Consider the following 101,456-nt stretch of genomic DNA (forward strand, 5'->3'; position numbering starts at 1 on the left):
GTATGCAGTGTAAATCAGTTAAATCTGCTCATTTAAAATGACCACAAACTTTTGCAGTCATTCTTTTTTTTTTTTTTCACAAGATGTCTATTATCTATTGTTTACATCTACCAGCTCGTCCACCATTTCAAAGAAGCAATTACTGTATGGCAAGTCAACAGCTTTGATTACAGGCATTCATTATCATATCTGACAATTGTGGCAATTATGCTTGTTACAACAGTTGGAACTTACCATTACTGCATGTTTGACTGTAAAATGGATTTGGAGATCCGAGTGCCAGCATCACTGACCGTAGACAGAAAAATCTGTCTGTCCGGAAGAGTCTTTTATCATATTTTGACTTTTATGGCTCTCCTCCATATGGGAGGTGAAGCCAGACGCAGTCTCCGCGGAACATATCCCCAGCGACAAGATACAGACCGATCTTTCAGTCATCACTGACCAGTAATATCCCTGCAAACCAGAGAGGCACGTCATCATTTTTGGTTTCATTTGATTGTTCCATTTTTGTTTTGCTCATGTCTTTTTTTTTATTGTTTATTGTTTTGGGTTTTTTTTTTGGGGGGGGGGGGAGGGAGGGGGGCACTGACCTCTACGTAAGTTTCCCTCACATAAAGATCAGTGGGAGGGAGTTGGAGGTCTGCATATCCCCCTTGACGTAGTTATGATTTGATATGGTTCCCCTATTGATGAATGTATGTCTGAGATTTCGTAGGTACATGTATTTTTTTTTTTTTTTTTTTTGGCCATTTTGCATGGAATGGCTGTAGTGGATGTACTTTTGTACTGCATTTCATCTTCTAGACTATTCTGAATAAAGTCTATTGGTCTTTTTTTGATCAGTTCATCTGTGAACCTTGTTTCAAGGAAATATCTTGTAAGGTACCGTAAGCAATTTTGTAATACAGTACGATATATGTACAGTGGACTCCCATTATAACAAAGTCCTCGGGACTGGCAGTTTTCTTTCATTATAATCTCTTATCAACATTTCGTTATAACCAAACAAATGAACAATAAAATACAAAGAAAGGATAATGTTCGGGCCTGAATTTTTACTTGCTATAACCGGAATTTCATTATAACCGTGTTTGTTATAATGGGAGTGCACTGTAGTATGGTATTGATTTTGCCATTCAGTAAGTATGTACAATGTACATGTACTAGAATTAGGAATATGTATGGCACCTTGTTGTGGCTCTAACATGACATGCACTCAGTGTATGAGTAGACGTAGGATGTGTTTATACATGTAAGAGAGAAAGGAAGGAAGGAGGACTAGGTGTGTGTGAGTGTGTGCGTATTTTTTTAATGCCTCCAATCTGGAAGCTTGATTCTTATCATTACCATGACAATTGCCATTCCAGCAAAAGTTGCTTTGATAGTTAGCAACTGTTAGGAAATGGGGGTGTTGGTCCATACTCAATACCGTACAAATTTTGGCTTATTCTGATTTAAAAAAAAAAAAAAAAAAAAAAAAATTATATATACGTGAAGCGGGCTTGGCCTTGTACGTGGTGGATGCTGCATTATCTTTGGATAGTGATGTTCACTATGGCCTTGGTGACCATAGTGAACATCAATGCAATGTCTGCAAGTCATTCTTCCCTCACACACACACACACACACATATATATATATATATATATATCAGGGCTCCACACTAACTTTTTTGGTGGCCCGATCAGGCCACCAAATTCTTCATTTCTGAAATTTTGGTGGCCCGACGTGCGTTTTTGGTGGCCCCGGACCACCGGGCCACCGTTAGTGTCGAGCCCTGTATATATATACATGTAGTCTCAACAAGTGACCTTTTTGGTGGTTGAAAATCAATGTTGTGTATGTGTGTGTGTGTGTGTTGGTTTGTTTTGTTTTTCTGTGAGGTGTGAGGACTAGGTAGTGTGGGTGATGGCATCATTACAAAATCCATTAATGACACTTTATCTTTCAGTTTGTTTGAATTTACCTGTTTAAGTCAAGTCGTGTCTACCATTGCATTGGTTTGCAATGTTACTATACTTTGCAATGTGAAGTAAAAAAAAAAAAAAAAAAAAAAAAAATCAACAAAAAACACAAACAAACAAAGCCAAAGCAAAATCTTGGACTGCTTGCAAGTATAGATACACAAAATGAACAAAATCTATGTGCACATCCCTTGTTTATTTACAGTGAATGAAATGTACATGTAATATTTCTTGTGCAACTTTGGTTAGCTTGTCAGTTTGCTCTTGAATATAACTGATTAAAGCAGCGTGGCATGCAAGGGTACTGTATTAAAAACATACAAAGATGGGGTGTTAATTTTGCTTCCTTGCTTATAAAAGGTCCTTAAATCCCGCCTGGGGAAAAAAAAAAAATCAGTTGTACATTCAATCTCAATCCAGTTTCATTATGTTTTAGCAGAAAAAGATTGATACACTGTTCTGAAATAAATATAAATGTATTCAAACATGAAGATTTCTTCCACATAAATCAGCAGCTAACTATACCCAACTCCCTTTAAAAATGGGAAAAGGAATGATTGTAATCATGAATATATAAACTTATGAATGAAGTTATTTATTTCCTGACTCCAAATCATATACTTAGTAAAATGCATTGATTAGACAACTCTAAAACCTTTCTGTCTTACGTGTCAGCACTAGCTTAAGTGTGTAAGTTAAGTAATACATGTATATCAAAATTAATGCCAATTATATAGTTACATCACTTTGCTATTTACATCACCTGTCATAAATATGAACATGTCAAAAAAAAAAATTCCAACTTGTCACTGCAACATCCCAGACCCCTTCACAATCATTTACTGTGTACAAGCAAATTAAAAATACATTGTACACTCAAATTCCTGTGGATTTTATGATAAAGCTGATTATTTAACAACCAATATCCCACCAAATCTCAATGGCAAAGCAATGACAATGCAACTTTTCTTCTCCAAACTACCCACGTTTCCTTTGTATATAAATACAAAATGTTATGTCCCTCAACTGGCCAAATATTCTACAAAGTTTTCAAGAGAAAAATAAAGGTTATGCTCAGAATTAAACAGTTCCAGAAATGATGGAAGACAGATATTGGAAACTTCACAACAGCACTTCTCACAGCTACTGGCAGACAAAGCTAGCTCATTGGATTAGACATACATTTGAAAATATCAAACTTCCTTTACCTTTCTTCAATATATAAATGGACCTAAATACATGTGACTTTACACACTGAGAACAAATTTAAGGTTCCAGTAGATGAACCTCTGATGTGTTGCCTTAATACTGGTGCTGATTCATATACACGAGTGTATTAGGATAGGAACAGGTGAACTGTGATGGATGTAAATTGAAAAGATGAGGCAAGGCATACCCCTTACATGTAACAGTATTGGTAAAAACGCATCTTACATGCCTCATGTCATCAATCATACATGGGTTGGACACTTTTACAATTAAACATTGTTGTGTTGAATGATGAGTTTCATAAGCATCCTGACCAGTATCAAACACGAGGAAATTTACCAATATACAACTGTACACATTTGTACATACATCCATTGTATTTGCAAAGAAACACTTGCACAAAAGTATTTAAATAAGTTAGAACCCCTGGACTCTGAAGAAAAACAAAACAAAAATGACATGCACACAAACGTATTGCATCCTGCATCACAAAAAACAAAAACTAACACAAAATCAAACCATCACTACTAAACCTCCATTTGTTGTGCAAGGACTCGATGCTCCCTGCATTGTTACCTAAATTGGCTTAAGATTTATCAGCTGACTCCAGCAAATCTTTACCTTTGTCGTTGTCTTTTTCAGATGTCAAGTGAGGTCACTACCCTCCACTAAAATTAGGCCATTAAAGGTCTGCATCATCCCTGTCCACAGCAACTTAAACAAGCAAATATGTAATTGTCCTAGTACCCATACACTGTACCTCTGTGTGTGTATGTATGTGTGTGTGGATGTATATGTATAATAATTATATACAAACATATATATGTACACAATATGTTTCGTGTGCAGATATGAAAGCGTCATGATCTGGTTACAGAGATTTAGTCCCCCGTGCTAAATGATGTAAAAAATTAAATCTGCTAAAATGGAGTTTCAAGCTCATTCAGTGCGACAAATGTCTAACTACAGGTACCTTTACGTGAACCAGCAAATACCATCGGTGATGGATACACAAATCCTTCCGAAAAGACTATCGATGCATCTGCATACACTATATCTTCGTGATGTCTCATATGTACACATATCTCATTATAAATACAGTATATACGAGGTTACAGTATTTACAGTTTCAAACATTCTTCGTCAAACATATTCAAAATTAATTCTGAATCACCCATTAACAACAGTATTGTAATAATATCTTGATTAATAAACTTGTGATGGTGTCAAACTTTTGATTACAGACAAGCTTTTAGTCTTGTGGCTTTATGCAGCAAAAAGAGAAAAAAAATATAAAGGAATGGTGGATTGCAATAATATCTTGAGAAATGGATATGATGTAGTGTCAAACCTACTCTGAGAGGAAAGTTTTTGGTCTCCTGGCATTGGAGTTTAAAAAGAAAATGGAGGTGTGGAAAACAAAGAAATTGCAAACATCCTCTACATATTATATACATTTTCTCATCGCTTCATGCTGCGAGTCTTCCTCCCGGACGTCGAGCCAAACTTGATGCCGCACTTCGTCCGCCTCAACTCGTCCTCTGAGGATGAGGAAGCTGAGGGGAGGCGAGCGGATGCTCTTGCCGAGGTGCGGCTGAACTTGCCCCTCGGGGTGTTGTCGTAGGACTCCTGCAGAGGGCGCTTCATCGAACTGAGGAAGAAGAGATCGAAGGGGGTGGATTATCAAACACCTATCATCAAGGAGTCACATTTTTTTCCAAACAGGGATTGACTTGACAGCGAGATATTGGTTTAGGTAAACGTATTATACCGTGCTAATGACATCTATGTGTCTATTTACATTTCTTCCCCATGCAATTAGTGCTGACACAAGCGACAAATCAACAAGTTTCCTATTAAAGCGGAGGATAGAATGGTGCGGTAAATGGAAATATCATAGAACCGCAATTCTCAATCTTGTTCAAATCTATAAAAGGAAAAATGTACACATCTCTATGTGTATCTAAATCTCTTTATTTATCTATATACATAGAATTATATATCACTAATTGACATTAAACTGTTATGTGATTGTAAACTTTGACAGCAGTAAGGAAGGAATCCTCAGACAGACATCCCGTTTCTCACCTCCTTGTTGCCCTGCGTGGGGTCACGTTGGGAGTCCTGCACTCCTGGCTGGGGGTCCTCTTCACCATGGTGACGGGAGGCGGTGGAGGACCCATGTCTCTCTGGTTCCGGGCCACCGCGTCCACCCCCGTGCAGCTCACGCTGTCCCCTACAGTACTGCTGCTGGTGTCCAGGGCGGAGGTGTTCTCCCGCGGGCCAGAGGCGCAGTTGCCCTGGAGACACATCAGCTCCACGTTACGGTCTCCAAGGGACGCGATGTACACCGCTCCAGGTGTGATCGCCGGGCCAACAAAGCGTGGATTGGCCATGTCCATGAAGGTGCGGTTTGCAGGACTGGCAAAAAAAGAAAAAAAACAAATCAACATAGTGAATTCCCGTACACACAGTCATTGGATGAGATATTTCCCAGCCTTACAGAATATCCTGAATGCATTCTATATTTTTTTGATAGCATTCATGGACACATCATGTTTGATAGATGTGAACACATTAGTAATACACTTTATACAGTACAAATTTCTTTCATTAAAGCTTTGGCCACTGCTGACATGTAGCCTAGTTTGGTTGGAGATGTAACATGTGCTTCAAGTAAAAATGTGTCTCCCATTATTTTGTATACATTTTACATGGGCGTGGTGGGCATGAAATAGGCATCGGGGGGGGGGGGGGGGGGGGGGGACCAAAACTGTTGGTTCCTGCTTACCCGTTTCTGAAATTACAAAGTGAAAATGTACATTTTCTGAAATATGTCTGGACAGCATACATACCTCTCAGTGTCCCCATTCTGCTTGATCTCACAGACCTCCACAGAGTTGAAGTGGGCCATATAGAGGTATGGCTGGCGGTAGGTGAAAGCTAGAGGGAGCCTCGACCACTTCATGTCATCCGGCCGAGATCGTCTGCCCTTGGAGTCCACAAAAATACCAAATTCTGAAAAACAAAAACAAAAAAAAAAAATCAACAAATCAACAAACAGAATCACAGTCATGGTTACAGCAAGTGATAACAGACAGAACAGGAATTCCAGTGTATTCACACAGCTTGATATAAAAAGAGATTAGAAAACAATTCACTTGACTACAACTGACTATTTCAAGGCACGTTGTCAAGGGTATTGTCACTTCTGCTAATGCACTTAAATCTGTGTATTACAAAACCTCCAAGAGCATTAACCTTCTCATGACCACCAGGCTAAAATCCTGTCACCACTGTACATAGGCATGTTGCCCCTGAGACTCAAAGAGTTAAATGAATGTGTAGGCTACATTTTCAGACTCTCACATGATTCTTCCACAAAAGATCAGTCTGGCCAACAATATATTTAATACAGAGGGTACTAAGTGCATCATTCCGAATCAAATTCACTGAGTTGTGCATTATGGTAGATGAGCTACAAGGTAGGTCAGGCATTTGAACATGATAGATGGATGCTATTACCATGGAAACAGAGGAGGAACTCTTCAGGTTCGCCGTCAGGAGCAACTTGTATGGCCGAGATGGGGAAGCTGTCCAGCTGACTGGCTCCGTATACAGCAAAGGCCAAAGAGGTGTCCGTTGACTCCAGGAACTCTGTAAAACAGAACACCAAATCCACTTATCAGTATCATCAGTTACAATCAGAGACAGAAGGTATATCTGACACAAACTAAATTCCACGACAATGCACTGAAATAAACAAAAGTGTCACTAAAACTTTCATCTGCACTCAAAATCAGGCATGAGCCCAATTTGCCACAGTTGTAGTGGGCTGGCAGTAAAGGTATACACAAATATGCTGATTTAATTTGAAAGATGACTTGAACGAGTCACAGATCCTGAGTTATAGCAGAATCAACGTCTGAACAGCGAGATAATATCATGTTCTTACCGTCGATCTTGAAGTCGTTCAGTTCGATCTCGTAGAACCTGTCCGTCCCTGCCAGAATGCTCCTCTCTGTAAAGAGCAGACAGCTACAGGGTTCAGCCGTCTGGATTTCCTGGATGTTGAGAGGTATCAAAGAGATTTGGTATCCAGAGCAACAGGATACTACGCAAAGAGTTATTTCCCATAGGAAAATGTGTGACATTTGACCTGAGCTACATGGTATTACAAAATACATTTCTTCCACTTACCCAAATAGGAATTTGGGGCACTGGGCCCCATACTGTTAGCAGGTAAGTGGCCATTTATTGTATCTGCCCAACATGGCCCTGGGGCAGGCAGACAGTTGGGTTGGTATAGTTTTGTGTATGAGTTGTTTTAACTAATGTATAACCCTCTCTTCAGTCTAGAATTCGGTGGATTTGACACATATAAACAGGTCTGCCAAATCCAGCTGAAGATTATTTACTCCAGCTGAGAGTTTATGACATGGATTTAAATGAGTGAGGCAAACAATCAGTCCATACATGACTATGTTTGTAAGAATGTGTATGTGTATGTGGCCCGCCTAACATGTTCCATCTATCACACCTTGTTGCCATACCCCCATACATCCTACATCAAACCCCAGCCTCTTTCCTATCTCACCCTTCACAGAGAGAGAGAGAAAGGAAAACAAAGGAACAAGTTTTCACTTCAACAGATCTTTGTAGCGCAAATTCTAAGTGTGCAAATTGCTGTAGCACTCACTTTCCTGACACAGAACTTTGAGAGTCCCTCGCTGTACTTGAGGATGCTGATTTTGGTCGGCATGGCAGCACACAGGTAAAAAGAGCCATCAACCTTGCCAGCAGCAAACAGATGACACGACTGGAAAGAGAACGGATAGAAAAATTATCTCTTCATAATCCTGAACTTCATATTCCTCCCTTTTTGTTTTCTGGCATATTCACATTTTGTTCTAATGAAGAAGGGGCAATATTTATCAAACATATATGACATGAAATGCATATGGGTATTTTCACAGTAAGAGGGTACACTTCAGGGATGTTGCTTTATTTTTAGTTTCCAATGAGCAATACCCCCCCCCCCCAAAAAAAAAAAAAAAACAACAACAACAACAACAAAACAATAAGATCTTTTAAAACAATTTAATATGAGATAACTTTGCCCAAAAATAGCTTCAAAGAAGCAATATGTTTTCAGAAAATTAGAAATTTGGGGGTAATGTATGTAACGCTAGACAGACATTCATGTACTGACAAAAAAAAAAGGCCTCATGGTGAATGCTCATACCATATCTAGACTTAGTGAGTGATGTATGCAACATGGGCAGACAAAAATGCAACAGTTTTGTCCGTTGATTCAACCCCCCTCCCCCTTTTCCCCCACCCTGGACACAGAACAGGCAAAAGAAAAAAGGGTTAACATTTTGATGGCTCAATCTCAGAATTGCAGAGCTATGTGGTGATGTTCTGATACTCTAGTCTTGAGAAGGTATGGATCAGTCTGGATAGATACTGGTGGTACCCAGAGTGGGATGCCTTACCTCAATACCCTGGATGTCAGTACAGTCGATGTCCACCTCTGAGACAGTGGCCTGGCTGCTCATCGTTCTCAGGTGCCGCAGGTCCACGATGCTCAACTTACGCTCCGGACCTACGGGGTGTCAGTGAAGACAGAGATATTGAAACGTTAGTCCTAGCTGAAACCTTCTCCAGGACAATTTCTTTCCATGGACTCACAGATTGATAAGCCCTCTGAGGCCTGGGGCCATTGATATTTTATGCAAACAGGTTACTGATGGCAACAAAAATGTAAATTCCATTATCAGTCTGTGTGCTTTTTAATCCACTGAGGATGGGCTGATGTTGCTTCAACACGCATTTCCCATAGACACTTTTTTGAGTATACTCGGGACTCATCCTCAATGGGTGTAACAAGCTAAACAGATCCACTACCCCAACCCCTCTTCCCAAGAAATAAAAAATAGGTAAACAAACAGAACAAAATAAAAAAGTCGCTCACTTTAAGAAGGAAAAAAAAAAGTGCTATATGATAAGTAAAATGTCAATTTCCAGTAAAACAACATTGAAACGTAATAGAATATCGGTATTGCAGCAAATTTGTTTCCTTGTAAAGATCACCTGTGATCATAACAGTGAGACTGAGCTGGGTGATGGTCTGCATCTGGAAGACGCTGCTCACCCCTCCCAGCTGGGAGAGTGGTTTCTGCCGGTCCATCAGCAGCATGGTGTACAGGCCCTCCTCGGCTCCAATCAGCAGAATCTATTTCAGAAAAAGGGGTGACTGGAGTCAGTACTAAGCAATGAATAAAGTTTGATGCTAATTATTAGCAAAAAAGTGTGTAATTGATTTCAATGCAAGGTCAAGTTTTGAAATGATTAACTGAATATATTCTATCATTGTGCATTATGTTATTGGAGATAAATGTAATACATACTCTCTGTCACAGGAAAAAGCATTTTAGTTCACATTAGGCAGACACAGTAAACCCTAGATAATACCATACCGATACTGTCTTACACTTGCCTTTTTATCCTTTATTTCATCCCAAGCCAGAAGCAGACAGGCAAGCAGGCGTGCAGACAGTGAGATGAGCAATCAAACAAACAAACAAACAACAGACAAACAAATATGCAGGCAAACTTATTAGTAGTTGTGAGGGTGAGCTGTCAAAATCATATAAAATATCACAAGCTCTTTAATCAAGACATCAGTTTTGTCAAAGTTGGGAACATTTACTGTATACGCCATATATTTCGCGAGTCTAAATTTTCGTGAATCGGGAATTCGTGATGATTTCGCGAGTGGTTAAATTCGCGATCGTGGAATCATGTACTGAACGAAGAAAAGTACACGCGTACGTCACATCCACATCGGGATCAGAGTCAATATTTTCGCGTGTCTTTAATTTCGCAAAATGACACCTGACTCGCGAAACTCGCGAAAATAAAAACCTCACGAAACGTTCGGCATATACAGTATTTGCTTCCAATCATTTGGCATCTGTACCATACTTTATAAACTTCTGTCTGACACTGAATGTAACACTTGGCCATTCTTGCAAATATGGTGTAAAGCCATGCAAGGATGAGTTAGTACTACACTTGTAAAATCATTATATGAGCACACTCTAACATAAATTAGAAAATGTAATGACACAGCAATTAACCACTGCACAGTCAACCGGTGAAATTCAAATAAACAGAAGAACATTTCTCATTTAGATTTTGATGTATATGTATTGAAAGGGAAAAAGCATACACTGTGCATTATTCTGTTTTTATTTCAATTGTGTTACACAAAGCCTAACTCAAACAAAGTTTAAAGATAATTCAGTGCAACATAAAGTGCATGCAGTGAAAGAAAATAAGCCTGGAAGCAAACATAATTACAACAGACTGGTTTGATGTTGTACCCTGTGATTCATTTTGAAAATTAATGGTGTTATTAGTTCTAATAGATAATCTACTGCAGTGTGCAGTTTTCCTCAATTGTGTGGAAAAGCACTGTGTTAGGGAATTCTACCACTCTCGAACATTTCACAGTACATGAATGACAGAATCACATGTTGGATAAACATAACAAGATTCAAAGAATCAAATAAAGCAGTGATGAAATCAACAGCAAAGCACCTACCATAGAGCTTAAATGCAAACTATTTCAAGTAAAGAGAGAAAATCAATATTTCAAACAAACAAAAGTGCAAGTAATATCACACGAATATATGCATGTGTTTGAAATAATAACTGTTGTATCAAAACAAGAGTGCTGAGACTAGAATACTAAGTGATCACTAATAAATGGGTCAATATGGCTGACAAAAGTGCATAATGGAACGGAGCTATATAACACTTAGTGGTTATGTTAATAGTGCTGTTTTGCTTTTGTTTTTTAATGTTTTTTACTCACTCCATCATTAATGAGGAGGGTACAGTTGATGTCCAGTCGGTCGGTCTGGTTAAGCTTCAGCAGGGTGTTGCCGATCAGCCGCGCTCGGTCCCGCATGGAGCCGTCGGGCCCGGCATTGCGCCCTCTGATGGTGGCGACTTCCACCCCAACCTGTCCAATCAGGGCAAGAGTGTGGTGAAACCTCAATCATTAGTCCCACACACTGCTATGACTACAGGTCATACAGTTACAACACAGCACACTTCCAACCCTCTTTATTGCTGGAGATCACATAGCTATATTCAAGATCTATTTATTACAGTTTTTCTTCACAATTCTTCATTTCTTTTCTCTCAATGTTGCTGCAAAAGGAAACATCACAAAAACAGCTTGCAAGATTTTAGCTGAAGTCAATCAAATTCATCCTGGGATATATCACAGAATACCTCATCATGAAAAGAGTGCACGGAAATCAATCACACACGCCTATTTTTTTCTCTAGAAAAGCTAAAATATTTTCTTGCATAGCAAACAAACAAATAAATTTTAATAAAGGGAGGTTGGAAGCACAAAAGGAGAAACAAAAACTTTGTTGTTTGTGGGGTAGGTCAGTCTCAACTATGTAGAACCTTGAATGTGACTATTGTGTTGTGTAACTTTGAGGTTTGCTGTTGAATGTGAAAAATTTCATGAGTATAATTATAGGGGCAGCTCTATCATTATGACAGCTATAGCTGGATTTACACCCACCATCCACTGCTGTTTGTCCTGGAAGCTGGGGGCCATGAGGTACAGGGTCTTGGTGTCTGGCCAGCAGGTGGTGATTGGCCTGGACTCCACTCTGAAAACGAAGGGCAGATCGCTGGACGCCGTGCGGGGCAGCTCAGCCGACGACACACCGGCATGGACGGTCACCACACCATCAGTAGGACAGAGGTCGTACTCTAAGATGGGTGCACCGGAACCTAGCGGTCGACATGGACAACGGCAAATCAAACATGACGATCAGTCTTGCCAAAGCACCTTTAAAACTAGTACAAGTGTACAATGCCGAATGAGAAACTCGGATTACACATGTATCTATAAAGGGTCATCCTTTATCCTCACTGAGAATTACACAGAATATTGAGAATTTAAGCACTATCTGTGATCTTTGCTACAGCTGCACATATATGAGAAATTCTAAATTAATCCTATCCAGATGCTTCCGAGCTGAAATTTGCACAACTGTTGCGAGAGACAAAACATCAAGTGAGGAAACTAGTAGAAAACATTGGTGGCAAGAAATTAGAGACGAAAAACATGCATACGTACAGACAGACAAGGTCCTAGAGTCACTAAGTGCTAGAGGAACAAGCAATAAAATAGAGACTAACCTGAAGAATTCTCTTTGTCATACAGACAAAGCTTTGTTCCCTCCAGACACACCCATTTCTTCTCCCATCCCTGCTTGTTGCTCCTGGAGAGAAAGTGGAAAGAATTTAACCCCCATGACAGTCATATGACACGTCGTTTGTGTCAGTTGATCACATGAGTTATTTTCCTGTACCAATAGGAAAGACTGGGAAACTGTTTATGACATTAAAACAAGATGCAACGCAACAACTTGGGAATGCTTGATTGATGCAATAAAAGGCAGATGACATATGAGATAATTATAATGGTCTGTTGTAAAAAGGCATACATGCATAACATATGGCATGTACTGAGCATATCGGCCAGTGACTATCAAACAGAATGTGCAACTACAGCTGGCAATCCTCACAGCAATGTGTATAGTGTACTCTATGCACCCCACCATAAGGCGCCATGACTGGTCTTTAAAAAAATAATCCAAAGCCTCTGCTCTCTGCTATTTGCACTCAGCAGTAGTGGCATACACAGTCTATGCATGAGCAGGACTACAATTGGAATAATTAATACCTCCAGCACCTTCTGAGGTGGGGGCAATGTGAACACACAAGGCAGTCAATTTACAGTATGATACACTATTTCTTGATATTAAATGGGTTAGTCAAATACCGATTAGTGATTGGCTAAACACAGTCATGTGATGGAGGCACATTGGTTATGTTCGCCCATGGGCAGAACATTTTTGTAATGTTCTCCCATGGGAAAACATTTTCACGTAACAAATGACAAATGATACCAAACGATTGAATGATCATATTTTTCACGCAATCAATAGGATGAATTTATAACCTCCCTCAATAGCATTTCAAACCCTTCGGATGGAACATTCGGTATGTTCCCTCCCTCGCCAGTCATCATCTTTATAATGTTATGTTGAATTGACCTACAGTACACTCTTTCGTCACAGAACTGTGTCAAACATTGTCTTGAACCAGAAAATGTCTTAATATCACATAGTGATATGTGATATCTGCATAATACCGCAGGCAGTCGAAAGTTTCACTGTAATATCAACACGACAATAATGTCACCATGTAGCCCCAGCATTTGAAAATGTTGCTCCCCAGGCTAAAAGGGGATGAGATTGCAGAGCTCTGAATCCTCCTTTGCGAGACAATGAGTTTTCAGAAAATTCAACCACAAGAAAAAAATCTCTCTTACCTTGGCGTCTTCATCCAGCCCTGAATCTGGCAGCAGCTGAGATTGGTGTTCCCTGACACGACAGATCCCTGGCTGAACGATGAGGAGGAGGATGAGACCGTCGACGAGGCAGTCGATGAGGCAGAGGACACGGACCTGGGCGTGGTGGCGGGCGAACCATCCATGACCTGCTTGAAGTGGCGCATGAACTGGAAGGGCAGGCCACAGGTGTGGGGCAGGCAGTGGGCACACTTCGGGTGGCAGATGAGGTGGCACTCTGTTGGAGGTGAAAAACAAATTAAGATGGAAAGAAATTTAAATGAGTAGTCTGCTCTCAAACTCTCATTCATTACCTGTACACAAAAATCAATGATATTAATGACATCACATCCTTTTAACTATAGCAGCACAAGTTTGTAAAAGAATAATCTTAGAAAAGTGTGTGGCAAGTTAATCAAAATGTGACTACAATTTTCATTTGTATGAGCTTTTGTGATTATTTAATGCACACAACATGCTGGCAGTTATGCTAACAATGCAGGGTGTGTCTTTCTAGATGCAACAGGGATATTTCATGGGATATGCCATGATTATTTAGTTGCAATATGACAACTCCACAATTGTGCTGATGAGGACAAATCTGAAGAATCTTCCTGGTTATGGTAAGAGCTTTGAGCAAGTCAACCTTATGGTCAAGCTAAAGCTCCTCTGTTGCTTCTGCTCTAAAACCTATATTACCAGCTGAGTGCAGACCAAGATGATTTTGTCAGTAAAACTGTAAAATAAACTGTAGAAATGTATTTTATTCTGGTGGAAAGAGGTACCCATAAGAAAACCGGTATTGGGATGTGATCTACAAGGTGAGGAAGGGAATGCATATTTGGGTCACTGTGCTGTGCACTGTATGGTTTGTATTACCCTGACATTTGGCCACCTGCCGGCCAAAGTGGATGTTGTCCGCGCAGGCCGCGCACTTGGTGCCCCTCATGCTCAGGCCGACGGTGAAGCGGTGCGGGATGTTGTGCTTCATGCGCTCCTTCAGCCTCTTCATCGTGCCCTTGCCCGTGTTGGTCAGCGCCTTGGTCCGCTTGTCGCCGGGCGTCGGCAGGATGAGGCTGGACGGGCTGGCCCCCCGGTTGCCGGGTGACTGGACGATGGCCGAGATGAGGTTGGCGGCCTGGGTGAAGCCCGGGGTGGAGGGCAGGTCAGGGAGGGAGAGCTCGGAGCCAAAATCTGAACTGGTGGTGGTAGCTGCAGCAATAATCATAACAAAGGCAGTTTTGATAGTGTGACTTAGCCAACAGTGATGACTGCACACTGCATTAATTGATTTTTAAGAAGCCCAATTTATAAAGACTAATGCCTGACTGACTTAATATCAAGTCACAATTAAGGTACTTAACATTCAGTGTTGCTATCAGCCAACCTCTGTGTAGAATAGGATCTTGCTGAAGTTCAAATAGTACCCTACAAATCAGCATGATTACAAGTGTATATCTACAGCGCTCGTGTGTTTGGAGTGAATATTCAGATTTTACAGCAATTGCAAACTACGAAGAATTATATCACATCAAACAGTGAATAAGAAATACGACTTCATGAATTTGGCTTAAGCTTCTGGTTGATTTTATGAAGACACTAAGTGAGTCACCATGGGATCTACGGTTTTACTGCCCTCTCAAGAGCAATGAGGAATCAGTGCCTTGTCTAGGGGAAAGCTTTTGCGGCCATAAGACTAGAACCAGGGGTCTTAAAACTGAATGAAGCTTGTGGTCTTATCCAGGATTCCTCCTCAAACTGTTTGAATTCAAACAGTTGGCATATATTTGCCTGCAGGGGATTTGATCTGTAAAGGGACCAATGAATTGAATGGAGTTTGTGGTCTATTCCACTGAGACATAATGCTTTATCACACCGTTTGAGATCAAACAGAAATATCAGAAAATCTCACTGTATGTACCTTTCAGCTTCGCTGCCTGCAGGTCCGACCTGGCCCTGTCCAGAGCCTTCTGCAGCTCCCAGGCACGGCTCCTTTCAGCATCAAGCTTCTGCTGCAGCTCCTTGATCTGACAAGTGAACAGGAAGTCAGAGGGACAAGACATATAAAGTCAGACAGACAGACAGACATACAAACATACATAGAAAACAGAGGAGGGTTAATAAAGACCAAAGAAATACAAATCAATGAGTCTGTCATTGACATACAGAGATCATACACAGATTGTAGATATATACAGATCAATGACATTCTAGTAGTATGTTTGTGGCAATGTAACAGGTATGATACATACAAGAAAGAAAGGTACATGGGTATATTCATGTCTGTGCAATCAAATTGTGTCATGGTCTACAAAGATGGGCAATGATGATAGAATGGCAAAAATTGGGAGAGAAAAAAAAAATCAGATGGGCAGGAATAGATCAAGACAAATGGTGCTAGGAGTAGAAAGACTGAGAAATTCATATATGGCAAAAGTCTGATATATGAAAGGAGATACAATGTTTCAATAGGATGTGACAACAGAAGAGACGACACTCGCAAAAGTGGCAAGAGGTCAGTCAGATAAAGACAAGAATGGCAAAGAGGGATATATGAGAGAGAGGAACTCAAGTAAGAGGTTATGAGAGAAGTATGTAAATAAGAATGTGTGAGTAGTGGAAAGGCAGTGAGGGAGTGGGAAAGGATAGAACAGAAGAAAGAATGTGAGATGAATAAAACACTCCCCTAAATGTATGTATTTTCCTGATCAGGATATAATCAGCTTATCTTTACCTGCATGGGGTAAGTGATGCCAGTAATGCCTGTACTCGCCACGCCGTATGCAGACTGCTGAGTCCGGCCGAAGAGACGACCCTTCTTCTTTTTGGGTGGGGCATCCACCTTGGCTTGGAGGAAGTCAATGAGTTTGGTCTGCTGGGCCACGGTACCTTCAAACTTCACCTTCTCATGATGATGTTGGATCTGTGAGGTGAGAACAGGAAAAATCCTGAATTCAATGTGACTTGAGGGACACTTTTTTTCTTCTTTTTCATTGAAAATTGTGTTGCATTTTCTTTAATTGTTGTAAATATTGAAGCAACAATGCACTTCATGACCGAGACCAACAGGAAATGGATCAAATTTTGTAGTCAAAGAAAGCTAAGATCAGGATTTAGAATTGGCATCAAAGTATGCATGCATGAAGGGATATTAGAACATTGAGAACATGATATAAATGGAAGACCTCCAATAATGTGCATGTGGTATCATTGTAAATGGAAGCATTGAACGCTCTGGATTTTCACTTCAACATATGGATATTCCCTGTAAAACTCTGCATACAACAAATGTTTGCGTTCCATCTGATATGACTACATTCAACTCGATGATACCAGCACCCACAACGTGCATCAAAAGCATAAAATTACCCAAACTTATCATACAGTCCCACCTCTTCATCGACCTGAACTGACTCTAAACTTGATAATCCATCCTGCTCACTTGGCACTCACGGAATATATCAAAGAGAGTAAAACTATTGCACAGTCCCACCTCTTGATTCTCAAGTTGGTTCTCCACCTCCTCCTTCTCCTCCTTGATTCTCTCCCCCTTGGAGACTGCCTCCTCCAGGCACTGGGTCAGCTGGAAGTTGATGCCCTTGCTCTCCTTCAGCTTCTCGTCCATCTCCTCCATCTGGGGGTAAGGATTGGATATAAGTATCGTATTACATAGCTGTTATCAGAAGACTGCCTTTCCATTGCAATGCCCAATCGCTGTTTCCTCTTGATTAATATTCAACTTTAATGGCAACACTGGGATGCATTTTCTTTTCTTTTCTTTTTCTTTTTGCAACAGGCAGAAAGAATCTTGCAAATACCAGGACCCTAATGACAACAAGGATCTTTGTGAAACTTAACCCTAAAGGGGCCGGGCTTTTTTGGCTATGCTCAGACCGGGGGGGGGGGGGGGGGGGGGGGCGGATTCCGCCCCCTCCTGAGATCTCGGCCATCGGTGGTGCGATCGCGATGAAATTTTGCATGCGTGAGACCCGCGTCATAATCTACAAGATTGTGTTATAAGATTTTTTGAAACAATCAATTTCTAATTTTAATTAATTAATTATGCAAATTAAGCTCAAGGTGATATTTTAGCTTAATTAAAAGCATTGAGAGTCTAATTTTTGATCTGTAAATCTGTTTTAGCATATTCAACAATTGTACATCACAAAAACTTCCAAAACTCATTTCAATTCTTATGTATTTTATTGTTTTCAGAATTTCTTATGTATTTCTTTGTTTTTCAACTTTTGTTTTTTCTTTGTTTTTTCATTGGAAATTGTCACTGACCACTTTTCTACCATAATTAGCACAAAATTAATCAATGAAAGTGATTAATTGTAAAAATAATCAGGTTTTTATGCCTTTCATGACAGAGCACTGTTTTCCATAGGAAATGTACACAAAATCACAAAATTTTGCCCGTTTTGGAGCGACATTCCGTTACAAAAATGGGCGTGGCTTCGCAAAAGTATGCGCGGACGTTGCAAATTTGGTCTCAAAAGTTGCGCGAGACTTGAACGAAGAAAGTCAAGAAGCCTCGCGATGAGGCCTTCTCGCGTTACAGAATTATAGCGCGAAATGTCGAGGGGGGGGCGGATTCCTTCCCCCCCCCCCCCCCCGGCCCTTTTAGGGTTAATGTTGGCTGGCTTTGGGACAGATTACAGGACGCACTGTTTGAGCAGATCAAATGAACACATTTGCTGTTAGTTCAAAGAGATGGTACAACAAAAACTCACACACATATAGATTAACCCTAAAAAGACTGGGCTATTTTGGTAGCTCGAAAGACTGGGGGGGGGCCTAAAGGGCCCCCCCCTTAAGATCTCGGCCGTGGATCGCGCGATCGCCGCGGAAATTTGCACAATGGTAGTGTGCGATGTAATCTACAAGATCGTATATTTAAATTTTCCAAAATAGTCTTCTTTTATTTTATTTTGATTAATTATGCTAATTTATGCGAGAAATCAGACCTTTTTTATCTAAATCAGTAAATAAAGCTCCAAAAGTGCTCATTTTTGGTCTAGATATTCTTTGTAGCATTCTTAGCAAATGTACTTGAAAAAAAAATTTGGTATCAAAATTAATTTCTTATTTATTTTATTGTTTTTGAATTTCTTATGTATTTCCTTGTTTTTTCGACCTTTTGTTTTTGTTGTTTTTTTCAGCAAAATTTGTGGCAGACCCTTTTTGAAGCATAATACTACTGAAACAAATTGATTTTAGCCATTGAGAGTAAAAATAAGCATATTTATATGAACCATGTGATAAAACTCAATTTGTATTGACTTTGTACACAAAATTGCATTTTTGAGCCATTTTCGGTCTCACGTGCATGTACAAAAAGTTATGTAACTTCAGAACCGTACCCCCGGGCGTCACAAATTTGGTGTCAAAATGTGCGGGAAACTCGAAAGAAAAAAGTCACAGAGCATCGCGGCGAGAGCATTGCGTGTTGCTGAGTAATCGCGCGAAATGTCGAGGGGGGGGGCCTTTTAGGCCCCCCCCCAGTCTTATTAGGGTTAAACACACAAATACACAGGTATGTACTGCATATTTGTTTAATGGTTTTGTACACAGAATTTTTGTAATGCTGGCATGTATAGTTGTAATTTCTCAAAGAAATACTCTGCACCTTTGAAATTTCTATATCTATGCACTAAGGTACTGATGTATGCACCATTTTGCTACAAAGGTCACACATACTTTCCAAACAGCTGAACAAAGTGATATTCTAATGGGGTCAAATCTTCTCCTATGTGCAGAATGCTTCTCTTCATCAACTATCTAATAGACAACATTTTGCTCCATAACAATAGGGACTCCTCTTTTTCGTTGCTATTTTTTTTTCTTTGAGTACAATGCAGTGCAATAGGAGGTGTATCGATACAGCCCAACAATGTCAGACAGTTGCACATCAATTCCTTTTCCCCATGATGCAAACACTCTTCATGATCATTGCACTTAGTTTACCTCTTTCTCAAGTTTGATGTTATCCTCCTGCTCATCAGAATATTTCTGCTTGAGTTCCTTGACGGCTACATCAAGCAGAGCCCGCTGCTTCTCAACATCACTCAGCTACCACGGCGAAGGACAAAGCAGAAGGTGTGGAAGATGGAAAAATGTAATTACAAAAGTTGCAACTACACTACAGCTCGACTGTGTTCACACTGTCACTGGGTATTGCTGTTTTTCAAGGCCCCCAAGAAGTAAGCAAATAATAAACCATATTTCAATTAGTATAGACATTCGGCAACTCAAACATGATAGAGGGGTAATGAAGGGCTCAAAACTCAGTCAAATATTTGTTAAAAGGTTAGACCAAGCCACTTGACATAAGTCCTTTTGGTGACAATATACGTAATGCAAGTGGCACAAATTTCTATGATGGCAAAACCACTATACCAAATCAACACAGCAAACCACTGTTCTAGAAAAAAAAATTGTAACAGACTCAGTCTGTTCCATGACTTGAAAATAAATGGACAGATGAATAGGTAAATGGTAGATAGACAGAAAAATAGGACAATAAAGATGAATAGATAAGTAGATAGAGAGTTAAATACAATGAGAGAGATAGGTGATCAGATATAAAGAAAGATAGATAGATAGATAGAATGAGAGATAGATAGATGAATGGGAAGACAGATAGATAGGTAGATAAAGACAGAAAGACAGACACATACAAAGATACTGATTGCTATTAAAGGAAAAGACAGATATCCTACATTCTCTTCCAGCTGGTTGATGCGTTCCCTCTGCTCATTGAACTGTTTATGCCAGGAATCCAGTTCATCACTGTGAGTCTTTTCCTTCTCATCCAGTGTCTCAGTCAACTCCCTCAACTTCTCCTCAGTCCTAGCCCTGTGCAGACAGGAAAATCAATATCTGCATCTCTGTGCTTTCATTGGGTTATTGTTGGGCGTTAATAGAAACCCCACACATAGAGTTTTCATAACTGCTCATCCTGGGCTCACACACAAGCTGCATCTTTATGCTTTTAATCTTGAGCAGGCTTTCACAGACGGTACTATGTAGACAGAGAGCCAAACACTTTGATTGGACTTTGCAATCCCTCAGCTGATGAGGAGCTGGAATACTGTATCTTGTGCAGATTCAGCAATTTTATCAAAACTGCAAAGACAGTGTCATTTCCTGCCCAGTTCTAACCTTGGTCCTTCTCTTACTATTCAAAGTACCCAAGGCAATTCAAAATAGAAATGTGTACTTTGGCACTTTGACAGTAAGCATCTTGATGGTATTAAGAAAGCATGTACACTAATTTAGACATAGAATTCTCAAGAATTCTGTGCACTCTTGCTGATATCAAGTATCAATGTGCCACAATATACAATACAATTTATTGCATTAATTTATATTTGGCAGAATAAACTGGTATAGTTTGGCAAAACATTCACTATACACTAGCAGCAATTCTTGGGGAAGAACCAGAAAGGTTATAAGAGACTAAGGAAGTATACAGCTACCATCTGCTTCTCAACAGACATGATATGAAATGATGGTCCTAAAATCACCCTAACACACCCTAAGGAGGAGGTAGGTCTACCATGCTAAAATCAAGGCCCCATCCCTCTCTGAATCCCCCCCCCCCCCCACTCCGCAAATAAAGGAGTGTTCACATACACGGCTTGCTGTGCCTCTTCCAGGGACTTGGTGACCCCCTGGAGAGCAACGTCCTTCTGTTGCAGCTCCTCTCGGGCGGAGTCCCTTGCCTGGCGACACTCCTCCAGCCTGGCCTCCAGCCGGTCAGTGATGGTATCCAGGTCCTCTACTTGCTGCTCCAGCATTGTGCAGGTGGTCTTCAGCATGTTGATGTTCTGTGTGTGATGGGGGATCAGAGCCATGTAGCGGGTCAAGATGATGAGCTTGTTTCAATAACATTGTAAAGCAAGAAATGTTCGCAGAATGAAATTTTTGCGAATTTTTTGCAAATTGCCACAGGCATCAAATGCATTACAGTGGAGGCAAAAACTTTTGTTTACATTTTAATTTCCCGAATCTTGGCTCGTGCGAAATGTGCGAAAATAGAATGTATGCATTTTTTTTTTTTTTTTTTTACAGTATATGACTCTAACACATTGTTCTTAGTGGAGAAGCAGGAATATTGGAAGACATGGGGTAAGGGAGAAAATCATGCCTCTCTACTCAGTGGCTTTACTTGGAGTATATAAGACTGTTTGGATGGCTCTGATCAATGCTCTCAAGGTGCTTGATGCCAAAAGAAGATCAAATGTTTAAAAACCTGTCTGAAATTCACTTTCACTGCAGATACTTAGCAGATTTTATATCAACTTTTCAAAATATATTTTGCTAATAAATTCTAATCCACAGTCACCCGACTACAGCATTACCTCAGAATGCTGCCACAGACCAAACACTGGAAGTCAGTGTCTATCAATGCAAATGTGACATTGTTTAGTGATGTTTAACTCTGCAAATGATACAAAACAACTAAAAATAGATGCTGGTATTCCAGAAATTTGGCTACAATCCTTCTCTCTCTTCAGAGACTACTAACTATCACAGTTCTATGGCAAGGACATTGACATTTGACTGTATAACATACACAGACACTCAAACAAGAACACCGAAACAACACTACTAGTCAACTCAGACTCACCAAAGGGGAACACATAAGAGTGATGCCCCAAACCCTTACATCAACACTCATCACATGATTTTATAAGTTTGACACCTGTTGATAACATTACACTGCCACTAAAACATATTCCCTCACCAGTTCGTTCTGACCAAGCTTGTTCTGGCTGTCGGACAGGGTGGCCTCCATCTGCTGGCTCTGACTGACCAGCTTGCCCTTCTCCATGGCGAACGCCTCACACCGTCCCACCAGCTCCTGTTTCTCCTGCAGCAGGCCGGAGCACTGGTCCGCCTTCTCTCTCAGCTGGGTCTCCAGGGTGGTGACGGTGGCCGACCGCTCCCGCAGGACCCTCAGCTCCTGGTCCAGCAGCTTCTTCTCGCCCTTTATAGAGTGGGGATGGATGGATGCAGGAGAGGTTCATGTATTTCTCAGATTGGAAGAAATTTGATGGAATGGGACAAGACTAGACAGATATCAATATTCTTCCTTTTTTACCCATATCTTCTCATCTATTTCTTTCTTTGTTTTGAAGCATAAGAAGGGTGGAAATGCAAGATACAAGTATGATATACTAGAGAAAGTACATAGCTGTTTCTGTATCAACATACAAGTAGAGACTTATCATTTTCATCACTTTCTTTTGCAAGCTGTCATATAATTGTAGGGAGTTGCTGAACAATACATTGATATATTTGGGGTGTATGGACAGTTAGACATCTCCAACAGAGCTGTCCCATAAGAGTCATTCCAGCCTTTTGGGTTACCTTTGCAGCCTTTTGATATGACCTTTGATGAGAAATTGCCGAGTCTAAACAAAATATATTTTAAATTCGTGAGCCTTTGATATCAAACGTGGTTTGCAAAGAGAATACCACAAACATTCACATTAAACAAGGTTTTGCCACTTTCCTGTTTTAGTAGAGTGCAAATGAATGCTCTGAATTCCAAACGAGGTTTGAAAAAAAAATAAAACCAGGAAAGAAAAATTAACTTACTTCCAAATTGTCTATCTTCGTTGCAGCGCTCTCAACTTCATCTTGGAGTTTAGTCTGTAGCGTCCTCACTTGTTGCTTCAGTTCACTCTCACTGGCCTCCACCTGCTGTCGGCTGACCTCTAACCTTTCACTCTTGACCTGAGCTTGTCTCAGCTTGTCCCTCAGCACATAGATCTCCTCTTCATACTTGTCTGCTGCCTGGACATTGTTTGAGCGGAGACCAATCAGGAAGATAAGTTGCAATTGGTACCCATGATGTGTATTGTGTGTGTACTGATATGGTGATATATCTGTGACGTGAAAGCTATGACTTGTTGTGTCGCTGACAAAATGGCGGCGATTCATTTCTAAGTAGGCATTTCATGGCATGACATTCGGAGCAAATCTTTCAATGTGTCCCTTCTTTTGCGGCATGCCTTTATTGCATTCTTGTGATCAACATTTGATACATTACTGTTAGGCTTAGATCATTTTCTGACCTATGTGTCAACGTGTTGATAAGCCAATGAACATCTAAATTGTTGACTGAAGGTGTGTAACATCAGAATCTGGGTCAAACATCAAATCAACCACCAAAGATGAAAACAGCTACACTGAATGACAGTGCACTGTGTATGACATTCCTAAAACTCATGGATGTAATGATTGGATGAGGATGTCAGGGAAAGGACGTGGAAATGAGGAGGGGAGGAGGACTACAATAATGACAAAATAAAGATGGAGATGATAGAGTTTATTATCACACAATAATGACAGCTAGCAGGTAAGTTACTGTGAAAAAAAAATGAATAAATTTTAGATCTGTATAAGACTCATGACAGCAATAAGACAATCACAGGGTGGAATAATAACAGTGATAGCAGCAGAATAGAGAGCATTACCTTGTCCAATTTCTGCTGCAGGTCTTTGGACTGGTCAGTTAGACTAGTCTTGGCTCGCTGGGTCTGCTTTAATTCAAACTCAAGTCTGCCAACCTGGGTTTGGAGGTAGAGCCTATCCTGGTTCAGGTCAGAGAACTTTTCATTCTCAACTCTCCTGGGGTTGGAGGAGCCGAAAGAAAATTCAAAATAAACAGTTAAGAGGTATTCAAGTTGGAATAAATTTAAGAAAATACATGAAGTGAAGGTTTCAACAGTTTACTGCTTTACTTTTACATGTGCTTTTGTTTTTAAAAACGGTGAAAAAAAAAAGAAGTGTAGTGGCACTAAATAAAGGACAGCATAGCAATTCTTTTTTTTAATCTTAGTTGCCCATATGGGCCATTAAACGATATGCTCTATGAAAGTTTGGTGGCCCAATATCAACTTTTAGTGGCCGCAGTGGCCACCAGCCTACTGCTAATGTAAAGCCCTGTATACAGGCAACCAGCCACTGAATCTGTTGAGGAACATCGCGAGCTGGCCTATGTGTCCTTACTTGAGTTCCTTCTGTTCCTGTTGCAAGACGTGGTGTCTGTTGGCCACCATCTTGTCAATCTGGGCCTGAAGGACTTTTACTTGGTTGTCCAGGACAGCGATAGACTGAAGGAAAGAGGAAAAGATACATTTTATTGGATGGCAATGAATGGGATACTAATGAACATTGACTCTTCAATAACGAGTGCAATGTTCCCTGGTAGTCCATGAAATAAAGTCATCCAATATAATCATTATTATCTATAGCCATTATCAAAAGAAGGCATTTAAACTGTTCAAGGTAGTGTACTTCTGCTAGACTTTGAAGTTGACCCTGCACTGAGAAAGGAGAGAATTGCTTGCACTTCTTTTTCATTCAATCAGTGCATGGCTCTGGAGCACAAATTTAAATACTCGCCTGACGAGTCCCAATTCACGAAACATCATGCCTGCAAAATATATGCCATATGGAGTATGTAAAACTATGTTCCAATACCTGATAGCCAAGCTCCTTTTAAAAAGATACTGGTATCAGGGTAAAACAAAAGATCTAGTATACATGGATGAAACTACAATGCAAGAAAACAGAATGTCTCAAACACTATTACATACAGAGTAGGCTTTAGAAAGAGCATGATTTTTGGCATACCTCTGCTTGCTCTGCTATCTTTTTGAGGTGGCTGCCCTCACAGTCAGCCTGGAGAGAGGAGACCTTGTTCATCGTCCTGGTGGCTTCAGCCCGCTGCTGCTTCAGCTCCTGCAGGTAAAGTATATTACACAGTGAGGTTGGAAAAGAAAGCACCACTTGACAAAATTTGGATGTTACATCTGAAGGGGCCCGATTCAGAATCCATGAATACATCACTGACTCCCTAAGTTGCTAAATGAATGCACCTGGGTACAGAACTAGCTGTAGGCATTATACAGAGGTGATTGTGATACATTTTCACAGCATGTACTATCTCCAAAAAATATCATAGGCAGTGGCGATCACAAAGGTTATCATAAAATACACTGGCTTCACTGAAGCTCATAATAAATTCAATAAAGTATGCTTACGCATTGGCATGTCACATTGTATATCTAAATCTTAATTGCTTCAGACTTACACTTGTGCCACAAATGATTATCTCTTCTCTTGCTTAATTGTGAATATCCAGTAACAGAACAGGCCTGTGTCTGTTGGATAATTCATTTACTTTCCTAGCCTTTGATTAATGAAGCTCTTGCTAGTATCGACAGTAATGAACAAATTTTTAAAACAGTATTCCTGAGCAATAACAGTGTACAGCCTCCAGAGCATAACTCACCCGCTCTCGACCACTGATCTCACGTTCCTTCACAGCCAGGTCATGCTCAAGCTGCTTACACATCCTCTGGGTAGCAGTCAAGTTCTCCTCCATATCCTGATAAAAAGACATTCCCATTATATAAAACCAAATCATAGTCTTTACAAGATGATACTGCACCAGGTCGTGTTGAGTTGCTGTTACTGACATGTGAGACATTGTCATATGTTAAAAACAAAGGAATCAATTATCACCTCACAATCGCTTCTTCTACCTTCCCGACTTTGCCACTGTCTCCATCAGTGTCATTGTCACTGCCATCACTCAATTCACTCTCGATATCAAACTCAAAGTCTTATCGTACAACATAAGGAAAAAAATGGATGTTTTAATGGCTCAGCCAAGAAAGCCGATGCGAAGAAAGACAGGCCAGATATTACATCTGCTCGGATGGGAATATGTGCTTTATGAATGACGGCCTCGATGTACAGCTGCACCCGTAAAGGGTTTTGAGCCTTTCGTGATGTCATAATTAGGGCTCAAAAAAGATCGGTGAAGTGAATCGATCAATTTTAACTTGCTATTTCTCAGTTTTAGGAGACATTTCTCTCTGCTTTGCACCTTTTTATATGTACGATTTTTTAAATTTAAATCTTGCATTCTTTGTCCCTTAATTGTGGGCTAATGGACCCCAGACGTACCACAATCTTGCTGGCCAGGTCCTGGGTCAGGGTGTGCTTGGACTCCACTTGTTCCTTGAGCCGTGCCTCCCTCTCATGGACCATCTTCAGACGGTTCTCTAGGCTCCGCTGGTCATCCTGTCATAAGATCACAAACACAAAATGAGACACCAGTGGAGCATAAACTTTCTACTATGATACACAGTGTTCTGAGTGTGCACAACCCCAGATTTCAGGCGAGGGAGGTAGCCCTCACTATTTTTTTAGAGGTTGCTTCCACTGGGTTGTGTCTGCATGTGCATAAAGCAAGCCTTTCTTGGAAAGAGCCTGCCAAAGCTGGATTTCATTACAGTGTCCATATCCCTAAGTTTATCATCTGTATTGTGCTGCAGAAAGTGAGGCTACGACATTGCTAGCACACATCTTAATCTCCATATTGCAAAATCTTATGTGGCCTACAGACAATTTTGACTTCATAAATTGAATCCTACAATGGTAACGCAACATCATTCTTCTTGAAGTCAAGACACTGTACAACTCAAAACGAAGCCAGTTCCATTAAAAGACTACTTCAAAATGCAGCCTATGACTCCATCACAGAGTATTGTTCGATCCACATCATCAGCTTCAAAAGATGATGTGGTGGCTGGAAACAAGACTAGACAAACCTGGCTCTCCTGCAGCTGTTGCTGGAGGTCCATCACCGTTGCCCTCAGCTCCTGGACCGACCCCCTGCACTGTTCCTGGACTGCCTCCCGCAGCTCTGCTTTCTCCTTCCGCAGCCGCTCGGCGGTGCGGGTGGCGCGGCTTTCAGCTTCGGCGGCCTCCTGCAGCTTGTGGCGGAGTTCGTCCAGCTGGGACTGGCTGCTGTGGCTAAGCTGTTGAAAACATCAGACAGAACCAGTTGATTAATCATGTTACCGATGTGCCATCGGAAGCGAGAAAACTGTCCAAACTGACGAAGAAGTGCTGTGGGATGAAGAGCTTATGACTTCACAATGATGGTGCTCTGTCTCACTGGAAACATCACCAGTCACAGATCTTGATGAAATTTTCATAAATCATGATTTGAACTGATAAATCATGGACTTGCCATATCAATGTTATCTCTGGCAATCAAAGGTGTCTGTCAGACAGACTTGGGAATACTTGGGAGAAAACAAGATGGGAATAATGTTATTTCTCTGACATGCATCAGTCATTACTCTGAGCTAAAGGTTATCATACATCATCTTTACTAGTGTCAACTTGCAAAACAACAATGCCATCCTCAATGATGTCCCACAAACATTTCAGAGAAGGAAATGAGGCAGAAATTCGCAACATCGCCTTGTATCAACTTCATCAATACTTGTCTAGCCTTTACTGTCAAAGCTGAATTGGCAAAATATGCCCCCCTTTATGACACAGCTTTTGACTGCGATCAACGATACCAATCGACAGTTCAGAGGTACTGGACTTACCTTCTGCAGCTGTGCTTGTAGTTCCACTACCTCACTCCGCGAACCTTCAGTGGTCTGTAGCATAAAGTGAGTGAAATGTACAAGATGCATATGGAATATCTGCTCAACCTATCAGTACACTTAATGCACACAAGGGATTTGGAATCATAAAATTGACATGAGCGCCAGTGTTGTTAATGATTATCAATGTTACAAGTCAAGCTTGTTATATAGCGCCACCTCTCGGTGACTGTAGCGTTACTGTCTGCTACACACTGCTGGGTATCTGGTCTGAAGCTGGGTTCCATTAAATGCCTTCAAGGTGACTGTTTACTCGGAAACTCGATTTGTGTCTGCTTCTCATTTACGTGGTGGCAGCTCTGGAAACGTTACCTACTCCTGAGGATTTGTTTTCACCTGCACAAGCAGACGTTAAGCTTGCTGAGCTCCAAATCGGCCAACGATCCAGAGTTGGTGTAAGTTCCTTGTTTTTCTCTTATATTACGGTCCCACCTATAGGCTTTAGTGATGGCCTCAGCTCCAAGAGCACCCAAGCAATGGTGTCTCACCAAACGTGAAACAGTCAATTCATTCGAAAATTGGCGACAAAACTTAGTGTACACTCTCACCCTAGACTCAAATTTTGCGCCGTTCCTAGATGATGATTGCTCATGGGCTCAAAAATCTAAATCTTGCCCACTCCGTGGCTTTGTTGATGACCCAGAAAGCGTCCCGACTGGGTCTCGAAAATCAGCACACCAGAAAGCCAGTATGCTTGAGCTTATGCTCGGACAGATTGCTAATTATTGTCCCATTATCTCACGCAATTCCATAGTCAAGACTTCCACCTCCCTCAACGATATTTGGGGGAAGATCAGGCTTCATTATGGGTTTCAAAGTACCGGCGCTCACTTTCTTGATTTCAGTGACATCAAACTAGAGCCGGATGAGCGTCCTGAGGACCTCTACCAAAGGGTGGTGGCCTTTATCGAAGACAACCTGCTCACATCCGCAGGTGGCATAACTCACCATGGTAAGCGTGTTAGCGAAGATGAGGAGCTTACTCCCACGTTGGAAAACCTTATCGTCCTCACTTGGCTCCAACTCATTCATTCAGATCTTCCTCGCCTGGTCAAGCAGCGCTACGGGACAGAATTGCGCTCTCGTACCCTAGCTTCACTGAAACCCGAAATCTCTCAGGCATTAGATAGTCTTTTGGATGAAATCCACACCACAGAGAGTTCTCGTGCTATGCGCACCCTGACCTCCCCTTCCCCGCGCCCTGTAGGCCTACGCCCCCAGCGTGCTCCAATGCCCCGCAGTCGCCGCAATCTGCAGACTCGCACCCCCCAGCGCAACAGTAAATACTGTCCTCTCTGTCGTGAAGCGCGCCGGCCAGACACTCATTATTTAAGTGAGTGTACGTACTTACCCGAAGCAGACAGGCGATTCATTGCTAAGGCCCGCCAGGTTGCACATATTTTAGAGTCTGATGATGAGATTGATGATTTGTGCCAAGTTGAACAGGTCCACCTGTCTGAGCCTGTCCCTCTGAAGGATGATACGGCTACCAGCGACTCTTCATCGGCCCTCAGAGTCCAGGTCCGTCAGTCTCCATATTTTGATGCGTTTTGCGGGCACCAGGTCGTTCGCATCACTGTCGACAGTGGTGCTACTGGTAACATGATCAGAGCTTCTACTGTCCAGTCCCTCCAGGGTGTCATAAAACCCAGCTCGCAGTCTGCTCATCAAGCCGATGGGTCTTCCCCCCTTGATGTTGTTGGGGAGACCACTCTGTCCTTCACTCGTGACGGCAAGTCATTCGTGTTTGAGGGTTTGGTCATTGATAATCTTGATGTAGAAGTACTCGCAGGTACCCCATTCATGGAGCACAATGATGTGTCGGTTCGTCCTGCTAAACGCCAGGTGTGTGTGGGTGATGACATGATCATTTCATATGGTTCTCGCAGGCCTTCGGACAATGCGACACATGCAGTTCGCCGTGCTCATGTCCTTCGTGCCCCATCTCAGTCTACTGTGCTTTTGCCTGGTGAATTCGTCGAGCTGTCAGTTCCTGATGAGCTACTGTCTCATGACACACTTGCCCTTGAGCCCAGGATTGTCCCTCAGAAAGGTGTTCCCCCAACTGATCCATCTTGGCCTGAACCGTGCATGGTCTCCAGTGTAGCAGGCAAAGTGCGTATCCCTAATCTTACGCCTCAACCCCGCCTGATCCGTAAACATGAACATTTCTGCCAGGTCCGTCCGGTCTACGTTCCTTCAGAGCCTCAGTCTGATGACCTCCCCCGTGTACCCGATAGGCCCGTGCCCAGTGGTGTCTCACGTGATACTGAGCATCGTTTTTCTGACCCAATATTGCTCAATCCTGATTGCATTATCCCCATTGGTACGAAACATGACTTTCAGTCTCTCCATGCGGAGTTCGATGATGTTTTTGACCCTGCCTTCACTGGGTATAATGGTGCTGTTGGCCCGTTTGAGGCCGTTGTCAACATGGGCCCGGTTCAGCCTCCCCAACGCAAGGGTCGCCTGCCACTTTACTCCCGTAACTCTTTGGTTGATCTCCAAGAGAAATTCGATGAACTAGAACAACAGGGTGTCTTTGCTCGCCCAGAAGATGTGGGCATCTCTGTTGAGTACCTGAATCCATCCTTCCTTGTGAAGAAGGCCAACGGCGGCTTCCGCCTTGTTACAGCTTTTGCCGATGTAGGCCGTTATGCCAAGCCTCAGCCCTCCCTTATGCCTGATGTGGATTCCACCCTCAGAAAAATTGGTCAATGGAAACATCTCATTGCCACAGATCTCACCAATGCTTTTTATCAAATTCCCCTGTCCAAGGCCTCGATGAAGTATTGTGGTGTTGCAACCCCCTATCGTGGAGTCCGTGTGTATACACGCTGTGCCATGGGCATGCCAGGCTCAGAAACTGCTCTTGAAGAGCTGATGTGTCGCGTGCTTGGGGATCTACTTGTGGAAGGTATTGTTGTGAAACTTGCAGACGACTTGTTCATTGGTGGTGATACCCCCGAGGAGCTCCTCCAGAATTGGTCACGTGTCCTGCACGCCCTCCGAAAGTCAGGCCTTCATCTTTCAGCCCGTAAGACTGTGATTTGCCCAAAGTCTACCACGGTCCTGGGCTGGATCTGGTCCCAAGGGACCCTACAAGCGAGCCCTCATCGCATTGCGGCGCTTGCCTCATGCCCCCCTCCTACTACTGTGAAAGGAATGCGTTCCTTCATTGGGGCATATAAGATGCTCGCCCGTGTTCTCCCACATTGCGCTATCTTCCTCACACCACTGGACGCCGCAATTGCTGGTGGTCAGTCGAGTGATCGCATTGATTGGTCCGATGACCTGCGTTCATTTTTCAAGACCGCTCAGGAAGCCTTAGCCTCCCCCCGTGCCATTACCCTTCCCCGACCATCCGACCAGCTTTGGATTGTTACTGATGGTGCTGTCAAAGATCATGGTATTGGTGCCACATTGTACATAACACGACAAGGAAAGCCACAGGTAGCTGGTTTCTTTAGCTCCAAACTTCGTGATCGGCAGGTTACTTGGCTCCCATGTGAGATAGAGGCCCTTTCTATTGCAGCATCCTGCAAGTATTTCAGCCCGTACATTGTGCAGTCCAAGCACCGGCCATGCATTCTCACAGATAGCAAGCCCTGTGTACAGGCTTTTGAAAAACTCTGTCGTGGTGAGTTCTCTGCCAGCCCACGTGTGTCAACCTTCCTGTCCACAGTTAGCCGGTTCCAATGTGCCGTGCTCCATCTGGCTGGATCCACCAATGTTCCGTCAGATTTTGCTAGCAGGAATGCCCCAGAGTGCACTGATTCCTCTTGTCAGGTATGCCTCTTCATTCGTCAGACAGAGGATTCTGTTGTTCACAGAGTGTCCCCTACGGACGTGCTCACAGGGAAGCAGAAGTTACCCTTCACTTCCCGTCCAGCGTGGGTCAGCATACAATCTGAGTGCCCAGACTTGCGACGCACTCATACTCACCTTCTCCAGGGCACCCGACCTTCTAAGAAACTGACCAATATCAAAGACGTCAAACGCTATCTCCGTGTTGCTACCATAGCTAGAGATGGGCTGTTGGTTGTCCGCCGTGAACAGGCTCTCCTGTCACCTCGCGAGTGCATCATCATCCCCCGTAGCGTTCTTGATGGCCTGCTTACTTCACTCCATCTCCAACTTGATCATCCCACCCACCACCAACTCAAGACCGTTGTCAACCGGCATTTTTTTGCCTTGGACATGGACTCTGCCATCACACGTGTCACCGACACTTGCCATCAGTGTGCATCCCTGCGGAATGCTCCACACACGGTTGTCCCTCAGACCACTGGCGATCCCCCCGCAGCCGTGGGTACATCGTTCGCCGCTGATGTCATCAAGCGCTCGAAACAACTGATTTTACTTCTCCGCGAATGTGTCACTTCCTACACCGCCACTTGTTTCCTTCCAGATGAGCGCAGAGATACTCTTCGCGATACCTTGATCCGTCTCTGTGTGGAACTTCGCCCGCTCGATGGGCCCCCTGCTGTCATCCGCACCGACCCCGCCCCTGGTTTCGCCTCCTTACAAGATGATGCCCTGCTCGCCCAGTTTCACCTTTCCATTGAAGTAGGTCATGCCAAAAATCCCAATAAGAACCCGGTTGCTGAGAAGGCCATTCGTGAACTCGAAGATGAAATCCTGCGGCATGAGCCCTCCGGAGGACCACTGACATCCTTGTCCCTGTCCCTCGCCACTGCCCGACTCAATAGCCGTCTTCGCTCGCGTGGCCTTTCTGCACGTGAAATGTGGACTCAGCGCGACCAATTCACGCACAGCCAAATTCCACTGTCGGATGCAGACCTCATCTCTTCACAACATGAACAGCGCCTTTCGAACCATCCCCACAGCGAGCGTTCCAAGGCTCCCTCCCGCATCCTCCCCAATGATGACCCTCTCGCAGTTGGGGACCTTGTTTATCTCCGGTCAGATCGCAGCAAGTCCTCCGCACGCCCTCGATACCTTGTAACATCAATAGATGGCAAGTGGTGTAACATTCGCAAATTCATTGGCTCTCAGCTCAGAAAATCGTCATATCGTGTAAAGACATCGCAATGCATGAGGGTCCCTGTTCCCCTTGTGGCTCCTCCCCAGCACCAGATGTCCGACGAAGATGAGACAGACTTGCTTTCCCCAGATGACGAGCGAGATTTGCTCCCCCCGGACACCTGCAGAGACATTCCACAGGAACTCTCATTGCCTCCTGGGCCAGATGTCCCGTGTGTCCCCCTGCAGGAGCCCCCTCCTGAAGCCCCCCTTCCCCCTCTGCCCCAGGAACCTGCCCCCACTGTTCCGACTATTAACGGTCCAGGTTGTCCCCCCACCCATGTGACCCCCACTGGGCGCCCTCAGCGCTCCCGACGCCTCCCACCTAGGTTTGATGATTATTTGATGTATTAATCAATGATATACAATGTACATGTATTTTGTTTTCTGTGCGAACTGTTGGCTACCTCAGATTAATGCCCCCCCCCCCCCTCACTCACTGTGTATCCTTACAATGTACCTCTCTTATAGCCATGTTATCCTGGTGCCACATATGTTATTTCATTTCCCCCATCTGGTTTATTACATTATGTCCCTTAACATAACCTTTTTTCTGAGGTGCCCCAAACGGGCGTTTTTTGTTTTTCTTTTAAGCTGTACTTGTATCATGTTTATTCTTCATTTCTACCAATCCGTCTTTGTATGACATCCTTGTTTATCTTTATTGTCTCTCACCTAGCTGTCTTGGTATGTTCTGCGTATAATTTAGTTGTGGATATGTTCTATAGGTGTATTTTTTTTTCAGTCACCCCGCTTATGTCTCAGTGATTTGCCCCTTTGTGCTGTGTATAACATATGATGCTTATATCCTTAGTGGGTGCATACGCCTTCTTGTTTCTGAGTGTATGTAATACCAGGTTTATTATCACATACCCTTATCTTCTTAATATTTCCCAGTTACCTTTATATATTTACTTCTCTGGTGTCTGTTTGGTGCCTGTCCCTAATTGCACCTTTACTCGTACATATCAATGTTTTCTGCTACGTGCATATGTAATTCTATTTTCATATAGATATGTGTATTTCCTGTGTCCCCACATGAACATTTTGTACATCATTTCATATTTTTGTTTATACTGTGTAAGTCTATGCCTTTATAGGAGCTACTTATTTCATGCCATCCTAGCTTGCCCCATCAGGTCGTACATGATTGTCAAATTTGTTGTTTTTGCTGAACGGTATGTTTCATGTCAATCAGGACTGTATGACTCAGTGTCAGCACGTCTGAGAGAGGTATTGGTATGATGTGATGGTTATATACTTGTAACAATTCATGATTGTTTTTGTTTTCTTTAACGTTGACGAGAAGAATTGATGGTAGAATGCGTATCTGGTGTTATTGTTAAACGTACGGTACCCAATAAGTTTTTATGATTACACTCTTGGTGTCTAAGTCAGGTGTTAGTGTAATTGTTATTTTCAGGTGTTAGCTTAGTGTTTTTATAAGCCAGCTAGCCTATTATAGTTCATGGCAGTTTACTCTTGAAGGTATCATAGGTCATGAACAGTGCAACTACTTGTATGTTATAATAGTTTACACCCTTATTCATTTTAAAGGTAATGGTTTGTTAAGCTCAAGTAGAGCTTTTACATTTTCTTTATCATTCAGGTGAAAAATGAAAGAGTAAAAAAGAAAGGCAATCACGCCAGTGTTGTTAATGATTATCAATGTTACAAGTCAAGCTTGTTATATAGCGCCACCTCTCGGTGACTGTAGCGTTACTGTCTGCTACACACTGCTGGGTATCTGGTCTGAAGCTGGGTTCCATTAAATGCCTTCAAGGTGACTGTTTACTCGGAAACTCGATTTGTGTCTGCTTCTCATTTACGGAGAAGACTTATCACAATTAACTTTACGCCACTTGAACACAATTGGAGGTGCAGGCCTCGAAATAGGATTTTGGAGGGGCAAGGCCATTTAGAAAAGGGCACTTTTTCCAAGAGGCCAGGGCACTTAGGTCAGTCAGAGGGGCACTAAGGCCACATTGGAAAGGGCATGTTGGATGTTTATACGTGATGTGAATGCCCCATAGAGCTGTATGCTATCGACCGTGCTGCTACACTCCCGCAGCGCACGCACGCATAAGATCTCTCCGCAGCAGACGATGTTAGGCAGTAGGCCATACGCAATACGATGTAGGTTCTGTAATACAGTACGTTTTCAACGTGTACGCCGCGCTCGCTTTGGAGCACTTCCGGCGACATTTTGCTTTGAGCATGCGGGCATGAATGCAAAGCGAGAGAGATGGCAATGCTCGCAGCCGTCCGACAGGCCTAGCATTTTTTAGCATGGCTTGCGACCACTTGCTCTGGCCCGCCGCTGCCTAGCTAGTAACTCTATGGCCGCTGCGCTGCGGAGGCAGTCGGGACGGTAAAAGCCGGTCGGGCGTACATGTACGTAGACTTCTACACATCGTCTCGTATCTCGGAAAGATACTTTGAGTTTGAATCAGATATATTGGGACGCGAGTGAACTGAAGGTATGATATTTGAGATCAGGAAAGTTGTTCAAGCTTATTAAAGTGTAGACTTTGAGAAAGGGCATATTATACGTCATAAATAATAACTTTCATTCTAAAAGGGCACCACAGCCACAAGAAAAAGGGCACATTTTTTTTGGCCGTAACTTTGATCAAGGAAAAAAAGGCATTGCGGCCAACGAGAGTGGCACCGACGGCCATGGCCGTTGGTGGCCGTCGGTTAATTCAAGGCCTGTAGCTGACTTTGTTTTCACATTAATTTTCAGGATAGTTGCTTGAACAAAGCATTATAATTTTGGCCATATTTAGGTGTGTGGTCAAGTTATGACATTTTACAACTTTAAAAATTGTTTGTAATTGTCTATTGCCAGTTGGAGAAGTAAACAGAGTGATATCTGTACAGACCCTGCAGAAGTTTGACATCTTTAATCTTTTTTTTTTTCTGATTTGCTGAACTTTGAGTATCCAGAATGAATAAACAGAATCATTGGAATTTGTTTACTACCTCTCCCTATCAATGTTGCACCCTAACCTTTTCATAACCTGAAATAATGAACTCTTTACATTGCCTTTATCACATTTAAAATGGTTCAGACAATTAGTACAAGAATGCTGATCATCTATGAGAAGAAGCATCAGAATAATGATGAGAGAATAGTCGCAAGTGATTTTTTTTTTCTTGCTTCTTTGTCAAAATGGCATGGATAAAATTCTGTTTGTCATGGTGATGCTCATACCTTGTTGAGCTTGGATTTGACGGAGGAGATCTGAGTCTGAAAGTCTGCACAATCCTCAGTCTTCTGCCTCAGCTCGGCCTCCAGCTTCTCTGCTCTCTTCACTGCCACATGGCGGTCGATCTCCATCTGGGAAAACGCCTGCTTGTATTCCTCCAGTTCAGACCTTCATTCACATGAATAGAAGTGGAAATTGTGGTGAGAATTGAATAAATTTATCTTTCTACAGTCTAACTGGAGCATAACACAGTGTAAGCCATCTCGGACAGAAGCAGCTATTGGTCAAAATTGAAAGGGGGACCAATTTAAAAAACCCACAGAATTTCACAAATGCATGGTTCTGATTGGCTTGTAGTCTAGTTTTGTGTTATTTTCATTGTTATGTTTTCTCATTTTTCACTCAGTATGTTACTGTCTCTGCATGAAGACGATTTCTAGTTGATCCATCATACATCTGGGTGAAGCTAGATAACTCAGCTATTCAAAGATGCCTGCTTCAGTGGAAACCTTATAGCAATTTCACATTTTATGAGATGCATGTAGCTAATTCTCACACACAGGCATCCACAACACACTTCACTAATGTTCTGGCTACACTCATTATTTGGCAAAAACTGTGAATGCATGTTTGTTTGTTTGTTGTCGTTTTTATCTCAGCACAGGCTTTAAAAAAAATTAGTTCAATTTTCAATCATATCTGTTGTCATATCGCTTAGGAAGGGTATTATTTTTGCCATTAATTTGGAAGTATGCACTAAGGAAGTTACTCTGTGCCTAGTAACTACAAAAATTTGAATTCGCATGAACGCTATACTGAACACAAAATATACAAAAATAAATAGATGTCATGCCAGCAAAAAATTGTGGGACACGCCTAACCACCTCAATACCAAGACACACCCCTCCCCTCCTCACCTCCACTCCTCCTCCCGAAGCTCCTGCTCTTTCTTGCTGGTGTGTCTGATCTCCTCCAGCATCCTCACTGCCTGGGAGTCCACGTCTTTCTGGCCGCTGCGCTCCTTCTCCAAGACCCGCTTCAGTTTCTGTTGGAAAACAGCAAAGTTCCATAATGGAAAGGCTGCAAAGGTTTATGTCCCACGTCAACATGCCGAGAGTTACAAAACCCCAAAATCTTGATTTATTTTGATTTCAGCCCTGATTTGGGATTTCAAGCGTAACTTGTAAAGGTAATGAAAATCTTCAAAAGGGATGAATACACACTTTGCAGAGGAAGCAGTTTTGCATAGCACTTCTGCAAAACACACAATCCAATAGCTCTTCATTTTTTAGTAAGGTTTGTTTTGGTCGGGGGGAGGGGGTGGGAAATGATGGGTAAAAAGAGAGATTTAAAGTGAAGATTCTGTTTAACCCATCTAATCTTACCGTTAATTCAGACACGGCTTCAGTCAGGTCCCTCTCCAGCACGGTTTTCTCGGCCTGTACCTGCTTCAAGGCTTCAGCCTTCTCCTTCAGAGTCTTACTGATGCCATTGTTCTGCCTCGTGAGGGCGCTATGCTGGCTCTCCAGCCGACGGCAGCGGTCCTGCAGCCTCTGGTCAGGCATGGTGCTGGTGTCCAGCGGTGAGGAGAGCGTGGTGTTCAAGAGAGACCTGTGTGCATAAAAATGGTCGCCACACCTGTTAATAAGCATCACCATGAGTCTTAATATTTGTAACCCTACCACTGCCACATCAAGGCTATCGAGCAAGGCTATCACCATTCAGTGGCAATGACATTTCTTTATCCTAAAAGTGGTCTTCAAGTGGTCACTCAAGAACATACAAATGCATTTAAGCTTAAAATAAATGAGTCACACTGAAACTGTCTACACAATGAAACATATCAAGAAAGATGTTTTAACTGCTCACTGCCAAACATGAAGTGAAATCAGGGAAGGGAGGTCTTATATTCCTACATGCCTATCCCCATCTATGAATCAACTGATGGCAAATATGGGGGGGGGGGGCTTTAAGAGGATGGCTTGTATTTCTAGAAGAAAACCACTTTCGCTTTGTAACACACTCCATCACATCAGATCTGGTATTATTAACAAGAAAGCATCAAACACAAATAACCAGGAAAAAATAAAATAACGCTCACTTGTTTGTTTTCTTTATATTCTAAATAAATATGTATTAGCATAATAAAAAAAAATTAAGAAACTTGAAATTGATCGAGTTTCATTTTGCATGAGGTAAAATGATGTTTTAAGTTACAGAGTTAAGAAAAAAAAATATAGGGAACTTGAAGCATTTAACAATGTCAACAAACTATTTCTTTTCTGTGACCTGGAAGTGAAAGACTCACATTTCTGATGAACTTGACCCTGTGGCTGTCTTGGTGTAGGTGAAACCCACAAAGGGGAGGTCATGGCCTGAAAAGCCACCTCTGTTCCTCATCAGGACACTGGCATTGTGGCTCCGGGGTTCAACGGGATCAAACTCGTCAAAGTTGGAGACGTCGTCCACACTGCTGACAGTTGGCACAAACGGAGGCACTCCTGCAAGTCACATGATAAGAAACAAAACAGAAATATGAATTTAGTAGATAAATTTGACTCTGGTATTGCAAAACAACAAATTTTCGCATGCATAAAACTTTCGCATATTTCAAAAGGTGCCAAGATTTGAAAAAGTAAATTGCATGCAAAAGTTTTTCTCTACCCAATGCACTGAATGCCAGTCCCCGATTCGCCAAAGTTTCCTATGCTGTGAATGTTCCTGAAGAAATGACTTAAGTTTTTCAGGCTTTTACATTCTTTTCACATTATAATACGGGTTCTGAAAACAAACAAACAAACAAATCTAACCAAGCAAAGTGACAACTAAGACTAGGCAGAAGACAAACTGATTTTGACCACTTCTGCTCTGGCAATGATTGCCATGACATAAAGTTTCAAAAAGGAGGGATGCTGAGGTATGAACATACAGTATAAAAGTTCATGAAATGAAGCCTCCCCAGGCAATAAACTTTTGCAGCACCTAAAGGGTGCTAACACATATGCAAACAGAAAAATGAAACCAAATAATGAGTTGCACTATCAAGCTTGTCCTTAGCGAGTTCTCATTTGACAAAATATAGAGCATGATGAAGATATGATTGCAAAATAGAATGTACATACACAAAGAAAGTCTTGTCAGCAATACATCAGGTGTAAAAAGTTTAGACAAGTCAAGAGGTACTTCACCATGAAATGTAGACCACATTTAATTTACTGGGATTTAATTAGTTGTTAAATGAAAATTTTAGATTGAAAAGGAAATGTCATTTGCTATTGAATAAAGCATACACATGCTGCTGTGACTGAGAATTCATCAGGGATTCAATACACCAACATAGACAAGCTGTTGGGTTAGGAGGTATTATGCTTATAGGAACAAACCATCTCTGAGGGTTGCCCATTCGATGCCGCTGAAGAAGGCGTGGCATCCAAGCCCCTCGTAGCCAATTCTCTCTGCCCTGTCACAGAGCAGCTGCTTAATCAGACTGGCGGCCCTGGGACTGATGGCTGGATTGGATGGGAAGGAGAGCTTCCTCTAGAGATGACAAAACAATGAAAAGAGAAAAAGGAAGATATGAAAACATTCTGGCAATCTGAATGGATTACCATTTCTTTCTTTCTTTCTTTTTGTCTCATGATTTGTTTCAAATTTATGCATACAGAAGATGTGCCCTGAATAACTGAAGAAAGAAGCAACAACAGAATACAGCTAATTGTAGGTACACAATTACATTTTGTAGCCGTTGCAGTTCATGAAGTGGTATAATTTAGGAATCGCAAACTTGCGAGCTCTCAAAACAGATGATCAGAGCCATGGTCAGAGTATAATATGGTACATTTGGCATGATTTGAAGAAAATAATCTGTGTACAAGATACTCCTAGGAATCACAGACATTGAAGTAGAATGAACTTCATAATCAAGACGGTTATAGTAACAATATTACAATGGAAATGTCCTAAATGTACTTTCATATCTCTGTTCAATCATGGTGTGTTTTCAATATGGTACACATAATTTTACAGTGCTTCTCATTGCCGTCTCTTTTAAGAAAAAGAAAAAAATAATATTCCAAAGAAAACGCATTACATATTTTCAAAGATTCTAATATTCTTTTTTCAAGTGTGATATCATGAGTGTAGATAATATAAATAATAAAAAAATGAAAAATAAATAATAATAATAATGCTAATAGAGTTATCTATAATGCCCTTTACCAATCGGTCTGAGTGACTATGCACACGACATCCCTCACCTTGTAGTCCATGATGTTGCTGTAGGTGACCACCATGGAGTCGCTGCTGAATGGAGTCTTCCCAGCCATCATCTCGTAGGCCACGATACCCAGCGACCACCAGTCGCACTCCGTCCCGTACTGGCTGTCGAGGGAGCCGTTCAGGCTCATCAGCACCTCGGGCGCCACGTAGTCTGGAGTCCCCACTGGCATCTTGGACAGGACCTGATGATAGGAGACAACAACACACCATAGATAGGCATGACGACATATCTTGGTTTTTTTTTTTTCTTTTACATAGACATGACCAACATGCTGATGATCACCAACAGGAACAAGGATGATGGTTGTACCAATACACGAAACACCCACATTTATTCAAATGCATTCTGAAGCAGTATCACAGCAAGATGTAAGCTATTTGCTTCTGTTTTCAAGCATTTTGCTGCAGCATGACATGATCCATATTTGAAGCAGAGTGGGGTAAAGTGGCAAACAAGGGAATTGTCCGTAATCATTTGACAATTTGAACAGTATCTAGTTTAATATTCACTGTAGATGACATACTTTCTTGCCTGCCTGTACTTCAACAGCTGAACTCAAATATAAATATAACAGCAAGATGTAGTTGACGAGTATTGTTAATGACACTTGAAATTTTTGTTGCATTAATAATGGTGATGTTTTACATAAACAACAAGTGTTATCAATCATGAGATGGCTTGATAGGATAGAGTGTCTAATGCATTGGAACAAGACAATTGTTCAAAGAAGACTCCAAACAAAAGATGGGAGCCAGACCACATGACTACTCACCGTACCATCTTTACCCAGCTTGGCTGACGAGCCAAAGTCAGCCAGCTTGATGTGACCGGTTCGATCCAGGAGGATGTTGTCTGGTTTAATATCTCTGTGAGAACCATGCGAGAAATGAACAAAAACAAATGCCCCCTTGGAATGATGCAGTACATTCTTAATGAGAGATCATCACACAACAATACATGCCATTGCTCGCAGAAGTATGAGTATTTTGTAGTAACTTGATGTTCATCTGTTACACTGTTTGTAACGAGAATTCTAATGTCATTGTAAACATGTCAGTTCTGTCTTCTTTAATAATCTCGTTTCTGGAGTAACAAATACACTACTCGTCTACCTTAGTTCTTGCCAGAAGACAAAAAAGGGTCAAATACAATACTGTATAATCTGCTTTCCAAACCTGATGCTTTAACTATCTCCTCGCTGATCCACCCCCCCTCCGAAAAAAAAAATACCCCACACCCCCCAAAAAAAGAACAATATATAGATAGATAGATAGATAGATAGATAGATAGATAGATAGATAGATAGACAGATAGACAATCACATACACACCTGTGTATTCATAAGTATAAAAATATGAGGGTCTCAAAGGTTTTAACATAGAACCCACACCTCCTTAATCATAATCCCAAGGCACCCAAAGGTCCCAAAGGTTGCCTCACCTGTGCACATAGCCCATGGTGTGGAGGCTATGAATGGCCGCCACCAGCTCTGCCAGGTAGAATCGGGCCATGGGCTCCTCGAAGACGTCGTCGAACCTTGCCAGGAGGGAGAGCAGGTCGCCGCCGGGGTGGAACTCCATGATGAGGTAGAGGTTGTCGTCGTCCTGGAAGGCGTACTGGAGACGGGTCAGCCAGTGGCTTGAGGCCCTGGCCATGATGTCACGCTCCTCCTCATAGAAAGCCACCTTCAGTGAATGAGAGAAATGATATGATGTTCATTCATGACGATGGAAATTTGTTTTTCACTGGTAGACAACAAAAACAAAAAGAATAAAAAAACAATTAGGGAAAACATCTCCTTCCAATACCTCTCAAGTCAATCAAGGAAAATTCATGTACATCTCACCAACACAGTCACAGGTCTTCTCTTATGTCTCCAGGGTGCTAAAAAACCTATTTTGCTACCTGCATCCTGCATTATGTACAAAAACAAAGGCACTTAGGTTATTTGTAAATTGCACTATTCCACAAGTATCACCTGGCACACCTGACATTAGATTACATCACCCAAAGGAATGAACAAGGATAAACAAACAGCATTTTCATCTTTGCTAATGATTGCTTTGAGCTTTTTTACCAGGATATAGGTACAGGTGACCAATTAACCCAATATCTCATCAAGAGAAGCAAACATATGCACAAATAGTATCCTCCTAGCTAATCAAACAAATAGTCAAAATGCTGAGATAGCCAAAAATGCTGATGGATTAGTGAAATGAAATAGGCGCTGTGCTGTCTTGCCATTTCTGAAAAATGTTGTGCATGGCCACTGAAAAGCATGTATGGCTTCATTTTTTATGTACTTGACAAACTGTCTAAATCAGACTCACATTTTCCTTGGAGAGAGTGTCTGCCTTGTGCAGTACTTTCATGGCATAGACGTCTCCAGTGACTTTCTCTCTGACCACCTGGACCTGGCCAAAGTGACCACGGCCAATCACGTCCTTCACTTCAAAGTCATTGATACTAATCTGGAGCTTCTTCACTTCAGAAACTGTGTCCTTGACTGTTGAAAGAGTAGGTGGATGAAGTGACAGCACAATGTACAAACATTGTTGGTCAATTACCGACTGACAACACTAAAGTGTTACCAAGAAAGAATGCATATGTATTTCCTTTTTTTTTAATGTTTCATAATTCCCAACTTGAATCATATAGCAATACTTCATATAAGGGATTTTTGCTGTTTCCAGGCAATATATGTAAAATTTTCTTTCAAGCAGTTTTGATTCAAAAGAAATAAGTAGTCAGACCTATCAGCATATTTGATTTACTCCAAAACATAAAAACCTGAGTTATATTGTAAATTTAAAATACTTTGTAGCAGAAGCATAAAAAAAAAGAAAAAAAAATCTATCACAACTCAAAGAAGCACATTAAAAAAGTTCAATATTACTACAACAGGTGTAACAACACATTCCGACTCCGAGCAGTATAAACAGCAGAAGTGACTTGGTATGTCAGTGGTGAACACCAAAAGAAATACATTCTTCCTATTTTCATTCTAGCCATTTCTATCCCTCACGCTTCGCGCTTATCTGATTGGAATGGTAAACACGCAGTAGGTTTTCTATGTGATTTTTTCCCCCTTACACTTGGTAACAAAGGTAGCAGCATGCTTGTTTCTCATCAGCTGCTCTTGACTGCATTCTCCATAGAGGGCCAGGAGAGCATCTACAAGGCCATCCCTGCTGAGGTGGGTGCGCAAGGCTGTGGTCAGGACGCCTCTGCTTTTGCTGAGGAAAAGCTGGTTGAGTTTGTTGGTGCGCTGACCGAGGGGTTCCATCTTCTCAGCCACAATCTTTCAACTGCTTTTCTTTTCTGTGAGGTAAAAGTTTAATAAATGCATATGACATATAAGAACTGCTACGCATAACAATGAAGGCGGGGACCTTGTGCTCCATGAAAAAAAAAGACAAGCAGATTCATGCTGTAAGTATGGAATCGATGGAGTTGGTTGGTTGGCATCGCATCGGCATCATCGACATCGATTCACGTAATGGCTCAATCATAAATTTCTACACCAATTCAGTTCGGGAAACCCACTCACAAGGGGGGCCCCTCCTTATAAGTAACCCGTCCCCCTTATAAGTAACCCCGTCCCCCTTATAAGTAACCCCCGGGGCACCCCTTATAAGGAGTCTCCGCGCTTTTTTGCAATGCAACGCGAAAATGAAAGGACTGCGGCAATTCGCTTGATTATGTCCATAAAGCTTCACAAGTTTCCTAGTTACTCACGAAATTTGAGCAAAATCGGTTTGAGGCATCATATCTAAAATCATGGATTTAAATGCGATGTCAAACGACCCATGCGAATGCTGAAATGCGAGCGATTACTGGCGTGAGTGTCGCCAGGCGCGGCGGCGCGGCAATGCTTGAGTGCAGACGTGGCGACTGAGTAGGCCTACGGAGAATCAGTCGCCACGTCTGCACTGGCGACACTCACGCCAGTAATCGCTCGCATTTCAGCATTCGCATGGGTCGTTTGACATCGCATTTAAATCCACGATTTTAGATATGATGCCTCAAACCGATTTTGCTCAAATTTCGTGAGTAACTAGGAAACTTGTGAAGCTTTATGGACATAATCAAGCGAATTGCCGCAGTCCTTTCATTTTCGCGTTACATTGCAAAAAAGCGTGGAGACTCCTTATAAGGGGTGCCCCGGGGGTTACTTATAAGGGGGACGGGGTTACTTATAAGGGGGACGGGTTACTTATAAGGAGGGGCCCCCCTTGTGAGTGGGTTTCCCGAACTGAATTAGATCTACAGCCACCGTCCGTACAGGCAATGGGCAATTGCAAAGTCTTATCAATACTAGACATATATTACTGAGTTTCATATCATGATCATGTGCAGATGTGGGATGCAGAAACTTCACGCTGCTTGCTTCTCAGCTCAACTTACTTAAAATTTTACTGTATTTAATGGACACTGACACAACAGACACAAAGTTACATGCATGGGACTTATTGCCCACACGCACTGCATAGTGCACTGTGAATTCATGTTTTGTGCGAATAATCCGTTGCAGCATGCATTGATAAACCTTGTACCAATACATGTAACTATACGCATCGCTAAATAACAGTTCATTAAAATGTATATTTTCATATGCAATATGCTTACGGTTATGGAGATCCTCTATTTTAAATACATTTCTTTCCCGTTAGCGCAGCTGTTTGTCGTTCTCAAATAATCCGCCTACAGTAGAAGCTCGTTGCTGAAATGAAAGCAAGGCCGTCATTTGCTGCTGCATAGACCCTGCTTATGAAGCGGACTGCGTGATTGGTTGATTGGTCGGTTGCTACAGCACGCATGCGCATTAGACTTTTTGCGCTTTGCTCCAGTAAGCCTAATCCAAAGAGCTTATAAATAATGAGTGAAGTGGGGAGAAAAATCTCTTTAGCCCAATCCTAATCTCATAAACACAGGACTGGTATAAAAGATTATAATTATGAAAGAAAAAAAAATCATTTACTGTATAACTTGATCAAAAAAAAGTGGAAGAATCTTCGTAATCTACTGGTATCAATGTTTTAGTAGCCGCTTCATGGCCATTCTGAGGGTGGAAATCTCTCTGCAACCATGGACCTACATGCTGCAACTAAAGTTTTTTAGTCGGATACTGATTTTTAACCTCCACCGAGTGCATATGAACGTTCCTAATATTTTTTCGTATTGTTGGTTTGCTTGTCAGTTAATTAGTTTTACAGATTGGGATGAAATTTTCAGGACAAGTTGATAATGACCAAAGGACATAACAGATAATTAAACCTTACCGGTAGTCACCCGCAGCTTGGTTCTTGTTGTTTTTGCCGTTTGTTGTTTGGGGTTTTTTTCTGTTGTTGTTGTTGTTTGTTTGTTTGTTTTTTGTCGTTGTTTTTTATTTACATTATCATTTTTTAACATTTGGGAAATAGGATCATTTTCAGCATGTGTATATAAACACCATGATAAGTAGCCAGATTACACAAACAGTGATATCAATGTGATCCCGAATGCTACACTTACGGGTATAAACAGGCTGCTTGAGGGTCAAGGAATTTGTGCAGATGATATAAATGTATGACTATGATATGCGATGGATATCACTTTGTTGGTGGACATGAGCTGCTCGACGGAGAATTGCCTCTCAGAGAGTGCTTTTCTAGTTTCAATCCTAATAACTTGATATAGAAAGGGTATATAGCCTACATTCTTTGTAAAACCAAATCAGTCCAGTTACTTTAAAAATGTCTTTTAATTCATACAGATAATGTAAAATCTTGTCAAATATCTCAAAACTTGTGAAAATCATCTTGAGAAACTAAGTTTCTATCATTTAGTGCAGATATATCTGTAACCATTGATGTAGGAGCTTTGGTACTTATGTTTATTTACAAAACACTTCAAGCTTTCCCACGACTAATGAAATGGTGCAATGGTCATTCAATATTTCACAAAATGTGAAGTAAATATCTTTGTCTTTGGATTCTGGACTGAAAAATGAAATAAAGGGATGGTTCAGTTTCGGTGGAGATGAGAATTGGGCTTTCCACTTTTTGCGAGATGCACGTACCAAGAAAACACTTATGAAATAGCACAGAGCATACCATTCTAAGAGGAATTCAAAGTTTATTTGATGAAAATCAGTTTTGTAATGGCTGAAACATCCAAAAACAAAGGAAAACAAAGCGATTGTAAGAGAGATGGGTCCCGCTTTTGACTAAAATCGTTCTATCGGGAAATCTCAGCCATTTCAAAACCAATTTTTTTCAAATAATTGTTAAATTCTTTGTGGAATTACATGCCCTTTCACATTTCAGCAGAGGTTTCTCGTTATCTCAGCAAAAATGTTAGAAACCTGAAGTTAGGTCTCAACTAAAACTATACAATCCCTTTAATGACAGGATTATGTTATCGTAAATCATGCGTGAATGGTTTGATAAATACATATTATGACATTGAGTTTTCAGTGTACTCTGCTTTAATGTCTTGACATTTTTTTTTTCACTATCCTAAGATTAATGATTTCCTGTACTCCAAAAAGAATGAAAATAATTCATTTAGATGAAAGTTAAAAAGTTCAAAGTTCAAGATATTTGAACATCTATTCTATAAATCCACTTGATGACCCAGACCGGTAAAAAGTCTATCACTCATATTAATATACATGTATAGCATTCTTTAGGCTATACGGGGTAGTATAGCATGTAAGGTACTAACAGTCATGTTGTTGTTGTTGTTGTTGTTGTTGCTGTTGTCGTTGTTGTGAGCTGTTGTTTCCTTCTGTTGATAAATCCCTGCACTATATTTTGATTAATGATACTTTCCAATAATATTGTTTCAGTAGATTCTGACTGTTATCACATAAAAATTCAATATAAAGATATAAGCATGACACAAAAGTGATTCTAAATAGGGTATATACGACATAATCATGACATTTTCTCAGCAAGTTTTAGCTCTGATGTTTAGATGTGCTAACCAATCCAGGATAGTTTGTTGTTGTTTTTCAATCCAAAATCCCGGAAATCTTTCTCTGTAGGTAGCAGTAGATACGCCTATTTCCCTGTTGTTTTGACAATTACCTTGTAACTTTTTATTCATTCTGTGTAGCAATGTAGTTCAATGTGAAATTCATAATAAACTCAAATGTAACTAATAATGAATTATTAAACACGAGATAATCTGTCAATAAGTGATATTGAATCTAATACTGTGCTACTTTTTGAATGCTGCAGCACTGTTTTTGTTGTTTGTTTTAGTTATGAAATCAAAATCACACGGTTTTATATGACAAGGACATAATTTTTCTTCAATTTAGAGCATTATTCTTGGGATGAAAACGCACAAACACAACACACAACGCACAATACGCACAAACGCTAAAAAGCATATTGTGTTCCAACAACTTGAACACAAGATCTTATTTTGTTTCTTTTTTAGTTACGCTTCTAATCACGCAAGTTCACACCGTCTGTCTGAAGTCCTAACAGAACAGAATAGTCTAAATCAAATCTGATACAGGGACAATTACAGTTGAGTGAAAATATGCATAGTGTGAATGGCAGATCTCAAAAATGTTACTAATAAAAATCATCTATAACTTCTTAATTAGGATGCTCCAAAGTGCACGTATAAATAATAAATTATTGTACAAATTACTGTTCATGATTATTGCGTCTATTCATAATTGACTAATATTGTTCTGACATAATTGGGATATGTATATAGCTTTATATATGGTATATAAAATATACGATTGAATACCAGACGTCACGAATGCATAAAAGTGTACGGGAATGCATTATTTACACTGATGTTACTGTTTTCTTGTCGATAGCAATTGTACATCGACCCTTAAGAGGGATTCTAGTCCAGTTATAAGTTAGTCTAATAAGAAAGAGTATATCTTACAAGTATAACGGTGAAAATTCGATCTCAACATTGGATGAAAATAAGGGAAGCAAAATGAATTTGTGAAGTTTCGCTTATTTCTGCAGAACAGCTCTCGTACAGTTGATATGGATATGGAAATGGATGAGCTGATTATGTCATCACCCTACAACTTTCCATTGATCGTGTACAAAAAATGACCAAAATTAAATGTTTGACGAAAATTCAATGTTTCTGTTATCAAAATGTAAACATGTTATTATTAATGATCAGTTGTATACCAGTATTTGAGACTGGTGCGTAAAGGCGTTTGAATGGAAACATGAAAAATAAGCATTTTATGCCCAATCTATACATATGGCAAGTTGTGAGGGGATTTCATCATCACTTTATTATTTGCATATTCATATTGACCGTTCAAGATCTGTCTTCCTTTAAAAAAAAAAAAATCATAGCTTCCTAAATTTTTATCCGACTTTGATCAAATTTTCATTATTATGCTCAGACAATCTTAATCCTTCCTTTCAGACAACTTTCAACTGCACGGGTATTCCCATTTAAGTGATAAATTCCTACAGACGTCTATCGACAGTAACTTTTAATTAGAGGGGCATTGTGACAACACAGTGCTTAAGGCTGATTTCTTCTCTATAATGGTTTTAAATGGTGACAACAATTATCATAATTATACCCAATGTGTCTGACTGACGAATATTGAAAACATTCATTCATACAATTATTTTTAATTTCATACTGTTATTGTTCCTTAATGTGCCCGTTGCTGGATCACGTAACTCGTGGCAAAGATATCTGTCTCATCTTTATGACTTGAAAAATAAATAAACAAACGAATTGTTGGTGTTTACAATCGCACTTCACGTCAGGGAGTATACATTTCTTATTTTCATTTCCCCTTTTTGAGTCAAATAAAGTCAATCCTATTCGAAGATTCCTTTATTGTTGTTGCTGTTGTCAACAAAACCACGTTTTCGCGTGACTGCAAAACAGCATGCGGTAGATAAAATCATAAGAAATGTTGTTTTTGGTTTAGGCCTAAGTTTGAGAGTGTGTTCCGTACACCTGTGAACGATATGTGGATAGGCCAAAACGGAAACGTGGTTCTCCACTTTTGTTGTAGACACACTGGAATCGAACTCACTTTCAAATCGTAAAGTGAAGAAAATGGTATCACGATATCATCATCATCTGTCCAGTCTCCCCACCTTGAAAATAGATACAGATGTATAAAGGAAATGTAACATCGGAAACAAACAAACAAACAAACAAAAAAATCTGATTGCACCCTATGCATCTCTCTACTTCCTTATTTTATGAGTGAGTGCGCATGACCTATTTGTTTGCCCCCCCCCCCCCCTCAAAAAGAGAGAGAGAGAAAAAAAAGTAGCAGCTCTTGGCTTTCTGTAGTTAGTTACTCCGAATGAGTAGTTAAGAAGAAAAACAGAACATCAGTTTTTCCTCCGATTTCGCAGTAAGAGGCGCGACGGTCAATCCGCCCCGCCCCCTTTTACGTAACATTTCTGCGTGCACCACTACCCTCCACACTGTGTGTCCATTGTTAATAGCTGGCGCTAGCACTCTTTCCATCGAATTCAATACACGATGAACGTAGTCGTCGCAAAAGTGACAGCTTAGATGTTCCGGGATCGTCTTCAATTTTTGCCGGTTTACATGCCCTTGATAATGATTTGATGCAGCACTATGCCTCTGTTTAAGAGGAAATCAGGTAAGTATGATATGAATTCGCGTGATGGTGGTCATACCTGTAACATTTCACCAAAATACACAATTTCGTTCGCTGTGTGATTGTGTGGCGGTACACCGCGGCCAGTGAAGTGTAGTGCGCTAATAGCTTGCATGCTCATCTTGGGATCTGTGGGAAGTTCATACATTGTTTACAGTAATACAGATGATGCATGGTGGTGGATAGCCGCCGGTGTTTAGCTTAGGTTAGTCGTGGGTTGAGATGAGCTAGCTGTGAATTTCGATTGTGTTTGATTCTGTCAGGGCTGAGTGCTACTGAATACACGATGAAACATTTTGTAGCGAACTTTAATAACTGGGAGTAGATTTTAGATTTTGCTCATCATGTGGACACAATTTGTACTGCAGCGAATCGTAGGATTGGAATTATCAATCGTACATTTTCTACTTTCAATGAGAAAGGATTTATTCAAGTGTACAAGTCTATTGTTAGACCGACATTAGAATATTGTTCGTCAGTGTGGCATCCTCATTGGAAGAAGAATGTTGTAAAAGTAGAGAATGTACAGCGTCGAGCTACCAGAATGATTCGTCCACTCAGACCTTTGAGTTATACTTATGAAGCAAGACTTAAACACTTGAAATTGCCTTCATTGGCAAATAGACGGCATAGAGCCGATATGACAGATCTTTACGATTGTGAATGAGATTGATGATATGAAGTCCTCAGATTTTTTTGAGTTCTCAGTTGGAGGAAGGACGCGTGGTCATAAATTTAAGATACTGAAGAAACATACAAAGTCCAAAGTGAGACAGTGCTCTTTCTCTCAAAGAGTTATTAGTGAGTGGAATAAGTTGCCATCATGTGTAGTTGACAGCCCATCCGTGAATAGTTTCAAGTCTAACCTAGAGAGGTTCTGGAGTCAAGACAAGAACAAATACAAATGTACAACCCCGACGGGATATTTCTTTGTCCATGTTATACTGCACAGCGCCTAATAAAAAGTTATTAATGTCATGTAATGACGACACCGAGGGGCAAATAAGTTAAGTCTAACTTTACGCCCACATCCAAGGTATGTTATCCAAGGTATGTTAACAGGGAGTAATTGGATCTACATGTATTTTATATTGACCAGTGCAGTGGCAGTGCAGTTTGCTTGCAGTTATTTGTTGTACAGTAGACTAGATTCTAGATATTCTAGATTGATAAACAGTTGACGAGTTTAGGTATTATTCTTTGAAAGTTTGACCCCTTCGATGCTGAATTGTCTACTTTTTTTAAAGGCCAACAAAGGCAAAAGCTAACTGATTTTACACTTGCCACTTAAAGCTCCAATAACCATACGATGAATACGATATGTCGATAGAGTCTAACAATCAGGCAAGTTCCACCTCAAAGCTAAACTGCTTAAAGCTCATACTTGCACAACAATCAATATCTGCAGGCTGCCACAAATTGTAGTGGTTTAAAGCAAGCTGCTCTGAATTTGAATAACGTTAGATAGTTAGGCCTATCTATAGCGCAGTCCAAGATTCGACCGCCGGTTGTATGTAGAAACCTATGCTTTTGGCATTTTGCGCGCTGGTAAATTTAGGCATGGGTGCTGGTTTTTTCTTACAATAATTGTTATTACAATTTCTGTAGTTTGTTAGCATGACAATAAAAAGTCTTATCTTTGTAGTAAAACATATAACATAACTCATGTTTTTTCCCCCAATAATGCAATCACTTGACCAAAATTAATCACTTACATCACAATTGTAAGATCTATACGTGTATATTCTATGTGAAGCACAATACATCTTTTGTTATTGTCTCAATTATATTGGAGGTTACCAAATGAATACTAGCTATTCATTGGGACTAACTGTTCCCACAAGGATAATGTAAAATATGTAGATTGTTGCAGCCATCTGGTGTGATGTGTTTTTGACAGAAAAGCAGCCCCAGCAGCGTGTGGTGCGACAGAGCTCCAAGCCGGAGAACCCAGCTGTCAAAGGCCTGCAACAGAAAGGGGGCAAACCGACTCATCAACAGGCCCCGCAAAGCGGCCGCCCGAATGCTCAGTCCCAACATGGCAACTTCCACCATGCAGGGGCTGCAGCGACGACAGCAATAACTACGACCGGCCACGGTCAACATGGTAGTATACCAGGGGGAGGGGCTCCAGGCATTCTGGGCCAAGGACCGCCCCAATCCCCTCCAGACCCATCGAAGGCGGATATCATCGATGACGGGACGGCAGCTTTGGCCGCCAGCAAGAGAGGAAGCGGTATGGAGGTGAAGCGGATGATCAGTGACGAGGACGATGCTATGGGGGATTTGGGTAAAGGTGAGTTGGGCAGCAGGAAAAAAAAAAATCAGATTGTGCACAGATTTATCACATAGGCTATTTACCTCATTCTCAAAATCTTCCTTCTGGGATTTTTCTTTTTTGTGTGTGTTTTTGTTGAATCAGGCATTTATATCTGCCATAGCTGTTATAGTATACTGTTTGTTTTGCATTTACAAGGTATAAAGAATGTGAAACAAAACAAGGTTCAAGAAGTTCAGGAAGGAATAAGCATGAACTTAAAATTCGCGGTTTCATGAACATTTAAAAGCATTATTTTAAAAAAAGACAACAGTAACAACAACAAAACTACTGCAACAATGATGGGAACAGCAACAGATGAATTCCTTTTCTCTAATGTCACTTCAGGCATTGGAAAGATAGAGCAGACGGACCAGCCCATCAATCGGTCGAGACTGTGCAAGAGCCTCAATGAAGTCCTACACGACAATGGCGCACTCCCCTACTTCATCCAGTACATGGCGTCGTGCGACAGAAAGCAGCTTGTGCAATTCTGGCTCGCCGCTGAGAGCTTCAGCAATGCTTCGTGGTCGAAAATGAGAACGGACTCGATGAGTGCCGGCACCGGCACGATGGGAAGCCATCTGACAACGACAATCCCCGAAGATCGATCAGAAAGTGATGATCAAAACTGCAACACAAACTCGTCCACTTCCAGTCGGAATGGAGCGAGTGTGCCTAGTTCAAAAATGGATGCCACAGAGCGAATCATTGGAGAGTCTAGGAATAATAATGAAATTAGCTTGCCAAGTGAAGGGATGAAGGAGGACAGTGCACTGAGTCGGATGAACAGTGACGGTAAGGTGGTGGAGCCGACGATATCCCCAGTGAAGGAAGTGACTCAAAATGCTTCTCCTTCCGGCTCCCCAACCAAGTCAAAGACTCACACGAGAGCCATGTCAGACTCGGCCGTCGGAGTCGGGAAGATGTTCGGTGGAAAAACAGAGGGAGGGTTCGAGCCTGGCCACCGGCGGAATAACTCCTGGAAGGAAGTGGATCCAAGGACCGGTAAATTCTAAACCTCTTCATATTTATCTTTATAACACGTAATTTGCCATTATCATACATGAATAATTATGTCTTGTAACATACTGTCCATATAGCATCCAGCACCAGGGTATGTTATTGAAATTTCATGTTTCATGTTTCATGTTTTAACTTATAATACCCAATATTCGTGCTTCTCTAGATACATGCTTTAGGTACACAAGGGAGTTAGCACAACAATGATTTTATTGGCAAGAGATTCAGTAATATTGCCTGTAGGTCAGCCAGCCTGTTGCACTTTTTTCTACTCCAGATTAACAGAGAGAAATTGTTGTTTGGTGTGCTGATGTACTTTATACATCTAGCAGTAGAATGAGAAGGAAAATCTGTGTGCAAAAATTGGTATCTGTGTATTGTGCTAGAACAAGTTACATGAATGGAAGTAAAAAGAACAGAGAATTCATGTTCACAGAACCTTGATTTCTCCTTCGATTTTGTAAAAGCAAGAGGGATTTGAATAAAAATTTTACTGCCAATTCCTCTAATGTCAACGTGATCTTGGTTCATTTCATTTGACATGTCAAGTCCAAGAAACCCTGTATATATGTAGTTTCATGCTGAATCTTGTTTTACTTCTTGATATTCATTGTTAGTGTCTCATATGGTAGAATAAAATATTTTGTTCAAATTGAAGTATATTTGGGTCATATATACCATTCTTTAATCAGTTGCACAATTTTTAGAAGCCTCTGTTAATATCTTCATTTATTATCGGTCCTTAAATTGGCACACTTGTTTGATGATTAATGTACCACATTAGATTTCTTTCTCAGTTTGGATGAGTTTGGTATTCCAGATTTGATAAAGTCAACCAACTCAGTCTAGTCTTTTGCTGTTAAAAGATACTGCACGCAGTAACCTCAGAGTTGCCAATTTGATGAGGACAAAAATAATGATTATGTCTGGACCAAAGTCACCCCTTGACTTGATTGGTGTGGTTAACACAGTAAGCTTGCAGCATCCACTACCAAGCACTACACCCATGTCCCAAGCCCCTAATCATATTTCTATTTCAATGTCTTGAACACAATTCTAGAGTTACTCATGGTCCTCTATGCTGTGCTTTTAGTGTCCCTCACTGTAGAACAAATGGGAATAGACAAAAGTAGTGATTTATTCAACTGCAGTAAGACAGTGTATATCTATCTTGCAAAATCCTTAAAGGTGTTTCAAGAAAGATATGTATGAATGCAGGAAGTATGAGACTAAAATCTCTTAGGGAAATATTTTGCAAGGTTCCTGGTTTCAGTAGGATGTTGTTTGTGCCCACTTTGTGGCATTCTCCATTTCCATGTAGACATGCCAATTAAATGCAGATTCCTGTCAAAGCCATAATATTTGCATGTTTAGTTTTTGATTCCCAAAATAATGAGAATTTTAACTTTAATATCTGCCATGCATCTGCTGAATGCCATTTTCATTGATGATGTTTCCTGTCTCTGATTTTTGTTTTCTTTGCCTGCATGATGCACAGCTGTAGAAAGAGATGCCATCAATATCTTCACGAGATACATCTGCAAGGATGCCGTAGCTCCCGTGGGAGTCCCGGAACAGATCCGATTAGATATCATAGGTGAGTAGCTAGCTGGGCCAGCAGTACAGAGCCCTCTGGTGAGACTGTTTGAGATTCCCAATTCTGCTGGTTTCTGTAGATTTCAAGTGAATTCAAGACAATTCTGAATACATCTCCTCACTGCTGAACCAATTTAGATTTTGTTCCCCTTAGACACTTGAATCCGTGAATTTCAGATGGAATTACAGAAGAATTGTAGTAAGCAAGGGAGGGTGAAGCATTCAAAAGGGGACCTCTCCCTTTAACTGTCTGTATCCAAAGTGTTTGTTTTGTATTGTTTTGTTTTGTTTTACTATGAAGGCGAGGAGTATTTCACCTGTGTGTCAATCTGACTGAACAACAAATAGATGCATGTAGTGTGTAGTGCCTTGTAAGATTTTGGGGTTTGAATTATAGATATATATTGCTTGTATTTTGAGACCTTCACATATTTTACTAATTGTGATACTGATTCCATTACAAAAGAGTAGAACTACATATTATGTAAGTGCTTTAATCATCCGTGGAATTAAATTTGGAATAATAGATTTTCATCGTGGCACTGATTTATAAGTTGGCCATATAACTAAAAATGTCTGTGATATTTCATTCTTTACGGAATCTGCACACATATAATTTCAATCATGACAAGAATTATCTATGGACTGGTCTTTTAGGGAATTATTCAATAGGTTATATTTTGACATTGTGATTGATTGACTTCCTTGGTTTGCTTTTGTGTACCTAATCAGGCAAAATTTGTCCCAAAGATGGACAATTCGATCCTGACAGCTTCAAAGATGCACAGAAGTATGCATTCATGCTGATGGACAAGCAGTAAGTTTGGCTTGGAATTTCTTTGTCAAACATTGGAGCGTGCAAATATTTCATAGTCTTACTCTTTATGGTTCCAGGAAGTGCCTTATTGGGCCCTTGTATGTGATATCATAAGAGTAAAATACAGTCAGTCGTTCCTGCATTGAATACCTTTTACTTATTATGTGCAGTGAGGAAGGCCCAAGTGTACATTTGGTCATTATTACTAACAAAGTAAAATGTGGTTATACAGTTCACTAACAGTTACAAGGAGATAATTAAAGCAAGTTATTACTGATTAGAATTTTATTTGATAAAAGTGTTTCTCAAGTTTATGTGGCAACATCTTCTCTTTTCTTGTAGTGGATGTAATTCTTACAGAATGAAATCTTTCAATGTAATATGTCGATCAAATCCTTTTAAAAGGAGAATTAGATTCTCAAAATTCAAAACTTTGATTAGAATAGATATTATATGGGTGCTGATCAGTGGAGAGATGTGTTTCATTGTCCATCACATTTGTTTTCTTTGACAGATATTTCCAGTCATTCCTGAGGAGTGAATTTCATTGTAAATACCAGATTGATGTACTGACCAGTGGGAGAGTCTATCTAGCAGACATCCTCTACAATGACTCGGCCACATTCTACTTCATGGAGGTAATAAAATAGTAAATTCATTATTGAATCATTATCATTTCGTGTCCTTCTAATTTAAACTTATCAACAGGTTCAAATCAAAATTTGAAAAAAAAAAATGTAAGAAGCAGGCAAACGTAATTTCAGGGCTAAAATTTTTTGGAGGGGCATCACATTTGCTTTTATTCAAGTTAGCTTTATTATTGTATGATGATGATTATTATTATTATCAGGGTTATTATCATTACTTTCTTCATCATTATATTGTTTTCATTCATTATCATCCATTATCATAATCATTATAATCATTGCCAGCATTATCATTGTCATCATTGTCATCACCATCATTATCATTGCTTGTTTTGCATTCATCAAGGAGTTAATGTTTTTGATGGCGTTGGTTTGTTTGTTTGTAAAATGACTCAAAAAGTTATGAAAAAATTTTGATGAAATTCTCAGGTCATGTTGATATTATATGGCACAAGGAACCGATAATCAAATTTTAGCAGTGATCCACATCACTGTCTGGATCCTATGAGTGGAAATGTACTACTTTGTAGAGGTCGCTGTGCTTTGTCAAGTTGATGTTGTTATCATGAAGCATTGTTGCCATGGTGATTATTTACCATTTCCAGTACCTAGAGCAAGAGAATGCCGTCCACCTCCTCCAGTTCTGGCTGGCGGGAGAAAACTTCCAGCAGCACCTCCTGTCTCAGCAGGGACAGTACGACCCGGTGGAGGCTCAGAGCGATGCCATGGTGCTCTACGACAAGTAAGGCCACTCTGTCACCATTGTGGGGACCTTTGCAGCACACACACACACACACACACACACACACACAGAAATAGACAGTTGCGTCATTTGATCGTAGGACTGATAAGATGTCGATACCGACGTTTGTTTTTCATATGACACTGTTGATATTTTGTCATGTATCTTCCAAGAGAAGATATATCCTGCAGAATGTTCTTGGATGTATTGATATTTGATCTTCTCAAATAATTACAGGAAATAATTACAGGGCACTTACTCCTGAAAAAAAAAAAAAATTGTATTTTCTTTTCTTTTCTGAAAATGGTTCATAAATTGTGTTCAGGACATTTAGCATGCCATGAAATGGAACTTGTCCTGCTCTTAAATTTGAATTGATTAGCTGGAATTTTTTTATGCTATTGAATTCAAATTGATTAGATAGAACTTTGTCATGCTATTTAATGGAATGTGTTTAAAATTAACTGTACTAGTTAATGATAAGTTTTATCTCAATAGGACTGTAGTTTATAATATGATTTGTCATCAAAGTAGTGTACTTTCAGCATAGTTGCAGTGAATGTGGAGCTGTCCATTACAAAATCAGTACATGTCAGTGTTCTTATTAAATTGACCATGGGTAATTATATTCACTTGAGAAGACCTTACGCCTCGTGTGTGGAAATTTCAAACATGATCGTTTTTCTGCTCACTCTGTTAAACCAGGTACTTCTCCCTCCAAGCCACCAACCCCATCGGCTTCGATGACAACATCAGGTTTGAGGTTGAGAGCAATATATGCAGAGAAGGGGGTCCCCTTCCCACATGCTTCGCTGCTCCCATGAGGCAGGCGTATACCACACTAGAAACTGTGAGTACAGAGATAACCACTTTGGAGCTGCAAAAAATGGAATGGTTTGGGGAATGAGGAAATGACAAACCATAGAAAATTACACTGTGACTTTAGCTATTACAATTTTGCTTAACAGTAAAGGTTGGTCACTATTGATTAGGAATGCATATCCAAGATTCTTTCAAAGCTATCTTTTGACAAATTTCATATTTCTTATTGCAAAGACATATTTTAGACATACTGTAAAAGTGGAAATATTTGGTGTGAGTAATATCTTGCATGACTAATTTTTTTGCACTTGGCCTGGTGAATTAATTTTGTGTGTTTTTAATTCTGTGGAATAAAAGATGTAAAATATTTTCACACATTAAAAGCAAATATATTTGCACACTTATATTTTCATGCTAATTTTGTACAGTGGACTCCCGTTATAACGAAGTCCTCGGGACCGGCAGTTTTCTTTCGTTATAACGAAATTTCGTTATAACCGAATGAATAAACAATAAAAATACATAAGAGTTGATAATGTTGCGGCCCTAAATTTTATTTCGTTGTAACCGGAATTTCGTTATAACCGTGTTTGTTATAACGGGAGTGCACTGTATAACACAAAATGCATGAAAATTTCCGCACCCCTTTTTCACTAGAAGAAAGGTTTGTTTGTTATGCCTCCGCCACGAAGTGGTGCCGGAGGCATTATGTTTTCGGGTTGTCCGTCCGTCCGTCCGTCCTTCCGTCCGTCCGTAATGAATTTTGTGGACAAGGTAACTATCAAAACTCGTTGAGGTATCCTAATGAAACTTGGCATGTATGTGTATTAGGGGGTGAAGTTGTGCCCATCAACTTTTAGGTGCACATGCTCAAGGTCAAAGGTCACAAGGTCAAGGTCAAATACATAAAATTTCACTATTTCCACCATATCTATTGAATGCCTGAAGATATATTCTTGAAACTTAGTGTATACATGTATTACGCAATTAAGATTCTCTGGTGAAAGTTTGGGTCATGAGGTCAAAGGTCAAAGGTCAAAAGGTCAGGGTCAAATACATAAAATTTCACTATTTCCACCATATCTATTGAATGCCTGAAGATATTTTCTTGAAACTTAGTGTATACATGTATTACCCAATTAAGATTCTCTGGTGAAAGTTTGGGTCATGAGGTCAAAGGTCAAAGGTCAAAAGGTCAAGTAAAAATATTAAAACTTTTTTTTTTCTCCATACCTTGGAAAATTGTTCAAGGTATCTTCATGGAACATAGTATATACATATACTGACTGGAAGTGATTATCTAGAGAATATAGGGTTCATGGGGTCAAAGGTCAGGGGTCAAAGGTCAAGTGCAACACTTCAAAATTTTACTATTTCCCTCCTATCATGCAATGCCAGCAGGGTTATTTTTTTTACACTTGGTGTATGCATACATATGTAACCTAATAGAAATTCTCTGCAAATTTTTTTTTCTTCTTGTTTTGCCTCAAAGGTCAAAAGGTCAAAGATCAAGTGAAAGTGCTGAACTAACTCTTTCCTCCATATCTCGGAAGTGGCTCAAGTTATCTTGAAACTTAGTACATATTATGCATGTTCTACCTGACAGTGATTATCTTATGAATTTTAGGGTCAAGGGCCAGATGATGGTAACAATTTACTATTCAATTCAGAAATTGCACTTTTTCTCCACACCTGTACCTTGAAAATTACTCGATGCCTAAATGTATGAATGGGTCAAAGTCGAATTAAAGTCCTTAAATCCCTAGATACATGCTCTCCTATTCATCCAATTAAACCTAGGTCAAGGAAGGTGAACATTCAACACATTTGTGACAAACTTGTCATTTCAATATTTTGCCAATTTTGTGAAAATGTAATCACACATTGCCCACATGTACTATCTAGACCCATTGGGAAAATCATGCATTATGGCGGAGGCATACCAGTCGCCAAAGCGACATTTCTAGTTTGGTATGAAATCTTAATGCATTCTAACACCTTATACCATGCTTAGTATACGGGACTGTGGTGTGCATAGGGAAGAAATTTGTGAAGTTGAAACCATGCCTGGAATGACTTCACACAAGATTGATAAATGGGAAGGAGAGCAAATTGAATGGGGAGTTAAGTAGGAGAAAAGATGATCTGTCACATTTGTGCTTTTGGTCCTTAAATGAAGAGAAATCAAGTTTGACACATGGAACAGTAATACCTGCTGATAAAGGGAAAGCTGTTGTTTAAAATGTGCAGGATATTTGCATGATGTTCTTGCCTCAAATTTGAAGATTGACAGCAATAAGCTGCCTCAAACAAATTCATATTTTGTCCCAACTCAACTGTAAAGTAAGCTAGTATTTTGTAAATCAGTAAGTGCCATAGAAAATAATATGAAAGAAATTTGAAGTAATCCCCATCATGTTTTGTTTTTGTTTGTTTGATCCTTGTGCAGATGTATTTCCAAGGATTTCTTCAAAGCGACCTCTATTACAAGTTCCTGTCTGAGCTCATCAATACTATAAAGAGTGAACAGGCACAGGCAGCTGGAGGAACCGGTTCCATTGCCACAGCAATTGATGACGACCAGTCGTCCACCTCTTCAGATCCGGCAACGAGAACGGCACCACGCAACACACTGCTTGCAGAGGGCAACGTTGTCAAACTGTTTGAAGGTGACATGAACATTGATCCTGTCAAGTTTGATCCTGACTCCCTGTGGCAAAGGAGTAAACCGCAGTAAGTGATTGGTTCATCTCGTGTGTTGTACAGTGGGTTTTCAATTCAAAAAACAAAAACAAAAAACAAAAAACCAGACTCACTTAGCAATGTCTTTTTGTTAAAAATGTCAGCACCATTGCCAAAATGATAGATGTCATGTTTATCTCATGTGCGTAGCTAATTCTTTTGTTTTGATGTGAATTTTTTTCCTCTTTGGTGTAAATTAATTTCATGTGATGACTTGTAGCACTAAAAGCAAGGGGGAATGGTGTAGTTTAAACCCTCATCACTCATTTCTCTAGCATTTGTAGCCTATGTGAACATGTTTATCTTAAAATGATGTAATTATATTAAATATACAAGTAAGTAGCTTATTACCAAGTATTCCATGGCAATGAAAAGGTTCTTTTGGTTTGTTTTATACTAATAGAGTATCATCTGTAGGGATCAGGTGTAATGTTTGTACTTCTTTATTTAAGTTTTTTTTTTTTTCGTTTTTCCCCATGTGTGTATTGTAAATGTAATATGAGATCGCCAAATCAAGAAATTTTACAGAGTATTTGTTTTATATGGAAGAGAGGTATTGTAATCATAAGGTTTTGCGAACATTTGTCCTTACACAAATCTGATTGTGCTCCTCCCCCACCCCTTACCCTCTTGGAACTCACAATCTCATTCAAACAGGAATATGATGTTTGGAAAGGTCAACCACTTGGGTCAGTTTGTGCCAGAGTACGAGCCCGACCCGGAGTCCCTGCAGAAGAGGAACTCATCCACAAAGTTTTCTCTCAAGAAGCTGGTTACCAAAGACGAAGACAAGGTGTGTAACCATAATGGTATTATTAGTGGTGCATTACAATTTAAAAAGATAAAGAGCCCTCCTTAATATCTTACTCTCTCTATTCCTCTCTTATATGTGTATGATATCTGTGTACCAAGTTGTCTATCTGTCAACTACCTTTCTATCTATCAGTCTATTCATATAATTATGTATTTGCCAATCTATCAGACAGTCTTTCTATCATTCTTTCTCTTACCATATTTCTATCTTTCTATCATTTTTTCTCTCTCCATATATCTATTCATCTCTGTCTCTCGTAAATACTCTTCTGTGTAGCTTTGTTGTAGCTATGAATGATTTCTTTTTATCAGAAGAAATGCAGCATCCAAGTACATCATGCACCAATTTATTTGTTCAGCAGTTGTAGTATACACTGTGAATAATTAAACATCATTATGGGGTCCCACATACAGACCAGGTGGTATGGCTGTATGCTTCTCTCTCCAGAAGAGCTGTACTGGATATGCTATATGTATGTGATCTCACAACTTTTCTCAAACGATCCATGGGACATTGCTGTCCCACTGAAGTGTACCGTCTCTTTGCACACTCCTATTAAGCATGTACGTAAATGGATCTCCTTGTCTTTGAAAAATATTTTCTCAAGGCAGTGGTGCTGATTAATGTCACAGTGTGATACACCAAATTTTGAAATTCAAGTATGTAACAAAAAAACTGTATCGTATGAAATCATTATATCAAAATTATGTCTTCATCTTGCATTGCACAATTCTTTTGCACACTCTTAATATGTTTGTAGATGATGTGCTCTAGAAGAATAATTGCTTATGGCAGCGATATTGATTATCATGTCATAGAGTGATATGCACAATGTTAAACTCTATCATAAATGATTACATCTCTGATGGACGAACATTTTCATCTCGCACCAATTTCTTGACAGAGCAAGGAGGAGATGGCCCTGAAGATAGCTCAGATGATCATCAATGATGTCAACATGCAGACCCAGGGTCTGGCCGGAAGCGACATCCCGTCCCCAACCACGGCCCGGCCAGGGAAGCTCACGGGATCGTAGCACAGGTGGGGACTCCAGTGGCCGAGTGTAGCCCCATGCAGGTACCTGCCAGTCCTGATGCTAGACTCAAAACAAGCCCGCCTCTCGCATCTCAGGTTGCGGAGCAGTCACTATTAATTACCTGAATGAAGGCGGGCAAACCTGCAGATTGAAGTCATGCTGTGGAGTTCTACGCTTTGCTATGGCATGGATTGTTTGGAATGCATTATTCTTGTCCATTTTCCACGTCTCAAGGAGAAGACACCGTGACTGCCGATTGGAAGCGTAATCAAACCTCCTTTCTAGTGATCCATTGTTGCAATGTTATTCAGAGCATCTCCAATGCTTGCCTGCAGTTTGTGATATGCTCACAGTGAATTCATGTAGAGTGAATATCAGCGATAGAATACAAAATATAAGAAGCGTGATGAAGATATATAGCATTACACCACAGATTTTTTGTTGTTGTTGTTCTCAGAAACATCATCATTTATTGTGTCTGTCATGTGATCTTATGCAGTGATGCATTAGAAGAAGAGATGATTTTATTTTAGTCTTTAGGGTTGTCTCTTATTTTTAGCAGTTATGTAGTTTCTACTTTGTAAAGTCATAAGTTGAAAGTCATCTCAGTATTGTCAAACCTATCCCTGCCCTTCCCCACCCCACCTTACACCTGGCAAAAAAAAGGAGAAAAGCAAAATGTAAAACAAATGCAGAGAACATAATAGAAATCGGGAATTAACAGACAATATTTCACTCATATGATGTATTCCTCATAGAATAACCAATTCCTTTTCACTTGTTAACACTGTAGGTTAGTGAAGAATAGAATGAAACGCTTGTGAAGGCAATCAAAGTTCATTACTATACATATGTCACAGCATGGAACGTATGTGTGCTCTGGTGTATGATTCGTGTGATTGTAGCGTTTTAATAGTATGTTATGTAACATACAGGAGTAGCCACCAACACATGTTTGTTATTGCAGAGGTACTCCAAGTCTGAGGACAGATTGAATAACTAGTTGTTGAGTTGTTGAAAGGATATGAGGTGCATATCACTATAGATATGTGATAATGTTTTACCCTCTAAAAGCTCATGTTCAAAATGCAGGAGTTTGTGATCTTCTTGCGATCTCTGATTTGCTTTGTGTCTTGATGCTGTTGTGCTTGCTGTTGTAAAGATATACTGCAAACATGGACATTTTCGTAGTGTTGAAATTTTCGCTTATTTCGCGCAACCAGAAACGAGCGCGAAAATAAAAGCACACAAATATTCTTGTTTGCCATATGTTTCAGTAGTTGATGTCTTGATTCCGCGAAATTAAAAACACACAAAACTCTTCTTATCCATCTGAGCGCGAAAAATTAATCGCGCGAAAATATCCACTTTAGTTAACAGCACAGTATGTGTTCCATTAAAAGAAAAGAATAGAAAAGAAACAAGAAACAGAGTGGTCTGTTGGTATACATATACATGTATAAAACAAAAACTGTGCAGGGCTGGTTCAAATACGATGATGTAGAATTACATTTTTTTTTTTTTCACTAGGACTAACACACCGTGAGATAGTAGCATGCAAGCAAGCCAAAAAATGAATAAATGAAAACCAATAATATGACTGCAGTGGTAGGTCAGTGCTAAGTGTCAATGTTCTTTCAACAAGGTTCCATTTTGATTGAAAAGCAATATCAGTGAATATGCTATGGATATGTGTAAAATACAGATGTTTATTTTGATATCATAGCACGAAGTGGCAATGCTGAATGGGCAGTTTCATAATTATCAGACTTTTGCAAGTTGCTTGCCCTGTTTGACTGATAAATGAAGTGGTTCACTGCCTATCGCATTGATATGTTTTTGTGACATACATTAGTTCCTTAAAGAAGGGAGTTAATAAGAAGTTGCAATATAATGTGTTGTTCTGACTATTCTACAAACAAAAACATATCTGATGCTGTTTCCTGGGTGATTCTCAATGGAAAGATTCAAGTAAATACACTGTCAGCATGTCAAATTGCTAGCATTCAGCAACTATCCTCTATCACTGTGGAAAAGCTCCTCATGTGTAGCACATCTCTTTACATTTTGTGCATTAGAATGTTGAGCATAATAACTTTGAGAGCATAGACATTTGGTTACTTTTGATGTGACTGAATACCCCAGCTTGGGCAAGTGTTTGAGCTGAATAGAGAATACCAGAGTGAGCAGCTGAGTAATTTATGGTAGTTCCGTAGAGCCCTGAAATTGACACTGTCTGGGCAGTGTGCTACTTCTGCAGTTTCAGACTTGCAGATAGACTTTACATGCAGTTCACACTTGCAAAGTTTAAATCTAGTTCTGTAAAGCTTTCTTTGTGTTATTATTATAAGCCATAAACACTCTCTGCCACATGTGTGCGCTGTTTCAGTGCATGGAATACACTGTACGCTCTGAGCTGCTGATTAGGATAGAAGCTTGGCTGAAAACTAAAGTACCAAGTCTATGGAAGCAATTCGATTGCCACCAACACCATTCAGTCTTACAGTTCTCTTCTGTCCATATGATAATCATGATTCTGATCAGAAAAAAAAGAAGATTAAATGTGAAGACATTTGGCAATCACACAGAGTTAATGTGCCAAGTCTAGACTTGTAGAGTCATGCTGGAGATTGTATCAGTGTGAGCGTGGAGCTCATGTCAGGAGACAGGAATGACATACAAGAATGTGGCACAAACATTTACAGGAAATAACTGACTTGAAGCAGGTATAACCAGCTAGCCATCCTTGATGTAAGCTGATCTTGATGGCTTGAATTACAATGCTTTTGCAGGCTCTCGATATATTTGGGGAAAACCCCTCTGAGAAACAGGCCTCACATAAATGTTGATTGTTCAGTCATAAATGCATCGTATGAAAGGGATCTGCAATTTCAATGTCAATGGCCCTATTAAAGTCATTTCCATGCCTGCTGATGATCAAGATGTCAGCAATGCATTCTTGAGCCACTGAATGGAAGAAGAAAGACATCTTTATTATTCTTTTATGAGTAAAAATCTAAATTGCTTCAAGTGGTGCGTAGTTATTTTCATATTTTACTTGTAAAAGTCAAAAGTATAACTTATATAAACCAAAGAGGGTCAGAGAAATGAATTTAGCTATCTTATATTTCTATGAATCTTCACATTATCTATTTTTTTTTCATTGTATCAGCATTGGTTTTGATATATTACCTCCTATCAAACAGTATGATGTCTCATGTTTATGCTGCATCATAACTGCAATAATTGCTGTAATGACACCCGTAATATAAAAATTCTGCCCCCAACCCACAACCCAACTTTGAGGCATTGTTCTGTATGGGAGGAGTAGGTGTCACAAGTTGGCTATGTGTGGTCACATAATTTTAGCTCAGTTTTGAATGTTTAGAATGTATCTTGTGTTGCATGCTTACTTCTTTTGAAGTGAGATTTGATATTTATTAATAATTTTTTTGTTGTTTTTCTTGTAACAAAAATGATGTAAAATTGTAGTAGATGGCTGTTAAAGCTTTACAACCATAATTCTGCCCTGGGCAGTTTCTTTTTTTTTATACTTCTTTATCCATGAAAGGTTATACCCCGTTCACAAGAAAAAAAAAAAATGGAATGCAACAAAAATATGAAGCTGGAGAACAATCATATCATTGCCTTAGAACCAGAAAGGCATTATTGCAATTTGGGGGGATATTGAGTTATTGGTATCACGTAGAGCGTGATCTCCTCTACATTATGGGGTATTTCACCCGATATTAGGAACGATACTTACAAATCTACCCACTTTTGATGAAGTAAACTTTTCATATCATGAAAATTGATTGTTTCGTTTTTATCTATGCTCAAATCTTAAAACGCGATAGTGTCCTTCTGGTTCTCAGCTGACGATATAGTGAAATTAGTGATTATAGCACCTGCAATGAGGATGAATTAATGGAAGTAATATCGTTGGAATAATAATTAAAAAAAAAACAGCCATCAACTATGCATACAAAAATTTCCATGTGACTGCAGTATCATAATTATTATATGTAATCTACAGATAAGTACATGTGTACCTAGGTAATGATTCGGTATTCATTGTACTGTAGTAGTTTATCTATACCTGTAAGTTTATTCTTCAAGATTTTATCATTTCTTTTTTAGGCCTTAAATCAACACCATTTCTTATTCCGACATGCATGTCTCTTCCAAGATATGATGTCTTATTAGTACTTGTAGAAAAGGAAGTAGAACAGCAGCAACCAGTCTTAATAGCAAATTATTGAAAGCAGTGAAGTTGCTTAGCAATACACTGTAGAAACAGTTTACTGTTTGCACCATTTTTTATTTTTTGTTAAATTCTCAAAAGGGGAAATTTGTTAATCAGTTAGGGATTGATTGTTAGAATGCTGTGGAAAGTCACTCTTTGCTTTCTTATCCCTTTTTGTGTACATCTGAAATAGTCTGATTTCCAATATGTATTGTAAGTCTCGCTTTAATTGATACATTGTTTGTGTGTGTCTGTGTAATGTATTGTATACGCCATATATTTCGTGAGTCTAAATTTTCGCGAATTACGACTTCCCGACGATTTCGCGAGTGGTTAAATTCACGATCGTGGAGTCCTGTACTGAATGGAGAAATGTGTACATGTACGTCACATTCATATCAGGATCAGAGTCAATATTTTTGCGTGTTTTTAATTTCGCGAATACCAGCTGACTCGCGAAAATAAGAACCTCACGAAATATTTGGCATATACAGTACATCGTATGCAATTCAGGGATAGTTAAAATACAGTTGAATATTTTTGGTGTGAGAATTATATGATTGTGCTTCAAACTCCAGATATATGCCATTTGCATATTCACCACATTATTAGCCATGATAATTATAAAGAGTTATATATTCATTATGTGCATGTACAAAAGGTGTAGGTCATGGTTTTTTTCTTGAGATGCTAGTTCATTTCATTGAATGCACATGCATGCAAATGTTGATGAGATCAAGTTGTATGCTGGATGATTGTGTTATGGTGAACCTTTGTTAAATTATCTGATGTATATGTATCTGCTTGCTTGGTGTTGATTTTCCATCCAGCTATACTAGGTGAAAGCTGTGTTACTTCAACCTCTTCTAATATTGTGGATAAAATCCCTTTAGTTTTTACATGCTTGAGTCATGAAAAATTGCAAATTTCAGAAAATGTAAGAATGCAGAGCATCCATTCCAAGTGTTTCAGAGGTTGAATGTGAAGATGGCAAATAAGTTTTATTTCCTGATGAAACAAGCAGGATATAAAGTTCAACAATGCCTGTGTCAGAATTTTAAATTGATTTTTTTTTTTTTGCTTAGATTTTAGTTGCAATTTGAAGGGTAGAATTTGGATGTATGTTCTGCCCTACAAGGGGCAGCATGACATGTATTCCTCAATTGTTGAATGGTTCTCAACTGCATATTTATCTGACATTGGACAAGAAGGTGGGGTGGAGTGGGAAGGGGAAGGGGGATTGGAGCGGGGAAAGGGTCTGTAATGAGGGGGGGGGTGGGGCTTGGATGTGCCTCCCTCTAGATGCAGCTTCAATGAATGAATATAACCTGTATTTAAACCATACGTTTTCGACAATGCGCTTGTTGAATTTTTTTTTCTACCCTTGTACAGTATAAGCAATAAAACTATCTGCATTATTTGTTGTTGTTGTTTTTTTTTTCCTCATAGATTGATATGCATGCTGATGTACTTGCATGACATTATACAAGTGTTGAGCAAATGTCATTGGGATGTTTCCTTGTATACTGGTAGCAATGAGCTTTTGTTTTTTCATCATTGATGTGTACGCCAAGGTGTGAAGTTGTGCAAATGTTTTTTAAACATCTGTCTATAAGTAATGGCATCTCAATGTCGTAACATGCAGAACTATCTCTATTTCATATGTTTAGTATGAATTTATTGTTTGTTGGCATCAAATTTGTTTAGGGGATGAGAATTTCCATTGGAGCATTGCACAGGAATGAAACATTTATCATTCTCGAAGAGAAAAATAAAATTTTATTTAGCTATATTGACATGTCATATACGAGGTATCTTAAATTTAATGAATGTGTTATATTTTATATCAGTGCTACAGTGGATATTAATGATATCGGTCGTGTGGTACGATTGCCAACTTTGTTTCCGATTCCATGCATTAGTATGTGATGTATGTGAAATGTGATATCCAAATGTACACAATTTGTAAGTTTTTTCCACACAGTCCAAAGCCGGTGTGATTTTTATGTCGTGACTTTTTCTATGTAATGCTGATGAATGTGATTGTGACATCGATTACCTTACTAGCAGGTATATGTATTGCCAACTTATAGATCCAAGCAGTGTCAGAAAAATTTATGTGATATGTATAATGTATTAATTACAAGAGAAAAAAAAATACATTTTGAGTATATTCAAGACATTGTCTGTGACTTTTTCTTGGGTAACAATGTGATTGATCTAGCTTTTTAACTACATTGACATCACCTGTGCCATAAACATACTTCTAGGAGTCTATTTTGTGAAACCATGGCAACATTTCCCTAACTGAAACGACAACTTTAGTAGGATACACACTTTTTAAACACTCAACCTTCCTTTTTATCATCACTAAACAATCTTTAAAGGGACTGTACAGTACTGGTTGAGGTGGGGATTCATGTCTTGAACATTCCCAATTGAGATAATGAGAAAAATCTTATGAAATATGAAAGAGCATGTAATTTTAAGAAGGATTCAATGTTTATTTGATGAAAATTGGTTTTCAAATGGCTGAGATATAAAAAAAAGTGATGATAATAAAAGGCAATAGGCCACGCCGTTTATTAGGATCTCTTTGTTTCACCTTGTTTTTGGATATCTCAGCCATTTCAAAACCGATTTTCATCAAATAAACTTTTGATACCCCTTAGAAATGCATGCTCTTTGACATCTCATAGAGTGGTTTCTGAATATCTCGCAAAACGTAAAAGCTAAATCCTCACCTCAACCACAACTGTACACACCCTTTAACCCTAACTAGGCCGGGCTATTTAGGAAGATCATAGAGCCGGGGGGGGCCTCCCAGGCCCCCCCTCCAGATCTCGGCCATCGACCGCGCGATCGCGACGAAAATTGGCACACAGATTGCCTATGATGTAATCTAAAGTACCATGAAGTTAAATTTTTAAAAAATTATCATTTATGCTAAATTATGCTAATTTATGAGTGATGATGCATGAAATCAGACAATTTGGTATAAATCACTAAATAAAGCTCAAAATGGGCACATTTTTTGTGTAAATATTCTTTTTAGTGTCCTAAGCAAATATAAGAGAAAAAAATTGTGCCATCAGAAAAAATTTCTAAGTATTTTATTGTTTTTTGAATTTCTTATGTATTTCTTTGTTTTTTCGACTTTATGTTTTTCATTGTTTTTTCGATGAAACTTGTTTGCGACATTGTTCTGAACAAGAAAATATATTAATAATTGATTTTAATCAATAAAACCCCCAAATAATCATGCTTTAATGAAATTTGCCTGTAAGCACAGTTTGCATTGAAATTGTACACAAATTCACGTTTTTGAGCAATTTTTGGTCTGACATGCACATACATATTTATGCGCAACTTCGAAACCGCGCGCCCGGGCATCGCAAATTTGGTGTCAAAAGATGCGGGAGACTTGAAAGAAAAAAGTCATGAAACGTCGCGGCGATAGCTTTTCGCGTTAGCGATACATCGCGCGGAACGTCGGGGGGGGGGGGGGCCTCGGAGGCCCCCCCCCCCCGGCCTAGTTAGGGTTAAGACTCTCAAAGCACCAGAAAAATAACTGATGGAAAAAAAGAAGCAAGTCTGTGGATTGCCTTTCCTGGTGCCTTTACCAGAGACTATAACAGGTAGTTTGAGTGAGAGTATAAAAAAATGTGGCACATTTAGATTACTGGTTTCTGAAGGGTTTCAAATGCTAATATAGAGGGAGGCTGTAACTGGAGATGAGGTCACGGGGCTTATGTCCACTTGAAACAGCATATCAATCCCTAAGGTTATAACATTCTGTATATTCCTGACAGCAACAGTCATCATCTGTTAAATTATGTTGGGTAGTCAAAGTACTTTGAGAGCAGTGCAAACCTTTAACGTGAATTTTCAATCAATATGAGATTGATAACCTACAAGCCCACAGCTGGCTGACTATGCACAAATTGAACTGCACTCAACTTCAGTTTGTACCTCGTGAATGCAATATGTGTATTACCTAAATTGTATAATGTGCCAATTGCTTTATGTTCTACTTCCCTTCTTTGCTGTTAGTTAACACAAAAATTTTCTGAGGGAAAAACAGTACAAGTTATCCACTTTTATAAGATGGTCATCCAGTCACTGATTACGGGGTAATTAATATGTGATTTACCTGAACAATACAATATTCTAGCACAAACTTGGGTGGAAAATGGGGGAAGACTTTTGAGTAAATTACCACCACCGGTTCATCATCAACAGCATTACAGTGGACTCCTGTTATAACGAAGTCCTTGCGACCGAAATTTCGTTATAACTGAATGAATAAACAATAAAAATACATAGAGTTGATAATGTTGCAGCCCTAAATTTCACTATGCTGTAACCGGAATTTCATTATAACCGTGTTCGTTATAACAGGAGTGCACTGTACCACCACCACCAATTCATCATCGCCAGCATTACCACCACCAATTCATCCTCACCACCATTATCACCACCATTACCACCATCAACTCATAATCATCACCATTAATACCAACCATCAATTCATCACCACCACCATTACCACCACCAGTCATCATCACACCCATTACAAACCATTCATCATCACCATCATTACCACCAGTACATCATCACCACCATTATCACCACCAGTTCATCACCACCAAAACCAACAAAGGTTCATCATCACCATCTCTGTCTGTGTACTTCACACCTCAATAATTACCATGGATACAAGCAAAGCTACATCCATATATCAACATTAACTAGGCAGAATTGGATCAAAATTTGAAGACACTGACAACAACCGAGCATTTTCTGCACTTTTAGTACTTTTATTGAGAACATTATATCAGGCTGAGTTTCCTTGCATTTAACAGAAGTACAGAACTTCAAACAATGCAAAAAATATAGAAATATATTTCTATTTACATGTATATGTATACAATTATTATGTCCAAAGCTTTGCTTTGCACTTATAATATCTGAAATAAAGTTCAACTCATAATAAATCTAAACAATATAAGGTATTGAAAGAGTGCCCACTTGATATGTAAGATTTCACTTTGCCCATTGTTTGCATAACAGCAGTAGTCACGAAATAATGATTACCAATTAATTGATACTAATGCATTATGATGCACTAGAAGCTATAATCCTTGTGGATAATTATCCACAAGGATTATAGCTTCTTTGGTAGTTACCCTGTCCACAAAAATTCATTACGGACGGACGGACGGACGGACGGACGGACGGACGGACGGACAACCCGAAAACATGCCTCCGGCACCACTTCGTGGCGGAGGCATAAAAAAATGATGTTAAGTATCAAAACTAAGTATGCAATCGTAAAATTTGCTTTGTGTTTGCTCTGTGTTGTGGGCTGCTCAGGTGCAGCCCTGTTGCGATTTATACAGCGACTGGGCTGTGTATAGTTAGTGTACAGTGTATTTACATGTACATAATATGCACAGCCCTGTACAGTGGATACATAATATGTGTATGCACAGGCCGCAAAATTATTTTTTGCGCATAAGTTCTGGACCCCAAGTCTCAAAACTTCAATTTATTGATGGAATAAACGGCAATATAATGTGAGATACTATTTGTATTACATGCAATACTTTCGGTGTGTTGAAAATTTTAAAAGTTCAATAATTTAATTAAGAAATGTAGTACTAGTACCCCCCCCCCCCAAAAAAAAAGCAAAAAGTGGGATTTGAAGCAAAAAGTGGGACTCGAACCTGGGACCTCAAGTGTATGAGTCTGAATGTACACCATTTGCCACACGAGATATCGCTGCAAGCAGACGTTCTTTTTCCATTTTTAGAGCGTCTTGTTAATGATTACGGCATACGGTCTAATGAATATTCATACATTCTCTCACGGGTCCGAAACTTATGTGGGAAAGATAATTTAGCGCACAGGCCTGTCACATCATTATCACAGCAAGTCATGACTGTGTATACATACATAGTGTACAGCGTTTACATAATATGCACAGCCCTGTACAGTGTATTTACATGTATGTGTATGCACAGGCCTGTCACATCATTATCACAGCAAGTCATGACTGGTACTCTTAAGTCTTAGTGGTCTCAGTCTGGTGGCCCCTGGGTGGGCCCCCTGCCTTGGGCCAGCACTTAGGCTCCTGGCCTCGGCCCCCTGGGCCCCTGGGCCACCGGGGCCCCCCTGGGGCCCACTTGGGCTATGGGCCCCTGGGCCTGGGCCCACTTGGGCTCTGGGCCCCTGGTTCCGGGCTAAGGCCCGTGGCCTTGGGTCCGGCCTTAGGCCCCGCCTTTGGCCCGGCTGTACTTTGTACACGGTCTATGTGAAATCAGGCTTGTCTGTAACCATATAACTACAAATAATTACAAATAATCACAAATGATCAACAGGTCCATACTATATATAGGACTATATGAATATATGAATATATATGATTATATGAATATATGAATATATACAACGTATGTGAATATATATATTATTATATATGAATATATAAATGTGATTATAGCTTATATCGATGAACCGATTGTAAGTCAGCATGTGCGTGTGTGTGAAGGGAGGGGGGCAGTAAGAAGATTGAAAGGAGGCAGTTTGAAGAGGAACAGTGACACACTTTAGAAGAGGAAATGAGAATTCAGTAAACACAAAGAGAGAAACCATGTCAAGGGTAGCAAGAAGAAAAGCCTTGTCCTGTGCAATAATAGGTCTTCCCATGTCACTGACAAAGTTTGCTGGTTAAGCTAAAGTTAAAGATGTTATAGAGAAAGCTTTATACCACTGAAACAAAAGCTCTTGAAGTTAAAGGAATAGATCAGGCATACACTGAGGTCAGAAGAGAAGTATGTGCCAGGACCCAATGTTGCCAGAGATCTAAATTCCTGATAGCAGAGTGTGCTGCAAACCAAACAGATGAGTAACGACTCAGTGTGTGGAAAGTAGAGGACAACTAGAAATGTCGCTATGGCGACTGATGCCTCCGCCATAATGCATGATTCTCCCAATAGGCGTATGGTACAATGTCTTCACAATGTGTTATGACAGTTTCACAAAACTGACAAAATATTGAAATGACAGGTTTGTCAGAAATATCTTGAATGTTCACTTTCCTTGAACTAGGTTTGGTATAATTGTCTAAGAGTGCAGGTACCTGTATTTGGGGGATTGAGAACTTTTACTTGACTTCTGACCTACCCTTTTATAAGTTTATGCATTGAGTAATTTTCAAGGTATGAATAAAGAGTGTAATTACAGTATAACATATATATATATATTTGCATTTAAACCTGACCTTTGACCCTTAACCTTTGACCTTCTGGCTAGAAATTTCTCAGAGAATTTCCATTAGGGAATACATGTATATATCAAGTTTTAGTTTTAAAAATAATAATGTAAGCATTGCATATACTAGTATATGAGGGAAATAGTAACATTTTGAGGAGTTGACCTTGACCTTTGACCCCCTGACTAGTGACCCATGACCCCTACATTCCCTAGAAAATCCCTGCCAGTCAGTACATGTGTATGTACCAAGTTCCATGAAGATACATTGAACCATTTGCAAGAAAAGTGAAATTGTAACATATTCACCTACCCTTTGACCTTTTGACCTTTGACCTTATGACATGAAACTCTCTCTGGAGAATTTTTATGCAGTAGTACATGTCTACAATAAGTTTCAAGATAATACCTTCGGGCATTGCATGGATATGGGGGAAATAGCAATGTTTTTAGCATTTGACCTTGAACTTATGACCTTTAACCTCTTGCCAATGTCACTAAAATGTACTCAACTAATTGCGCCATCATACATCATCCTTGGACCAAGTTTGGTGAAAGCTGCTTCATCCAGTTTAGAGTTATCACGTAAACAGATAAATTTTAGGATTTGACCTTGATCTTTGACCTTTGACCTCTGTCCAATTTCACTCAAAACCTAATCAAGTAATTGTCCCATCATACATCATCCTCAGACAAATTTTGGTGAAATTTGCTGAATCCAGTCTTGAGTTATCGCGTAAACAGATACAATTTAATGATTTGACCTTGACCTTTGACCTTTGGCCGATTTCACCTAAAATCTAATCAATTGATTGCCCCATCATACTTTATACTTGGACCAAGTTTGGTAAAATTCCAGTCAATATTACTCAAGTTATCGCGTAAACGAATGCGGACGTACGTACGTACGGACGTACAGACGTACGTACGGACGGACGGACGGACGGACGGACAACCCGAAAACATAATGCCTCCGGCACCACTTCGTGGCGGAGGCATAAAAATCAAAAGAAAGATGAAGCATGCTGATGACGAGCAGCCTCTCACTCAGTCTGAGATGACCAGCAGCAGCGGGGGCACGATGACAGTGGATGCCGACCAACTTGTCCAGGCCTTTGGGAAGAAGGAATTCAAGATTCATGGCCAGACTGGGAAGAAGGAATTTAAGATTTACAGCAAGATTGGAAATCCTGGACAGGGGGAAATGCTTAGCTACACTAGCTTGACCAGTCAAATTGAAGATGGCCTGCGTAGAAAGTATATTGAGGAGGAAGTAGTGAGGGCAGTCGTCTGAAGTGTCAGCAATGATATGCCCCTTAGGGGAAACCTGGATGGCAAGTCGGACCTGACCTTACTAAGGTTACGGAGAATCCTTCGTTGTCACTATCGGGAAAAAGATGTGATAACGGTGTACCGGGAGCTGACTGCTGCTGCCCAGGGGAAAAAGGAAAGCCCCCAGCATTTTGTCCTGAGGGTACTCAACATGCGCCAGCGAGTGGAGTTTGCATCCAAAGAGGAAGGAGCGGTCCTAAAGTATGACAAGGACACCATCCATCGCACTTTTCTGCAAACTTTGAACATTGAATCGGAAAAGAGCGTTCGACTTCAACTCCCGCAGCTCCTGGAAGACCAAGACTTGGCAGATAAGGACATCCTGGAGGCAGTAAATACTGCCACCATGGCGGCCAACAAGCGTCAGGACAAGCAGGGTAGGTGATGCACGTCCTCAGCAGTCTGCACGGAGGAGGAAAGTCCTGCTAAGTCAGACATTGCCATACTCACCCAAGGACTAGCCACCCTGCAAACAACAGTTGCATCCCTTCAAGAAGCAGTCACTCTGACTCAGCAGAATCATGCTTCAGAAACCAAGCTGCAAACTAGGAGGGACGTGGATGCGAAGCATGTTGCCGCGAAGGGAAAGGCACCGAGTGTCGTCACTGCTATAAGTGTGGTGGGGAAAACCACATCGCTAAGTGGTGTAGGGCGCAGAACTCGGGAAACAGGAATCAGGTCATCGAGAGGGACGGGCGGTAACATGAACACCAACACCTCCGTCTCCTATCACCCACATGACCCCAAAGCAACACAGCAAGCTAATGAAGTTAATTGGAAAGAGGTGCATGGTGAGGTGCTGCATCCAAGGTAGTATGGTGATGGCCTTGTGGGATACAGGATCCCAGGTGTCCATAGTCTCAAGAGAGTGGATGGAGCAGCACCTACCCAAGACAGAGATGAGAGATATTCATGACCTCCTCCCAAATAACTTGACACTTGCTACTGCCAATAGAACTGATATTCCCTTTGATGGTTGGGTGGAAATCGAGATCGAGTTTCACTTCACCAACTGCTCCCAACCCACCAAGACTGTATCTTTCCTCGTCACCCCAACTGCACTATCTGACCCCTCATTTGGCTATAATGTAATTGAAGAAACCCTTGGCGTTGGAGAACTCGACCCCAGTCAAAGTGAGGAGCTGACCCAAGAATTATTTTCCTTCATTGCATCTGGAAAGATACCTTCCCATGTTTCCTACCTCCATACCAAAGACCCATCTGAGTTCCGTGAGGTGAAAGTGGGAAAGAAACCAATCTTCATTCCACCAAACCAGACAGTTGTTGTTACCTGTCAAGCACACACAGAAGCCACTACCAACATCATAGCTGTCCTGCAACCAGCCACCCAACCAACACATGGCCAGAGGGGCAATGTGTCCATGAGCAGGTTGTACTTGTCCCTTACCCTAACCCTAGCAACAACTTTTTGCTGACTCAAGATTCTTGTCACAAATGATTCAGACTTAAATGGTAAGGGTGGATGGACGCACCTCACTTGGAATGCTGGAACTGGTCAACAGCCAGGGCCCTGGCACTCTACAGACTCCTACAGCTGGTAGAGGACCAAGAGGAGAGACAGGCCCATGTTGCCCAGACCACCACTAAAGATGATGCCCAATGGACACCCCAGCAAACATATCCCACCTGTCATCAACCCAACTGGACCTCGTACAGGAAATGCTGTGGGACGAGGCTGGAGCGTTCACACGAGATGACAAGGATATGAGGTGTATCCCCTCCTTGCAGATGAGGATTCAACTAAAGGATAAAGAACCAGTCCAAAGAACACATCAGGGACCTTACTTCTTATCTTGGATTGCATATCATATGTAGCCCAGCCAGTTGGCTAAGGGTTAAGCTTTACCAAATACCAGTTTATGTAGTCCTTTGATTTTATTCCATTCTTTGTGCCCATTTACAATCTGGAAGCACTCTTTGATTTATTTGACTTGAGCTATTTCTTTGTCCCATCTATCTCTCAATATGTTTATTCAGAACCAACACCCTTTCACCAGAGGTCATTCACCAGAGGTCATGCAGTCTTTCTACTGGGGTCAGAAACTAAACTATCCCTTATCTATGAATCATATAGGCACTGCCCACTCACACAGTGTTTATAAGCTAAGTCGGTTACTACATCTAAAGATCATATTTCAATGTGAATTCCCCCATCTTACTCCCACAGGTTGTCCCATTTACACAGTTAGCAAAATCTAAAACAAAGTTAATCTTCCTTGTGTGAATAATGTAGTCTAGGCCACTGACTGGCCAAGCCCAGAGTAAATAGGGACCTTTGTCCTAAAACTTGGAATTATTAATGACTGAGGTCAGAGTAAAGATAAACCCAAAGAAAGAGAAAGTAAAGAAATGGGAGATTATGCAGACTTCTACCCCAACCACAATATCAATCACTTACAGGGCATTCAGACGCAAAAAATTTATACTAGAACAGTATAGCTATACCAAAACGGTATTTATACGAATTATTAACGAATTTATACGTCTGAACACTGACTAACGAAACGACGTATAGCGAGTATATGGAGATAAATTGCTTGCTAGACGTGTGGTGGAGCGACCGGGTACACCGAAACAGAGAAGTGTATGAAAGAGTGAGCATCAGTCTAAGCGAACTTGGCTTTGAACAATGATCTTGGGAAAAGTGAGGGATAAGGTGAACAGGTTGCATGTGGAATATAGGAAAATTAAAGACAAGCTGAATAAATCAGGTGAGGGCAGGGATGAGATCCAAATACCAGAGTGGTTCAAAACCATGGACAGAGTGTTAGGTACTAAACCAAGAGTAGAGGGTTAGCAATGACGTCATGATCATAACAACAGGCGCAGTAGGAAACTGCGCATTTATACGATGTTTACCTGAACGGTCGAGGTAAGCGTCTGAATGGTCTGTTGGCTATACGATGATTCTTTATATGTCGTTTTGTTATCGAGTTTTGGTATAAAATGGCATGCGTCTGAAAAGGGGGTTAGAAGGTCGAAATGGGAGATTATGCAGACCTCTACCCCAACCACAATATCAATCACTTACAAGGGTTTGTAAATAAACCAGATGCATCAATGGGCAGTTCTTGGCAAGTGTCTTAGTAATCATTCGAAGTTAGAACTCTTCATTTTTGGAAGAGTTTGGAAGGAAGGTAGGCGGAGCGAAAGAACATTTGACCAATCAGAATTTGTTTTATACTTTCTGCTCACCCTAAGATGTAATCAACCAATGGTACTTGACAACCATCAGTGACTGACATGTAAAGTTAACCAATTAGCGTATGAGTTGTAGAGAGAGGGTTTTGATTGTTTAGGGTGGAGGTGAAGAAGATATGGAGGTGAGAGAAAATTATAACTCAATGCGATTTCTCCTTTGGGCTCTGAAGGGAGCAGTCATGCATCCCAAATCATTATAATCCAGAGCAACTTTTTCTTTAGACTCTGAAGGGAGCAATTATGTTTCCCAAATCCTTCTAACTTCAAATGATGCCTTTCTGAGACTTCTTCTCGGGACTCCAGAGGAGCAGAAATGTTCCAAAACGTCTTAAATGTTTCATAGCTTCTCTACAAAACAATTACATGGAGTTTGGACGCCACGACGAACACTCTGGACCTTTTGGGGCCAAGCCTGGAGCGCCGCCGCCGTTTAACATTTGAGGATCTGAACCATGGAAACGCCCCCCCCCCCTCCATTTCGCGTTTCGCTGGAATTGTTTTATTTTGATGACTTGCGCATCCTTTGAATTGTAAATACGGACAATGGACTCCGCGCACGGTACTGTAACACAAAATGAAGTTTAGTATTAATTCACCTCCATATTAGGTATCTATAACTTGTATGAGTAACTAAGAGAATAATCAAGATATACATCAAAATGATGGTTTCAACCTGTCAGATTTGTAAGATCATAATATAATGTGGCTTCCACTTAAATCCAATGTCAGTCGTCTTCATTCAGTGTAAAGAGTTATAACGCATGCTGGAGTGATTGTGACGGTTGTGGTGGTGGTCTATGTGTGAGAAATAAATGATGACCAGTCAACAAGTGTAAACATATAACTTTACACATCTTTATAATTAGGACAATAGCAGACCAACCATAATCCAAACCAAATCTATAGCTTAAACCTATAAAGGAGGTAAGGGTTCCACTTATATGATTTTCAGCCGAATTTTCTGGTCCCAGTCATACACGACTTTTACCAGAATCACCTGGCAGAAATGCTACAGAGAAAGCTACACATGGATGTACATAACATTGTGTGCAGAGGTGGCTGATGTGATTCACCACTGGGGCCCGTTTCATAAAACTTGTTATCAGTGACAACTGCCACATTTCTATGACAAATTTGCTCTCAGCCAATCAGATGCAAGGATTTCAGTAGCTTGTCACATCTATGACAACTTGTCACTGATGACAAGTTTATGAAACGGGCCCCTGGTTTTAAGGCAAAGTTCTGAACATACTCGATGATGGATCAGTCCACGAATGAAATCCTTGCATCTGCTCTGGTTCAGCTGACAGAAACCATCTGGTCTGTTGCCATGGAAAAGCTTGGTTTTGAGAGGTGCTACAAAATCCTGGATGCAGCAAGGGTAAAACCAACTTTGATTGTAACAAACCGTCATGTTGGCATGAGGGCCCTCATGAAGAAGAAGTACCCATAGATCCAGCACCAATTTGATGTCTGGCATGTGGCAAAGGCAGTCAAGAAAAAACTCTTGGAGGCAAGTAAGAAGAAAAATTGCAAGGCCATAGCTGCATGGATCCAGTATGTCTCCAACCATCTATGGTGGTGTGCAGATGCCTGCCACGGGGATGCAGATCTGTTAATTGACATCACTAACCAGCATGCATGGGACTCTGGCCAAAGGTTTCATCGTTGTGCACATGAAGAGATATGTCATGCGACAACGGTGCAGCCAAGGCCTGGATTGCATCAGAAAGGGCTGCACATGAGGCGATCAATGTGGTTATCTCCAGATGAGACTGTTAGAAGACATCAGGTACTTGACTGAATTCTGCCACACAGGAGAGCTGGAGGTGTTCCAGTGAGGCACTACTGAAATATTGCCCCAAGCACCAGGCATTTGATTATACACAAATGTGTGCCACGACAGAACTGGCAATACTTTATCATAACATCAATCGGGAACAAAAACAACCCATCATCAACAAGAGACCCAGGGGTCTCGCGCTAACCTGAGTATCAGAAGTTCGCCTTTCACGCAGTCACTAATCTAAATTACACACAGCTCTACTTAAATTTGACGAGGCATTCTCAAGTAGAAGATGAAAATGTACAATTAGGGCCCAAATTTGGACCCCCCCCCTTATAGTATCAATTTTAGCTCTATCACTTCTGGTTCTAGAGAAGAAGATTTAAAAAATTCCTTAATTTTATTTGGGGGTGGGGTGGGCCCCCTGGGTGGGGTACGGTGCCCATTTTACAAACTGAAATCCTAACCCCCTAGGGATGCTACCTGCCAAGTTTGGTGAAATTCCATCATGGGGTTTTCAAGAGGCAGATGAAAATGTACAATTTAGGCCCCAAGATGGACCTCCCCACCTCTCGATCCCCCTGCCCCCAAGGGGGCACCCCTGGATCTGCTATGAACAAACTTCAAACTACAGTCATTAATATACTAAATTAAAGTATTATCTTAGCTCTATCACTCCTGATTCTAGAGAAGATTTTTAAAGATTCCTTAATTTTGGGAGGTTTGGGGCCCCTTTGGGGCCCTCCAGGTGGGACACTGTGCTCATTTGAATAAATTGAGATCCTATCCCCCTAGGGATGCTACCTGCCAAGTTTGGTGAAAATCGGTCATGGGGTTCTCAACAAGAAAATGAAAATGTACAATTTAGGCCCCATTAGGACCCCTCCCCACCCTCTCCCCTGGGTCCTAAAGGGGGCACCCCTGATTCCGCCATGAACAAACTTGAAACTACAGTCATCAATTTACGAACACTTAGTACTAACTTAGCTCTATCACTTCTGATTCTAGAGAAGAAGACTTTTAAAGATTCCTTAATTTTTCTCTCTTTTTTTTTTTGGGGGGGGGGGGGGTGTGGGCCCCCTGGGGGCCCCCTGGGTGGGGCATGGTGCCCATTTTAACAAATTGAGATCCTAGCGATACTACCTGCCAAGTTTGGTGAAAATCCATTATGAGATTTTCAAGAAGAAGATGAAAATGTACAATTTAGGCCCCCATTTGCAGGTAATGCAGGGGTGCCTCCCCCCCCCCCCTCCCCCCAAGGGGGGGGGGATTGATGACAGGGAGGATGAGGGGGATGGGGTTGCTGATCCGGATTCAGAGAGGAGGGTACAATGGAGGGAACCAACGTTGGGTGATGTATTGGTGAAGTTGAGGATTGTAGAAGAAAAAATAGAACTCATATACAACTGTAGTATAACTTAGCTCTACCACTTCTGGTTCGAGAGAAGATTTTGAAAGATTCCTTAATTTTGGGGGGTTTGGGTCCCCCCGGGTGGGGCATGGTGCCAATTTTAACAAATTGAGATCCTACCCCCTAGGGATTTTCAAGAAGAAGATGAAAATGTTAAAAGTTTACACATGACGCACGACGGACGCTGGACGAAGAATGATCGCAACAGCTCACTTGAGCCTTTGAGAAAATGGCGCCGTCTGCTAATCAATTCAAAGTTCTTGGAGATGAGGTTAAGGAGCATGGAGTGGATGAGGGTTCTGGTAGTGATTTTGCTGTGAAGATTGCTGAAGCAGTGAAGCTTGCTATTGCCCACCTTGGCAATAGTGGCAAAGGAGATGGAGTGGTTAAAAGCCAGAAAGAAAGTTCATTGAATGCGAGTATGTTAGGAGATGTAGTGATCGCAGTGAGCCAGAGTCAGCCGTTGAGCGTGTGTGTGGAATGCCCCATGCCTCGGAGAAGGTGAAATCCGTGGTTCAGAGTCAGCAATGGGGACTGGACGCTCTGGAAAAGTATAGCCGGCGGGATAACATGAAGATTTACGGTGTGCCAAAAGCTGTGCAGTCAGTCAGTGAGACCGAGGATACAAACCGAGTCGTTATCGACTTGGGCAAAAAAAATAGGTGTTGACATTGACCTGCGGGATATCAGCATGAGTCATCGTGTCCGTGGAGGCAGAGTTGGGCCTCGGCCCATCGTGGCCAAGTTTGTAAGGTCAAGAATGCTGCATGCACGTAATATCTGAGGAAGGAGGGGCAGTTAATTCATATTGAAAAGCTGGAACAAGTTCAAAGACTCTTGCATCCGCTGGTGCAAACTTCCTGATATGCGGGAATCAAAAGTTGCTATCCATGCCGCAGAGAAATTCAGCACTGCCTGGCAGCAAGATGGAAATGAGGATCAATCGAGTACGGTTTGTATTACCGATATATTTGTACTATATTTGTACTAATATTAATTTGTTCATAATATAAGAAGCCACGAGATGTAGTTTTTGACTTTGTAGACAAAGTCATTAGGTCAATGACGTCTCCATCGGGCAGGATATTATCCAGACAAGAAGTATAAAAGAAACTTAGTTTTAAATTAAATTCAGTTATTCAGAAACATAGTTGGGTGATTGTATGGGCTAGGTGAGTCTTAAAATAGCAAGTAGAAATAGTTTGTTTGTAAAGTGAATTTTTATTACATAATTTTGTCTGGGTTTTATGACAATTGACTTTGGTAGGGTTGAGTATAAAGCAAGGCTGACACTTGCACGATTCTGTGGCATGCATAGGCATGACTCGAGTCGTGCCAGTGCGTAAACTAGTCATAAACTGGCGTGAAGTGTGCATACACCCATCAAGACTGCGTGCTATGTCAGGACGACAAAATTTCGCGACCGGGTCGTGAACTATTCGCAAACTATTCGTGAACTCGTCGTGAACTCGTCGGGACGATGCGGGAGGATGCGTGCTAGTGCGTGGCAGTGCGTTCCATGCCACGACTGTCACGAACTGCCACAAATAATTCACAAACAGCTCACGTCGAGTTCACGAGTAGTTCACGACATGTTCACGAATTGGTGCGCGTCACAGCGTGGCCATGCCTTCCCACTGACACGGTCACGTGTACTTCACATATTGATGGCACGAGCAGTTCACGACTAGTTTACACACTTCACGAACAGTTTGCGCATGGCACAAGCAGTTCACGAACAGTTCACAACTACTACGCGACAGTGGCGCTCGCATCGGTGCAGGGGTATATATGGGGCTTCCTGGACACTGCTCGCCATTCCAGAGATCGCCAAACTTATATCACAGAGACAACATGCCTAAAACAAAGCAGACACGAGGAAGAGCAAAACAGAGAAGGCCAGAAGCCGACAGGCCAGAGGCAGAGACCGCTGAGAGAGATCATTCCCCCCAGTCATCCATATCAAGTGTCGATGTTATCCGGAGACACAGCAGGATCCACTCGAAAGCCAGAGACAGCCATCGAGTGAGGATGAGGATACCAGGCAGCAGAAGAAGCGGGTCCGGGTTGGGGAGGCCCCCTTTTTATATGGCGTGCCCACGTCGGCACGACACTATCTGAATTCGTTGTGCCAATGCGGGAAGTGCGTGAACTATACGCAAACTATGCGCAAACTATGCGTGAACTCATCGTGAACTATGCGTGAACTAGTCGTAAACAGTGCGGGAGCCTCCCAGTTCGTGCCCAAAAATGGCACGACTTGCCACGACAAAATCGTGGCCAAAAGTCGTGCAAGTGTCAGCCTTGCATAAGTATCAGTTGTAGTGAACAAAAAATTGAGAAACATTTTAACTAGCACATCATATACGTCGATCTCGTGACAAGTACAAGTATACATCTTTCCCAGTACCCCATGGAGCATCTTATCGCTGCACACGCTACCAAAATTTCTGTCATATTGGTAAAACTGCCAAGGCTGAGAGGAGATGAGAAAAATGGAGAGCTGAACATCCTGAAGGTGGGTTCAATTTGTTCAATGTCACAACCATGCCTGGCATCATCATGACCATGCACATGACGACTGAATAACAGTAACACTTAATACAGTCAAACAAAGTTCAATTCTGACTGTGACTGAGTCTGACTTTTCCTTTAGGTTAGTGCCTTGGATTTTATTGCCCTGATTTGTAAAAAACAAAGGAACCAAAATGATGTCAGTGAAACTGATACCCTTTTCAGGAACTCTCTGTTGCAGGCCGGGCCTGGGTTAAGGGGTAAATTTTTTAGTTTATAAAAAGCACCAGGTCAGCACCAGGCTCTCTCCAGGAATGAGAAGTTTTATGTTACAGTGTGATTATTGTTTAGATTGGTTTCACGGGTGATGCGTCCAGATCATCCCAGATGAAGGGGAGACCATGGCTAAATACAAGTGTCCTATTCGTACACTTCAAAGTATATATGGCATAGATGGGTAAGGCTGTAAATGAAGTTATTATGTTATAATGCATTAAGTTTTGTCATATCATTGTGCATCACTGAACACACCACAGGAGAAGACTTTAGAATTAATGTAATGTTTTTGGAAATGAAAGTTCTACATTTATTCATCAATATAAGTGATAGTAATTTTCACATATCTATCTAGAAAGATTGGGGAGTTAGAAACTACTGTGACCAGGAGATGTACCGCATGATGCCATTCATGGTTCACCATCCATGGCATCTGGCTGTAGGGATCCATCCCAAAACAGCTCACACTTACATCGCGGCCGAGTGGACATTCTTCGAGAGGACCCTTGCTTCTCGCCACATTTCAGGTATCAGTGAAGTGGGCCTGGACCACTCTCATGATCCCGAGATGTGGGAGGCACAATGGCAGTTATTAGATCACATCCTTAGGCTAGGAACTCTATGTTATTTTTCTAATATTGCACATTCGTGGGTCATTCAATGACTCCTTAGGCAAGGATGTCCACAGGCTGGTCCTGGAGCAGGTCAAGCGGCACTGCTCGCGATACCAACCAATCCACCTCCATAGTCTCTCCGGACCCATGGAGGGGATGTGCGCATGGTTCGAGCACTTCCCGAAGAGCTATGATAGCTTTTCGGGTTTGGTGTGAACCTTTGGCACCCACCTGCTCCAGGCCTGGCATGATGAGCCCGTCAAAGGTTCATCGAGGCCACATGTCATCATGGGCTAAAGCTCTAATATGGGCTGCCAGAATGTGAACGTTAGGAGCTTCTTGCTATTCTTTCCTCTTCCCTTTTTGTTGAGGTACATGAAGTTTGAGAGGGACTACATTCCGGAACTTCTGGTGGACATCTCAGGTCTAACAAAACACTAAAGAAAGTTCACATTTGTTATTACTCGGTTGGGATGAAAGCTGATGTTAGATAATTCATATGACAGTGTACTGCATATAGTAGACAGAAAGCACACTGGAAGAAACGGAAAGCATCTTTGCAACAGAGAAAATCTAGCAATCTGATGGAACAGATCATCATAGATATTTTAGGTCACCTCCCACTGACTTATGATGACAATAATTTCATGTACATTTTGGTGGTAGCATATTACTACAATAAGTTTATTAAGGCCTATGCCATTCCTGAAGAGCAAGCGCATACGATTGTACAGAAGTTAGTTGAGGAGTTTGTCTGCCAGTATGGTGTACCGAAGGTAATACATACTGATCAAGGTCATGATATTTGAGTAGAACTTATTTGAAGAAGTCTGTAAACTGACAGGTGCAAAGAAAACTCACACCACTCCTTACAATCCCAAATCAGATTGGATGATAGAACGTTTCAATAGGACACTGTTAGGAATGTTAACCATGATGATCAACCCTCTTGAACACTATCAAGACTGGGATTGCTACATCCTTTTTGCCACTGCTGCCTGTAGAGGCACTGCACAAGAAACGATTCAAGAGACTCCAAATATGATGATGTTTGGCCGCAAGATTACCCATCATTTAGATCAGTTAGCACACCAATCTGTTCGAGAATTACACTCAGATTATGCTGCTAATCTTAGAAACCAAATGGAAGATGTCCATTCTCGGGTAACCAAAGAGAATCAAACACGACAGAAGAGAAATTACTATTGACAAATTTACATGAAACGTTCAAAGTCAGACACTTTGTTTGGCTTTGGACAACTTTCGTAAGAAAGGTGTAAGTCCTAAACTTACTAATCAATACTAAGTATCAAAACTTGTGTTTATTGTTTCTGTGTAACTTGCTTACACTAGACCCTATACATACACCCCTTGAAAATTCCATCGACACCTTCCATTGTCATATATTTTGACCAAAGAACTCATTCCCGACCGAGAGTGATTGTTCCTGCACAATTGCTTAACCTTGTAATGTTTCACTGCTTGGACATTGGGTTTTACCATACAAGCCTGTACACCTGGCCAATGGGGTTAATTAATCATTCAGAAAGAAATTAGACCATCATCTTTTGGCCATTTTTGTGGTGATAGTGCCCACATCAACGACAAAACATCTTAAAACAACATTAAAACAACACACTCTTGGCACAATACAACACCACTTGATACCGCCCACAATACAGATTCAAATCAATATCTCTGAATAAAAACTCATGGTTTGCCAGCTGCACAGAACTTGTGTGTCTGAGAGTTCCCTTAACTTCTGCTATCATGGTTAGTGAGAGGTGTAGCAACTTAATGTTTTCTCAACGAACAATGATCATTTACCAACATAACACGAGCAAATCAGAACAATGGCATACCTTCGAGCATGATGTTTCCTTCACTAGCACTATAAATAGGCATGCACTACAATGCACGGTCTACTTCTCCAGAGGAAGGCCCGCAGATTTTGCGACCGTAATGTCAGAAATAATTCTTGGGTGTACCTCGATTCGTGAGATAACAGATTAACCTTATTCTTTCATAACACATCTCCTCACTAAAAATATTCCTCTTAGAAGGAATCTACATTCTGGTACCGACCCTTTTCATCTTCCCTTTCCCTGAACTTGTAGTAAAGCTGGGGATAGTATTTTCACAGTAACAGCCAGCATTAAGGGAATGGAACAAACTTCCAACTTTCATCAAATCTGCACATTTAGTAACCACAGAAAATGTTGAAAACTTATCTTTTTCCTCAGTTGTAATGATTTGATATATTCCCTTTGTATTTGCACATAACAGAATAGAATTTGTACCAAGGAATGATAAATCGTCGAGTACATGTGTTGTTAATGCTGGAGTTCTACAAGGTTTTGTTTTGGGCCCACTGTTACATGTATGTTAATGATTTACAATTTGTACATTCAACAATTTACATTTTTTTTTTCATCAGTTTGTGAAACAACACATTTCAGATTTTAAAAAAGTCATCGCAGTGTTATTGCCAACTTTTCACAAACACAAATTGAAATGCAACAAAAAACAAAGAATTGTATTAGACAACAAGCAAAAGTTCCCTGAGTAATTATAACCAAATGGCCACTGAAAAAGATTTGAAATGTGTAAGAAAGACCTCATGTCTTTTCAATGTTAGCATCTCCCTCTCACACACAAACACATACACATAAGTAAATGGTCATATATGCTGATAGTTGCCAAGAACCTGCTCCAGACTAGCAAAGCAGTCGATAAACTTCTCTTCCGGCATTCCGTGCCTCACGTACCAGTGGACGTAGGCCCTCATGGCAAACATGTCCCAGGCCTTCCTGACGATGGCATCCAGGTGCCTGACGGACGCCCTACCGTTGCTGACCAGACAGGCCGACTTCTCGTAGCCGGCAAACTGCCGTGGTTGATGGGCAGAGGAGAAGGCAGACTCGGACGGCATCCAGTTTGAATAAATGGCAGGGTTGGTGAATGGGGATAAGGAGTCGACGACCTCCGAACCCTCTTTGCCCCTAAGGATCAAGTGATTGTTGATGCACCTGTTGGTGTGTGGGGAGTTTGGCTTGGCTCTCCAGTTCAGACCTGGCATGCAATGGATTAAACACAAGTCATGATAGGGGGCTTTAACTCAGTGACTGACCAGTAAGAGGAGCAGGACAGCCCAAAATAAGCGTTTGGCAACCTAACATTCACATGCGACACAGCTCATAGAACACTTGCAATTCAATCATTTTTTTTTTTTTTTTTGTTTCCTCTTGACCAAAGTTTGGTTTGAGTATTGGATATTGTTTCAACAGACATTTTTATTTGCCCAAATGATTATCTGGTACAAGGGTTAGTTTTTACTACTAGAGTGTAGACAAGCATACAATTTTGAAAATTTATATTCCTGAATGTACGACTGATGTCAAAGGAAGAAAGCTCACAGAAACATGATAGCACTCCCATAGCTCTAACGAATCAACCTTTATTGGACCTTTAACATTTATTCAATAAACTTAATGTAACCCTTCGCCCCCACTCCCCCAAAATGCAACAACTCGTGGGTGATTTGCATGTTAAACAACAGTGTGATGAAGAGGCGGTCAATGATTAGGGACTGACATTGAAAACAGCTATATCCCAGGCAAAATTTTAGCTTGCACAGTAAAGATACAGATGGAATTACCTTATAAAAGAAGAACAATTCTTTGACAGCTGTCTCTTCAGTGTTATTAAATTCGAGGAGAGCTTCATAATGAGTACAATTTCATTCTAAAATACACAACAACAACTACATGGCAACTAACAAAACAAATACATGTTTACAAACCTTCTTCAACAACTGATGAAGTTATCAGCATCTGATACAGACGTTTTAAAAGCCCTGGCCATGCAAAAGTGCTGAAAGGCAGAGAAGCTTCCGATGTTTGGGGAACACAGTACACAGTCAGAAGTTTGTAGTCTGGATGTGACACCATGTTCTCGAGTAGATCCCCAAGAGTTGGGAGTCTGCCGGACGTCCTTTGGCAAGGCTGCAACAGCATTGCCATGTGCTCCGCTATGAGTTTGTTCATGTCCTTGAAGGACACGCCTCCCGGAGCGCTGCCACCGCCGCTGCCGAGGAAGTTGGAGCAGATGGTCCTCATGTCATCGTTGTGGATGATGTTGATGGCGTCAGTGCACTCGTAGAGGTGTGCCAGCGAGAGGATGGCGTTGTAGTTCTGCAGGATGACCTCCCCACTGCTGTGTGGCCAGACAAGTTGGTTGAGGAGCAGCGCCTGTGGGTAGCGGTCCTTCAGACACTGGGTAATGTGGGTGCCGACACCCGACCCAGTGCCTCCGGCAACACTCATGAGGCTCAAGAAGCCACCAAACCTCTCGCACTTCTCAACTTCCCGCTGCACCATCTCCATCACTTTCTCCTCGGCCTCCGCCCCGTGACCGTAAAAGCCGTCTGCCCAGTTGTTACCTGCACCCCGCTTCCTACAGAACTGTTGCCTGGTGGGATATCGCCATTTACCCGATTGCTTGGCTGTAGTGACAGTATTCTGAATTACCTTTGACTCCATGTCTACCATGACGGCTCTGGCTGTTGGTGTGGCGGACTCTGGTTTCAGCTCGGATTGGTAGAAAAACTTTTCGAGGCTCTCGCTCTGGTATTCATGGTTGTCTTTCTTCCTACTAGCCAAGCCATCATGACTGATATCTGACATAAGAGTCTGGAAGAACGAGAGCCCAATCTGGTTGCCACATTGTCCAAGCTGAACAGTGACGATCGACATGGCAGGACTCACAGGCTTCTATGTTCACACGCATTAGAGGATACCTCTGCTGAAACAGGACATAACAGTAAGTAGATTTATTTAATCCTTAATATCAAAATGAGAAAATGCAATTGTAGTGGAGCTGGGGAGCCTAATTAAAAGTCTTAAAAGATGGCTATCAAACAAGTCAGTACATTCATAGTTTCCTTGGTTCATATTTAATGCTATTAATTTCTTCAATGCCGCTGAGTCTCTGTTACTGTTGTGTTATTTATTTACTTTACTTTAGAGATATACTACATAGTATTGTTAGATGGCGAACTTCAGTTTCAGATTGTGCAGGCAGCATACACCACATTTCTCATCAAGAGTGAGTTGTTTTGAGTGACCAATAACCCCAAGCACTCCGTTGTACATCACTGTGCCCTTCTGTGGGAGCTGGTCGCAGTTAAGTGACCAAGAAAGTAGACACGAGCATCAATATTGACAGTTAAACATGACAAATATTTTTGGATGTTGAATACTTAGAGCAAGTTTTTGCATGTTTGGAGATCAATTGACCAGGAGGTGCAAAAGTACACTAGTGCCACACTTTCTGACAACCGATTCAATTCAAATTCACAAATTATGTGAGTACCAGTGTAGGGTTTTAATTTGACATTCAACTGGAAACAGACCGTTATGTTTTAGGCCTCTTCATGGCAGTGTAGCGTTCAAAATAAATGTGAAATTATGAACGAATGCTCTCGATCTTTTAACATCACTGCCACCACCCACCCCACCGCTGCCACCAGTTGTAGCGTGTCAAAATGTTTTGTAAATGATTAAAAGATGTCACTTAATCCTTAACAGAAATGTAGAAGATGGGGAGATAACTCAATGCAGAGAACTCTGGAAAGATGCAAATAAGATGAACCGAAGGCGATGAAGTCTGGTAGTGCTCTGCTTTATTCTGAGGACAACTCGCCCTCAGTAAACTTCTTCATGAACATAATTTACATAACCAACATTTACATGGGGGTCAGTATATTCAAATTATTTACATCAACCAATAGAACTAAATGGAACGGCAGACTTCAATAAAGTGAAGGAGTCTAATTCAATAAATCAACCAATAAGTAAAGATCGGAAGCAGGAGGGGGTGATTACGTAAGAATGGGAGCTGTCTGGGCTCAACTCAAGAATCAGGTGTGGGATGAAATGAATTAACACACCTGAATAGAGAAAGAATGAAGGTGACAAAACTGAAGAAGAGGAAAGGTAACTGAAGTGATGGTCATAGAGGTGACAACTGAATATCATTAACTTAACTGAATTAATGTCAGACTGCAAGGCAGTGCTGAAAAGCAAACTAATGGAAATTACTACACTAGACAGACAACAAAGGGAGAGTAGACAAACCAGAAATACAGCAAAGTAAGCAACGACAAAGTAACGATCCTACACAGTACAGCAGTGAATACAAGGAACCACATGCCATATGCGTGTGTGTCTTTTACCATCCAGCTAACCGCACCAGCGACCCCATGGCACCTATATGGCCCCAACACGTACAGCTGTTACTCAGTGCCGTATTGATAAAGAGAGTCTGGCCAACTCAATTTCAGCTTATGTGTTTTGAAGCCTGTGACTGGTCAAAACAGGTCCCATGATCTCTGTAAAGCCATGTTGTTACCAAGTGTGCTCATACACAGTGCCCATATGCATTGTTCACTACCCATTATTTGGTTTGCTTTATTATTATGTATGAGTGTACACACTCACCCTCCAATGCGTAATACGCTGGGCAATGACATGGCGTCCAATTTAGCAGTTGTCCAGACTCTCTTTTTATTGTGCTTATACGGCAGTGCTGTTAATACTGCCATCTAGGCTCTATTTTACTGCGCTGGTTACGAACTTACACAGCGCCCCAGCCTCAGGCGCGGTTACCTACAATTGTACTGTAAACAAGGTGGTAAACGAGACTTTACCATCCAGCCACACACACGCGTGTAAATTATTCCCCGAGTCCGAAGAAGTCCGATCCACTGTAGTCAGTGGTCTGATCACAGTTCGGCTCATGATTCAGCTGAGGGGATGACAGCTTTACCAAACTTCTTTTGTGATGTAATAATAGCAAGCACATATGCACGCACCCTGGCATTTAACACTAGTAGGGCCACTAGATTCTACAGACTGCGCGATGCGCAGAGAAGACAACGAAGGCAACGTTTATCCTTAACAACCCTATGCACTTTACTCTTGATGACAGCTCAACTTCGGTAATCTTTGTATCAATGCTAACGGTGATCGGCAGTATCATCAACAGCGCCCTCTACACTACCGGGACTTAGCTACACGCAGCCGCTGTAGAGACAGCGGCTGCACCTCTATTCCTTCGCAGACGTTGTCATTTTTCAGTGTGGTTGTGCGACTCCTTCATGAATATCTTTATTAATCGTGGAAAACTAAAATACAAGGAATTATCGTAATCTATGATAATCATTCAATAATCGGTATGCGATGTTTTTGTTTAATTACGTCAAAAACTCACCGAAATCTGTGGCTGAAATCAGGTCTGTAAACGTCCTTATTGCTTCACTCCTCATCTGCGTGTTATTTGAATGGCATTCACTCTCGTAGTCGTATACTACAACGTACAACGTAGGTAGTCGGAGAGCTAGAGGGCGCCTCTCCGACTACCTACGTTGTACGTTGTAGTATAGGAGAGTGAATGCCATTCATAATAACACGCAGATGAGGAGTGAAGCAATAAGGACGTTTACAGACCTGATTTCAGCCACAGATTTCGTCGCTTCGCTACAGCGGCTGCGTGTAGTTAACCGGGACTATGCCCCTTTTTTGACACACACACATCACCATCACAATCATCACCATCCACCATCATCACTGATCACCATCCACACTCATGCCCAGCAACCAACCACACATCACTAAAATTAGATACCACTGACAGACTGACCACTGGCACTGTGACTGAGTGCACCACCCCAAACCATCTCCAACTGCAGACCTTCCCCCCTCCCGATTACTAGTAGTATTAGCACATGTTTAATAGTAATGTAGTGTGCAATAATCTTTGAATACATACTCAACTGAGTTGACATTTTCGTAGATTAGCTGGGCCTGCCGCGCCTGGGACCCTCACTCGTCGTTTCGTCGCGTCCCGCCGTGGTGGTGGGGCTGGATTATGGCCGTCTATTATAAATAAATTGTTTATGCACGGAATTTAGAGCGACGAACTCGAGCATGCATGCAATGGTTACTGACATACCTGACCTCACAGGCAGGGCACTGCATATAACACAAGTACAGTACTTGTGCTGGTTAAGTATGTGTGCATAGAATTCACATTTGGCGCGCCAGCTATTGGCCAGTGTTTGTGCAATGGGGGGGGGGGGGGGGGGGGAGTTGCGGAGAGTTTGCGAGTTGCTCAACAACCCATTCTTGGTATAAATCGGACATTGTTAACAACAATTACGACTGATATCCCCAAATAGACAATCATCTAATAACCATGGGGGGGGGGGGGGGGGGGAGGGGATAATAAAGAGTGAAATACTAGTAGTAGGCCTATTCATATTGGTGAAAAGAAAAAAAACCCAGAAAAATATAAATAGAGAGAGAGGGGAGAGCAGAGAGAGGGATACTGAGAGTAAAAAAGGAGGGGAAAATAGAGGGGAAGAGTGAAAAGGAAGGACAAAACTGGTTCCAAAGGACTTATGCAAATCAACAATTTAATAAAAGAATATATGAGTGACATCACACACATTGAGAAAAAGAAAAAAGAAAACAACATGTATGGAAATATGTATTGGAGCTTATATTGAATAGATTGTATACAAATCAGTAAATTTAATGAAACTGATTTGTATACAATCTATTCAGTTAAACTCAACATACAATGACACATAATGTGTGAAATTCGAGGTCATTGCCAATGTGTAAGATTGGGATATTCATTATGAGAACTGTGCATAGAATTACGTGGTCTGCAATTTTGCAAATCTCTATCATTACAGGTCATGAAGAGGAGTTAATTGGTATATGAGAAAAATGATGTGTATATAATTTCTTTTTTCTTCTGAAAAGCCATCACATCAACCACTACTTGTTAAGATGTTACTTTTTTTTACTTTTCATTCTATAATCTCTTGTCAAAATCTCAACATTGGGTAAACCCAATGCATTTAGCATTCTTTGGTTTTGATATTCTGCCCTCTCAACTCCTTTTAACTTAACTCTTTGAACAGTCTCTTCGTGTTATTCTTACCCTTACTTTTTCAAGATTCTTGAACGATATAGGACAGGGCCTCTTCGATCGGAGTTGAGTTATTCTTTTATTTTTTTTTCCACAAGGGAGTTGCCTAGTGTGTGTGTGAGTATGCTTTATATTGTTTTGTTGACTTTTTTTAAAGGCAATTCGCCTAGCTTTGTAGTTCAGTAATTTCTAGTTAGAGCCCTACTGAGAGAAGAAGGATGCTTCAATTTCTTTTTATCAGTCCCCAATCCATTTCCAACAGTTTTGATTCGGTATTTGTCAGAAAACTTGTTATTCAGTTCACGGTATTTTCATTGATTAATCAATGCTGTATTGATTTTGTGTAATCATGTGTATTCATATCATTAAACTGCAATTGTATTTTTGTTGGATAAATAAATTAAATGAAATGAATGACTGATGTTTGTTCTTGCTATTACAGACAATGGTTCACTCTTTACGCATTTTGAATATAAGTATCATTGTCATTGTTTATTTTTATCATCATTATTTGGAGGAACAGCACATTTATATAGCCGGGAATTCAAGTTGGAATTTTTTCCCCCGAAAAGGGATTGTGATCTATGAGCAGGGGGTAGGGGGGGGGGGGGGGGTGGATGGGGGGACTAGCTCATAGGCATTCTACACGTCATTTAGCTAGCTGTCGACGTGCGTACAGTACGTATCATCATCAAGAAAGTTTCCCATGAGCGACTACTGTCTTTACGATGAATGAAATTTCGGACTCAGACGAGCAGTTCAACGAAAACAATGATATGTAAGTTTTCATTGAAGCAATTTCATATACTATAAAAGTTTGCTCTTGTCTAATAACCTGATAACGGATACTCATCGGAGTGACGACGATATTTCGGATTTCTTCCACTATCTTTGTTTAATTGTTGCAGAGTCGATGGGCAAGTCCCACATGTGAAAAATCGTGTTGGAATCTAGATTCTCTACTAGTACTCAGTAGGTGATAGCCTAGAGAGCATAGCAGAGCTACAGAGTTTACTCACTGGTAATAAAATATGTATCACGGCGCTGGTAATAAGATATGTATCACGGCGCTAGTCTAGTATTGGTAGTGATAGTGTACTTTCGTATCTAGTTTAGTTACAATAGAACGTCTAACAGTAACACATGTTAGAACTACCACGGTACTCCCTCCCTAGTCTCGTCTCGACTGGTTGTTTTTGTTTTTGTTTTTTGGCTTAGGGGATTCACGATCACGTAATCACAGCTTCACCTTTGCATAATTGCAAGTCCAGCAACATCCAGAGACTGAAAAAAGATTAAAGTCAATCTATCGCTGCCCACAGCACAGAAGAAAAACGTTGACGGAAATTAGTGCATGGAGTCTAAATTTAAAACCAGAAATGTTTGTGTGCATAGACTAGAGATGTTTGCAAATTTTATGAGGAGCCGAGATTTGTGAAAGTAAAAATATAATAAATGCATACTAAAGTGCTTGTCATCTACACAATGCACAGAATGCTATGTCATGTTAATGGCATGGCAGTTTGTTCGTGCTGTGAAAAAGACCATTACTGTTGGCCCCTATTTGCGGAAGTTTTGTGCTGCAATATTTATTTCTATTTTTATTTTTTTAACAGTAGCTCTAAGCTTTTTCTGTACATCAGTGTCATGTTTGCTTGAGATCTGGTCAGAAATATGCCTTGTTCCCTGTGATTAGGGAGCATTATTTATAAGAAATTTGTGAGTGTTTAAACTGGTCTGGCGTGGGGTCAACCAATCACTCTTTTTCACATATTTGTCATTTTTTAATTTTGTCATGAAACAGATTTGCTACTGAAGTGGAAGTACTTCAAGCAATATGTGAGGAGCCTATAGAACTTCACAAGGAAGATGGGTAAGCTCTCCCCCCCCCCTCTCTCTCTTTGTATTTGTTTGTTTGTTTGTTTGTTTTTTTAGTCAGCTGTTGAATGAATTGATGGCGCATTTCTTCTCACTCAATGTTGTATAAAGTGGAGTGCTTGAGATGTGAATTGTATCAGTGTTGATTAGTGGTTGACTAAAAAAAAAGAAAAATCAATAACTGCATTTATGCAGGGTCATCTGGAATGTCTTAATTCCTTTTACTCAGAGGCAAATGTCCACTGTCTGTGTGGAACACTTCTCATGCTCTGAAAATGGAATAATGTGTGATGTGGAAATTTTCACACATTATGTAATGCACATTGAGAATCAACTACTAGGGCAAAAAAAAAAAAAAAAAAAAAAAAACGCAAATATTTATTTTACTACCCTCTATTCTTATGTAGGTACTTAACTGGCAATATTGCTTGTAAACATGTTAAAAGTCAGTGGAGATTTAGAATACTCATTACATTTATTTCACTTGACTAACTGCATAGCATGATTCACAGTAATCACACTTGAATTCTCACCCTGGCAGTATTAACTGAAAATCGTTCCGTCTTTTGAGCTTTGCTCTTCATTACAGATTTCTTATGGAGCCATTTATAGTTTGCAGTTTCTATCAACACTATTTCAGATCCAGCCAATCAGAGCTATCCATTCTTCTGCATCCTGCGACAGCAGGGAACAAGGATGCTCAATATGTGTGTCTCAGATTAATCATCCAAGTGCCAAACCAGGTGAGTTAAAGCCCTGACTTTAATATCCTTTTCTCCATCAACTTCATCTCTTTCATTGAAATTCTTGGGCTTATCATTTTGACAAATTGTGTGAATGTGTTTACATTTTCAGCAATTATATTTCTATCGTGTGAATATCATTTTTTTTTTTTTTTTTTGGTGGATTCCCTCTGCAGTTATTGTGATGATAAGTTAGTGTTTTCAGCAAGTGCCTTTATTTGCAGGGAATACCAGTCTTGTGAATTGTACATGGTCTCTGATTTTATTTTGAATATGGGGAGTTAATGATTAATTTGAAAATACAATTGTACCACAGAGCAAGTGTCACTGTTTTGAAGTGAATGTATTGTACAGTTGTATTTCTATTTTCATTCATGGGACAGATTTGCCCTTAGAACATTTACATACACATGTGTATACCGGTAGATCAAAGCATGCAATATTCAATGATACATAATGACTTTATACATTACATCTGTCTGTTAGATGGATGTGAGGTTAGAGATTTGCCTGGCTGTGTCTCTTAATGTGATGTGAAGAGAATAAAAAAAAATGTATATATGTAAATCATTGTGATTCCATGTGCTCATCTGTGCATTGTTTTGAAAAAGTCATTATGCACAGCAGGAAAGACTGTGCTTCAAATCTCTCTGTCTCGTCAGGTTGCCTCCACATGGGATTATATTGACGCTTATGTTGTACTGAACTGTCAAACATTATATGCATAGAGGACCTCCCACATACCTTGTTCTCTGCTTTAAACTTCACTTATCTCCTAAAGATTATGAGGTATCTTTCTCACGGACATTATGGTGGATCATTATATTTTCCACAGTACCCAAATGAGTGTCCAGTTTTCAAGTTCAAGAATGCCAGAGGAATGTCAGAGGAAGAATTGGAAAGGTACATCTTTTTCTTCTCCAGCTTTGCTCTCTACTTCTTTGATGTCTGTATATACTAGAATCCTATACCATTGGCAATTACAATCATTAGATTTTGTGAAGATGCCTTGAAACCTGTTACATGCTAGTTCTTTCTTTTCTGTGCTCACCTTCCAAGTGAAAGAAGAACTTTGCAAAGTAGCTAATGGAGCTTTGGAGTGTAATTATGATCAAGATTCTTGGATTTAATGTTTGCTTTTGAATACCAGAGGGCCTTCTACCCAATCAAACAAATTGTACTAAAACAGCATTCTGTGATATACTGTGCTGAATATTGCATCACATTTGGTAAATGTATAAAGATTTTCAGGAACACATAATGCTGTACTGCAAAATCCAGAACCTTTACTCGCCAATCATAGATTTGCCTGAACCAAGAAATATGTTGATATTATGAGCATACATCCGTAAGCCATCAATGGAATAGAGAGGCTAGTTGTGACATTTTGTCTTGGATCTGCAGAATCTTGACTGACCTAAAGGAACTTTCTGAAGCCAGAAGGGGTTCTGAGATGCTCTATGATATCATTCAGGTAATTGATTTGCAGTTGAACCTGTTTAAAATGGCCACTAAAGAGAACCTGGAAAAGCAACCACAAAAACTCAGGATGTCATGTCCAAGATCTTTCTCTCTCTCTCTCTCTCTCTCTCTCTCTCTCTCTCTCTAACAGTATGTCATAGATATTGTTAGCCTCAGTACACAAGTGACTGTTGAAGACACAAAACTCCCTTGATAGGTTTTGTAGTACTATATATTTATAATATAATGCGCTAATAAGACTTATGTGCTGACTAGGGAAAGAATTTACCATCAAAGGCCATCACCATTGAGTACTCGGTAAAGTTTTGTCAATGCAACAACTACGATAATTGTTTTTTATTTACAAACATGCCAGTATAAATTACTCAAGTTCATCTAATCTTGTGTTTCTCATCTCATGCAGGCAATGGACAGTGTAATGAATTCTTTTAGAATTTGAAGTTCAAATTCATAACCTCCACAGTGGTCTTTTCATACATGTCTGTACGATGTCATCTAGTGAAGCCTACAAAATGCTTGTTTGTAACTATTCTGTTTCTCGAGTCAAACAAAAATTTCATTGTTGTAACAAATTGAACAAAACAAATCTAACTATTTTGCTTTGACAAAAGATTGATACAGTCACATAAATGTGAATCTGATCTAGAGATTGAATCAGCAGAATGTGTAGCTGACATTTTTAAGAAAAGTTGTATGCAAGTTCCAACTAATTTGGGAGTCAGGTAGCCTCAAGTTACACTCGGTGTATAGATCATCATACAGGCAACTCTCATTATAACAAAGTCCTCAGGGCTGGCAGTTTTTTTTTTTTTGTATAAAATTAATTGTCATATATCCGAACAAGAAGTACAAAAAGATATATAGATAATAATTTAATGACCTGAATTCTAACTTTGTTGTACAGAGAATTTTATTATAACTGTGCTCATTATAACAGGAGTGCTCTGTGCTAATATTTCCCATCCCTTCTCTCTACACATGTTCCTCTTATGCAAGGCTGCCAAAGATTCACTCACAGAAAACAACTCGCCAAGTTTGCCATGTGCCATATGCCAATGTCCATTTGAGGTAAGAATCTATTGCGCGCGCACACACACACACACTCACACACTCACACACACACAAACAAACAAATGCTCAAACTGATGAACAAAAGCACAATGTTTCCCCTCATTCCTGTAGAGCAGTTATTGATGTTTTAAAGAATTTCATCAAAGTATAAAATGCCAGTGCTGACTCTCATTCCAACTAATCATTTGTGGATATTGTGTTGATTCAGTTCATTACACAGTCAATGTCTAGTACAAGCAAGTTATACAATACTGTACGAGCTGAAATTTTCGCGGTGGTTTTATTTTCGCGAATTTCACGAATCGCCTTTGACCCGCGAAAATAATAACACGCGAAAATAACAACGCGTGAATAGCTAAGTTCAGTTACCCTCGCAACCGCGAAATTAACAACACGCGAAAATGTCCTCAAAGCAGCAATTCGCGAAAATATCTGTACGCGAAAATTTCAGCTCGTACAGTATGTCTTGGTGGCTGCATGCTTCTGTAAGTGCCACAACTTCTTTCATCTGGAACCATAACAAATTGCACAACTCTGTAGTTTATACTTGTGTAGAGAATATTAGAAATATCCCCCACCCCCATGATTCTGATTCTGACTTAAGCAGTTTGTGTGTATTATTTACTACTTGGAGCCAAACAGTCTCAAAATTTAATGAGGGAGCATTTTCTGCTGAATCAGCCATCCCCATGTGAATATTGGCAAGCTATCGTATAATTCTTTCTACTTTATGTATGTTTGCAGGCTGATGATGCCTTCACCAAGACAGAATGTTATCACTACTTCCACAGTTACTGCCTAGGAAGGTGCCTCCAGTTTAGCCAAGAAAATGAGCAACAGGTATGATCCATTGAGTGACTTCAATGATGCTGTCAGTGATTTTCAGACTTTTACATTTGAACAACTATACATTAGTTATACAGAGTACAGAGTTTCAGAATTTATAGTGATTGGGAGAAGGCATAAGAATGTTTTCAAAACTTATAGCAAATTGCAAAGAGCAAGGATGATGACATGGCAGCCTCACCATAAGAATGCATGAGTGGAGGTTCAAGGATGCAGGACAAAAGAAAAGGCATGTATTGATTCCACACAGGCGTTGACAGATTAACTTTTTAAGCATGTGAAAGGGAATTGCACTGCTACATTTCTGAAATATGTGAGGCTTCTATGTCATCAACACTGTTCAGTGTAATTTTTTTAAAGATTTTTCAGAGTATTGGTTTCTCTGCTCAAGGACCACAATGAATTCCACAAATCTATACAGGAGCTCTTGATTTATGAACTACATGATGTGAAATTATGAAATTGTCTGCAATGCCCCTTTAATGTGTTGCTAATTCCCTTTTCTTTGGCCTCACTGTATTGCAAGTTGCTCATATGCTGTGTTTGCATTATGTGTATTTTCATGTTTTGAAATTGATTGCAGGATATCTGCCCCATATGTCGCAAGCCCCTCCTGGGTTTTGATCATGCCCAGCTGCTGCAGGCTCCTGAGCCGAAGGAAGAGGGCGCCCCAACAGATGCAATCACTATGGAGACGCGACGATGGCAGGAGGAGATGAAGGTGCTGTTTGAGAGACAGAAGGTCAAGGGAGGACACATTGATCCTGAGGAGGAGAGCAACAGGAATCTCATTAGCATCAGAAATGTGAGTTATGTCTGTCAGCTAGGGGGCACTCATTAAAGGGATGGTATAGTATTGGTTGAGGTGAGGATTCAGCTTTGAACATTTTGCAA

The 101,456-nt window shown here is 40.6% G+C and overlaps 4 protein-coding genes across 4 annotated transcripts in view; 2 read left to right on the forward strand and 2 right to left on the reverse strand.

The window, feature by feature from the left end:
- Positions 1-2,144: 2,144 nt before the first annotated feature.
- On the reverse strand, positions 2,145-45,354 carry LOC140227481 (citron Rho-interacting kinase-like). Its single transcript, XM_072307883.1, has 39 exons — positions 45,297-45,354; positions 43,761-43,988; positions 42,998-43,173; positions 42,108-42,352; positions 41,440-41,533; positions 40,645-40,848; positions 39,772-39,925; positions 38,697-38,889; positions 37,774-37,999; positions 37,306-37,433; positions 36,394-36,556; positions 28,071-28,124; positions 27,276-27,485; positions 26,629-26,745; positions 25,949-26,044; positions 25,288-25,395; positions 24,661-24,764; positions 24,126-24,279; positions 23,245-23,442; positions 22,388-22,630; positions 21,274-21,467; positions 20,358-20,493; positions 19,603-19,707; positions 17,126-17,266; positions 16,367-16,555; positions 15,554-15,659; positions 14,512-14,844; positions 13,615-13,870; positions 12,417-12,499; positions 11,791-12,005; positions 11,062-11,211; positions 9,273-9,414; positions 8,675-8,784; positions 7,876-7,995; positions 7,132-7,240; positions 6,702-6,833; positions 6,032-6,194; positions 5,265-5,597; positions 2,145-4,827 (listed from the first exon to the last, which is right to left on the reverse strand). The coding sequence occupies exons 2-39, from the start codon at positions 43,951-43,953 to the stop codon at positions 4,638-4,640; spliced, it is 6,267 nt and encodes a 2,088-aa protein (XP_072163984.1). The 5' UTR covers positions 43,954-43,988; positions 45,297-45,354; the 3' UTR covers positions 2,145-4,637.
- A 4,829-nt stretch (positions 45,355-50,183) lies between these two features.
- On the forward strand, positions 50,184-64,190 carry LOC140226846 (A-kinase anchor protein 10, mitochondrial-like). The gene is made up of 11 exons (XM_072307275.1): positions 50,184-50,292; positions 52,211-52,606; positions 52,976-53,635; positions 55,149-55,247; positions 55,979-56,063; positions 56,578-56,701; positions 57,316-57,452; positions 58,158-58,302; positions 60,724-61,007; positions 61,674-61,809; positions 62,735-64,190. The coding sequence occupies exons 1-11, from the start codon at positions 50,268-50,270 to the stop codon at positions 62,864-62,866; spliced, it is 2,223 nt and encodes a 740-aa protein (XP_072163376.1). The 5' UTR covers positions 50,184-50,267; the 3' UTR covers positions 62,867-64,190.
- Positions 64,191-88,044: 23,854 nt separating this feature from the next.
- On the reverse strand, positions 88,045-90,330 carry LOC140226847 (tubulin delta chain-like). Its single transcript, XM_072307276.1, has 2 exons — positions 89,345-90,330; positions 88,045-88,614 (listed from the first exon to the last, which is right to left on the reverse strand). The coding sequence occupies exons 1-2, from the start codon at positions 90,294-90,296 to the stop codon at positions 88,223-88,225; spliced, it is 1,344 nt and encodes a 447-aa protein (XP_072163377.1). The 5' UTR covers positions 90,297-90,330; the 3' UTR covers positions 88,045-88,222.
- A 4,936-nt stretch (positions 90,331-95,266) lies between these two features.
- The window catches only part of LOC140226849 (uncharacterized), a 10,293-nt gene continuing 4,103 nt past the window's right edge, over positions 95,267-101,456 (forward strand). Inside the window, exons 1-8 of the mRNA XM_072307277.1 lie at positions 95,267-95,320; positions 96,347-96,415; positions 97,061-97,163; positions 97,999-98,066; positions 98,568-98,637; positions 99,642-99,713; positions 100,461-100,556; positions 101,146-101,367. Of these exons, the coding sequence (XP_072163378.1) occupies positions 95,271-95,320; positions 96,347-96,415; positions 97,061-97,163; positions 97,999-98,066; positions 98,568-98,637; positions 99,642-99,713; positions 100,461-100,556; positions 101,146-101,367 (750 nt within the window). The 5' untranslated portion in view covers positions 95,267-95,270. The remainder of the gene's footprint in view (positions 95,321-96,346; positions 96,416-97,060; positions 97,164-97,998; positions 98,067-98,567; positions 98,638-99,641; positions 99,714-100,460; positions 100,557-101,145; positions 101,368-101,456) is intronic.

This window comes from Diadema setosum, chromosome 4, assembly GCF_964275005.1.
Source record: "Diadema setosum chromosome 4, eeDiaSeto1, whole genome shotgun sequence".
NCBI lineage: Eukaryota > Metazoa > Echinodermata > Echinoidea > Diadematoida > Diadematidae > Diadema > Diadema setosum.

Excerpts from the sequence above, each read along its gene's own strand:
- LOC140227481 (XM_072307883.1), bottom strand. The coding sequence starts at position 43,953 with ATGGAACCCCTCGGTCAGCGCACCAACAAACTCAACCAGCTTTTCCTC. Across the intron at positions 24,765-25,287 it reads AGATAGCAGAGCAAGCAGAG|TCTATCGCTGTCCTGGACAA; the intron begins GTATGCCAAAAA and ends TCTTTCCTTCAG. Across the intron at positions 7,241-7,875 it reads CAAAGTTCTGTGTCAGGAAA|GAAATCCAGACGGCTGAACC; the intron begins GTGAGTGCTACA and ends CTCAACATCCAG.
- LOC140226846 (XM_072307275.1), top strand. The coding sequence starts at position 50,268 with ATGCCTCTGTTTAAGAGGAAATCAG. Across the intron at positions 50,293-52,210 it reads TCTGTTTAAGAGGAAATCAG|AAAAGCAGCCCCAGCAGCGT; the intron begins GTAAGTATGATA and ends TGTTTTTGACAG. Across the intron at positions 55,248-55,978 it reads GATCCGATTAGATATCATAG|GCAAAATTTGTCCCAAAGAT; the intron begins GTGAGTAGCTAG and ends GTACCTAATCAG.
- LOC140226847 (XM_072307276.1), bottom strand. The coding sequence starts at position 90,296 with ATGTCGATCGTCACTGTTCAGCTTGGACAATGTGGCAACCAGATTGGG. Across the intron at positions 88,615-89,344 it reads TTCATCAGTTGTTGAAGAAG|GTCTGAACTGGAGAGCCAAG; the intron begins GTTTGTAAACAT and ends ATTGCATGCCAG.